Source organism: Thalassophryne amazonica, chromosome 10, assembly GCF_902500255.1.
Source record: "Thalassophryne amazonica chromosome 10, fThaAma1.1, whole genome shotgun sequence".
In the NCBI taxonomy this organism is placed as follows: Eukaryota; Metazoa; Chordata; class Actinopteri; order Batrachoidiformes; family Batrachoididae; genus Thalassophryne; species Thalassophryne amazonica.
This window is the reverse complement of record NC_047112.1, coordinates 100,007,139-100,111,821: the sequence shown is the minus strand read 5'-3', so window position 1 is coordinate 100,111,821 and position 104,683 is coordinate 100,007,139. Positions and strand designations below refer to the sequence as shown.

General features: G+C 40.2%; 5 protein-coding genes and 1 long non-coding RNA gene across 9 annotated transcripts in view; 4 read left to right on the top strand and 2 right to left on the bottom strand.

Moving 5' to 3' along the window:
• Positions 1-9,428, bottom strand: part of LOC117518171 (E3 ubiquitin-protein ligase HERC2-like) — a 248,382-nt gene extending 238,954 nt beyond the window's left edge. The window contains exon 1 of the mRNA XM_034179230.1: positions 9,309-9,428. The gene's annotated coding sequence lies outside the window, so the exon portion shown is untranslated. The remainder of the gene's footprint in view (positions 1-9,308) is intronic.
• A 3,000-nt stretch (positions 9,429-12,428) lies between these two features.
• On the top strand, positions 12,429-17,646 carry nipa1 (NIPA magnesium transporter 1). Of its 3 annotated transcripts, XM_034180625.1 has the most exons (6): positions 12,534-12,608; positions 12,735-12,782; positions 13,671-13,774; positions 14,749-14,839; positions 16,453-16,613; positions 16,722-17,646. In XM_034180625.1, exons 3-6 carry the CDS (start codon positions 13,693-13,695, stop codon positions 17,228-17,230), a joined length of 843 nt encoding a protein of 280 aa, XP_034036516.1. In that variant the 5' UTR covers positions 12,534-12,608; positions 12,735-12,782; positions 13,671-13,692; the 3' UTR covers positions 17,231-17,646. The 3 variants fall into 3 exon arrangements, with proteins under 3 accessions (XP_034036514.1, XP_034036516.1, XP_034036515.1); XM_034180623.1 differs by lacking the exon at positions 13,671-13,774 and having other exon boundaries at positions 12,429-12,608; XM_034180624.1 differs by lacking the exons at positions 12,534-12,608; positions 12,735-12,782 and having other exon boundaries at positions 13,193-13,774.
• Positions 17,647-23,650: 6,004 nt separating this feature from the next.
• On the top strand, positions 23,651-38,731 carry nipa2 (NIPA magnesium transporter 2). 2 transcript variants are annotated; one of them, XM_034180622.1, is made up of 6 exons: positions 23,651-23,864; positions 24,424-24,654; positions 25,337-25,393; positions 27,718-27,808; positions 27,917-28,077; positions 37,390-38,731. In XM_034180622.1, the coding sequence occupies exons 2-6, from the start codon at positions 24,516-24,518 to the stop codon at positions 38,034-38,036; spliced, it is 1,095 nt and encodes a 364-aa protein (XP_034036513.1). In that variant the 5' UTR covers positions 23,651-23,864; positions 24,424-24,515; the 3' UTR covers positions 38,037-38,731. The 2 variants fall into 2 exon arrangements, with proteins under 2 accessions (XP_034036513.1, XP_034036512.1); XM_034180621.1 differs by lacking the exon at positions 23,651-23,864 and adding an exon at positions 24,184-24,341.
• A 2,737-nt stretch (positions 38,732-41,468) lies between these two features.
• Positions 41,469-104,427, bottom strand: LOC117519288 (cytoplasmic FMR1-interacting protein 1 homolog). Its single transcript, XM_034180619.1, has 30 exons — positions 104,280-104,427; positions 102,530-102,619; positions 101,968-102,045; positions 101,786-101,887; positions 101,514-101,695; positions 100,020-100,116; positions 98,638-98,766; positions 98,413-98,517; positions 97,369-97,460; positions 92,712-92,829; positions 92,211-92,333; positions 88,691-88,816; positions 88,424-88,590; positions 87,186-87,333; positions 81,420-81,573; positions 81,171-81,327; positions 79,043-79,139; positions 77,166-77,242; positions 73,166-73,274; positions 72,962-73,081; positions 70,006-70,205; positions 69,258-69,345; positions 54,603-54,746; positions 54,345-54,435; positions 49,921-50,051; positions 47,717-47,789; positions 47,539-47,633; positions 44,825-45,063; positions 42,778-42,925; positions 41,469-42,070 (listed from the first exon to the last, which is right to left on the bottom strand). The coding sequence occupies exons 1-30, from the start codon at positions 104,394-104,396 to the stop codon at positions 41,906-41,908; spliced, it is 3,762 nt and encodes a 1,253-aa protein (XP_034036510.1). The 5' UTR covers positions 104,397-104,427; the 3' UTR covers positions 41,469-41,905.
• LOC117519289 (fibronectin type III domain-containing protein 9) lies at positions 65,144-69,241 on the top strand. Its single transcript, XM_034180620.1, is given in 3 exon segments — positions 65,144-65,158; positions 68,147-68,509; positions 68,511-69,241. Coding segments are annotated over 2 exon segments (630 nt in total). The 5' UTR covers positions 65,144-65,158; positions 68,147-68,231; the 3' UTR covers positions 68,863-69,241.
• LOC117519290 lies at positions 88,246-88,629 on the top strand. The gene is made up of 2 exons (XR_004563237.1): positions 88,246-88,295; positions 88,393-88,629. It is a non-coding gene; the product is annotated as an uncharacterized LOC117519290 (long non-coding RNA).
• Positions 104,428-104,683: the final 256 nt, after the last annotated feature.

Below are 104,683 nucleotides of genomic sequence, written 5' to 3'. Positions count from 1 at the left end.
TTTTCAACGCCTGTCGGTGACGTCATTCGCCTGTGAGCACGCCTTGTGGGAGGAGTGGTCCAGCCCCCTCGTCGGATTTTCATTGTCTTAGAAGTTTCTGAGAGACTGGCGTTGTGCTTGATCAAAATTTTTTCCAAAACTGTGAGGCACATCCGAGTGGATACCATTAGACAAATTAAGCTGGTTTTCGGTGTAAATTTTAACGGCTGATGAGAGATTTTGGATTGTTTCTATCGCTGTAAGGACTTCCCACGGAGCGGGACGTCGCGCAGCGCTCCGAGGCGTCGTCGTCATCCTGTTTCAAGATGAAAACCTCCAAATTTAAGCCTCTGTTGACCCAGGACGTCGTGAGAGAACAGAGAACTTTCAGAAGAGGTCAGAATCAGCAGTTTATCCGGACATTCCACTGTTAAAGGAGATTTTTTAATGAAAGACGTGCGGACGGATTGGCGCGTTGGCTCGCAGCCGGCGCAGCGTGCCCACCACAGGAAAAACACCTCCTTGTTGATAACCATTTGTAAAATCCAGGCGGCTTTTGGTGGCTTTCAGTTGAGTGAGTATCTGAGAAATTGTTTAACAGCAGGGCATGTTCCAACTTGTCCTTAAGGCTTCCAACGGAGGCATTTTTCCTGTGGCGGGCGCGCTGCGCCGGCTGCGAGCCAACGCGCCAATCCGTCCGCACGTCTTTCATTAAAAAAAATCTCCTTTAACAGTGGAATGTCCGGATAAACTGCTGATTCCGACCTCTTCTGAAAGTTCTCTGTTCTCTCACAACGTCCTGGGTCAACAGAGGCTTAAATTTGGAGGTTTTCAGCTTGAAACAGGATGACGACGTCGCCTCGGAGCGCTGCGCGACGTCCCACTCCGTGGGAAGTCCTTACAGCGATAGAAACAATCCAAAATCTCTCATCAGCCGTTAAACTTTTCATCGAAAACCAGCTTAATTTGTCGAATGGTGTCCACTCGGATGTGTCTCACAATTTTGGAAAAAATTTTGATGAAGCACAGCGCCAGTCTCAGCAATTTCTCAGACAAAGGAATTCCGACGAGGGGGCTGGACCACTCCTCCCACAAGGCGTGCTCACAGGCGAATGACGTCACCGACAGGCGTGAAAAAATTCTTGCATGCCCACGAGGGTTCAAGCTTGGCTGATGTAATCACACGTGATTCAAATCCATATGGTTTTTTAAAAAAAATAATAAGGTTGGATACTTTTCTAATAGACCTCGGATATATTTATGGATCTTTTTGCTAAACATTCCTCTATTTGATCCATGATCGAAATGTAATCGGCGCGCGCACTGCAAAAACTTTGAAATACGACAGGAGAGGAAGGACTGAAACTGACAAATTACCAGTCACAGAGACCTTGCTTTCCCCACACCTGATCCTTCTTTCTTTGCCAAAGCCAGAAGCTTCCCCTGCTCAGCCTCCTTGGCCAGATCTTTCAGGGTCTTTCTGAGTTTTTAAGTTTGGGGCCTTTGACCCCCATGCTCTTCAGGAAGCACTGGGTGGATGCTCCCACATGCCCCCTGCAGCCGACTTCTACCGGGGTAGCTGGCAGTTGATTTAATCTACCTATTAACTCATCATAAGATCTGCTGCCTTGACAAGCATGCCCACTGAAGTCACCTCCAGTCACAACTCTTTCATGACTGGGTACACTTTCTACCACTTCATCAAGCTCACTACAGGAATATTCTTTCTCCAACCCACAACCTACCAGTGGGACATATGCACTGATGGCATTCATCACCCTTCAACTTCCAACTTAACACTCATCATGTCAGACACTCACTTAACCTCTGACACACTTTAATAGACTCTTCATTTAGAATAACCCTGATACCATTTCTTCTCCCATCCACACCATGATACAACAGTTTGAACCCACCTCTGATGTTCCTGGCCTAAACAATTTTTAATCACATGAGGAACCATTTCCAAATGTAATCAACTTTTCCCAACCCAAGGACCATGTCTCCATAAAATTCCATCAAAAGCTGTCATCTACTTTGTGAGTCATCATGGACACATTACTTTTCATTAGTTACTTCCTCCAAACCATCAACATGTCTATTAGACCCCATTCCTACCAGGCTGCTCAAGGAAGCCCTACCATTAATTAATGCTTCGATGTTAAATATGATCAATCTATCTTTATTAGTTGGCTATGTACCACAGGCTTTTAAGGTGGCAGTAATTAAACCATTACTTAAAAAGCCATCACTTGACCCAGCTATCTTAGCTAATTATAGGCCAATCTCCAACCTTCCTTTTCTCTCAAAAATTCTTGAAAGGGTAGTTGTAAAACAGCTAACTGATCATCTGCAGAGGAATGGTCTATTTGAAGAGTTTCAGTCAGGTTTTAGAATTCATCATAGTACAGAAACAGCAGTAGTGAAGGTTACAAATGACCTTCTTATGGCCTCAGACAGTGGACTCATCTCTGTGCTTGTTCTGTTAGACCTCAGTGCTGCTTTTGATACTGTTGACCATAAAATTTTATTACAGAGATTAGAGCATGCCATAGGTATTAAAGGCACTGCGCTGCGGTGGTTTGAATCATATTTATCTAATAGATTAAAATTTGTTCATGTAAATGGGGAATCTTCTTCACAGACTAAGGTTAATTATGGAGTTCCACAAGGTTCTGTGCTAGGATCAATTTTATTCACTTTATACATGTTTCCCTTAGGCAGTATTATTAGATGGTATTGCTTAAATTTTCATTGTTACGCAGAAGATACCCAGCTTTATCTATCCATGAAGCCAGAAGACACACACAAATTAGCTAAACTGCAGGATTGTCTTACAGACATAAAGACATGGATGACCTCTAATTTCCTGCTTTTAAACTCAGATAAAACGAAAGTTATTGTACTTGGCCCCACAAATCCTAGAAACATGGTGTCTAACCAGATCCTTACTCTGGATGGCATTGCCCTGACCTCTAGTAATACTGTGAGAAATCTTGGAGTCATTTTTGATCAGGATATGTCCTTCAATGTGCATATTAAACAAATATGTAGGACTGCTTTTTTGCATTTGCGCAATATCTCTAAAATTAGAAAGGTCTTGTCTCAGAGTGATGCTGAAAAACTAATTCATGCATTTATTTCCTCTAGGCTGGACTATTGTAATTCATTATTATCAGGTTGTCCTAAAAGTTCCCTGAAAAGCCTTCAGTTAATTCAAAATGCTGCAACTAGAGTACTGACAGGGACTAGAAGGAGAGAGCATATCTCACCCATATTGGCCTCTCTTCATTGGCTTCCTGTTAATTCTAGAATAGAATTTAAAATTCTTCTTCTTACTTATAAGGTTTTGAATAATCAGGTCCCATCTTATCTTAGGGACCACATAGTACCATATCACCCCAATAGAGAGCTTCGCTCTCAGACTGCAGGCTTACTTGTAGTTCCTAGGGTTTGTAAGAGTAGAATGGGAGGCAGAGCCTTCAGCTTTCAATCAATCAATCAATCAATTTTATTTATATAGCACCAAATCACAACAAACAGTTGCCCCAAGGCGCTTTATATTGTAAGGCAAGGCCATACAATAATTACGGAAAACCCCAACGGTCAAAACGACCCCCTGTGAGCAAGCACTTGGCTACAGTGGGAAGGAAAAACTCCCTTTTAACAGGAAGAAACCTCCAGCAGAACCAGGCTCAGGGAGGGGCAGTCTTCTGCTGGGACTGGTTGGGGCTGAGGGAGAGAACCAGGAAAAAGACATGCTGTGGAGGGGAGCAGAGATCAATCACTAATGATTAAATGCAGAGTGGTGCATACAGAGCAAAAAGAGAAAGAAACACTCAGTGCATCATGGGAACCCCCCAGCAGTCTAAGTCTATAGCAGCATAACTAAGGGATGGTTCAGGGTCACCTGATCCAACCCTAACTATAAGCTTTAGCAAAAAGGAAAGTTTTAAGCCTAATCTTAAAAGTAGAGAGGGTGTCTGTCTCCCTGATCTGAATTGGGAGCTGGTTCCACAGGAGAGGAGCCTGAAAGCTGAAGGCTCTGCCTCCCATTCTACTCTTACAAACCCTAGGAACTACAAGTAAGCCTGCAGTCTGAGAGCGAAGCGCTCTATTGGGGTGATATGGTACTATGAGGTCCCCAAGATAAGATGGGACCTGATTATTCAAAACCTTATAAGTAAGAAGAAGAATTTTAAATTCTATTCTAGAATTAACAGGAAGCCAATGAAGAGAGGCCAATATGGGTGAGATATGCTCTCTCCTTCTAGTCCCCGTTAGTACTCTAGCTGCAGCATTTTGAATTAACTGAAGGCTTTTCAGGGAACTTTTAGGACAACCTGATAATAATGAATTACAATAGTCCAGCCTAGAGGAAATAAATGCATGAGTTAGTTTTTCAGCATCACTCCGAGACAAGACCTTTCTAATTTTAGAGATATTGCGTAAATGCAAAAAAGCAGTCCTACATATTTGTTTAATATGCGCATTGAAGGACATATCCTGATCAAAAATGACTCCAAGATTTCTCACAGTATTACTAGAGGTCAGGGTAATGCCATCCAGAGTAAGGATCTGGTTAGACACCATGTTTCTAAGATTTGTGGGGCCAAGTACAATAACTTCAGTTTTATCTGAGTTTAAAAGCAGGAAATTAGAGGTCATCCATGTCTTTATGTCTGTAGGGCAATCCTGCAGTGTAGCTAATTGGTGTGTGTCCTCTGGCTTCATGGATAGATAAAGCTGGGTATCATCTGCGTAACAATGAAAATTTAAGCAATGCCGTCTAATAATACTGCCTAAGGGAAGCATGTATAAAGTGAATAAAATTGGTCCTAGCACAGAACCTTGTGGAACTCCATAATTAACCTTAGTCTGTGAAGAAGATTCCCCATTTACATGAACAAATTGTAATCTATTAGATAAATATGATTCAAACCACCGCAGCGCAGTGCCTTTAATACCTATGGCATGCTCTAATCTCTGTAATAAAATTTTATGGTCAACAGTATCAAAAGCAGCACTGAGGTCTAACAGAACAAGCACAGAGATAAGTCCACTGTCTGAGGCCATAAGAAGATCATTTCTAACCTTCACTACTGCTGTTTCTGTACTATGATGAATTCTAAAACCTGACTGAAACTCTTCAAATAGACCATTCCTCTGCAGATGATCAGTTAGCTGTTTTACAACTACCCTTTCAAGAATTTTTGAGAGAAAAGGAAGGTTGGAGATTGGCCTATAATTAGCTAAGATAGCTGGGTCAAGTGATGGCTTTTTAAGTAATGGTTTAATTACTGCCACCTTAAAAGCCTGTGGGACATAACCAACTAATAAAGATAGATTGATCACATTTAAGATCGAAGCATTAAATAATGGTAGGGCTTCCTTGAGCAGCTTGGTAGGAATGGGGTCTAATAGACATGTTGATGGTTTGGATGAAGTAACTAATGAAAATAACTCAGACAGAACAATCTGAGAGAAAGAGTCTAACCAAATACCGGCATCACTGAAAGCAGCCAAAGATAACGATACGTCTTTGGGATGGTTATGAGTAATTTTTTCTCTAATAGTTAAAATTTTATTAGCAAAGAAAGTCATGAAGTCATTACTAGTTAAAGTTAATGGAATACTCAGCTCAATAGAGCTCTGACTCTTTGTCAGCCTGGCTACAGTGCTGAAAAGAAACCTGGGGTTGTTCTTATTTTCTTCAATTAGTGATGAGTAGTAAGATGTCCTAGCTTTACGGAGGGCTTTTTTATAGAGCAACAGACTCTTTTTCCAGGCTAAATGAAGATCTTCTAAATTAGTGAGACGCCATTTCCTCTCCAATTTACGGGTTATCTGCTTTAAGCTGCGAGTTTGTGAGTTATACCACGGAGTCAGGCACTTCTGATTTAAAGCTCTCTTTTTCAGAGGAGCTACAGCATCCAAAGTTGTCTTCAATGAGGATGTAAAACTATTGACGAGATACTCTATCTCACTTACAGAGTTTAGGTAGCTACTCTGCACTGTGTTGGTATAGGCTTAAAACTTTCCTTTTTGCTAAAGCTTATAGTTAGGGCTGGATCAGGTGACCCTGAACCATCCCTTAGTTATGCTGCTATAGACGTAGACTGCTGGGGGGTTCCCATGATGCACTGTTTCTTTCTCTTTTTGCTCTGTATGCACCACTCTGCATTTAATCATTAGTGATCGATCTCTGCTCCCCTCCACAGCATGTATTTTTCCTGGTTCTCTCCCTCAGCTCCAACCAGTCCCAGCAGAAGACTGCCCCTCCCTGAGCCTGGTTCTGCTGGAGGTTTCTTCCTGTTAAAAGGGAGTTTTTCCTTCCCACTGTAGGCAAGTGCTTGCTCACAGGGGGTTGTTTTGACCGTTGGGGTTTTACATAATTATTGTATGGCCTTGCCTTACAATATAAAGCGCCTTGGGGCAACTGTTTGTTGTGATTTGGCGCTATATAAAAAAAAATTTTGATTGATTGATTGATTGATATGGCATTAGAGAACATAAAGAAGGAATCATATCCTTAAACCTAGTTACAGCGCTTTCTGAAAGACTTCTAGTGTAATGAAAGTTATTCCCCACTGCTGGGTAGTCCATCAGAGTAAATGTAAATGTTATTAAGAAATGATCAGACAGAAGGGAGTTTTCAGGGAATACTGTTAAGTCTTCAATTTCCATACCATAAGTCAGAACAAGATCTAAGATATGATTAAAGTGGTGGGTGGACTCATTTACATTTTGAGCAAAGCCAATAGAGTCTAATAATAGATTAAATGCAGTGTTGAGGCTGTCATTCTCAGCATCTGTGTGGATGTTAAAATCGCCCACTATAATTATCTTATCTGAGCTAAGCACTAAGTCAGACAAAAGGTCTGAAAATTCACAGAGAAACTCACAGTAACGACCAGGTGGACGATAGATAATAACAAATAAAACTGGTTTTTGGGACTTCCAATTTGGATGGACAAGACTAAGAGTCTGGGTTTTTGATTAATTAATAAGCTGGAATGGAAGACTGCTGCTAATCCTCCGCCTCGGCCCGTGCTACGAGCATTCTGGCAGTTAGTGTGACTCGGGGGTGTTGACTCAACATATTCATCCTGCTGTAACCAGGTTTCTGTAAGGCAGAATAAATCAATATGTTGATCAATTATTATATCATTTACTAACAGGGACTTAGAAGAGAGAGACCTAATGTTTAATAGACCACATTTAACTGTTTTAGTCTGTGGTGCAGTTGAAGGTGCTATATTATTTTTTCTTTTTGAATTTTTTTTGCTTAAATAGATTTTTACTGGTTATTGGTGGTCTGGGAGCAGGCACCGTCTCTACGGGGATGGGGTAATGAGGGGATGGCAGGGGGAGAGAAGCTGCAGAGAGGTGTGTAAGACTACAACTCTGCTTCCTGGTCCCAACCCTGGATAGTCACGGTTTGGAGGATTTAAGAAAATTGGCCAGATTTCTAGAAATGAGAGCTGCTCCATCCAAAGTGGGATGGATGCCGTCTCTCCTAACAAGACCAGGTTTTCCCCAGAAGCTTTGCCAATTATCTATGAAGCCCACCTCATTTTTTGGACACCACTCAGACAGCCAGCAATTCAAGGAGAACATGCGGCTAAACATGTCACTCCCGGTCCGATTGGGGAGGGGCCCAGAGAAAACTACAGAGTCCGACATTGTTTTTGCAAAGTTACACACCGATTCAATGTTAATTTTAGTGACCTCCGATTGGCGAAACCGGGTGTCATTACTGCCGACGTGAATTACAATCTTACCAAATTTACGCTTAGCCTTAGCCAGCGGTTTCAAATTTCCTTCAATGTCGCCTGCTCTGGCCCCCGGAAGACAACTGACTATGGTTGCTGGTGACGCTAACTTCACATTTCTCAAAACAGAGTCACCAATAACCAGAGTTTGATCCTCGGCGGGTGTGTCGCCGAGTGGGGAAAAACGGTTACAGATGTGAACGGGTTGGCAGTGTACACGGGGCTTCTGTTTAGAACTACGCTTCCTCCTCACAGTCACCCAGTCGGCCTGCTTTCCCGGCTGCTCGGGATCTGCCAGAGGGAAACTAATGGCGGCTAAGCTACCTTGGTCCGCACTGACTACAGGGGCCTGGCTAGCTGTAGAATTTTCCACGGTGCGGAGCCGAGTCTCCAATTCACCCAGCCTGGCCTCCAAAGCTACGAATAAGCTACACTTATTACAAGTACCATTACTGCATTTCAGTCTCCTCTCCTGTGGAACCAGCTCCCAATTCAGATCAGGGAGACAGACACCCTCTCTACTTTTAAGATTAGGCTTAAAACTTTCCTTTTTGCTAAAGATTATAGTTAGGGCTGGATCAGGTGACCCTGAACCATCCCTTAGTTATGCTGCTATAGACTTAGACTGCTGGGGGGTTCCCATGATGCAATGAGTGTTTCTTTCTCTTTTTGCTCTGTATGCACCACTCTGCATTTAATCATTAGTGATTGATCTCTGCTCCCCTCCACAGCATGTCTTTTTCCTGATTCTCTCCCCTCAGCCCCAACCAGTCCCAGCAGAAGACTGCCCCTCCCTGAGCCTGGTTCTGCTGGAGGTTTCTTCCTGTTAAAAGGGAGTTTTTCCTTCCCACTGTTGCCAAGTGCTTGCTCACAGGGGGTCGTTTTGACCATTGGGGTTTTTCGTAATTATTGTATGGCCTTGCCTTACAATATAAAGCGCCTTGGGGCAACTGTTTGTTGTGATTTGGCGCTATATAAATAAAATTGATTTGATATGATTTGATTTGACACCTGTGTTTGATGACAAATTAACACTGAACTGCTGTTAAACCTAAATTACCAGTGTTCTGTCGCTATCAACGTTTTGGTATTGGTAAAATCCAAGATTGAGAAATTACATTCAAAATCAACAGTTTTCGTCATTACCTTCCACTGCCTTCAACATGCTTTTACATATTATTTGTTAGTTTACAAATTATGTTAATCCCAAAAAGTAGTTTGCGTTACCAAAACAAGAACGTCACGCCTTGACAGGGGTACGGTGTTGTCACGATTATAGGTTGGTTATAATATTGTAATTACTAAAACATACTGACACAGCATTAGTGCTAGCAGCCTTGCGCTACATCTACGTTAGCTTTCCAACTAACGCTCACAGTGCTACACCGCTAACAGGAGCGCAGCATTAGCAAGCTAGCTACGACAAGCTTTCATCGGCTAACGATGAACAAGCCTCAGTGACATGACAAGAAAAAAACGTGAGGATCCGCGTTTCGCCGAGTTCAGCTCCACAGAGTGTAAAATGTAAATTTTATGGATACATTGCATAATTACCTGCGGTCGCTGCTTAAACTATTCTCGTCCTCTCAGCTGCTTTTCTGCATTAACGAGACATTCATAATGGAAATGATTGACAGGCCGTGGAGTGAAGTAGAGGGCATGGAAACATATTACGTCATCGTACTGGATGATTCTGTGCGATTGATTTGTTTATAGTAGTTTGCCGAGGTGGAGTTTATCATCTGAACCTGTCTCTGGGCTGCAGATAGTACTCCGCCCATTCAGGCTGACTGGTACATTATATTAGGCACTCCGTACGGGATCAAGGCGGGACGTACAAGGGGCGGGTTTGACCTGGTTTAGAACAGAAGACGCCACTAGAGGGCGATGTGTGCCTAAACAAGAAGATTGTAGATGTTTAGATGTTTGTGATATTTCAATCAATCAAATCAAAAAATACCAAGAATGCACAAAATTTTGCATGGCTTTGAGAATGTGGACCCCGCTGTATTTTTTGAAATGAGAAGCTACACTGGCCTTAGAGGCCATGAATTGTGCTTGGAAGTTAATAGATCTAGATTGAATGTGAGAAAAAATTTCTTTAGTAACTGAGCAGTAAAGATTTGGAATAGTCTGCCACCTGAAGTGGGCTTATCCTCGAGTACAGATATTTTTAAAGCAAATTATGATCTGTATTACAGTATAACGAATGCCACCAGATTTTAAAATTGTTAATAGCTGTTTTTTGTTGTTGTTGTTGTTGTTGTTGTTGTTGTTATGATGTGTCTTTATATACAATCATGTATATGAATATTTTACACAATAAAATTAATTATGAATTATGATACAAATTAAATTATAATATAGATTTAAAATTATTTTTAAAATATGTATTGTTTAATTTTCCTTCTTCATCTTCTTTCAGCTGCTCCAGTTATGGGTCGCCAGAGCAAATTATCCATTTCCGTCTCACCCTGTCTTCTGTATCTTCCTACATGTCCTCCCTCACCACATCCATAAACCTCTTTGGCCTCCATTGACTCCTCCTGTCTGGTGGCTCCATCCTCAGCATCCTTCTCCCTATATACCCTGGGTCCCTCCTCTGCACATGTCCACACCATCTCAATCTCTCCTCTCACTCTATCTCCAAACTGTCCTACTTGTGCTGTCCCTCTGAAATGTGCATTGTTAATCCTGTCCATCCTCGTCACTCCCAAAGAACATAGCAGCATCTTCAGTTCTGCCTCCTGTTTTTTGTTTGTGTCACCGCCTCTAAGCTGTACAGCTTTGCCGGTGCCATTACCATCTTGTAAACTTTTCTTTCGACTCTTGCAGATACCGTCTGTCTCAAATCACTCCTGCCAACTTTTGCCACCCTGCCTGTACTCTCTCCTTCACCACTCATGGCCATCTCCATTACATTAAACACTTGACTGCAAGTATTTAAGTTTGTCTACCTTCACCACCTCTGCTTGTTGCAACCACACTATTTAGCCACGCTCCCTCTCCTTCGTACACATGTACTCTCTTTCTCCTACTGATTTTCATTCCCCTTCTCTCCACAGTTTCTCCACCTCTCCAAGCTAGTCTCAACATTAACCTTCAAGTGACCAAGCTATTTTAGCAACTAAAAGGACCAAGTGAGATCATTTATGATCCCGTTATATTTTATTATTTTTTAATGTCTCTGTTTGTATTTATCACATCCATGCTACCTTCTTTTTCTATGACAGATATTCTAAAATGTTATAATATAATTAATTGATTTTATTCAATAAAACCAAAGCCTGTAATGTTAAAAAACAGGGATATCTTTACAGAGTCATAAATGATCCCGCATAGGAGATGTTTTTCTGATTAAAAAATCACAATGTACATAAATATTTGGCTGGGGTCATAAATGATACAACAGAACCTTCCATTATCCTTGCCATACCAATGGGACAATTCTTGGGGCAAAAAGGAAAGAAAGAAAATCCATAAAAAATATTGGATTGCTTTATAATTAATCGGAAGTAATAAAACAAAGCCATATGGTTTTAAATTGTGTTATTCTTCATTTATCTGACCTTCTTGGAAAAACTTCATCTTAGTCGTACATATGTGTCAATCAAAATTGGGATTAAAGGTTTGGGTAGGCCTCAGAAGATTTTCAGATATAAAAGCGCAGAGGCGGCGCCAAGGGGGGGCTTGGGGAGCTTAAGCCCCCCCAATAATGAGCCAAACCCCCCTCAGCCCCCCCCCCCCCCCCCCCAATAATTCTGACAATAATGTGAATAGTGACTGACATATTTGTGGATCTCAACTGCAGTTTTGCGCTTGGGCTAGATTATATACAAACTTCATAAAGAATCACTTTTTTGTATATTGTTTACAACTAAGTTTCTCAGGCTATATCTTTTACTTACTTTTATTGACTTGTTATGACCTTGATGTTAAATTGGCAATAAATCTTTGATATAGATGATTTGTGGTTGATTCCATGCATTATCTTGAGCACCATTTCAATGAATTCAGTTTGTATACCTATGTGCAAGTTTACTGAACTTGCAATCATTCTAAGTTATGTGTGTGTGCATTGATACCACATTTTAGAGGAGCACAAGTGACTAAAACATATACCTTGGTATTTATAAAGCAATTTACTATATATTGTTCATTTCGACGACATTTTGTGGAGCTCCTCCAACTTTTACCCCAGCTCTCCCTCAGCCCCCCCAACAAAAATTTCCTGATGCCGCCACTGTCAAAGCTGGCTCTAATGTATGGCTGATCTATATATTAATGTTATAGTACATTCGTTCAGCTTCTCCCTTTTTGCTTGGAGTCATCACAGCACATCCAGTACTGACACAAGATACACTTCCAGACAGGAGCCCACATTACATGGAAAATAAGCACAAGAGGTCTTGAACCTGTAACCTTCCATTTCAGAAGAAAGTGCACTAGCTACCACAGTGCATTATGAAACTTAATATTATATCACATGAAAACTTAAATGTACTTTTTATAAAAAAAAATTTTAAAAAAACGTCTTCTAAAAAATATAGTGACATCTGTCAGTATAAAATAATAACGCTTTAGCTCGTGATTTTTAAACAATTTCCGGTTTGCTAAGAATCTGACGGGTCACATTACTGTTTGCAACAGCGTGCTCAGCGCATGCGCACATTGAGCCGCTTCCGGAAGCACGAAGTTGTGTTGTACTTGTTTTAATTATTATGTCGTTTGAGTGGAAGCTAAGCGGTGCTTCGTTACCTGTTAGTGGAATAGTGATTGCTGTAATATCAAGTTTCATCAATGGCTCGACATTTGTACTTCAAAAAAAGGGAATATTACGCTCCCGTGCCAGAGGTAGACTGAATGACAGATAAGTAAACCCACAGCAGCGTCATGGTTGAATTCATACTTAAATTCATACTTTAATTGGACAGAAATGTGTTGTTTTATTTACAACAACTAAAGTGTGGTTTCCTGTAGGAGGGTCGTACGTCCGTGATGCTGTGTGGTGGAGTGGCACAGTGTTCAGTGAGTCTAGCGCCATCTATCTCTGGATGCACACCTTTAAATTTTTGTATTTTTTTAAATGTAATATTTGTATCCATAGCAGGTTAACATAAATTAACAACATAATTCAACGGTTTGTTTTCCTCTTCTTGATGTGATACAGAGATGGATAAAAGACATGAAATAGAGATTTCTCAAGGTGCATTTACTTTGCCTTGAATGGATATGTAAAATACGAGCGTAGTAACTGCAGTAACTTTTTAACTGATTCATGTGATAAACTACATGGGCAGCCAGTCTGCTCTGTGTAAGCCTGATCCCGTCAGATCTCAGAAGCTAAGCAGTGCAGGACCTGCTTGGTACTTGGATGGGAGACTTCTTCGGAACACCAGCGCCTGTGTTTATCCAGGTAAAACTGGAGTTGTGTCAGGAAGGGTATCCGGAGTAAAACTTGTGCCAAATACCATTGCGGATCTGACTGTATCCGCTGTGGTGACCCTGGACAAAAAAAAAGGGGAGCAGCCGAAAGGGCAACAACAAATGTGATAAATTACATAATTTCCTTTTGGTTGTCTCCAACAGTTTCTGGGAAAATCGGGTTGTATTTAATCAAATCTGGGTTTTTTTCTGAGATAAAATTTTGGGGTTACAGCTCCTAGTGGTCCTATTACCACTGAGATCACTTTAGACTTTACTTTCCACATTTGCTCCAGTTTCTCCAGTTGCTTGGTATTTCTTGATTTTCTTGTGCTCCTTTTTTTCTGATTGCTGCTGTGGAATTGCCCCATCGATCATAACTGCAGTTTTCTTTCCTTTGTCAACCATCATTATGTCTGGTTGGCCAGCAGCTGCTTGTCTGTCTGGAATGTGAAGTCCCACAGGACCTCAGCCTTGTCCTTCTCCCATTAGGACTTGCAGATTTCTAATCCATATGCAGCACAGATGTTCCTGTACGCAGTTCCTGACACTTTGTTGTGCCTCTCAGTGTACACTGTCCACAGTGTACACTAAAAGTAAGTAAGCACTAAAAAGTAAGCACAGTAAAATAGAAAACAAATCACGTTTAACTTGGATGTATGGACATCTTAAATTAGGCTTTCGTTAGATCCACTGATGGTAGAAACAAGCTACCATCAGTGGATGGTATTGTTATATTGTTATATTGGTATATCTGCATTGTTATGAAAATGTCCAGGTCCCTTAAAACAATGCTGTACAGTAGTGTTGTAGCTCTCGAGTCTGGTGTTGGTTTCGGTTGATGATGACGACTATGATTTTCATCATATTACACTTGTAAAGGACCACTTGTAAAGGTTATATTGATGTTTCCATCCAACATTTAGCTTATATGTTATGTTTTAAATGTATGTTTTCCAAAACAGAACTACAATGGTGCAATTAAAAGTTTATCCAAATTTGACGACATTAAGTATTAAAATTTATTAGCCTTCTTGGGTGTCATTAGATTCCTTTCCGTACTCAATTAAAATTAAATTTTGTCTGGAGAGGTAATGAGTCACAGAAAGCAGTGGGTCATTCTTGCTCAGTTAATCAAACTTAAGAAAAACTTCCCACCTGACCATCTAAGGTGTTTTTAAGCCAACAGTCCTGAAATTTTGTACTTTTCCAAATACTGATGATATCTTAAACCTGGAATTTGTTTTTGTTAAATCTAGAAAGTAAGATGAGAGGAATTTGACAAAGTGACATGGAATGACCCAGCTTCATTGTGTTACATTTGTCTCACTACCATTTGAAGCAAGTTTATTTTAACAGTGTATCAGAATGAACTGAGAATAGTGGCATAAAGGAAAGGCAGGAAAAGACGTTTATGAATTTACAATTTCAGTTGATCATTTTGGAAAATGGCTGAGAGTGATGTTCACATATCGGGTAATTGTATCGTTAGACTAAAACCTGTATATTTAAAGTATGAGATGAATGCACTGACATGATTTTTTTAACTTTTTATCTTGATCTAATTTAGTGATTGTTGGTCAAATTGGGAATTTCCTGGCGTACAATGTGGCTCCTGCTGCCATTGTCACACCCTTAGGGGCCCTTGGCATCTTCTTTGGGTAAGTCAGCAACAGCATTTTCATTCGCCCTATTGATGTTTCAAATCCTGCAAAACTTCGGAGAGGTCGCCGCTCTGCGAGATCTCAGTAACATTGAGAACTGCATTGAGATGCTCTGATCGGGCTGCACTTTAACCGCTGCACATGGACAACACCATTAACATCGCAACATAAAACTATTTTTAGATTGTGCCTAAAACTCTTATGAATATATTCTCTGGGTTTATAGATGTTGTTATTGCATTTATTGTATGTAAATATGCGAGAATCACAGGCTGTCTCTCCGTTATTTTCAATGGGAGCTGCTGTGAGCTACGCTCGCTTCCTGATCATGTCAGAAAGTGAAGTTTGCTCTTTAACGTCTTGATTATTCTTCTTTACAACACTGTTTGTTGTCTTTGTTCGAGACTAATATATAATATGTCTGAAATTTGGTTTGCGTTTATTAAATTCCACGCAGATTAAACGTAGCAGACACGGATTATTTGTTATAATTGTTTTAGCAAGTTTTCAGGGTATCATGCATGCAGTCTCTTATTAACATGACGAAAAGCATAAAAAATTACATTTTTTTATAGTATAATATTCATTTACAATTGTCATCATGTGGATTCTTTATATGTTGTTTGACTGCAGCGACTCTCTGGCGCGCAAGGGATTATGGGATACGTCAATAGGGCAAATAGATTTTTATGAACTATTATCATTTGCTTAGTCTAGAAACATCATACAGTGACCAAAGTAACATGCTATAGCTTCCTGTCACCCCACCTCCTGTGGTAAGTAGGGTCTGCAGATTAATGGAGTGAGTTAGTAGATCTGCAAACTTTCCCTCAGTAATGGTGTAAAAACTACTGCATAGTCATCTCTGAAATTTTGGGTTCCTATAGAGGACCAGCCAACCTCTTGTTTTGGGCCGTATTGGTGTCTTTTAACATAATTGCATTTATTTTATTCAGATGAAGACAAAATCATTTGCCCCCTTTGAAATGTAACATTTTCTTCCAAAAAATCCCAAGTGCAGTCTAGTATGCTCTGTGATGTATAGTAAAGTACTGCATATATGATGTGACATAGAGTTTCAGATTTAGGCAAATAATCTCACGGAGCCGCTAATGCTGAGGAACATTGCGATTTTTGGATATGCCAACTTTGTTGGTGAAAGTCAGGGTTTGCTTCTGTCATTTGTAAAACATTGAAAAACAGTTTGCAAACTGTTTTTAGGGTTAAAAACAGTATTTCTTGCCACAAATAAATTTTGAGCATTCAAAATTTCTTTGCGAATTTATTTTTCTGCAAATAGTTGCAAATGTTTGAAAAACAATTGTAAGTTGTAAATAAATTCTCTAATAAATTTTGAATATGTTCAAAATTTGCTGCAACAAATACTGTTTGCGACCCTAAAAACTGTTTGCAAACTGTTTTTCAAACTTTTACGAACCCTAACGAAATTCAAAATTCGATACATTTGTCACTGTTTGCAGCTCTGTGAGTTAAGGGCTTTAGCCTTATCCAGGAACTGTTTTGTCCTCAGTTTGTCACGAGGCTGAGTCTGTCAGTCTGTCAGTCTGTAAATTGAGTCTTGGTGATGGTGGTGGTTTTGTGTGGTGCAGGGCTGTGTTGGCTTCTTGGACCATGAAGGAGCATCTGAATGTTTTGGGGAAACTCGGGTGTGTGTTATGTTGCTGTGGCTCTGTTCTGCTCATCATTCATGCCCCGAAAGCTGAGAATGTAACTACAAGACTGGAGCTTGAAGAGAGGCTGTTGGACCCAGGTAACACGTCCAGTTGTACTTCATTTAACTTAGAATGTGTATCTGTGTTATCTGGGCAATATGTGGTAAATCATTTCCCCTGAGAACTGTTACTTTGTCATCCTGCAGTGTTCCTGATTTATGGCGTGCTGGTGGTGCTGCTGCTGATCGTGCTGATCGTTTGGATTGCTCCAGTTCACGGCACGTCAAACATCATGGTGTATGTAGCCATATGCTCGCTCTTGGGTACATTCACTGTTCCGAGCAGCAAAGGACTTGGAATTGTTGCCCAAGACGTATTTGGTAGAGGGTCATCGAGCAGCGGAGCCCTGGCTCTCTTCCTGGGCTTTCTAGGAACCTTGTCTATCAGCGTCCTGCTTCAGTTCCTGTTCATCACGAAAGCTTTAGAGTGCTTCAACTCCAACATCTTTGAAGCCATCTACTATGTGGTATTCACATGCTCGGTGATTCTTGCTTCTGCTCTTCTCTACAAGGAATGGACTGCCCTCATGCTGACTGACTGTTTAGCCATGCTGTGTGCTTTAATGACTGTGTGCGTTGGGGTGGTTTTACTTCGTATATCTCAGGAGGCCTTACTTACCTGGAAAAAGAAAGGGGTGTGGGAAAAGATGGACTAATAGTTATGCTTTTACATTTCTCGGGCTTTTGTGCAATAACACATATCTGGTTAAGACAGGCTTAATAATTTATTTGTATTGTACTACTTACAGTTTGAGTAACCACCATTAAATGGATTACACTAAAGTTTAACTCCAAGAGTTTAACAAAAATATCACATTAACCATGTAGGATTTAGAGGTTTTTATACATAGTCCCTCCATTTTTTGAGGCTAGACATTAGGATTATATGTAATATAATAACATTGTATATTATAAATTAATAAAACTATATAATAACACCTATATTTTTTTATGGAATACAAGTCACCTTTACTGTTTCATGATGGAGTGGCACAGAGAAGGATTTTCTTTAAGGAAAAAAAAAAAAAAAAACAGTTAAATTGCAGCTACACTATGCCAGGAGATTCAAGCCTGGATTTGATCTGTTTGCATTTAAGATACTCCTGCTCTGTTCCACTACACCATTAACCTGTATAACTGCTGATGCAACAGACAAACATTGCACTATTACTAGTTTCCGCGAGTAAAGCCGAAACACGAGTTACACATGCGCGAGTTAATGAGGTTCACCTGTAGTCACTAAACTATTTAGTATTAATTAATTAATATTAGTATTAATATTGCTATTTGTTTTGTTCATTTTTTTCCACGAGTACCATAATGGAAATAAATGTTTTGTTTTATGTGCATTGATTTATTAACAAATAAATCAATAAAAGTGTTTTCTACACATCATAATAAAATGTTCACAAGTACTCCCTAAAAATTGTGATGAAATCCATCTGGACACAAACTATAAAACATGACACACTATATTAAAAACGTCCATAAATACAGATATACAAATTTTATATAGAATTACCACATCCAAGCAAATGTTTTAACTTCACATCACTTTGATTCTTTGTAAATGAAACAGGCATTTGACCACTAGATATCAGTGTAGAGAGGTGTTTAAAGATCAAATCTTACTACTAATTTTTAATTAACGTTGATTTTACCAGATTAGTCCCATTGAGATCGAGATCTCTTTAGCGAGGGAGACCTGGGCAGTTATAAAGTTTCCAATTCACCTAACTTAGTAGTGCTCAAAACTTAAAACCATGAATGTATTTTGATCTTTTACGATATGAGTTTTGGTTTTATATTTATATAGCTCAGAGTGTTCTATTAATCTTAATTATTTTATGTATAGTCGACTCCACTGGCATCTTTTTTTGTAAATGCTTATTTTATTTATTCATTGTCAAAAATAGTTTAAATGTAACTATTTTCTGAATCAATCGAGTCAATCTTTAATCACCCTTTTTTGACATATCACTTGAGTAATTGGCGTGTGTGCATAAATGTTTTCAAGTGTTTGAAAATTTATGAATACTATACACTGACCACTAAATAGATGCACTAGTATATAGTACAGTCCATCGGGAAAGTATTCACAGTGCTTCACTTTTTCCAAATTTTGTTATGTTACAGCCTTAAAACAAAATGGAGTAAATACATTTTCCCCTCAAAATTCTACTTCCAACACCATGAAAAAACATGAAAAAAGTTGTTTGTTTGTTTGTTTTTTTGCAAATTTGTTACAAATAAAAAACTAAGAAATCACATGTACAGAAATATTCACACCCTTGAAATACTTTGTTGATGCACCTTTGGTAGCAATTACAGCCTCAAGTCTTCTTGAATATGATGCCACAAGCTTGGCGCACCTATCTTTGGGCAGTTTTGCCCATTCCTCTTTGCAGCACCATCAGGTTGGATGGGGAGCGTCGGTGAACAGCCATTTTCAGATCTCTCCAGAGATGTTCAATCAGGTTCAGGTCTGGGCTCTGGTTGGGTCACTCAAGGAAATTCACAGAGTTGTCCTGAAACCACTCCTTTGACATCTTGGCTGTGTGCTGCTTAGGGTCATTGTCCTGCTGAAAAGACAAACCATCGCCCCAGTCTGAGGTAAAGGGCGCTTTGGAGCAGGTTTTCATCCAGGATGTCTCTGTATGTTGCTGCTTTCATCTTTCCCTCAATCCTAACGAGTGTCTCTGTGCCTGGCGCTGAAAAACATCCCTACAACATGACGCTGCCACCACCATGCCTAATTGGTGGATTGCTTTCAAGATGATTGACCTTCTGGAAGGTTCTCCTCCCTCCACAAAGGAATGCTGGAGCTCTGACAGAGTGACCATTGGGTTCTTGGTCACCTCGCTGACTAAGGCCCTTCTCCCCCGATCACTCAGTTTAGATGTCCAGACAGCTCTAAGAAGAGTCCTGGTGGATCCAAACTTCTACCATTTGCGAATGATGGAGGCCACTGTGCTCATTGGGACCTTCAAAGCAACAGAAATGTTTCTGTACCCTTCCCCAGATTTGTGCCTTGAGACAATCCTGTCTCAGAGGTCTACATACAATTCCTTTGATTTCATGCTTGGTTTGTACTCTGACACATCCTGTCAGCTGTGCGACCTTATATGTAGACAGGTGTGTGTGCCTTTCCAAATCACATCCAGCCAACTGAATTTACCCCAGGGGGACTACAATTAATCTGTAGAAAACATCTCAAGGATGATCAGTGGAAACAGGATGCACCTGTGCTCAATTGTGAGCTTCATGGAAAAGGCTGTGAATACATACGTGCACGTGATTTCTTAGATTTTTTTATATGTATAAATTTGCAAAAAAAACTCAACAAAAAAGAGAAACTTTTTCACATTGTCATTATGGGGTATTGTGTGTAGAATTTTGAGGAAACAAATGGATTTCATCCATTTTGGAATAAAGCTGTAAGACGGGGTATTCAACTCACTCCAGAAAGAAACCAGACGGTGCAGGTTTTCTTTGCAGCCACTGAATCCAGCAGGTGATTTCACGGATTAACTGATTCCATCTGCTCAAAGTGATGTTAATCCGTGAAATCACCTACTGGATTCAGTGGCTGCAAAGAAACCTGCACCCTCTCGACTCTTTCTGGAATGAGTTGAATACCCTTACTGTAATAAAACAAAGTGTGGAAAAGGTAAAGCACTGGGAATACTTTACAGATGCACTGTAACTTCAACTACATCTCCTAATTCCCTTCATGTATGTAATGATAAGAAAATTCCCTGCAACAAGACCAAGCATGTCCTGCAGGTGGCAGACAAGGTACTTAGACCAACCTGCTCCTAATTTCCAATAGCCATCAACCATCTGGCAGGTGGCAGACAGGTTTATAATCTTATCACATAAGTAAAACAAAGCTGCTTTTTGACTAGATCTGGTGTGTCAAAGTTCAACAGATTATAATCAGTTCGTCTACATGATACACAACCTTCATGATATTAGATCATGATAACATTCATTGTTTTTGAGTTCTGTTAAACTGGATGGACTAGACTTATTCATTTATCTGTCTTTGCATTCCTCACTACATTTCACAGAATACACGACAAGGCCTTCCCAAACCCTAAGAATATTTGATATGCAATAAAACTCATTTAAGTATAGATAAATGGGCAATTCTACGGTAACGGAATTACAATCTGAGCTAATCTGTCGTGGTTAGATGCCATATGTCCAGATTTTGCTGCTGCTGTAATTCCGTTACCATAGAATTGCCCAAATAGAGGAGTGACCCTTAGCAAGCGTGTGCGCTTAGTGAGTGAGAATCAGGTGTCAGTTTTTTCAGCTCAAGAAAATGTTGTGCAAAACAGATGCAGTAAGCCTGAGTTAAGACAGAGGAGTAATTACTTCACCTTCAAAAACACATTTTAAGATCTTACCCAACACAAGACAAACTTGTAATGTTGTGCAACCCATGCTGCCTTTTTATTGGCAGTGAAGATTCATTTTCTCACTATTTATTCTGTGTTGTATTGATTAAGTCTGACAATGTTTTTTTCTTGTTTATTTGGTGTGGGTGGGTGTGTGTGTGTGTGTGTGTGTGTGTGTGTGTGTGTGTGTGTGTGTGTGTGTGTGTGTGTGTGTGTGTGTGTGTGTGTGTGTGTGTGTGTGTGTGTGTGTGTGTGTGTGTGTGTGTGTGAGAGAGAGAGAGAGAGATGTTGTAATGTGGGTTTGTTGCAGTGTTTGTCTTGTAGACATGCAATGTACTGGTCTGATATGTGTGTAATTTGTCTCATGTTATATGTCATATTATTCTATACTAGGTTGCTTAGTAAGAACTGGCTATGGACAACACATGAAAATTAGCCCGTTAACTCTGGCTCATTAATGTTCCTATCAGTGAGTACTGTCCCTATTAAATATAATTAATCATTTACATACATAAATACATTTAAAGGACCTTTTAAAGTCATAATCCCTTTCAATTTTCACAAAACTGACAAAATATATATTTTATGTTGCAATCTTGTCATTAAAAAGTGCTTTTATTTCTGTGGTATGTCACGAAATTACAGTTACTTGTATTGATGTTAAAGTATTTATTTTGGTGAGATTCCACTGCAAATGTAATGAGTTTTCTTTGTGGGACTGGATTTTGCAGACGACATGAAGAAGGGGTGTGAGCAAAGTGAAAAGTTCTAAGTTGTTGCTGCATTTAATGGAATCTGGGAAGTTTGAATGTCTGACTGACAACTAGGACAAAATACATCTTAAAAAGCTGAACTAAAATGACTTATTTTGGCAAAGCAAGTAAAAACATAACTGCATCTAACCTTAGTTTTGACAACTGACTCAGTAGATGTGTGTGAATGTTATCTGTCCAGCAGATATCCATCAAAACCTTCTTATGAAATATGCTCAGATTTATTTTGAGTTATCTCTGGTCACCTGTAGATGTTAGCAGTAGTCTCCATCGCTTTCTTTCTGCTTCAGTAATACGTATGTGGTGAAATTTAAGTCAATATTGGATATTAAAAATTGGCAGAAATTAGTATCTGTGAATGAATTAAAATTCTCAGAAATGGAAAATTGTAACAATTTCAGATTTTGTGCAGATGAGGATTAGCAGTGATTAGCAGTCTTAGTAAACACTGAAGTGAAATTGGTCAATGAGGATGACCAGGCATGTGAAGAAACAGGGCTTCAATCAGCTGTTTAGTCTGATTGCTGTTCAAGTTCACAAATATTAAAACAAACTGAAATTTTGATGGTAAGTAGGTCTACCTCATAACAGCCATTCATGTTTTTCATCACAGTCTTAAAAGCACTGAGTAAAGAGTTCAATGCCCTACTTTGTGGATCATGACCTTATTTCATGCTCAACATAATAATTAGAACAGGTGGATTTCTTGACTCTGTACTTTCTCTTGGAATTAGCAAGGTATTTACTATCCTCAAATCGGATACAGTAACCATCAGTGTATGATGACACATTAATATGATTTACTTGGAATGGACTTAAAAACCTTGACATTTCTTTAGTTGCATAGAAACTCTCACAAACTGAACTTCACAGATCATGTGATACCCTCTTGTGTGATGCTTGTCTTCAAGAAGTTTACTGATCTTTCCTACAGAATGCTTTCTATTAGTGAGTAAAATGTTTTTAGTTTTGACTTTGATATAAGAAAACCAGTCAACTGGTTATTATCTATTGAAGGAGGGAGGTGGGGGATGATGGTCTAGTGGTTAAGGCATTGGAGACCAGAAGATCCTCGGTTCAAATCCCCGCCTGACTGGAAAATCACTATGGGCCCACTAAGTGTGTGTAGTGAGCGCCTTGTATGGCAGCACCTTAACATCATATTTATAAACCGCTTTGAGCGTCTGATGCAGACCATTTGAAATCAGTTAATATACATATCTCTTGATCATATCACCTATGGTCATGAGGGTTGAGTCTTGACTGAAAGAACTAGATCGCGGGTACAAGTGGCTGAAATGGGCTTCCTGGTGTCTCCCTTAAAGATAGGGTGAGAAGTTCGGTCATCTGCGGGGAGCTCGGAGTAGAGTCGCTGCTCCTTCGCGCTGAAAGGAGCCAGCTGAGGTGGTTTGGGCATCTGGTAAGGATGCCGCCTGGGCGCCTCCCTAGGGAGGAGTTCCAGGCACATCCATCCGTGAGGAGACCCCCCGGGGAAGACCCAGGACTAGGTGGAGAGATTAGCGCTCCACACTGGTCTGGGAACACCTCGGGATCCCCCAGTCAGAGGTTGTCTATGTGGAGCTGTTGCCCCCGAGACCTGGACCTGGAAAAGCGGGTGAAGATGAGTGAGTGAGAATTGTCAATGCTGCAGTGGCAGGCAGGAGAGGGCCTCCCACTTCCAAAAACATCCAGGTTTGGTGAATCCGGTGATTGGGTTTAGATTGGTGTCCTGTCCAGGGTGTGTTCTCCACCTTGGAAAGGCTTAACTGGAATAAACATATGTATGGATGGACTAATGGGCATCTTAAAAAAAAAAAAATCCATCAAAAATACTCACCTTCGATGACTTACTAATTTACATTACCAATTATCGGCTAACCTGGCTAATAACTTGTGTAATAAATGTGGACTTTGGGCCTGGCGTGTGGACTTCAGCCGGCGGGGGGCCACACAATCAGACCATCCGGCGGCTCCAGCGCGCTGATGCGCAGAAGAAGAGGCGCTCAGTGCGTCAGGGTGCGGTGTTTGTGTGCGGACGGAGCGCTATGTGAAGATAAGCCGCAGCCCTGCAGGCCAGCTCACCTATTTCGGAGGAAAACACCTTTAAACAGGTATTTACGCCGCGCCGTTACGCTCTGACACCTATACTGACACTCCTGATGTAGCTAGCTGATAACTAGCCACTCGGCTAACCGCCGGGCTCACGCAAGCTAGTGACCACAAACTGCTTAAAGGAGGCAAAATGCATCCTCGTTCTTATTTATCATTATTACATAATTACAAACACCACCGCGGACGTGTCTATAATTATGTTTACTGACGCGTGACCGCTACCGTTAGCTGTGTGACTAACGTTAAGTTTGACCGGGGCTAGCCGCTGTCTGTTAGCGAGGGGAGTTTCTCTTACATTTCCTGGATTTGTGCAGCTCTTTGACAACATTATTGCACAACGTGTTTTACCAGCCACAACGCTGCCGCTGTTTCATGGACGCAGACTGTACTGAGCCTTAAATGTGCTGTTTTTGTGATTGATCTTTCTCGCAATATGTCACATGTGGTTGCCGGTTGTAATGTCTCATGTGGAGCCGGTAGGTGACTCCTGCAGAGATTTCTGCCTTTCGTCTTTTGCGCTTTTCTGGATTTTTTTCATTGAGTTTTATGTTATTTCAGGTGTGTGGGCTGCTCAGAACTGTACTGTTGGTGATCATCTGCAGTGCTTGTTTGTTAATGTGACGGAATACGTTAACACATCCAGCCTCGCTATGGGTCACGACAGGGGAAAGTATGATTTTTACATCGGTCTCGCGTTGGCCATCAGCTCCAGCATCTTCATCGGAGGCAGTTTTATCCTCAAGAAGAAGGGACTCTTAAGGCTGGCCAAGAAGGGGTCGATGCGGGCAGGTACTGATCGTGTTTTTTGTTAGACCCACACAGAGAATGATTGTGTTTACTTGGGCAGCAATAATGTGACTATTGGCCCCGTTCTAAATACGACTGTATTTACGAGTTGCTTATGGAATATTCAATTTGTTTTCCTGTTTACATGTTACAAAGTGTAGTGCAGTTAGATGTTATACTGTAATCAAGGTATATACATCTCTACAGTGCACTTCAGTAACTCAAACATGTCTTCAACACACCTTCATTTGATTATTTCTGACGCTGAATATGACCTGATTCAGGTTAATGTAATCAGAAAATACTTTTTTATACGGCAATAGCCTTAAAAGGGGATTAAAATCAAAAAGAATGTTGTGCTCCATGTTAACAGTCATCGAATGTTAAGTTTATGTGCTTTGGGACACGCCCTGAAGTACTTGTTCGAGGAATCTAAGAGGTCTAACAAGTTTGGACAGAATATTATCATACCAACTTGTTATACCTTGCCTCCATTTCTGGCTTGCTGAGTTGTGTGTCTATAAAAGGTGTGTTTAAATATTTAGCTGTGTGTTAGGAGTCATTGACCTCAAATTACTTTACATTAAGACTAGCAGAGACTTGGAAAATTACATCAAGTTGTTACTTGGACGATGTGCTGTTGGTGAAATTACATGTTCTAAAATGTTGATTTTATGCTCTTCAGGCCAAGGTGGTCATGCATATCTTAAAGAATGGTTATGGTGGGCTGGTTTACTATCAAGTAAGTGATGATACTTTTTCTCATCAAAAGACCAAACTGGCTGTTTTGAGGTTTGACTTCAAAATACTGATTTCACTTACAGATTTATGCTGGTAAGTAACCATATTTCCATACATACTAGGCGTGGGATTCAGAGGGCTGCGATTTGATTATAAAATGATTATCCATGCATGTTGGTGAACTCTGCCATGTTTGCACCCCTGTGACTCTCATTCTCTGACAATAAATTCTACAACTCAGCGGCGCTGGTGCTGCTGTGCTAAAACAGTTTAAGTGCTGGGATTGTTGTCACTCCAACAGTGGTAAAACATTTATGTGCACTTCATTGCGTCACATGGGTGCTTGCACAAGACTGTGCTGCACTCTGTACTTGTGTTAGGATCATTTAAAAACAGCAATTTGCATTGTGATAATGGTGAAACTTTGTTGCACTGCTGATACTTTAAATTGCAGAAATCATGGCATCTATTCTCATCTCACGCATGTACATTTTCGTTTTTATTTTCAGTGGGACGAACTGTGTACACATGCACGCCAACATTGTGTAGCACAGTGAAGATAGTTGTGGAGATGATTTTAGGTGACCAGCTATAAATGACAGCCATGATACTCAACAGATAAGCTGTTTAGATGGTTAATTAGCGCTTCATGAAACAGAATATCAGCCTACTTTCACTGGAACCTTCAGCAGTGCTTTTTAGCATGCTCACGTAGGGTAAAGATAAAAGCCAAGATTTTCTTTTGTGGCACAAACAAGCATTTTGTCATTTGTTTTTAGACTTTGAAGTTAAATTCTGTGTTGAGATGGAGCCAGAACTTGTCACAATGTGCTTCTTGTTCTGTAGTTTCTTGTATATAGTTGAAAAACAGGTTTTTGTGTGTAATTACAGAGTACAACACTTGCAGCTTCTGTAATGACAGAGTGGCTGTAGCAAAGCCGTATGGTCATTGTACTGAAATTAAAAGGATGTTTCTGGATCGTAAATGATCCGAGTAAATGTAGAGGAAGCACAGGTTTACATAAGAAATGCAAAAAGCTCTTGTTAACTATGACCAGCACCCACTTTCCAACCCCACAATTGTTTATAAAAAAATTATTCACATTTGTGAACTGATTCAGAATCATCCATGCCCATATTGCAAAGCATCTAAGAATGGATTCTCACACTCCTAATACATTTTTTGGTTGCTTTTAATTTAATAAAAGTTCGCATTTGGGGCACCACATTTCTAGGTTTGATGGCCCATGGAACCATTACTTAAAAATATTAACGTCGACTCTGCTAAACTGAAAACCAGTCGGAATGTGGTGTAACATATCTCCAAAGTGTCACACACCATCAAACGTGACCATTTACTCAATGATGTCTGTTACAATGTCAAACGAGCACTCAGATGAACTTCCTGAGATTGTATGTCAAAAGGCATTTCTGCATTTGCTCAGTCCGTTGATGGTGAGTACAGACGGCAGCAGTAGAACGAGCTACACTATTAACTATTCAACGAAGTGTCTTCAAATCTGCATGTGAAACATTAAATAATGAAACTTACACAGTGCTTTACATTTAGTGATTATTAAATCATTTAAATCAGGATGAGAAAGATATTAGCTGCAACATTTACCATATTTTCTGGGGTGTAAGTCGTGTTTGGGAGTTCCTGTGACTTGTGCTCCTGTGCAACTTATATAAATAAAAATCACACATTGGTTCTTAAGAATAATAATTGAAATGACTGTGTTTATATGCATAGGTCTTTCCCAGGAATCAAAGTACTCAACAAAATAAGCTCCAGTAATGAAATGATATATGCCAATAATAAAAAGTACACAACGTTGTACAAAAATCCTAAATTAAGTAGCCGATAACACAGAAAAACGGTGTGAGATATATATGGGTTTTTCCTCTTCAAGAGGGATTTAAAAGCTGCGACTTATATGCCGGAAAATACAGCACACAGTTTTTATCTTCCTCTCATGTTTATTAATTTTTTTAATATGTAAATTTACCCACCCAGCATTTTAACATCCTTAAAAGGAACTTTTGTTTTAAAGTTTGCGTTGGTACAAATGGACTCACTATGCTACATTCATATCAGATCTGATAATAGTCATCAGCCTCTTTGACTAGTACTAATTGGTATCGGTATAAGTACATTTATGAGTTTGTAGTAACGTGTGTGTTTGAATTGCTGATGTTGGGCTCAAATATCAAAATGGCCAGTATGATCTTTAATGGATTGTAACATTTGATAATATGTGGTTATAGCACCTCTGCCTTTATTTGTTATTTATAGTTAACCTTATAACTGTTCTTCTTTTACAGTGGGGGCTGGGGAAGCAGCTAACTTTGCAGCTTATGCTTTTGCTCCTGCTACACTGGTTACTCCTCTGGGGGCCCTCAGTGTGCTGGTCAGGTAAAGATGACTTGTACAGACAAACATTGTTTAAATGTGCCCCCCCCCCCCAAACATTTGAAAATGAATTGCTGGAGTTATTGTGGTTGACGGTGAATGTTGTTGCAGTGCCATCCTGTCGTCATACTTCCTGACCGAGCGGTTAAACCTGCATGGGAAGCTTGGCTGTCTGCTCAGCATTCTGGGCTCCACCACCATGGTGATTCATGCTCCACAAGAGGAGGAGATCAGCAGTCTTGAGCACATGGCCAAGAAACTAGTTGACCCAGGTACATATGGCTGAAACAAACAAACAACCCCCACCAAAATATTGACAGGTGTTTTAATAGTTAAATAGTTTTTTAATTTGGACAGACAAAGCTATATTTTGATCAGTGGAGTGCTTTGGCCAAAAGTCCATTTTAATAAAAGCACCTGTCTTACTCACTGTTTATCTTAATAAAATGTAGGTGGTGAAGCGGTGTCAGTGTTGTAAAGTGTAGGGATGGTTTACAAAGCTACAAATGAGAGCAGTGCAGATGAAGTTTACGAGCTAAACATATGCTGGTTAGTTGGCTAGGATGACATAGTTATCTTCAGGCTTCTACACTGACATTTGAAGATGTCATCAGATTATCAAAGCACATAATGAAAATGGACTGAATTTATACAGCGCTTTTCCATCTACATCAGAAGCTTAAAGTGCTTTACAGTTATGCCTCGCATTCACCCAGACACACTCACACACTGATGTCGGGGTGCTGCCGTGCTAGGCGCTCACTACACAACAGGAGCAACCTTGCCCAAGGGCCCTTAGTGATTTTCTGGTCTGGCTGGGTTTTCAACTGAGGATCCTCTGGTCTGAAGCACCACACTTTACCACTACTAGACCATCACCTTCCAATATGTGTTAAACTTTGGGCATGATTTTGTATGAAAACTGGCAGCCAAGCAGTTATCTTGTATCCTCCAAACACTAAACTGGATGTTTGTTTTCAATGAGGATGTGAAGTGAAATTCCACCACTGCTGGCTGTGAGTGAGACATCCATGCACCTTGACTTCATGCATTGTTAAAATTTCAACTTTTTCCATTTTCCGTAGTGACAAGAACAAACTGGATGTTTTATCTTTAATGATGGTGGGGGGGGGGGGCAGCAGCAAATGAACTACTTGAGTGTGGAGCCTTTTGGTTTCATACAGTGCATCTGGAAAGTATTCACAACACTTCAGGGGAGGTGATGGTCTAGCAGTTAAAGCACTGGGCTTGAGACCAGAGGACCCTCAGTTCAAATCCCAGCCTGACCAGAAAATCACTAAGGGCCCTTGGGACCTCTTAACACCTCTGAACTTATTTGTAAGACGTTTTACGGAGGTTAGCATGGTGACATCACTTCTTAGTTTAGCGACTTGCTAACTACTTCATGTCTGGTATATTATGTAAAAGCAAGTGAGAAAGAAACACTTCTTAAACTGAAGACACTGTTCTTGTAACCTGATAACACCCCTGGTGTCATTTACAAGACATTTTGTTGATGTTAGCTTGCATGCTAACTTTTGCTAACTATCTATGGAGTTAAATTTGTCTCATTAATATTAATACCTGCAAATGCACAGAGGGTGATCTACAAATATTCCTTGATTTGCACAACATGAACAAATGATTTGATTTGAACATGTACAAACTGTATGTAAGACAATAGGATCGTAAAAATTTATTAAACAACTGCAAATTATAAATGATACAATGCTCATACAGCAGAGGGTATTTTAGCATTGTGTGTGTGTGTGTATGTGTGCGTGTGTATATATATATATATATATATATATATATATATATAGATATATATATATAGATAGGTATATATAGATAGATATATATATAGATATATAGATTTTTGCAAATTTATAAAAATAAATAAAAAAGCTCACATGTACATAAGTACTCACAGCCTTTATCATGAAACTCAGAACTGAGCTCAGGTGCATCCTGTTTCCAGTGATCATCCTGGAGATGTTTCTACAGCTTAGCTGGAGTCCACCTGGGGTAAATTCAGTTGATTGGACATGATTTGGAAAGACACACACCTGTCTACATACAACCCCTGGCAAAAATTATGGAATCACCGGCCTCGGAGGATGTTCATTCAGTTGTTTAATTTTGTAGAAAAAAAGCAAATCACAGACATGACACAAAACTAAAGTCATTTCAAATGGCAACTTTCTGGCTTTAAGAAACACTATAAGAAATCAGGAAAAAAATTGTGGCAGTCAGTAACAGTTACTTTTTTAGACCAAGCAGAGGGAAAAAAATATGGACTCACTCAATTCTGAGGAAAAAATTATGGAATCATGAAAAACAAAAGAACGCTCCAACACATCACTAGTATTTTGTTGCACCACCTTATAACAGCTTGCAGTCTCTGAGGCGTGGACTTAATGAGTGACAAACAGTACTCTTCATCAATCTGGCTCCAACTTACTCTGATTGCTGTTGCCAGATCAGCTTTGCAGGTTGGAGCCTTGTCATGGACCATTTTCTTCAACTTCCACCAAAGATTTTCAATTGGATTAAGATCCGGACTATTTGCAGGCCATGACATTGACCCTATGTGTCTTTTTGCAAGGAATGTTTTCACAGTTTTTGCTCTATGGCAAGATGCATTATCATCTTGAAAAATGATTTCATCATCCCCAAACATCCTTTCAATTGATGAGATAAGAAAAGTGTCCAAAATATCAACGTAAACTTGTGCATTTATTGATGATGTAATGACAGCCATCTCCCCAGTGCCTTTACCTGACATGCAGCCCCATATCATCAATGACTGTGGAAATTTACATGTTCTCTTCAGGCAGTCATCTTTATAAATCTCATTGGAACGGCACCAAACAAAAGTTCCAGCATCATCACCTTGCCCAATGCAGATTCGAGATTCATCGCTGAATATGACTTTCATCCAGTCATCCACAGTCCACGATTGCTTTTCCTTAGCCCATTGTAACCTTGTTTTTTTCTGTTTAGGTGTTAATGATGGCTTTCGTTTAGCTTTTCTGTATGTAAATCCCTTTTCCTTTAGGCAGTTTCTTGCAGTTCGGTCACAGACGTTGACTCCAGTTTTCTCCCACTCGTTCCTCATTTGTTTTGTTGTGCATTTTCAATTTTTGAGACATATTGCTTTAAGTTTTCTGTCTTGACGCTTTGATGTCTTCCTTGGTCTACCAGTATGTTTGCCTTTAACAACCTTCCCATGTTGTTTGTATTTGGTCCAGAGTTTAGACACAGCTGACTGTGAACAACCAACATCTTTTGCAACATTGCATGATGATTTACCCTCTTTTAAGAGTTTGATAATCCTCTCCTTTGTTTCAATTGACATCTCTCGTGTTGGAGCCATGATTCATGTCAGTCCACTTGGTGCAACAGCTCTCCAAGGTGTGATCACTCCTTTTTAGATGCAGACTAACGAGCAGATCTGATTTGATGCAGGTGTTAGTTTTGGGGACGAAAATTTACAGAGTGATTCCATAATTTATTCCTCAGAATTGAGTGAGTCCATATTTTTTCCCTCTGCTTGGTCTAAAAAAGTAACTGTTACTGACTGCCACAATTATTTTTCCTGATTTCTTATAGTGTTTCTTAAAGCCAGAAAGTTGTCATTTGAAATGACTTTAGTTTTGTGTCATGTCTGTGATCTGCTTTTTTTCTACAAAATTAAACAACTGAATGAACATCCTCCGAGGCCGGTGATTCCATAATTATTGCCAGGGGTTGTATAAGGTCCCGTAGTTGACAGTGCATATCAGAGCACAAACCAAGCATGAAGTCAAAGGAATTGTTTGTAGACCTCAGAGACAGGATTGTCTCAAGGCACTAATCTGGGGAAGGGTACAGAAACATTTCTGATGTTTTGAAGGTTCCAATGAGCACAGTGGCCTCCATCATCTGTAAATGGAAGAAGTTCAGATCCACCAGGGCTCTTCCACAAGCTGGCTGCCCGTCTAAACTGAGTGATGGAGGAGAAGGGCCTTAGTCAGGGAGGTGACCAAGAACTCAATGGTGACTCTGTTAGAGCTCCAGCATTCCTCTGTGGGGAGAGGAGAACCTTCCAGAAGGACAACTATTGCTGCAGCAATCCATCAATCAGGTGTGTATGGTAGAGTGGCCAGACAGAAGCCACTCCTTAGTAAAAGGCACATGGCAGCCCATCTGGAGTTTGCCAAAAGGAACTTGAAGGAGTCTTAGACCATGAGAAACAAAATTCTCTGGTCTGATGAGACAAAGATTGAACTCTTTGATGTGAATCCCAGGTGTCATGTTTGGAGGAAACCAGACACCATCCCTACAGTGAAGCAGGTGTCATGTTTGGAGGAAACCAGGCACCATCCCTACAGTGAAGCATGGTGGTGGCAGCATCATGCTATGGGGATGTTTTTTAGCAGCAGCAACTGGGAAACTAGTCAGGATTGAAGGAAAGATGAATGCAGCAATGTACAGAGACAACCTGGATGAAAACCTGCTCCAGAGCGCTCTTGAACTCAACCTGGGGTAACTGTTCATCTTTCAGCAGGACAATGGGCCTCATGTATCAACGTTGCGTACGGCGATATTTGAGCGTATATGGGGTGTACGCCAAAACGGCTGCGCTACTTGGCATTTATCAATGTGGTCGTTGGCGTACGCTGCGCTGAAAGTATACACCAGGTCGAGAGGTGGCGTAAATTATACACCAAAATGAACCAGCGCTGGAATCCACATAAAAATGAAGATGATCAACATGATAAACAGTGCCATTATACAAATCAATGCATATGTTACATAAATAACACTTTCCTGATTATACTACATAATAATCAACACAAATCCCGCCTTTGCGGGATTGTTATGGAGCACGATCCGTGGTCACAGCGCTGACAGGAAGGAAAGCGCTGCTCGCCTTTATCTCCAGACTTCGAGCCTGGAGCCAGAGCAGCGCTGAGCTTAACTTCATGTGGTGTGATCGTTTTAGACTATGAAATTGATAATAACTGTAGTTTCGTCATTCCCTTAATTCGCCCGTGCTGCAACCAGGTTTTGTCGTCTCCATTCGGTTGTCACAATAAAATAAATACAGAAATACATTTAAAAAATAAAGAAATCTGACAGATTAGGCGTGTCTTATTAATTGAGCGAGCAAATATCCACGTCAAGAATTATTGACATGTGAAAAGAGAATACAGTGGTCCCTCGCTATAACGCCGTTCATCTGTCGTGGCCTCGGAGTCTCGCGGAGTATTTCGTCCAATTTTGTATGCCTTTTTTTTTTTTTTTTTTTTACAGTGTTCTGTGTTCTGCGTATCTGTTTATAAGAATCTTGTTTCCCAGAAGAGAAAAGAGCGCCAACAACTACTCATAACTGTGTTTGTCACACGGAAACAAACACCTGCAAGGTGTGAGTGGGAAAAGGCTTGGCGTCAGGACGCAGAGGCCCGATCTGTGAAATACTGGTCAGTCACTATTAATAATTTCTTATGTGTCCGACCTCGTTCGTTGATCGTTAAAATTAATTCGTTAGTTCTAAATGCCATCATAATTATTTATAGGAAAACGTTCTATTTTTATTTCTCAAACAAATGTTTGGACCTGAAAACAGTTTGGTCTTATTTTCCTACTAAGGTTTGAACTTTGACAGTGTTTACACACGAGAGAAAAGTGAGAAAATGTTCATGCCTGATTGAGAACGTGTATAAACTGTGTAGTGAGGGGTTTTACAGCTTTGAAACGTCTATAATAATTGTAAAAAATAACGCTGACTACGTCGCGGTTTCGCGTATTACGGGCTATTTTTTAGAACGTAACTCCAGCGATTAATGAAGGACCACTGTAACACTTTATTGATTATATACTACAAAACAATTGATAAGACGGCCGCTTTTGACGCTCTATTGGCACGCGTCGTGATTGGTGGAGTTCTTTTTCATTGCCGTCTTTCCGTCTTCCATGTCGTAAAATGAGGGTGTGTCTGAAGCGGAGTCTGAATATTTATGGGCGTGTTTATTATAATTACAATCGTTTCCACCCGCCGCATTTATCAAGATCACGTCAGGTGTACGCCAGAAATGGGCAGGTGCGCACTGCTTGATACATGTCACGGCGACTTTGGTGTATTTCAAGTTTATGCTGTAAATTTATGCCACAAGTGCGCAACATTGATACAATTACCTTTTTAGACAGCTCCAAATGCTTTCTCCAGCCCATTCAGAGTGTGCGAACCGCTGCTGCTGGAGCAGTCCACCGTGATTCACAAAGCGATTAAAGCCCATTTTCAGCAGCCAACTTGCAGAGAAAATGATTAATCTGCTATGAAATAATTATTTTATATATATGCAGCGTCCAGCGTAGAGCACGTGGCAGCCGGTGGAACAAAGCACAGCGTCCACCTGGGAACACAGCAGGTGGGATCGTCACCATGACGTGCGTGCATCAAAGTCATGCAAGTGTCAGGACACCTCTGCAGTGAAGCATGGTGGTGGCAGCATCATGCTGTGGGGATGTTTTTCAGTGGCAGCAACTGGGAGACTAGTCAGGATTGAGGAAAAGATGAATGCAGCAATGTACAGAGACATCCTGGATGGAAACCTGCTCCAGAGCGCTCTTGACCTCAGACTGGGGTGACAGTTCATCTTTCAGTAGGACAGTGACCCTAAGTACACAGCCAAGATATCAAAGGAGTGGCTTCAGGACAACTCTGAATGTCCTTGTGCTGACCCAGCCAGAGTCCAGACCTGAATTCAATTGAACATCTCTGGAGAGATCTGAAAATGTCTGTGCACTGATGCTCCCCATCCAACCTGATGGAGCTTGAGAGGTGCTGCAAAGAGGAATGGATGAAACTGCCCAAAGATAGGTGCACCAAGCTTGTGGCATCGTATTCAAGAAGACTTGAGGCTGTAATTGCTGCCAATGGTGCATCAAGAAAGTATTTCAAGGGTGTGAATACTTATGTACATGTGATTTCTTAGTTTTTTATTTTTAATAAATTTGCAAAGAAATTTTTTTTTTTTTTTTTCTTTTTCATGTTGTCATTATGGGGTGTTGTGAGAAGAAATTTGAAGGGAAAAACTGAATTTACTCCATTTTGGAATAAGGCTGTAACATAACAAAATATGGAAAAAAGTGAAGCACTGTGAATACTTTTCAGATGCGCTTTAGCAAGATATGTGTAATGGTTTGTGTGATGAGTGGTTGTGTGGCCCTGGGCGGGTAACCATATCACCATCCACCAATGGATTACAATTACACTTGAGAATAATTTGTTTCTTTAACACTATAACATTCACTATAGATTACTTTGTACATAATTAGTGGGAATGCATTGATTCGTGATAGACGTATTGTGGCGCTAGTCTATCGATCCCAATTAGTTGAATCACTGATGGGTAATTGTTATCGTAGTCCATTATTAAAACAATTCTAAGTTGCAGCCCTACAGCTACACGGTTTATGGGCTATTTCTGTTGCACACAGCCTTTCATATTTTATCTTATATTTTATCTTATTTTAGCATATATTTTATCTTAGCATTTTATATTGCTTTCTGCTTAATGTTGCACCATTATATCAAAGCAAATTCCTAGTCTGTGAATCCTGTTCATTGACAGTGGCAATAAAACTTCTTCTGATTCTGATTCTATTGCACAAAGGCAGGATTAAGTAATCCAGGATGAGAGGAAAAAGTGAGGTGTGACCCAGTTAGTGCACTCATTTCATGAAGACCCAGCCCAGCTGTGGAAGTGCAACTAGGTCAAACCATCTTGGAAGTAATCTGTACAGAAAGGCTTTCAAGATTTTCTTCAACAGACCATTAGGTTGATGACAGATTTATGGATGCTAAAATGGAGAAAATGTGAGCCGCATACTTTAAACCAAGTGAGCAAGATGGGTGCTGTGAACTGTGGGAGATGAAAGCAGATTGCATGCATGTGGGATTAAATTATATTTACTGCCCACTGCTGTAACTGAAATAACAAAATTACAACATTCAAGGAATCACTCGTCATTTGCACAAACAATTTGTGCACTTTGCCTTTAAAGAGAGCAATGGCACTTAAAGTATTACTCAGCACGATGGGTTCGTGGTTGGAATTAAACTTCATGGTAAATTTTGCAATGTGTCACACAACACAGACATATGGTTGTAGTTACAAGTTTACATACACTCATAGGTATGAATGTCATAGTAATTTTGGAGTTTTAATGATATCTATGAACTGTTATTTTGTTAGAATGGAATGATTGTACAGCATTCATCATTGACTCTAAAAAAGCAAGAATTGGGTGCAGAAGTTGGAATTTATTTTGGTTCTTTAATCCACACAGGGTCAAAATTATACATACAGGTTCAAACATACATATTTTCATTTAAACCTTTTAATAGGTGGTGCTGAAGGTTCTTTTCTTTATATATGACAAGGCCTGGCCCTATTAATGCTTTGTTAGTGATCATGATTTACTACAACTGATAGGTTCTCTTTCTCAGCATAGAAAGGATGTGTTTGACAGCACTCACTGGACTGAACAATGGCAAAGTCCAAGCAACTCAGGGAGGTCTAAGAAGGAGAATTGTAGGTTTACACAAGTTGGGAAGGTCTCTTGGAGCCATTTCTAAACAACTGCAGATTCCAAGATCATCCGTTCAAAAAAACTACATAAGCACAAGTTAGTCAGATGTGTCACCACTTTGCCATGGTCTGGAAGAAGACCCAAACTGACATCCTCACATGAGAAGCATCTTGCTAAGGGACATTTACCCAAATATTAGTGGGGGTGTATGTATATATTTCAGCCTGTATGTATAATTTTAACCATGCGTGTACTAGAGAAGATCCAAAATAAATTAAAACTTGTGCACCCGTTTCTTGATTATTAATGTCATTAATGATATATTCTGTACAATCATTCCACTCTGGCAAAAGAACAGTTCAAAGACATCATTAAAAGCTCAAAGGTACTATGACATTCATGCCCATGAGTGTATGTAAACATCCAACCACTGCTGCACACGGTACTAGGAGAGAGATGTAACATTTTGAAATTAATTAATTTTTTAGGGAATAAAAATAGGACTCGCAGCACAAACAGCGCTGGTAAACAGACAATGGCACGTGCGCATGTTAGTTGTAAAGGTATGGAACATGGCTGGTTATTAATATCATGGTAGGTGATGGTGCTTGCGTACGTGTGTGGCGAGGACGATTCCACCTTGTGAAGTGACGAAAAGTTTATTCTGTACTGCATTCTTCTCTCAAATTCAGTCTGTTCTGTTCCTGTGCTCGTGTCGTGGTTGGGGGTCAGGTCAGTGATTAGGGTTGGGGTAACCTCATTTACAGTGTAAATATTTATTTTGTCCACACAATTACAGACTGTACCTGGAGGCTCAACTGCTAAAACCAGTTACCTGTCAAAATATCTCCAGTTTTGGTTGTGTATGCAGGTATAAAATATAGATTTTACCATCTGTCCTTTTATAGAATGCTCTTTGACGCATGATTAATCAAAAAAAAATATGGCCATCTTTTATGAATTTAAGTTGATGTGATTTGTTTCCTTTTTCTTTCTCATAGGTTTTTTGGTCTTTGCCACCACTGTCGTCATTGTAGCACTCATATTCATATTTGTTGTGGGTCCTCGCCATGGCCAGACCAATATCCTTGTATACATCACTATCTGCTCAGTGATTGGATCGTTGTCCGTGTCCTGTGTCAAAGGATTGGGAATTACCATCAAAGAAGCGATTAATGGAAAAAATGTTGTGGCTAACCCGCTGGCGTGGGTCCTGCTTCTGGGTCTGGTGGCCTGTGTGAGCACTCAGATTAACTATTTGAACAAGGCACTGGACATTTTCAACACATCACTGGTGACTCCCATCTACTATGTGTTCTTCACCACCTCAGTACTCGTCTGCTCCGCCATCCTCTTTAAGGAGTGGGAGCACATGGGGCCGGACGATGTCATCGGAACACTCAGTGGCTTCCTCACAATCATTGTTGGCATTTTCCTGCTGCACGCCTTCAAAGACGTTAGTGTTAGCTTGGCTACTCTTGCTGTGTCCATGAGGAAGGAGGACAAGTCCTTTCCCGCAGCCAACGGCGTGGCGACACACAGCAACTATGAACTCTTGCATAACGATTCCACTGAGGACACAGAGGACAGAGAAATGGGCTTACCGTTTGATAGTGTTTCTAGAAGAAATGGGACCGTGACCTCATAGAACCTTTAAAGAACGTTTTCCACCACTATGGTGTTTTTAGGAAAGCCATTAGACAATCAGCTCTGTGTGGTGGGGGGGTGAGACGGCGAGAGACCGGTGGATTGTATTTGTTTTAATTTGCCTTACCTTTTCTCAGAATATGGCAGTCATATTCAGTTACCTTTTTTGAAATTTGGTTTCAGTCAGCTGTAGCACTGTACATATTAGTTTTCTAAGAAGTGTTTCATGTACCTGCTTATTCATGCACTGACTTGTTTCTATCAATCAAAAGTTTGATTATATTCTCTGTACGTTCCTGCTGATTTGGCAGCATTTATAAAGACAGTCCCTATGATTTGTAGCAATGTGTTTTTATTTTTTGAAACAGTTGTGTAACAACAGGTTTTCAAATTGCTGAAACTGTTTGAAAACCGTGTTGTGAACCATGTCAAGCCCTGAGGTTTTGAACAGTTCAATCTTGGGCATTGTTTTATTGTGATACTTGAAAGTATCTTTTTTTTTTTTCTTCTTAGTCTTCTTTTTTTGGGAGGGAGTCATGGACTTTGTTTTTATTTCTCCACAGGAAAATCTCTCCAGGTGAACCATCAGATTTACTTATTTATTGAAGGAAAATGATTTAAGATATTTTAAACAAAGGCACAGTGAATAAATTATTAAAAATGAGGTCTGTCTGAGAGTCACAGTATATGTTAAAACCACAGCTCAAGTTTGAGTTTTCTTCAGTTTTTTTTCCTTCTCACCAAGAAAGGATATTTCACAAACTACTACTATACATTTGATGTATGAAAGCGTCCATAGTTGAGACTGTTGGGGTGACAAATACTAGAAAAACTGCATATGTTTACATACAGACCTATTAACATTTTGTCCTTCCATCACCCCCCCCCCCCCCCCCCCCCCCCCCCCCCAAAAAAAAAAAAATAAATAAAAAAACTACTGGAGTAGACATTTGCTGGGCAGCTTCCTGAGCCTTTTCAGTCTGTGTTTAGGAAACATGGATGCAGCACTCAAAGGGGTGATGATTTGTTACATTAGTGTTGCTACTTGAGCTGAGTGCAGCTTCTTGCTACAGTTGATGGCTGCATTTGAAGAGAACTTAAAATTGTTTGGGAATTTCTGGACAGGTACTTTAATGGCTGAGATCTTAGTGGGCTAATTTCAGTGTGCTCCTTATAGTGGCACAACATGTGTTCTCAAAGTTTAAAATGTTTTTGGTCCACTGTTTTCTCTAGATAATGGCCATGAATGTATGAAAGTTCTATCCCAGGTGGTTATGGTGGTGGTTGTGTGACAGGAACAAGACATGTCTGTGCTGTTTACCTGCAGTATGAGGTTTGTGGTACTTTGATGTTCTCAGCAGCTACAACAGAACCCAATGGAAAGTGCTGTATGGATGCAGTCCATTTTAGCTCACTGCAACAGCAGAAGTGACACCGATGAGCACCTTGTAAGTCTGATGACTGGAGCATTGGGGGGGGAGGTTCAGGTTTCATTTAAGAAAATTTTGACGGTATAATTTCAGTGAAATATGTAAAGCGTATATAATGGCTATCTGAACCTTGCTGCCAAAATTAAATCCCATCCTGGTCACGCACACTCAGCACTGCGATTGTCTATGGAGAAATGTTTTGTGCCTACAGCTGCCACTTGGGATATCATGGTGGTACCCATAGCTACGTTCTTTCTCCACACACAGCCACTGGACTGACTTTGTGTTCTTCTGATGACCTGCAGATGGATGTGTCTGTTTATGTTGGTAATGGCTTATATTGCAAAACCAGGTGTTTACTGGTTGCAGGAAAGATTTGGATGTCTTCAGAGCTCTTCATTTTTCTTAATTCAAGAGACAACTGAGATGGTGGTGGTTGTTCCTGCTACACAGAGAAGTCATTCTGATCAAGTCACTGTGTGATTCATCATGAGAAGGTTCAAGCTCTTGCTGTGATCTTTGATCGACTGTCTTGTGACCTGCATGTTGGAGAGGTGGTTATGATTTGCCTACTGCTCATAACTATCTCCAAAAGTCCAATTTTTCCTTGTGAGCTGCCACGAAAAGATTCATGGTACCACAAGCAAGCGTGCAAAAAGTATGAGATGCTTGGTGCAGCCTCATGGTTTCTTTCTCCAATTACTTGAGTGAAATTTAAAAAAAAAAAAAAAAGCTCGATTAATCCAAACCACTTTTCTGAACTTTTTTTTTTTTTTTACTGTCGTTATTAATGAATTCTTACAGCTTCTAATTGTGAATTTATTAAATTAATATAGGAACTATTTACCATGTGCTACATCTGTGATAAACAGGCCAGCGCTAACGTGTCACTAAAACAGCTCTAGCTGTGGGGGTGCTGGGGGACTGTATCGCCCCCTGGTGTAAAAGCAGATTATGCACACAAATTTAACATTTGATATTTTTCAGAATAACCAGTGCAGTGCCTGTAGGAAGTATGTATTCTTATAGAAAAGGGGGAGCTTTATTGATGATCTTTGTTGAAGCTGGCACGTGAGAACGTTCCGTTTTGTGATAAAGCAAGAAGCGTCTGGCTCGCATATCTCTGACTGTATTATTTATTTCTTCCATCTCTCCCCTGTGAATGCTTTAGATCAGGGGTGGGCAACTTGTTACAGAAAGGGCCACGAGGGTGCAGGTTTTCTTTGCAGCCACTGACTCCACCAGGTGATTTCACTGATTATTAATAGCAGTTTGTTTAAGGCAGAGAGTGACTCATCTTCGTCAATGATCTTTGTCAAAGCCGGCACATGAGAATGTTCTGCCTTGTGCCAATAGTGATGACTACAAAATAAATGTTTTGAAAATTAATCCCCAAAATTTTCATAATAAAGGATGCACATCATCTTGCGATGCACAAGCCATATCCGAAAGCTGGGGCCGATCTGACAAACAGAGATATGTGACACAAACACATGCATTTTGCTTTATAGATAGATAAACAATTCTGAATTACATTAAAAAAAATGCTTTAAATATTTTGGTTTATATGCATTGAAACTAAAATATGGTATAAAAAATACTCACTTTCTGAAATAAACATTTAACTTTATCCACAATATTCAAATTTTTGGAGATGCACTTGTATGTAGTATACAAGTACGTATGTACAATAAGAAGGTAGGACCGTTTCATTATGAACACCCTGCGAGTGTCTGCAGACAGACCAATGTATCTCAAAGAAAACCAATCAGTTTCTTTTTTTTTTCCCTGCACCTTGGAAACCCCAACAGGACGTCAGTTGGTTCTGAGTAAATGTGTAGATGTGTCCTCCAAGGATTACTATGAAACATCATGGATGGCATCAGAAGCGAGTAAAGAATTCAAATGAATCTCAATCACGTGACTCACGTATCAAAACACTGTGTCAAAGCTTGAGACTCAGTAACTCAGGGATATTTTTGCTCTGAAAATAAAACAGCAGATTTGTTCAATATTTATTGAAGTAAAATGATTACAATATTTGAAATAAGGCACAGCAAATAAATGCTTAACAATGTTTGTTACTTCTCAGGTTGTGTTAAAACATTCAGCATGCATGTTTCATAGTACAGAAAATACAGTTTCACCTCCATTATAACTGTTCACCATCATCTTTCCACCACTACAAAGTCTTAAATATGACTAATTCCCCATCCCTGATTTCTACCTTTCTGCAAGTACAAAACAATCTTTTTTTTTTCCAAATGCAAGGAGGTTATTTAATCTCTGATAAGGCACAAGTGAATACAAAAAAATCATTCTAACAAAAAGTGGCCCACCGTCTTCAGCTTTAATGGTCCTTTGCAGACTTATGGAATATTTGTGCTAACAGTGTTTGGACTTCATGCTGGTCCACAGGACAAATGAAGACTGACGCTCCTCAGTTGCTGGCGAGGGACTGATGTATGGGCGGCTGGAAGCATCGCACATGTTCCACTGGCATGTTCTCTCCGTCTCCAGACTTCAGGTACTTGTTCAGGATGGCAAAAATCTCACTGTTGAGGACTTGGAATTTGCGGATTCTGTCTACCATCTTCTTCAGTGGCTAAAGGGACGCGGAAGACAAGAATCCATCAACCAAACCGTGAGATACAAGACATTAAAGTCAAGCGATGGTTTGGAATAGACAGTTCATACAGGAGACTGAAAATCATTTTAAAATTCCAAAGCAGCACCAGGATTTGAACATTCTGAAAGTACCGATCTAACTTGTCATCCTGATCCTGCATTCACTCGTTAGCTGCAAGCAGCCGGCCAACTGCATGTTCCGTCATTTTCAATGAGAGGACAGAATATTCCAGCGCCAATGACTGTGAGCATGGCAGCCACACTTAGAGACGGCGCATTGGTGTAGCGATGAGAACAAGGCGTATGTTTTATCTAACGACGGGCAGCGAGATATGGGTAAGTTGAATAGAGACACCTGGTTTAATATATATATATATATAACGGGAAGAAGTGAAGCTGTAGCGTCACTAAAAGAATTTTTGAGCAGCCATCAGAGTTCGTGCTTCCCCTTTTAATCTAATGTTTGTGCACAAAGCAAAAACTGGCATCTTTCGGTTAGAAACTAGTGCCACCCGTTATCATGTCACCATAAACACTATGATTTCAACACACACTATACATTAGAAATTTATTTATGCTCACGGCTGCATAGGGACGAAGCTGCAAGACGCAAGTTGTATCAGCTCAAGTTAAATTTTTATTTTTTTTAAACAGGCATGAAGAATTCTGGTCGGTGGAACTGACCACACTCTTGATGAGCTCATCCTTGCCATCATGTTTCTGCACTTTGAGAAGGTGGTAGCTGAAGTCCAGAATGTCAAAACGTCTCTGCTGTCCCAAAAGAGCGATTATCATACAGCCTGCCCAGTGGAGGCCATCGCCAAAGCACTGCCTGAAAAATAGGAACACAGCAACAATCAGTACCACAACCCGCCCCTGAATAAACATATATATATATATATATACACACACACACACACACACACACACACACTGAGGCAAATAAGTATTTGACTCCCTGTCAGTTTTGCAGGTTTTCTCACCTACAAAGAATGGAGAGGTCTGTAATTTTTATCATAGGTACACTTCAACTGTGAGAGACAATCTAAAAAACCCCCCCCCCAAAAAAAAACACATTTTATGATTTTTAAATAATTAATTGTATGAAATAATTATTTGATACAAGAGAAAAAAGGACTTTAATATTTGGTACAGAAACAAACCTTTGTTTGCAGTTGCAGAGGTCAGATGTTTCCTGTAGTTCTTGACCAAGTTTGCACACACTGCAGCAGGGATTTTGGTCCACTCCTCCATACAGATCTTCTCTAGATCTTTCAGGTTTGGGGTTTCAGCTCCATCCAAAGATTTTCTATTGAGTTCAGGTCTGGAGACTGGCCAGGCCACTCCAGGACCTTGAAATACTTCTTACGGAGCCCCTCCTTAGTTGCCCTGGCTGTGTGTTTGGGGTCATTGTCATGCTGGAAGACGCAGCCATGACCCATCTTCAATGCTCTTACTGAGGGAAGGAGGTTGTTTGCCAAAATCTCGCAATGCATGAACCCATCCATCCTCCCTTCAATACGGTGCAGTCGTCCTGTCCCCTTTGCAGAAGAGCACCTCCAGAGTACGATGTTTCCACCCCCATGCTTCACAGTTGGGATGGTTTTCTTGGGGTTCTCGTCCTCTAAACATGGTAAGTGGAATTGATTCCAAAAAGTTCTATTCTGGTCTCATCTGACCACATGACCTTCTCCCATGCCTCCTCTGGATCATCCAGATGGTCACTGGTGAACTTCAAATGGGCCTGTACATGTGCTGGCTTGAGCAGGGGGACCTTGCTGCCCTGCAGGATTTTAAACCATGACAGCATCATGTGTTACTAATGTATAATCTTTGTGACTGTGGTCCCAGCTCTCTTCAGGTCATTGACCAGGTCCTCCTGTGTAGTTCTGAGCTTTCTCAGAATCATCCTTACCCCACAAAGTGAGATCTTGCATGGAATCCCAGATCGAGGGAGATTAACAATCATTTTGTGTTTATTCCATTTTCTAATAATTACACTACAGTTGTTGTCTTCTACCAAGCTGCTTGCTTGTTATCCTGTAGTCCATCCCAGCCTTGTGCAAGTCTACAGTTTTGTCCCTGGTGTCCTTAGCTCTTTGGTCTTGGCCATGGTGGGCAGGTTGGAGTGTGATTGAATGAGTGTGTGAACAGGTGTCTTTTATACAGGTAACAAGTTCAAACAGGTGCAATTAATACAGGTAAAGAGTGCAGAATAAGAGGGCTTCTTAAAGAAAAATTAACAGGTCTGTGAGAGCCAGAATTCTTGCTGGTTGGGAGGTGGTCAAATACTTATTTCATGCAATAAAATGCAAATTAATTATTTAAAAATCATACAATGTGATTTTCTGAATAATTTTTTAGATTCTGTCTCTCACAGTTGAAGTGTAGCTATGACAAAAAATTACAGACCTCTCCATTCTTTGTCAGTAGGAAAACTTGCAAAATCGACAGTGGATCAAATACTTATTTGCCTCACTGTGTGTGTGTGTGTGTGTGTGTGTGTGTGTGTGTGTGTGTGTGTGTGTGTGTGTGCGTGTGTGTGTGCGGGGGGGGAATACATGTCTGGGAGCTACTAAACAAATTTCATTGTATCCTGATGCAATGACAATAAAGTCTCTTATCTTGTTTTATCTAACAGCAAAAATCATTTACATAAACTTGAATGGCTGAAAAGACAAAAACAAAAAACTGTGTGTGTAAGTGTGGTGTGTAAGTGTGCCGCACTCACTCCACTGTGAACTCATGGGCTCCCACAGGGATGCAGTACACAAACTGCATGGCGCTCCACAGACGGTGGAACTCCACACACTCGTCCACGTGCATCACACCGTTGCTAGGCAGCGGCCCACGCCAGATGGGGTCATCCAAGAAGCCCCGCACACGGGAGAGGATGACCTCAAACATGGACAAGCCACAGCACAGCCTCTCTTTGGTCAGCAGGTCCCCCTCACGAGCAATGGCGATTTGCTGAGAGGAAGCACATGACACTCAAAAGATTAGCACATCTCGTTTCTGTTAATCAAAGTCACTAATTCCACAAAGAACACAGTGGTTAAGGGCATTTACGGGACATTTACACACACCGAGCTGAGCACATTCGTTGCCATGGCAGCGACCTTGCAGGCTGTGGGGAGAATCACAAAGGAGAAAATTCTGTTGTGTCCTCATCGACTACGCCCCACTGCTGTTTGCAGCAGTCTGTCTGCTAAGATGAGACACTCCTATTCTGCTGAGCCTTTTAAATCCAAATACTACTTATTTTAATAAACTCCGTTTTACTTTGATATGCGGCTCTGATATTATGGTTCTTAAAAGCTGCTACGGCCCTTCAAATTTCAGAAGAGAACATATTTATCTGGGGGGAATTCCAAGGCGAATATTTTCTTTTCCTTCTCACGCCATCATGCAGATGAGCTGCAGAAAGAAGGAAGTGCATGTGCACATGCATGAGATTGAGATTACTTTTGGCCTGACCCACCTGCCAGATGAGAGTTCCTGGGGCGTGCACGCCAAAATCTATAAGATGTCTTGTAAATCACTTCAGAGGTGTTATATGGTTTCAAAAACAGCATTTGTTTTCCATTAAGAAGTATTTATTTCTCTAACTTTTACAAAATATGAGGAAACATTGGAGCATTTTCGGCCATCTTAGTTTATTTTGTTTGAGCAAGCAGAAAGCTGATGTCACACTGCCTTTCTTGACTTCCATTGGCTATCGCCATGCCCCTCCCAGCATTCAGGGGAAGCCCCCACGTGATCTATGTCGCTACCAAATGTAGATCTTGGCATCTGATCACTTAAATTTCTCCCCTTCTGAGGTCAAAATTCTAAAATGTTTCCACAAACAGTGAATTTGACTCATAATAGATGGCAATATAAGACTATGAATCTCTTATTTAAATGCTAAGGAATAAAATTACAATGGTGCCAAAGAAAATACTTTTTATGATCTAAATTTTAAAACCCCTCAGGGCTGCACAGCTTTAATAATTAATGATTCTATTCAAACATGTATATTCACGATTATCGTCATTATGTCCTCAGAACATTACATGATCACAAATGATAGCAGCCGCACATACGTCGTATGTGGCTGCTAGTAGGCGGGTTTCTATTCCCCTCCAAACTGCAATTTGAAGTAGCAAATAATAAATAAAGCAAATAATATGCTTAATGGAAAAGCATGTGTTTTTGGAGGAAGAAAAACCCTCAAATATTGTAAAAAAACAAAACAAAAAAAACAAAAAAACAATTACGCTCGCTTGAGATGGTTTTTCAGGTGATTCCAAAAATACCTTATTTTGAAAAACTACAGTGGAAACCCTTTCCCCATTACAGGTCCCATGATGTGCAGAAAGAGTCATGACATTCTAAAATACATAATACAGTGCATGTGGGTGAAGTAATAGTGTGTTCCACTTGTACTCAGGTCAGAAATTCCCGGTTATGCCCATGAGAAATGCCTCCTGAAGTCAGAATTCCAACTTGTTCAAACAAAGGCAGGGGTGCTGTGCCAATGTAATCAATTATGTAAATATATTGATTTACGTAACAACATGTGCATCGACGCATCGCAAGGAGTCGTCCATAGGACAAGAGGGTTTTCTGTATCACTTAAGGGGACTAAATAACACCTACAATCCAGCCTCAGTGTACCATGGCCTACACAAATGTACAATAGCCATCCCAGAGTGGTAGCTGTAGCAAGGTAGAGGTCAATGAAGAATTACATACAGGCCAAAATTTGAAATGATCCAATCATATTTACAAATATACCACAATATTTGTCTGATCATAATAATTCCAAAATGGTATAGTTTGGACTATCTATGACGGAATGTTATGGAGTTATGAGGTAAAACAAGCAAAATAATAATAATAATTTTTAAAAAATGGTCAGTTTCAGTTTGTACAGAGGTGAAAAGTTAAAGTTGCTCCAATTTTGCTAAAAAGTGACACAAAAATTGATCATTTTTCACCTGTCCACGCTCAACGTTTTTTTTTGCACTACCAACAATGTTTACACTGTTTACGTCTTTGCACAACCTACACTGTTTATATTGTGTACTGTTTACATCTGCACTACCTCCTTATTACTGCATTATTACACTATATTTACGCCATTATATTCTGTGAGACTGGATGCTGACAAAATTTTATTTTTATTTTTAGTTTAGTTAGTGGTTTTTATTGAGTGGTCTATTTTTTATTTATTTAATCTTATTTGTGTGTCTGGTGTAATGTGTGTGTCTTGTCTAATGTGCAAGCTGCTGGATGCCTTGAATTTCCCCCTGGGATCAATAAAGTATCTATCTATCTATCTATCTATCCATCTATCCATCTATCCATCCATCTATCCATCTATCCATCCATGGATGAATTTCTGCACTGTAAATACAGCTGGGTGTTGGGACTGGTTCTAGGTGTTGGAACTGGTTCTACCTGTGGCGTGCCCAGGCGCTCGATCAGCGGAACCATATGTAGCGCTGTGTATTTGGCTTCCAAGCGCTTCATCTTAGCATCAAGGCGTTCCCCCTCTGCACAATCATGAAAAGAAACATTTCACTCAACATAATGTAAGTCATCGTTCATAAAGTGATATTTCCTCTTTCATGTTTACCTTTGACATGGACTCTGGGAAGAATGTTCTGGAAAGGAGCAGCGTGCAGCAAATCACAAACTTCTTCCTGTGACTGGAAGAGAAGACAAAACTCACAACACTGGGACCTTTTGTACGACGAACAGTGTGAGAGCTTCCTAAATGTGGCCTGTGGCACAGAAGATACAGGCTGTTACTTTGGCTACAAAATTCCTGTTGCACACTGTAGTTTGTTTTGTTTTCCCCCCCCCCGTTGGTAACATTTGAAATTTCATGTTTGAGGTTTTTCATCAGCATGAAGGAGAAACTTCTACCAACTGAGGATAAATTATATTTACACTTTATATTTTTAAGACTGAATCTTGCGTCCAATTGAGGCTGCACCTCCATCTTTTATGATGAAATAATGCTGAATTTATGTGGAAATGATTGTTGTATGAAAGCTTCAGGTATGTCGCTGAGATAGATGATGACTGGAGTGCAGTTTGAAGCAGAAACGAGGTGATAATCGGTGAAAAGCGGCTGATGACGCATGCACAGTGAAGGCAGGGCGGACCGATTTATAGAGGGACCATTCGGTCTGTGACACCGGAACCTTCTCACTGTTAGATAACAGTGCTGACCACTAAGCCACCGTAATTAATCACTCCACATATTGGAAAGAAAATCAGGGTTGGATTAAGGGAGTTAATTTTAAGTCCCTGGGTGCCCTTGTCATTTGATGAAGTACCCATTCAATCAATGAATTTTGATGTTCAAATGTGATGTACAGTTGAATACAACCCATTTACCTTTCCTGCACAGTATGCTCAACTTAGTATTATTCATTTTAACTTCCAATTTTTATAAGCTGCTGCAATTTCTTGGTATGTTATGATGTTGTGGCGGCTTTTCTTCCACCTCTCACTTTCTCTTTCAACAGAACACATGTACTTAAGGGGGAAAAAAAGTGGATCAGAAATGAGAAAAGACTTGTGGCTTTTCACCTTTTGCTGATACTTTCTTAGGATACTTTTTTTTTTTATTTTGAAAAAAACATTCCAAATACAGATCCTTTTGGTAGTCATCTGCATACATTCTCCCGTGTTTTTTTTGGGTCATTTAGAGAACTAGGAATGCTGTCATTCTGCCTGTTGTCTCTCTACTTTCAGCACTCAGCTACAAGGGACGTCTGAGGCACATTCCCACACTGAACAACACATTTTCTTATCAATATCCGAGATCCTGTGTCCATGCTTTCAAGCAGGAGCAAAGTGAAGGCATCCTGGTGTGACATCACGCTCATCTCACAGATGCAATGGGACATCGGAAGGCAGAATTCATGCAGGAAACTTTAAATCTTATAAAAACTGTCCAATTTTCTGTTTATAGCATCTTTAGTGTATCATTTCCTGTCTCATTTCTGATGTTTCCAGTGTTGTACTGCCAGAGTCTGATCCCTCTGAGGTTCATGTTGGTGTCAAGCAGGTGTGTGTTCTTGCTCCAGTCTTATTCAACATCTATGCGGTGGCTGTGCCTCCACTTGTTGGGACTCTCTTCAATCTGCAGCAATTCAATGCCCAGACGAAAACCAGTAGTGAGGTGGTATTTGACCTCCAATATGCAGATGACGCTGCCTTCATCAGTCATTCAGCAGCTGACCTTCAAAGGTCAGTTTCCACCCTGGCAGATGTATACAGTAGCACTGGTCTTCTCATCAATGCCAAAATGACCCAGGTTCTTCATCAGATGGCTGACCCTTGTGTTGATGCCCCTGACTGGTCCTTAAAGACGGGCACTGAACACACAGACCTTGTCAGCAGCTTTGTCTACCTTGGCAGTGTCCTGACCCTGACCTATACCATTGAGGATGAGGTACAACACAGGTTCCAGAATTCATCTAGTGCCTTCAGCTGCCTCCCACACTTTGTACTTCTTAGTCACGGTGTCACTATATCCCCTGAGGTCTCACACAGTCTACAAAGCCAACTGCATCTCCACCCTGCTCTGTGGCTGTGAGGTGTCAACCATCTACAGGGCCCATATCAGGAGCCTTGAGGCCTTTCACATCCGCTGCATGTAATGCAATAACAGTAATGAAATGAAATAGGCTCTGAAATTTGTTGCGAGATCAAATATATTTGCCCACGAGTCATTCAACTCATTTCGGCTGCGTAGACAGAAGCTGGCTGTACTGGTTTGACATGTTCTACATTAACAAGTAGCTGCTAGATGAAGATCCTTACCAGACTCTGCTCGCTCAGCAGACAGAAGAGGATGGCGTTACCCACTTCCCTCAGATTCTGAAAACACACAGTTTTCAGCTCAGCATACTCAACAATGTCCTTCAACTGGTGGTGAAAGAATTCCAGGATACCTTAAAATAAAGAAACCAAAAAGCCTAATTAACACCTCTTCCAGAAAAAATGACGACTGAACAGTCTTTAATTTTCACAGCAGCAAATGTGTTCAGTAAAACTGCAGCAGAAAACGCGTCACACTCAACTGTAAACTCCAGTTAGCATGGAGTAGGTGTCCAGCTTGGTTTTTCAACCTGTTTTTGAGATCAATTGCTTTTCTCTTTCAGCAGTTATTCATAAATATTTACTGATAATCAGCAGGATGATGTACAATAACAAGTTCACAATCTCAGAAAAGACCAAGAATGTGTATTTTGTTTTCCTTATGCCATGGCAGGACTGGCATCTGTTTTTATTTTTCAATTTAGAAAATAAATAGAATTCCATTTAAGCAGCTTTCCACTCAACAGCAAGCTAAAGTGTTGTTCATCAAACCTACCACAAGGTGGCAGAAACATGCGGAATTGAGTTCTTCAGAGGACATACAGTAAACTTTTGCAAATATTTAGGTGAAATGTCTTTAATTATGCCAAAACAGTGAACCAGGTAGAAGTGGACACTGAGGGAAGATGGATCACCTTTGATAAGATTTGGAGCCGTGGAGGACACCGTTCATTTAATGTCTGCTCGTTTGCCTCTTGTGGGGTTGCATTAGGTGTAGAATTCACATTAGCTAGTAAAAAACTTGAGTCAATATGGCGGAGAATTTAACTTTTTAATAATAACATTTATTTTTTTCTCCAAGATGTAGAGTTTGTAAACAAGTTCTTAAATTTGTGTTTTAACCTGAAATGAAATGTGTTGATTTCTAAATCCTATTTTAATTTGCACAGATATACATCTCAGAAGATCACAATGTACAACCACGACAAGCAGGCACGTGAAGATCATGACTGCCCATGAATGCAATCTGTTGCATGAGTCAGTGACAACACATCAGGCCTGTGGCGCGTGCAGAAGTAACTGCAATATAACTGTAGACACTGGAGCACTCCTGTAGTATAACTTCAGCGCAGCCTTGGTGATGTCAGATAACCTCCTGGTGATGTCATGGCATGTTTTACATTATACCAGGTTCAATGGAAATCCAAAGGATCACCAAAGTATGTCAAAGTTTACGAGTGCAAAAAAAAAAAAAAAAAAAAAAAAAAAATTCTCAAACATGTTAAAAATCCTACTGGAGTTATGTAAAACAAGACCACAGCACAATGACAGTATATCACGATTCATCACGGACACCCCGTCAGACCCTCTCACATTTTTCCAAGCTATAGGCAAGGTTTCAAACCGTGAACTTCTCAGATGCATATCCATGAAAATGAGAATGGGGCTTTAATCTTCAAACACAGCAAATGCACTGTGGCTGAATTTAGCTATTATTCACACATGTATAAAGTTGTTAAATAGTTGTTAAAATTTGTTTAATTTAGATTGGGCCGGGGTGGTGAGTAAGCAGATAATTTCACTTGTTTCCAGTGCGGACGGTTCACGATTCGAGGCCACCCCTACCCATTATGGCAGTGATTCTCAACCAGGGTGCCGCGGCACCCTAGGGTGCCGTGATTGATCGTCAGGGGTGCCGTGGGCAATTATCAAATATCACCATTGTCGGGTGTATGTGCTGTAATAGTATGGCAGATGATGTAATGCTCTTTTATTCCAGTAGATGGTAGCAAAGCGCTGTACTATAGTATAATACACATACTTGCGCACATAGCGTTGTGCGTCTCCATGGTTACGGGATGCTGGCTACAGCGTGAATCTCAGCTGCTCACAGAACATGGCTCCTCTGGGGAAAGAGAAACCACGTTGGCTGTGGAGGTGTGCGGGGAAGGCGGCCTGACCTCCGTTGATGTCACCGTGGTCAGACTTGGGCCTTCTCGCTCACAACTGGGTTCACTGAAGGCAGCCTCTGCGCTCCGTGAATATTAGAGTGGCAGATTATTGTGAATAAAAGTGTCGACACGTCTAAAAAAAACTCTTGAGATTAGGGCTGTCACAATTATTACAATATTCATCAATCGCGATTATTTTTCATATTCGCGATTACCGTGAATTATTTATTTTATCCACAAAGCATAAAACGACTCAGAATCTGACGTCATTGTGCTGCAGCCTCGCTCTTGTCTTAAGGCGGGACAATAACATGGAGGCTGAAGAGCGATCCGTCCTGCCGTTTGGATAAGACGGCCGATTAAAACAGTGGCCGTCTTCTTCAAAAGCTGTCTAAAATGCGGAGCTGTCGGTGTGAGTGTGTGTGTGTGTGTGTGTGTGTGTGTGTGTGTGTGTGTGCGCGCGCGCGGAGTCAACAGGCTGCAGGCTGGGAGGGAGGGGGCACGTGAGGGAGATTCCTGAATGGAAGCACGACACGTTACAGTCTGAGAACCATCAGTGCGCAGCGAGCGCGGAGCAGAGAGAAGATTTTAACCCGCGTGAACAAGTTTAAAAAAAAAAAAAACCAAAACGTGAAGCTGCTTTTTACTTCTCTCTGAACTTTCTCTAAAGGTGTGATTCTGCCGTTACCGTCCTGTTCACACCATGTGCGCGTCGTATGCTGAATTTATGAGATCATGAGATGAAATAAACGGTCAAATAGCTTTAAAAACATATTTAAAAAATGAGAACATATGAATGAACTGAGCCACAAAAAAAAAAAAAAAAAGCCCTGACATGGAGAAGCTGTGGTGATGTTCAGATGCACAAATCACAAAAAGCAGGTGAGAACTCTGAACTTTAACAGCTGTTACTTTCCAAAGGTATTTATTTGTTCAATATGGGCTTAATGCAGTGTTTAAGCACAAAACGTGACTGATGAGGAGAAACAATTTCAGAAATGCAACAAACAACCACAAATCAGAAAAAGTTGGGACTGTATGTAAAATGAAGATAAAAATAAAAATGTTGCACCATTCCCAGTTTCTCCACTCACAGAAGCCAACCGTTCTTCCAGAGTTGTGTAATTATACTACAATAGTAGAATATAAAGAAGGGAAAAAAAATAGACAATATATTCGTCAATCGCAATTATTTGTCTGACAATTAATCGTCTCCAGAATTCCTAATCGTGACAGCCCTACTTGAGATCAGAGCGCAAAATGCTTGAGGATTTTCGAAATGCGGTGTTTTCTGTATCGATTTTCTATTGCGATAATTGGGTTTTGCGCAAAACCAGAGGTAATAAAATTATAATATTATTTTGGTTGGTGGTGTGCCGCAGGATTTTGTAAATATAAAAAGGGTGCCGCGGCTCAAAAAAGGTTGAAAATCACTGCATTATGGAGATGCGTTAGGAAGAGCCTCTGGTGTAAAACGTGTGCCAAAATTAACATGCAGATCCAAATCAGATCTGCTGTGGGAACCCTGTGTGAAACAAAACTAGAGCACCGTGCTCATAGAGCGCAAACCTCCAACACTAGTTTCCAATTCCACAAATTTTTACCTTGGAAAAATTTTCAAGGTCAAAGTCCTGATAGAAGTGACTTTTCATAAGCTAAAATATAATACAAAATATAGATCAAAAGGGCTTTTCAACATTAAAATCAAATTTCTGCTAAATCCGCAATACGGATCAGATGCGGATCACTTAGTCTGTTCACTGAGAGTGCCAGTTTGCACCTCATTCTCACAAATGAGAGCGATTGAGGCACTTTTGATTGAGATATAATTCAAAATGTACACCAGATGGGCTTTTCAATATTAAATTCACATGTCCACAAAATCCACAATCCGGATCAGATATGGATCAAACTTTGTCAGGCAACTGTGAGTGTCAGTCTGCACCTCACTTTCAAATATGAGAGAGCTCGGAGCATGTCTGATTAAGATATAATGTAAAATATACACTAAATGGGGTTTTCAATGTTTTAATTTAAATGGCCACAAAATCAGAAAACTGGATCAGACTTTGTCACTCGATAAAAGATACTATCGTACATAACGCTCTCAAATATGAAAACGTTTATCTTTTTTGACAGTTTGAATTTTTGAAAATTCATTCAATGTTAAAGATATGGATATTTTCAATTTTCCAATATTTTTCCTGACTTTGCCCTTTGACCATGAACATTGAATCAGTTCTTGCCTATCAGGATATGAATCTTCAGTAAAAATTTCATAACGATATATGGCAAATTGTGGGTTCCAGGCTGTTCACAAACAGACAGACAAACAAATGGGCGAAAACAAAACTTTTTACTTAAAAAAAATGTTCCTGTTTCTGTTTGAAATTAATGAAAATATTTAGTTAATTCACAAAGCCAATAAGGTGTTATAATAATTTCAGAAGATATAGAGGTCACATGTTCACCTACCTGGTGACCCATATTCATGGCGGGGAAGTCGGCAGATCTTGGGCATCACCTCCATCAGTGTCTTTACATACTGCATGATAGTGCCCTGCAGCTGCAAAAACAACAGAGCGTTAAAAAGCACAAAATGGGCAAATCACGCAACAAGAAAAGATGATGAGCCCCTCCAATATGTCATCTTCCCTTTTACCTTTCATGCATTGTAGTATGTGGTGAGTCTCACTCAAAGCTGTTCTTAAAATTAAGTTTGTTCTTACTCACCAAGCTTTTGACGACTTTTAGTAGCTCCTCCATCACCACAGCGATGCCCTGATAGCCCAGTAGTCTGCACATTACCATAATATGCGGCGGTCCCACAAAGTTTCTGTAGGAACCAAATATGCTGCTGTATGCCAGATTCAAGGTCTGCAACAGAAACAAGAATCATCAGGAGATGACATGCCCCCCCCCCAGTCCGCACAAATCAGTAATCGCCCAAGTACACCCTTATGCTAAATATGAATGAAATTGATCAATTGGCTCTTGTGATAAGTGAAAGCAGACAGACGGACGGACAGATTGACAGACGGGCATATTGATTGCTATATGATGATAAAAAGGTACAAAACATAAATTCAACAACTCATCCCCCTGGAATTTACCATGCAACTTCAAACACACCAGCTCCTAACTTTCATTGGAATGTGGTGATAAAATTATTTCCTGCAGCAGGTCCAGACATGTCCAGCAGGTCAGTGTCCAGCCATCAGACTCACATCAACAATCGATTTGTAATGACCTAGTACGGTATCCGGTGGTTTAGCCATAATGCTTCATGTAAAAGGCAGAGCTCGACCTTACAGTTTTAACCCCCACTGCACTCAGCCACATTTACACAATTTCTGCAAAAAACTCACAGGATGCAGTAAACACCTGTACAGCATATTAGAAACACACTAGAAACGGTTAAGGGTGTGATGTGTTATCATGCACGTGGAGGGTGTGGTTGAACTTTGACCATGATCAAAAAATTCATAGCAACTATGTGGTCAAAACATGGTGCAGTAAAACCTAAAGCTGGCGTGCCCAACCGATCGATTGATCGCAGGCTGAGTTCCAGTCGATCACATGAACAAAAACAAAATCTGGACTCAAGAGGATTTAGTACTGATATAACAGATGGATACAGAAGGTGGCACTAATGCACCAATAAGGATGTTGGCTGCTGTTAAAGGTGGAGGATGAAAAAAATGAAAAATTATTTTTATTCTGAGTGGGAGGAGGATTATTTTTTTCCATTTATTCGAATGGCAAATCCATCTGTCTTTTCTGCAATGTAAAAGTGGAGCGGCATTTCAAAACTATTCACAAGAACTACGATGCCAACGTTCCAGCTAAATCACTGCTGTGTGTCCGAAAAGTCCAGGAACTGAAGTCGGCTAGCAGCACAACGGTCCATAAATATGGAAGACATGATGAATGTGGCGAACAAGACTGCTTATTCTGTTTGGGCCAGGAGTCTGAGGATGCATTTATTCTCTGCGCAGCTGGAGACAGGTGCAGAACACACACATATGCTGCACACAGACGTTAGGTGACTCAGCAGAGGTAAATTTCTTAAAAGGTTTTCTGGATTGTTGCCCGAAACTAAAGAATTTCTGAAACGTTTAAACCATGCTGAATATGCTGACACATAACTTAAGCATCAGGACAAAGACTGGGCGGTGCCTAAGAGTGCACATTATGATGATCACGTGCAGTCAGAATTTGACAGGTGCTTTACTGACTTTCCATCCATTGAACCTGTTTTCTCTGTTTTCCATTTGGGGACACTATAGTTGTGGACTGTATGATGTTCATAGTGGCATCACTCTTCAACCTGGATAGCTGTGCTATTGAGAATGAGATCCTCACACTGAAAAATGACACTGAGCTCAAACCAAGAACAACACCTGGCATAAATGTCCAATTCTGGAATCTAATGCAGAAAGAGTACCTGAGTCCTTCCTACTGGGAGGCAGAGTCTTCAGCTTTCAGGCTCCTCTCCTGTGGAACCAGCTCCCAATTCAGATCAGGGAGACAGACACCCTCTCTACTTTTAAGATTAGGCTTAAAACTTTCATTTTTGCTAAAGCTTGTAGTTAGGGCTGGATCAGGTGACCCTGAACCATCCCTTAGTTATGCTGCTATAGACAGACTGCTGGGGGGTTCCCATGATGCACTGAGTGTTTCTTTCTCTTTTTGCTCTGTATGCACCACTCTGCATTTAATCATTAGTGATTGATCTCTGCTCCCTTCCACAGCATGTCTTTTTCCTGATTCTCTCCCTCAGCCCCAACCAGTCCCAGCAGAAGACTGCCCCTCCCTGAGCCTGGTTCTGCTGGAGGTTTCTTCCTGTTAAAAGGGAGTTTTTCCTTCCCCACTGTCACCAAGTGCTTGCTCACAGGGGGTCATTTTGACCGTTGGGGTTTTTCCGTAATTATTGTATGGCTTTGCCTTACAATATAAAACGCCTTGGGGCAACTGTTTGTTGTGATTTGGCGCTATATAAATGTGTGGAGAAAAGATTATGTTGTTTTGCCCCTGTCTTAAAGTAACCCTAATGATGTACTTGTTATTATTACACTGATTGCACAACTTTGTTTTTGTAGCCACTAACGACTGGGAGTGAAGCATGCTGGGGTCATTCTGAACTGGGAGTGAAGAGCTGGGGTTATTATGTTTTTGCAAGAGGAAATACCTTTTTGATGCCTGTAGATTAAAGGAATTATGTGCGCCAGGGAGTTTGAGATGGCCACTCACCCTCCCTTCGCGCACACACTAGAAAAGAGGGGGCAGAGCCATGCTCCGATAGAGTCTGCTGCGGGTTTCGTACGAACGCCCAGCCGGTTGACAAGCGCACTCTACCGAAAGGTGTTGGCTCTCCACCTTAAAGGCGTCACGGTAAGAGAGAAAGAGATATTTTATGCGCTGCAACCACTTGTGTTTGATGTAACTGCTTTTGTGGGAATAAATATACGCCTGTTTGTTCTAGCAAAATGCAGTCTGTGTGATCATTTCTGTGTGCCGATCTGACCGAACCTTGTTTCAAAACATTTTTTGGCGTTGTCGGCAGGATACGGTTGCGCTCAGACTACACACAGAAATGTCTTGTTTTAGTAGAAAGGGAAAGAAGGATGCCGAGGAGGCATCTCAACAGGAAGAAGTGGTCCCGGGGTGGGATGGGATCACTTTTAAGGAAATAGGCCAGCTTCTACGGCGACGCGGGGGACGCCCTGGGCCGTGGACTGGAGCGATTCCCACCGCAACGCCACCGGTTTTATGTGAGATGTTAAAACGGGTGGAGGTTAAAGAGAAAGCTCCGTTGGGAGGTATTCATGAAATGATGTGGATTTGTGCGGAAGCTTGGAAAGAGCGAGTTTTAATGTTAGATACGGTTCGCTCATCAGAATGCGCTAAGTCACAAAAAGTGACAAAGTTAGAACAACAGGTAAAACAGTTGGAGGGACAGTTAAAGGAGTTTGTATGGGGGGAGGAACAACAATGCTCATTTGACATGGCAAAAGAAGCCATACAGCAGGCTGTGTCCTTAGGAAAAATGCAATCAGGACCAGTAGAACTTCAAGTGTCTGCTCTAAATGATTATGCTAATTGGAGCTTATGGCAAAAACAAAACAGGATACGAAAACCTTTAGGGTTCTGGTCGAGGAAACTCCCAGTCGCGAGAATGCGTTATACGCCCTTTGAAAAGCAGCTTTTAGCATGTTATTGGGCGTTAATTGAAACTGAATCACAAACAGTAGGACATGAGGTAATGATGAGAACTCAGATACCTATTCTCTCATGGGTAATGAGTAATCCTACCACACACCGAATAGGAACAGCTCAGGAAGCTAGTGTAATAAAATGGAAATGGTATGTGTCAGAACGAGTGAAACCAGGTGAGAAGGGGGTTTCGTTGCTACATGAACAAGTAGCTGATGCTCCTGAGAAAGATGAGGTGCCTTTTGAAGTTCAACCATTAGAGGAATCTCCTGTGAAAGCGGGAAAAAGATGGGATGATTTGTCAGATGATGAGAGAAGTCGAGCATGGTTTACGGATGGTTCTTGTCAATATCAAGCAGGAAAAAGGCGATGGAAAGCAGGAGCTTTCAACCCACAATTAGGTCAATCTTTAGAAGAATTAGGAGAAGGAAAAAGAAGTCAGTGGGCGGAGTTGAAGGCTGTGCATATGGTGATCATGCAGGTAGGAGAAAAAGGAGTTAAGCCGAGTGCCCCTCCCGTTGAGGAGGAAGAGGAGGAGGATTCCGATGACGACATGGTGCACATAGCTGCTACGCGTAAGGTCAAGAAAGATAGAAAGAAAGGAAAGAATAAGGGAAGGCGTTCCCGGAGTCTTGATTGTTATGATGAGTATTAGGAAAATGGTCAAGCTCTTGTGGCCCGCCGAGATTTAACACAATGGTCCACAAGTGATATTAGGCCCTATGTTCGATTGGAAATTTATTGGATTAAATCAGTTCAAGTTACTTCGGCTTTAGTGGACACAGGAGCGGAGGCCTCATTAATTCATGGCAATCCAGAAAAAATTCAGGGACCAGCTCAGACCAGTACAGGTTCAAACTGATAATGGTACTCATTTTACGGGGAATAAAGTAAAAGAGTGGGCCAAAGAACATCATGTTGAATGGATTTATCATATTCCCTATTACCCGCAAGCGGCGGGACTAGTAGAACGAATGAATGGGCTCCTTAAAGAGACCCTATTGAAGCTGTCAAAAGATCGCACTATGCGACAATGGAGACAGGATTTGACTACTGCCGTGGACCAGTTGAACAATCGGCCAATAGGGTTGGGATCCACACCCTTGATAAGAATGATTTCAGGGGAAGAGATAGAGCATACTACAGAAAGCATCAAAATGTGGAAAATTGATCCACAAGCGGAACTACCTGTCAGAGCAACTCCAGGCTCAGCAGGATTAGATTTAAGGACATTGACAACCGTAGTGGTAAAAACAGGGCTAGGCCTACAGTGTCCGAAGGGCACATATGGGCACGTCCTGCCACGCAGTGGTCTATCACTCAAAGGGCTGACTATTCAAGCCGGGGTGATAGATGCAGATTACCAAGGCGAGATTGGAGTGGTTTGTAGATTGTTTGGAGAACAACCTTTGATATTGAACAAAGGGGACAAAATTGCTCAATTAATAATTAAACCTTGTGAAATGGGGTTGGTACAGGAAATTCCAAAACCGGTAGTCATAACTACACGCGGAACACAAGGTTTTGGTTCCTCAGATCAAGCAGGTGCCAAAGTTTGGGTTAAACAACCTAATGGGCCGCCTAAAGCGGCAGAAATTATAGCTCAAGGAAATGATGCAACTGTTAGTATACTCTATCAGGGTGAAGAAAAATGGGTGAATGTGCCCATATCAAAGTGCTATGTAAGGGAAGACTAATCATTGTCATTCTACGAATAGTATTCCTTGTCTATTTAGGTTTGATGTCCTGGTGGGAGTTGCTGATTGGGAAGCCAAGGACCACAGGAAGTGAACGTCGCCATGGCAACCGGTGGAAGCCCCGGGATTGGAGGTGTCGGCTGCTGGGTCATACTCCTCCTTGTAGGTGGTGCCATGGTCTCCAGCTGCTGGGGAATGACTGAAGGACATCAATTGAACGCTGTAGGATCAATAGCGACAATGTCATGGTGGAAAAGTACTCAAAACAGGACTCAGGATAACTTCACTTGTGTGAATAACCAAAGATGTACATTTGGAAATGTGACTAGTGACTGTACTATTTATAAATGTACACAATGTGGAAAGAATCACAATCTACCTGTGATAGAAGCAGGATGTCAACTGATTATATCTTCCTTAGTACAAGTATGTATATTAAATGAGACAACTGCTACTTGTAGGGATTCACCAAACGGTAAGCATTGGAATGTAACATTGGAATCAGCCATATGGATAGCTAATGAAACTTATGATGCATTTAAAAATATTTCGCATATGGGAAATTGGACAGCATGTACATTACAAACCATTCATGCAGAGGCTCAAAGGGAAAGATTTCAGCGAATAGTTACTACAGGGAACTATCATGATTGGAGAAGGATTTGGAACATTAGCAACACCTTATGGTTAAAGCTACATCCAGAATATACACAATGTAATGAAACAGTATGTACTGGGTATTGGACCCAGTACAATGCGACACAACCAAAGGTTGTTTGTAAATATCAAGTGTTACCTGTGATAACGGCTAATGGTTATTGGTTCTTGCATATGGATGGAGAGTGGTTAGAACCAAAAACTAATACGACTTTTGATACCAAAATGTGTGACAAAACAGATAAAGGTATGGCCTGTGTGCTGCAAACGGGATATGCCAATCCATGTCTAACCGACTCAGAGGTTGTACTTTGTGACTGGACTAGGGAAACACCAAGAGAAATGTTGTGGCAGATCGGCCCACATGCTCTGTGTGTTGCAACAATGAAAAATAATTCACAAGTACCTTCGGTTCCGTATACTGGCTGCCTGAACAATGTGCACTTATGGCACTGGGGAAACCGGACATATCGTTTGACTAATTATTCTGTATCGAGTCGGCTGACTTCGGTACAATGGGCTGTATTGCATTCCCCATGGAGTCTTTCCCTGGAGCGTTTCAAATGCGCATTGGAACAATCTACGGAAATTCAGCAATTAATAGAGTCACATACGTCCAACATCTCCAGTCTCATGGTGTCTACATTGATAGCTAGTGACCGGGTAAAACGTGGCAAAATTAGTACAGCAAGCATCAGCACATCATTGGTGGGATATCTTTTCAGGGATGTCTGTCACTGCCAGGAGTACCTTAGTGCCACCTTTGACAATATTAATTATAGCAATATGTGTGATGACTTTTTGTAACATTTTTACATGTATCTATGTTATACGTTTAAGGCGAGAGGTGGAATGGGTAATATTTCAACGAATGAGATGAAATTAACTTTGTTAATTCATGATCCTTTTGGAGTGAACGAATACAATGTCACATTAGACCCCACAACATCGGGTTTTGTATATGAGTATATTGTTTGGAACAGGTATAATCAAGACTATATTACTCAAAATTTTGTTTGTGAATCACTAGAAGAAATGTGGGAAATGCTATGGCAGGTCCAGCATTACCTGAATCTGCTAGTGGTTACATAAATTGACTGGTGCAAAACACCAAGAGTGGAATGTGTGGAGAAAAGATTATGTTGTTTTGCCCCTGTCTTAAAGTAACCCTAATGATGTACTTGTTATTATTACACTGATTGCACAACTTTGTTTTTGTAGCCACTAACGACTGGGAGTGAAGCATGCTGGGGTCATTCTGAACTGGGAGTGAAGAGCTGGGGTTATTATGTTTTTGCAAGAGGAAATACCTTTTTGATGCCTGTTGATTAAAGGAATTATGTGCGCCAGGAAGTTTGAGATGGCCACTCACCCTCCCTTCGTGCACACACTAGAAAAGAGGGGGCAGAGCCATGCTCCGATAGAGTCTGCTGCGGGTTTCGTACGAACGCCCAGCCGGTTGACAAGCGCACTCTACCGAAAGGTGTTGGCTCTCCACCTTAAAGGCGTCACGGTAAGAGAGAAAGAGATATTTTATGCGCTGCAACCACTTGTGTTTGATGTAACTGCTTTTGTGGGGAATAAATATACGCCTGTTTGTTCTAGCAAAATGCAGTCTGTGTGATCATTTCTGTGTGCCGATCTGACCGAACCTTGTTTCAAAACAATAAATAAAATTGATTTGATTTGATTTACTGTCCTGGCTATAAGAGATTAGCTTCCTCCTCTCAGTGCCAGAAGTCCCAGTAAGGTAGGGAACAACTTTTTCAACTTAAGGCCAGTCCTAGGCCTACTTGTGAATATTCTTTGCACCATGTACATTTACTTCAATAATGCATTATTATTGTTAAAACTTTATCTTTGTGCCAGAAAAGTGTGTTATATTGGTGCACAATAAATTGTGGCTACACTATGAAGTTCGATATGGCCTTGTAGATCTCGATACACTGTCAACTTTAAAAGTAGATCTTGGTTCATAAAAGGTTGTGCACCCCTGACCTACAGGATATAGGAATGCTTGCACTGACATATTAAAAACTTAGCTAAACATAGCAGGGACTTCTTTGACATTGTACAAGTGTGGCATGGACAGACAGCAGTCACAAAGCACTCTGTGGACTGCTTTGTGAATGAAACGTACTGTCTATGGTGCTGAAATGCAACAAAGGGGTGGGGGGAGTGCTCCCTGCTTCCTTGTATAAATTGAGGTTCACTTCAAAGCATGCACCCACATGCACGAAGCATAGAGTGTGTAGCATAGAGATGATTGGCAGGAGAGCGATTTTTCTGACTACAGCTTATTGTTGAACCCAAAAGCAGACACACGCAAACTTGCAGAAATAATTAAAAAGTGCAGCACGTGGTGTAGTATTGATAAATACAGGACAGACAGTGAAAATATGTTACCCGTGTGCACAATGTAATTGTTCATATTAAGAATGTTGTAAAAATTAGTTTTCCGTGATCATGTGCGTGGTAAGATATTAGTTTGACCATTCTGAAGCTGTGAGAACATGGGAAGGAGGTAATCAGGATGAAATACGGTTTTAAATGGCACATTTTTCCCATTCCATTACCCCAATAACTTATCCCACTGAGCTGCACATCCCCAGTGTGTTCAACAAAAAATTTTGGGACCCCTTCTTCACTTGATGGAGGAATGCATTAGTAAAGCCATGAACTGAGCGGAATATATAACTGGATCTGGTGAAAAGCTTTGAATTGCTAGATATAGCAATAAAGATGGTGTGTCTAGGTATGAATTTCAAAAGGACAGTCTTATAAGCACAATTAAATCGAAGACTGCAGACAACTGCGGCAGATTTAAGAACAGTGCTGTGTGTGGAGCTACCACTTTGAGGGTCAGTTTTGTTTGTTTGTTTGTTTTTTTAGGTCAGGTGGCAGAGTTTGGAATTGTGGTAAAAAGAAAGTTATTGTTGAAGCCATGCTCTGTTCCAGGTGTCTGTGATCTGCTTCAAATTCTGCAGACAGCTAACAGCAGCCAGGCCACAGATCGTTTTCAAAGAAGGAGAAAGAAAAAGAGCGAGTACTGAATCCTTACTGAATAGTAAACATTTCTGCTGGCTCATTTCCCCTTTTTACCGCACATAATATGATCAATTTCATTCATATTTAACATAAGGATGTACTTGGGCAATTGATCCACACAGTTTGAGAACTGGGACTAAGTAGAGACTTATTTATTTATTTTTAACTCCTGAATCTGACTGTTATGTTATAACCCCTGGATTGCGTGCACTCTGAATCAGTCCTGTCTCCGTGTCAATTGCCTGTAAACAAATATATTGATATTTATATTTCTTTTTGCATTATATCCTTATCTGATCAATGGAACAATCAAGAAAAAAAAAGGGGAAAATAAAGCTTTGAATGGCCTGATTCAGATTGCTTCGATTAGCTTGAGACATCCTTATTATCATTATTTTTTTTATAAATCATCACTTTTACAGAAAGTTTTCAATGAATATGCTTCGGACTTCATTCATATCAATCATTAAGAAACAATCAGAAATACAAACAGGAAAATACTGTGTGGTAAATTTGTCCGGAGTAGGTCGCTCTCAAAAACTGACCATACAATGAAAGAAGCTAAGAAGACATCCAGTTCAATTAATTTGCACAGCACCAAATCATAACATAGGTGCTCTATCTTTACCCACCCCATGAGTAAGCACACTGGCAACATGAGGACAAACTCCCTCAAGATTTTTTTGATTACAGGAAGAAACTTGAAGCAGACCAGACTCATTGGGGTGGACAATCTGCTTTGATCATACTAACAAAAACAAAACAAGCCATAATATGGAAAAGTCAAACATGCAGAGACAGAATTGCTGCCACTAAGTAGGCATAGAGTTGCTGCAGCGTCCTTATGGCTCAAAAAGCATCCAAATAGCAAAGACCATAGTCCTAGCCAATAGAATGGCAAGTAAACAACTGAAGGAGTTATAGGCTTCTGTTGCTGTGATTGGAGAAACTGTGCAGAGTGCAACTTTTGTCCGCTGCATCACCAGAACAAAGGATTGAAAAGAAAATGTGAAATTTCAGCTACAGTTTTCCAGAAGGCATACGGGAGACTTGAGCGTAGATGTGACTGGTTTTCTTGTATGTCTGCATGTAAATGTTCAGGTAACCATCCCCTGACTAAAGAAAAAAGTCACAGTAAAAATGGTGATTTGTATGGAGAATAATACTTATGTTTAGTATGTCCAGTATGACTGATTTGTTCTAACTCCATTCTGGTGGTGGAGAGAGGCAAAATTGCAAAAAAAAAAAAAAGTGGCACTGTTCCAATACTTATGGACTTGACTGGAGCTATAACTGATAACATAATCAACCTGGCAGAGTCTAGGTAAAGAAAAAAAATGTATTTGGCTTAAGTAACTAGAATAGTTTAATTTTGTTATGGAAAAATGAATTAAATATGAAGAGACAGCGTGGATGTGAAACAGCTCTGACACTTCAGTGTGAAACATTTGAGCTCCCTCTCTCCCCCGTCGGCAGAGTTAATGCTGCTACAATCCACTAGTGGCAGAAACAAAGACAGACCAGTCTGTGGTCCTCTGCAGATGCTGAAAATCTACACAGCAGCAGCAGCACACTTGGTACCACAACAGTGGAACAAGTGCAGGTATCACAAGATCATTTGAAGCAGCAGCTCCAGCGCTGATGGTTGGTTGTGCCGTCTGAGTTATCCTGGTAAGTCATGACTCATATTTTTGATGACCAACAACAGTCTTACCACAGCTCATTACCACACAGACAATTATATTTTGTTGCTATGGGTGGCCACTGATGTGACAGAAAAATGTAAAAGGATGCACTTACTGGTTTTTCTGCACATAATTAAGTCTGGTGGTTTGAAAAGGCTTTTGATCGAAATGATGAAAACAGACTTAAAACCTCTCATTTTCAAGGGCAAAGTTATAAACAAGGCTTCTGAGTAAAGTGAAGATTTGTGGGAAAAATATTTTTAAAAAGTGGATTTTGATTATGCCTCATTCTTGAGCATGCCTTTCTTTTTATCCCATTAGTCTGCCTTTTATTTGGGCCACTTTCAAACATTTCACTTGTTGCTGCTGCCAGTTTTGCTCAGTGAGCACAGCTGTGACTCTTAAATACAGAAAGTCTGTGATGATAGTCAAAGCTGAGACAGAGGTTTCATGAACTGCTGTGCATGGTAAAACCTTGTTAGCCAGACTGTAACAGGCGCTCTAATAGCATAGATCATCTGCTTCGCAGGTCGCTCTACATTATGCAGCAAGCTGAACATCTGCAAATACTGTATTTTGTTCCTGATAATCCTTTACACAATTCATATTATTCAGATTTTTAGTTTATGCACTTGGTTTGATGCTGGGGTGGTGTGATATTATTTTACATACAGACATACATCTTCACCTGCTTATCTGGGATCGGGTTGCGGGGTGATATTATTTTGAATTGAACCAAGAGTTCAATCTTTGTCTCATCAGACCAGAGAATTTTGTTTCTCATGGTCTGAGTCCTTCAGGTGCCTATTGGCAAACTCCAGGCGGGCTGCCATGTGCCTTCTACTAAGGGGTGGCTTCCGTCTGGCCATCATCAAGATCATAAGTGGAATGATTAGATTGTCCCATTTTAAAGGCTGCTTGGAAAGTGGTTGATGTGGGCAGTCTTCCTTCCCCTGGAAAAAAAGGGGATACAACAGGTGTATCCTTCATGGCCCAAACAATCTCTTGAGTCACTGCGCAATTCCACCCCCACCCCCCCAGACAAAAGAGTTGGTAAGAAGAAAAAAAGGACAACAGGACACATAAAGGCTCCATATGTACAACTGTAAATAGGTCAAATAAGCACAAATAAATACCGAAAAATTATTACTAAACTATGGGTTACACCCATTACACTAGCTTGTCAAGGATGCTAGGTGACGCCAGGGAGGTGTGGGGAAATGTAATGATGGGAAAACACTGTGTGGGCAAGACAGTCTCATTTCAGAGTCTGTTCCGGCCTTCGGCATCTCTGACGGCCTGAAGAGTTTCACTGGACACAGACCTAAAGCCACCTTGACACTTGAACAAATTTGATCCCCACACTGCCATGCAATTCATCGTGCCAATACATCCCACTTTGTCCCGCTTGATGCCATGCTATACAAAATAAAGCCTGTGCCATATCATTTCCTTGCCGATAACGCATTTGCTCTCAGAACTTGGCTGATGAAATCATTCTCTCATCGCTCACAGAATCACAGAGAAATTATCTACAGCTGCAGGTTGTCTTGTGCTCATCGTGCGGTGGAGAACACATCTGGAATCTTGTGTCAAAGGTAATTATTTATAATATATATGTTGTAATGGATTGATAAAACAGTTGCATTTTCATTCCTTCTTATGAGTTAGATAATGTATCTGTATAGTTATGTTTATTACAGATGTAACATCTCTTCATAATCTAATTCCAGGTACAGATGCCCTGTCTGAGACACACTGACACACAATGTATTTGAATAGGTTGTGTAATGTTGATGACTAGTTCACGGAAGTGGCATGAAATTTATGCGTGCCAGTAATTCTAAACATTCTGAACATTGCACAGTTTACAACGAGTTCACTCACTGGCACGCCAGATAGCGTGCCAATGCTCGTAGTAAATTCATGCAAGTGTCAAGGTGCCTTTAAAAGGCTGCAGACCCTGAATTGGACGCAGCCCATATTTTCATCTCACAGCTGCTCACCTGATATTTGGGTGGAGTGCATCACAATTCTCCCCACATTTGCTAGCTGGTTAGCTGAGTGGAATACAGCGACGAGTATACGTGTTCAGGAGTCAGACAAATGCCACGCGAGTCTAACCACAGCTGTTCAGAATTTTTAGTAATATAGCCAGTATCCACAAACCATCCAGCAGGTGGAATCTTACAAAGGTAAAACAACGTTGTTCTTTTGATCGATGTGATGCGTCAAAGTTCACCAGATGTGGCAAGTTTGCAAGACGATAGCATTTGTTATTTTTGAATAACTGTCTACATAATCTAGCTTGGATGGAATGACTAACTCACTCACCTACATTTTTGATGTCCAGGCCACACTGTGTAGGGGATTATACTGGGTCATAGTACCGGTATAAGATAAGGTGGATTGGAAACTTTAAGTTGTCCGCAGATGTGCGTGCGGGTGTGTTTGTCTGTCTATATGTGGCCCTGCGACAGACTGGCATCCTGTCCAGGTGTACCCCGCCTCACGTCCTATGACTGCTGGGATAGGCTCCAGCTCTAATTAGAGTAAGAGGTTGAAGATGACCATGTGAGTGTGGGGAGGGGGGTGCATAGGACAAGACGTTTGGTATATGTATCGGTAATCCCATCTGCATATTTTTGATACATCAACGCTGGATGTGGTGACCAGTTAGTCTACTGCTTCTACACCAGCTCTGGGTTAAAAACCAGTTTGTGTCATCTCGCTGTGTCTCACAGTGCGGTGGTGATGCAACAAACAAGAGCAGCACATCCACCATGGGTTTTACATGCATTTTTATGCAGTGCACAGGACAGAACCCCCCGCCCACAATTTATGATACTACACATAGCTGCAACAAGCACAACATCACCAATCATGCCACTTTACGCTGCTTTGATAACCATTTGGAACCAATAAAAGCTTTTCCGTCAAAACAAAAACATTTTTTTGTATTTTCTCTTTCTAGCTCAGGTTTACCTCCTGAGCGCACGCAGACTGGCATAACTGAGGAAGTCTGTTCACTCACACTAGCCCCACAACCACCTTGCATTATGGGAATTGTCATCTACAACATCACTGCCACGTCAGCCAGAGTGAACTGGTCATCATCACCAAACTGCCTGGACACTTTCTACAGTGTCATGTACGATCCCAACTGGAACAGTCTGCTGGTGGGCTACAAACGCTAGAGCTTCATGCACGAGGAACGAATCCCAGTCAGTCAGACCAGCATGCACCTGGCCAGCCTGATCCCCCAGACAGCCTACTTCCTGTGTGTGACTTGTCAGGCTGCCAACCCAGTTCGGGACCAGTGTCAAGCGTTCAGCACTGAGTGAGAGTTGTGAAGGTCCTGACAGGGCTGGGTGGGAGCTGGCCACGGGCGTGTGGTTAACATGCTGCATCCTGCTCCTGGTCATCGCTGGGATCCTGCTATGGGGATGTCTCCACACCATCTGCTCCATCCCCAATCAAGCAGAATGCTGCCCTGTGATGACCGACCTAGCCCGCAGAGACATCACTGCACCTGGACGCCTCTTCGCTCCGAACAGCAGCGACGACAGCGCCAAGCTCGCCCCCGTCACACCGGCTCCCCTCCTCCCAAACCAAACCAGCAGCCACATAATTACCCAGAAGCATGAGATGAGCACAATCACTAAGCTGTCTGGCAGTGAGCCACTGTGAATTGATTGGATTGAGGTCATCGCAGCATTGTTCTGCCTGAACACAATTGCACAGTGTTTTCATCCACGGCTCAAATCCTATTTGTGTTTGGGGGAAATAAAATCTTTGCTTCATAAAACGCACCACCTTATAATAACATAATGTTCCAGCAAATTTCCCTTTTGAAAAGGAGCAACTGATGGACTTTTTGATGTAGTGCAATTTTGCACAGCACATGATTAAACATCATTTCCAGGAACAACGTACCATTTCCACTCAATCTAGATGCAGATGTCACAAATGAGAACTGAATGTGAAACACAGTCATAAGGTGTCAAATGCAAAAATCTGAACAGTATGGAGCAGGAAAACAAAGCTCAAGAACCAGTTTAGTCAATGTTTTTGTAAGTGCTGACCTTTGATCCGTACAAGTACTGGGGCTGAGCGTTGGGTGGTTTGTCCCTTTGGAACTCCTGAGAGAATGGCAAGATGGTGCGCACAAATCTGACGGTGCAGAAAAAAAAAAAAAAATTCATCAAACATGTTGCATGCAGGTTTCATCATCATCATCACCACTGATGTTTGTCATGAGTTGTGATGCAATGTAAGAATGTAATTTACATACAAATGGATTAAACCCCCCCTCCCCCATCACACACATAAAATATGACTCGTGTTGAAATATCAGCATTCATCTTAGCCGCAATCTTTCCTAACAAATGACCCATCAAATGCAATTTTTATTAAGCTGCTCTTCAAATGGTAGTTAATCCTATTTGAAATTCACTGTAGACATTTTTTAACATTAAGTTAGCGCAAGACACTAGGCAAAGGTATTTATGAGTACGCAAATAATATTTACAGCCAGGTGCAAAAGTATTTGGGCAGTGATCATTTTGTAAGTGGCTCTGCATTCCGTGTTTAACCAAAGATGTCACATTGACCAGATAGTTTGAGTAGATAGTTTATTATCATTATTGACATTTCTATGTTCACATAAAAATTTAAATTATGCTTCACAAATGCACATAAAATGATTTAGATGCATTTTATACACTGTTCTTTCACTTTCAAAGGCCATGTTTTTGGAAAAGCAAATGTGCTACAGTGAGAAATGTGGCACCACAGCAAGCATTAGTAATGACTGTGTGAGCTGTTACACACCTGTTGGTGGAGCCATTGTAACAATAGTTGGGCAGAAAGTCATAGTTGAGCTCCCAGAAGACGTGCAGTGTTATCCGGCCGTAGGGCGCCGACACATTGTGGTTGGCCTCGCGGAACATGGCATCCAAGCTGTCCAGAGTCAGAAACCTGCTGAGAAGCTTGTGGGTCATGCGATTGATTTCCAGAAGCCCTTCCAGTTCCTTTAGAAAAAGGAAGGACAGAAAAAATAACAGACAATAGTACATCAACCATTTAAACCACATTTTTCTGAGATGGCAAAAGCAAACAAACACTGCAGACCTGCAATAAAAGGATTTCCACAATGGACATACACACATATATATACATATATACATATATATACATATACATACATATATATATATATATATATATACACACACACACACACACACACACATACATATACACATATACATACATATATATATATATACACACACACACACATACATATACACATATACATACATATATACATACACATATATACATATATATATAGCAGGGGTGGTGGCCAAGTGGTTAATGCGCTTGGTTTCAGTTCGGAAGGTTCTGGGTTCAAATCCCACCCCTGCCACATTTCTCCATGTAATGTGGAGTTGCGTCAGGAAGGGCATCCGGTGTAAAACCTGTGCCAAATCAACATGCAGATCCACCTTGGATTTGCTGTGGCGACCCCGAGTGCAAACAAGGGAGCAGCCGAAGGGACTTACTATATATACACATACACATATACACACATATATATATATATATATATATATATATATATAAATAAATAAAAGGGTGTCCCAAAAAATGGTAACTTTAAAAAATCTCGAGTCTCACCCACCAAAAAGTTTCCTTTTGGCGAGTCATTCTCACATGTAAAATTATTTGCCAATCAGAAATGATTTAGAGGTGGCTCAAGGTCACCAAACATTGAAAATCTAACCACGACAATCAACATCAGTGCAACTGCAATGTCATACCTTTGCCACTTTTAGAACTATATTATTTTGGTAATTTAGAAATTATAGCAGCAGACTGGGTGCTAGATGTCTACTGCAGTGACTATACAGGTCCAAACGTGGCTTCAAACCCAATTTGTGCAGAAGCTGGGCTTCATTAGTCAGCCTATGATATTGGTCAGTTAGACAATTTATTTACATGTTATATTTACAATACTGTGTTTACTTACATTTTATTTAGCCTTTATGGCTTTGTTTAATATTTTTTGGTACTTTGCTGATAACTGTCTGCATTCTGCACGTGCTTACAGATTAATCATAAATGTTGAAAAAAAAACACTCTGTTAGGGCCGTTTTTAATCATTTCTGTATAATTAGTGCAATGAAAATACTTATATGAATACTGAAAATCAGCTGCTGGTTAAAGGTATGTAATATGTTACTGTGATGCTTTCATATGGAATATATCAATGTTTCTAGTGTTTAGAGAGACCAAAACTGCTGAGTGTCCATCACTTCCCAGTCTTCCAGGTTTCAGATCTGCAAAAAACTGGCAAACCAGGTTTTACCATTTCTTTGCTATTTTTGGAGGAGAATGGCACGACCCATCAATTTCTAAATTACCAAAGGAAATTGTACACAAATGAAAAGTAGTGATCTAATAGTTCTAACAGTGGCAGAGATATGACATTTCAAATATTGCACCAATGCCGATTGTCGCAGGTAGATTTTCAATGTTTGGTGACCTTGAGCCACCTCTAAATAATTTCTGATTGGCAAACAATTTTACATGTGAGAATGACTCACCAAAAGGAAACTTTTTGGTGGGTGAGACTCAAAATTTTTTAAAGTTGGCATTTTTTGGAACACCCTAATATTTTATATATATATATATATATATATATATATATATATATATATATATATACTTTAAAAGAAAAAGAAGAAAAACAGCCCTTTTACTTCACTCACACACACACACCTGCTGTAAAAACCACTAAAATTAAGTTGTCAAATAGCACAGTAGGATTATGTTTTAAAATAAATGACAGGATAAAGCTCAGTGGAATTTTTATTCAACACATTTTTGTATCAGTGTCGAAATGCTATTTGTTGTGCATACAGAGCATGACTAAAAATTAATCTTCATATTTACTGAAAGTCTGCGTTTAGACACTGTAGAAGATTTCTGTGTGTTCATCTGAGCACTTCACTCACATACATCTCATTTTCTTTTTTAAACTCAACAGACTGCCAACAAGAAAAGCCTCTCTACATGTGATATAATTATTTTGGACATGCAATGATTCTAAAGTGCGTGCAGATAAAAGACTGATAATGTATGAGTGTTAGTTGGAAAAATTTTAAGTAAAGTCAGCTTTGTCCTATTAGCCTGCTAAAGCTCGGTAGAACACTGCAGCGGTGTTACAGTAAAGATCTTTACGGTGTTCCCATAGCAGGAGCTTCCGCTGTAATGACGCTGAAAAGACTGTCAAACAGATTCAGAAAAGTGTTGTCGATATCAGTGTTATACATTCTGAAACCAAAAGCAGAACTGTCCACAGCAAATCAGTTTAACATAGTTATTTTTCCATCGTGAAATACTTCTGTAGCTGTTTTTCAGGTCTGAGGGTGTCAATAGTGAGTAGGTCAGCAAAATTTCTGTCAGTAACTCAAAAAAAAAAAATCTACAGCTTTGGAGTCTTGGGTTATGACAGATACAGATGAGGACCAGTGAACCTTCCATTTTAAACCATGCAGTCATCTTTTAGCATAGTTTGCAGTTATTCTTCAACATATATTTGTGTAATTAGGAATGTTGAGACACTGGTTTATGTCTGGGCTTCTTCAAGCAGGCTCACGTAAAGGAGACCATGTGTTTGTATGTGATTTATGAAGCTTTGTTGCTTATCGTGATGTCCAGTAAGGTTGCTTGTACACATAATACACTGAAAAAACTGCTGTACAATAAACAAACATACCATGATTGAAGTGAGGTCCTCACTCTCAAAGCGATTGATGGCCAGTTCCAGAGACTTGTACAGGGCAGCTGAAATCCTCTGAGTGATCAGCCTGTTGAGGTCGATGGAGCGACCTAGCAGCTGTGGATCACAGACAAACAGCACATGGTACCAAAGTATAGAAGGAGTCAGTACAGAGCAGTAGAACACACAGCCTGCGAATACCTGCACATGGCGTTGCTTCAGCAGAGTCTCATAGCGATTGGAGGCAGGCCAGGGAATGTTGGCACCCTGGTTTTTGCAGTCAGCTCTCAAACGTTTGTCAAGTAGCAGGCTGAAGGATTGGGGGAAATAAAAATCATGGTATTTGTCTATGTTTTTTCTACAATAAATCAAATAAATGTTTCTTCTTCCAGTTTATTCAACAAAAACAATTACATGTTTATGGCACATATACATACAAAGTTTTACAGATTAATTAAAGAAGAAGAAAACAATTGAGAAATTAGCAAATGATAAACAAACACAAAGCATTTTAATTCAAAATTTAAAGTGTCCTGTTCAACAGATCAAGGAAAAGCCTACAGCGGTTAAACTAAGTGCTAGTTGTCTTAATTGCACTTTTATTTTTTTAATATCTTCAACCCAAACTGCTTCTTAATGTTTGTGTGGTATCCACATTTTTGTTATTCAGCCAGTGTTTGTGTGTCTGGTGGACCTGTTGCATTTTTGGGTTTTAAATTGAGCACAATCAAACAATATTATGTTAAAATACGCAACCCCAATTAAATAATTAGTTGTATCACTTTTCTTTTGATAAAAAAATGGAAATGGAATATATCTCTCCAATAATGACTAAATACTACTTGCTGGAGAGCCAAATAAATTACTTTTATTCATAATTATATAGTCTTGTGCTACAAGATACACTCAACAAAAATATAAACACAACACTTTTGGTTTTGCTCCCATTTTGTATGAGATGAACTCAAAGATCTAAAACTTTTTCCACATACACAATATCACCATTTTCCTCAAATATTGTTCACAAACCAGTCTAAATCTGTGATAGTGAGCACTTCTCCTTTGCTGAGATAATCCATCCCACCTCACAGGTGTGCCATATCAAGATGCTGATTAGACACCATGATTAGTGCACAGGTGTGCCTTAGACTGTCCACAATAAAAGACCACTCTGAAAGGTGCAGTTTTATCACACAGAACAATGCCACAGATGTGGCAAGATTTGAGGGAGCATGCAATTGGCATGCTGACAGCAGGAATGTCAACCAGAGCTGTTGCTCGTGAATTGAATGTTCATTTCTCTACCATAAGCCGTCTCCAAAGGCGTTTCAGAGAATTTGGCAGTACATCCAACCAGCCTCACAACCACAGACCACGTGTAACCACACCAGCCCAGGACCTCCACATCCAGCATGTTTACCTCCAAGATCGTCTTAGACCAGCCACTCGGACAGCTGCTGAAACAATCGGTTTGCATAACCAAAGAATTTCTGCACAAACTGTCAGAAACTGTCTCAGTGAAGCTCATCTGCATGCTCGTCGTCCTCATCGGGGTCTCGACCTGACTCCAGTTCGTCGTCGTAACCGACTTGAGTGGGCAAATGCTCACATTCCCTGGATTTTGGCACGTTGGAGAGGTGTTCTCTTCACGGATGAATCCCGGTTCACACTGTCCAGGGCAGATGGCAGACAGCGTGTGTGGCGTCGTGTGGGTGAGCGGTTTTCTGATGTCAATGTTGTGGATCGAGTGGCCCATGGTGGCGGTGGGGTTATGGTATGGGCAGGCGTCTGTTATGGACGAAGAACACAGGTGCATTTTATTGATGGCATTTTGAATGCACAGAGATACCGTGACGAGATCCTGAGGCCCAATGTTGTGCCATACATCCAAGAACATCACCTCATGTTGCAGCAGGATAATGCACGGCCCCATGTTGCAAGGATCTGTACACAATTCTTGGAAACTGAAACTGTCCCAGTTCTTGCATGGACGGCATACTCACCAGACATGTCACCCACTGAGCATGTTTGGGATGCTCTGGACCGGTGTATACAACAGCATGTACCAGTTCCTGCCAATATCCAGCAACTTCGCACAGCCATTGAAGAGGAGTGGACCAACATTCCACAGGCCACAATTGACAACCTGATCAACTCTATGCGAAGGAGATGTGTTGCACTGCATGAGGCAAATGGTGGTCACACCAGATACTGACTGGTATCCCGCCCCCAATAAAACAAAACTGCACCTTTCAGAGTGGCCTTTTATTGTGGACAGTCTAAGGCACACCTGTGCACTAATCATGGTGTCTAATCAGCATCTTGATATGGCACACCTGTGAGGTGGGATGGATTATCTCAGCAAAGGAGAAGTGCTCACTATCACAGATTTAGACTGGTTTGTGAACAACATTTGAGGGAAATTGTGATATTGTGTATGTGGAAAAAGTTTTAGATCTTTGAGTTCATCTCATACAAAATGGGAGCAAAACCAAAAGTGTTGCGTTTATATTTTTGTTTAGTGTATTTTACAAGTAGATATTAGTAAGACAATGAATTGCTTGGACAAAAACACAATTAGAATTTGGCCTGGGCCCGAGTATTGAAGCTGTCACCGAACGACTTCGCTTCAACACTCAAAGAGGGACTTGCTGAAAATTAATTCTTATTTTATCTGGGAAAAAAAAAAGATACTAAAAACATGCATTTCCCACCCTTCTTATAAGTTTTTTTTGTTTGTTTTTGATAATTAATAAATCGATAAAATAAAAAATGAAAAAGTGCACATCTGACTGGTCAGATAGTTTAGGATGTATGTGTGTGGGGACCAAGCCTTACCTGCCTTAATGTATCCCTACTGAATTCTATGTGCAACAAAGGAAGAATGTAGAAAAGACTGACTGACAAAAGTTTCACCAAATTCAGGTGCGATGAGCAGGATTGTCACAAACGGCCTCTGTGTGTGGGTACATTTGGCCGGCTGTTTATTCGCTTGTCTAAAAATAGTCTGATTCACTCACTTATAGACACAGCCACTAACGTGATGGCGACTCACGATCCCTCACTTGTCCTGCTAAGAATGAGTTCAAAACCAAAGAAAGTTCCTGAAAGACACTGCAATCCGAACATTATTCGACTTTAGTAAGTGTGTAAACGCCGGGCGAGCCACATCCAAAGTCTTAATCTTACCTGTTACACCATTTCAGTCGGATTTGTCATTGCAACCTGATGAAAACTTATCCACATAACGCGTCCTGACTGTGGACAACGTCTGAAAATAGTTCCTTCTTTAAAAATGTTGTGTTTTAAAAGAAGTCTGCCTGTGTGTAAATTCAGCCTTCACCAGAGAATGCCAGCGTTTTGCTCTACAACAAGAAAATGTAATTATTTTAAAGGTTGAAGAGTCACAGCTGCACCTCAATCATTCAAGTGATGTCAGCATTTATCACAGCCATCAGTCAACTCTTCTTGTGATGAAAATACATCCCATGATCCACCAGCACAAAAATAAAATAAAATAAAATCTAAAAAAATGTTACATTACTAGGTTTGGTATCTGTGTAACAAGTGAAAGCGCTCCAGAGCATTTGGCTTCCCCGCATGCTTTCATCACACTACCAGTTTGAATGCAGCGCCTCTAGTGGCGATTTATTTTTACCAAATATGTTTAGCGCGATAATTATTAACAGAAAATGCTAATTTTGAAAATAACTGTAAATATTAGTTTTATTTACCACTTAGAATGATAATATTATACCAAAAAATTTACAAGAAGTCCTTTTTAAAGGAAACAATTTAATCGCGTAATATTCAACACCACTCTGAATTTTTGCTTTGAACAACTTTGGTTTTTATTTGTCCCTTTAAATCGACTATGTGTGTTGCGCTGTGCTGATAAATTCTGCTCCCTAAATCAGAATCTGATACAAATGTTCTGCCAACATGTATGCTGATCAAATAAATGTGCTTGAGCCTGAGATCATGTAAAAGCCACAAAACAACAAAAATGCCACTGAACAATGGGGAAGGCCATGCTTTATTTCTGCCTAACCGGGCAAACATCATTAAAAAAAAAATTTTTTCCCCCAAACCTGACACCAGCCGAGACACGGCACAAAATTTGGAATTAATCTATGCAGGGAAAACCCTGGTTGCTGAACAGTCAGAAACAGGAGAAAGAACTATATTATGTTTAACATACCTTCCTGCAAGAATCTTGTAGTAGGCAAATATCTGATCAGCCAGCTTGTAGACAAACTGATCAAAGCACAGGTTCACCTGAAACAGCAACAGAGCATCAAATAAGACTTGGTGTTGAGTCACTGCAGCATATCAAATTCACTCTTTACCTTAATTCTTTCTTCTGCTCAATCAGGAAAACAATATGCCATTAATTATAAAAATACATGTAATGTGTTTATAATAAATGCATTTATAAAGCACTTTCAAGCAAAACATTCAAAGTGCTCCACATAACAAAACATCAAGGCAATTTAACATCAACAAGAACAACATTAAAACTCCAAATAGATACATGATTAAAACTAAATAAATAAGATATACTACAAAAGTAAAACTAAATGAGAAAACATAAAAGCACAGTAGCAGAAAATAACATTTAGAAGTGGCTTTTTTGATACAGACAGTAACTGTTCCACAGAAAACGTGCTCGGTATGCAAATGCTCCTCATGAGTCTTTCATAGACCCCGTTCACAATGGGGTTTGCAAACCAGTTTAAGACAAATTCAATCCGGATTGCTTTCTCGACAGATAACATTCAGACTTGTTTTTCAAATCTGGCTCATCCTACTCGGTCACGTGCAGACTGGGGTTTGCAATCCAACTCGAGTCACATCCCTACATCAGACTGGACCGTTTGGGTTCCTTGCCATTTTTTTTAAAACAGAAAAAAAAAAAAAAAAAACCCTGGAAATGAATACCTAACAAAAAACTGATAAATTTTATCCCAGACTTCTCTGATTCAAATTCCTTGGTTTTTCACAGCTTGTCATTAGAGGCCATTTTGAGTAATACTCGTAAATACATAGAGAAACATCTATCTATCCAGAAACATCTATCACAAGATTGTTTAAGGTCAACACACTGAGCCTACTACCTGTAATTCAGGCAGAATCCATCAATTGCAAGAAAAACAAAAATGGATGTGTATTTCAGGTGTAGATCCAGAGGGTGCACACTTCCCCCCTTTTCATCACATTCAACATTGTACAATACAAGTTCAAAGGAATAAAAAACAGGTTAGAAAGTGTCTTTTCTCCGTGGTTGTATTTATGGTAAAATATGCACCAAAATGCAGGAAATGGTATCTAAATATTCATTCACAAATGCATCTCACCCCCGTTCCCCCTTTACAAAATCCTGAATATGCTCCTGGATTTTCAAAGTGACTTTCAATGGACAGGTTCAGACTGCAGATTTTTGAGGTCATGTCAAATCCTGTGGGTGCAGATTTTTTATTTTATCTAGCTCTCATTTTGTGCAAATGCGGATACTGTGAGGAAAACTACATGAGGAAGAACTTCTAAGCACAACAAACTTTCCAGTCTGGATCCTGTGACTGTTTTCTGACATCTGAACGAGCACAGGTGTGTGTGTGTTTCTATGTGGTGATAAAACGACACAGAGAAATTGCTTTACTGAAGAAGACACAGGGTGCACGGATGTAGTCTGATATCCCGAGCTCATCCTACACGCACGTGTAAATTCAACTCATACATGAGCGCGCATGGGGTGCTGCTCGCTGTTTTATGTTTACCAATGAGGAATAACGGACAGCAAGATGGATTATTAAACTGCAGAGTCGACTCCTTCAAACAGGTAAACATGACTTTGTGTGATATTTCAAAAAGGAAATAATTTATAACCTCACAAAAGTTAACTTTATAAGCTCACGTCATCAACCAGCAGTCTGTCGCTGCAGATAACATTAATTCTGCTGTGACGGTTTTCTGACGCCGACGTCTGTTGCGTGTGTTTGATCCGACTTAAGTCAGATTCTTTTCAACCCACCTCTTGGGTTGAATTTCAAACATGCATCAAACATCAAAATGTATTACCTCAGCCTCTATTTCATCATAGAGGAACTGTTTCTTGAATTTTGTCAAGGCGTAGTGTGCGCTATCATTGTACAAATCCAGGGGATACAGCACATACCTGAAACACAAAGAAAAGATTAAAGTTGGGGAAAAATGATAACCTGCTTAATGATAATAAAAACACTTGGTGAGAGTAAATTTCAACCTTGGTCTACATGTCAAACACTTCAGTCCAAAATAGACGTTACCTGCTCAATATTTTTTATACACACAGATGGATACAGATTTTGAGCATGACAGGAAGCTAACGGCTTAATTATGTGATGTGGCAGATCTGAGTGGAAGTAGCTGCATTTACCGTGTTTCTCTTTTCATTTAGTCAGGTGTTTCCTTTCACCAGTCCTCCATACATGTTAGTACAGACTATCAATTGTCTATATTTGAGTTATTCTGAGTGGCTTGTTGAATAATTACACCACTGTTGTTTCATGCCAGTTTATGTACAGTGCATCCAGAAAGTATTCAGTGCTTCACTTTTTCCTCATTTTGTTATGTTACAGCCTTATTCCAAAATGGATGAAATAATTTTTCCCCCTCAAAATTCGACTCAGAACACCCTATAATGACAAGATGAAAAGGACTTTTTTTGTAAATTTATTAAAGATAAACAACTAAGAAATCACATATACATAAGTATTCACATCTTTTGCTCAATACTTTGTTGATGCACCTTTGACAGCAATTACAGCCTTAAGTGTTGTTGAATATAATGCCACAAGCTTGGCACACCAATCTTTGGGCAGTGTTGTCCATTCCTCTTTGAAGCACCTCTCAAGCTCCATCAGGTTGGATGGGAAGTGTTGGTCTACAGCCATTTTCAGATCTCTTTGGAGATGTTCAATCGGATTCAGGTCTGGGCTCTGGCTGGGCCACTCAAGGACATTCACAGAGTTGTCATGAAGCCACTCCTTTGATATTTTGGCTAGCATTGTCCTTCTGAAAGATGAACCGCCCACCAGTTTGAGGTCAAGAGCACTCTGCAGCAGGTTTTCATCCAGGATGTTTCTATACATTGCTACGTTCATCTTTCCCTCAATCCTGACTAGTCTCGCAGTTCCTTCCACTGAAAAACATCCCCACAGTATGATGCTGCCACCACCATTGTTTCACTGTGGGGATGATACTGGCTAGGTGATGAGCAGTGCCTGGTTTAATCCGGCAGTCACGTCAAAGAGTTCAATCTTTGCCTCATCAGACCAGAGAATTTTGTTTCTTATGGTCTGAGTCCTTCAGGTGCCTTTTGACAAACTCTGCCATGTGCCTTTTTCTAATGGGTTGCTTCTGTCTGGCCACTCTACCATACAGGCCTGATTGGTGGCTGTCATAGTTGTCTGTCTGCTACAAAACATGTAACAGGCAGACACTAAAATGTATGATTTCAGGCTTTACAAATGTGTTTAACTGTTAAGCTTTAATCACTACGCCTGCAAAAATATGTTATCGGTCTAAAAGCTATCGGAACCAAATTTAGCGGAAGTTAATTGGTCCACTGATGGTTTTCAAAGTTAGCTAAAAAGCTAATCAGCTAACAAAAAAGTTAGCTTCGCTAATTAGCGGAACTGTACCCTTCACTGGCCATAAAGGCATTTACAGTCCAAAAATGAGTAAGATGGAAAAATAAACATGTGACAGACAATACACTGGGCATTATATGACACAGATGAACATGTACTGCTGATCCACATAGTTGAAAACTTAATAAAATCTGCAAGTCCATTTGATTTTTTATTTTTTATTTTTAAACCTGCTCTTGAATTTGTGATTTTTATGCATTGTTGTAGTGTACTTTTATTACTGGCCCCCATATAAAGAGTTTTATTATTATTAATCATAAATGCATGATTTTTTGGGTATGTAAATAACTCCAGAAAATACAGTACACTATTCCTCACTGCCAAATCTGCTAATCAGAATAGCAGTGGAAGATTTCCTAATTCATTTTCTGGTGTTATCTGACAGTGTGCATCAGTTCTAATCTGCCCCCTAGAGGACAATCTAAAACCTTCAGATTCTTGCAAAGTACAGAAACAAATATTTGCACAATGATGTCAAACATACACTTCTCATACAAGTATTAATAAATACTTACTCCATCATGGAAGCTTCTTTGGTCTCCAGGATGTGGTCAGTGAGGATCCAGGGCATGGACATCTCAATGGGGAACTGGATCCTGCGGCCCATAGTAAGCTCAAGGAAGAACTCCCGGAACCAAAGCTGGGAGAGGTCACAGCACTGCTGTAGGGTCTCTAAGCAGACCAGAAACAAGATGTATGAGTACATACAGCTTGCACAGAGCTCTCAGGAGTTACCGCATCAAAGGGTTTGTGTCTTTTCTCACCACTGAAGTTCAGCAGATGGGTGTAAAAGAAAGACTCGCGATGAAACTTCTCAATGTCCAGGATGGTGGGGCCTTCCAGACTGCTGCGCAGAGTCTTCTTGGAACCACTTTTGTCAGCAATGAGAGACTCCAGCATCGTCCTCACCATGTAGAGCTACGGAAGGAAGCAGAGGGGTTGATGATTATTTCAAAAGAAAAAATTGGTTTACATTTCAATTTGAGCACCCTGGTGGTCGTATTAAGCACATAAATAATAAACTGTAGACTAAGGATGTAACGACACAAGATGCCCCGAAAAAAAAAATCAACATATAAATGTGAAAAGAGTCAAATCGGTTGAGATTAAAAATGAATTGCGATTTTCTCTCTCTCTCTCACACACACACACACACACACACACACACACACACACACACACACACACACACACACACACACACACACACACACACACAGTTGTCCTGCCGTAGAACTTTTTCACAAACCTAGCATACTGCCATTGTACCATCTCGAGCCGGTTGGATTCCTGTGCTACTTAGTTGTCCCATACTATGCTACTGAATTCTAGTATAGGGTGGAAAAGCGTTTCACACTGGTTTTGATGTTATACAGTGAAAGTAACAACACTCCACTTTTTCCATATGTTATGTTGCAGTCACATTCCAAAAAGGATGAAATTCATTTTTTCCTCAAAATTCTACACACAACACCCCATAATGACAATGTGAAAGGGGGGTAGATTTTTGCAAATTTATTAAAAATACAAAATTAAGAAATCACATGTACATAATAAGTATTCAGAGCCTTTGCCAAGAAGCTCAGAATTTTAGGTACATCCTGTTTCCATTGATCATCCTTGAAATGTTTTCTACAGCTTAATTGGAGTCAACCTGGGGTAAAATCAGTTGATTGGACATGATTTGGAAAGGCACACACCTGTCCCACAATTGACAGTGCATGTCGGAACACAAACCAAGCATGAAGTCAAAGCAAATGTCTGTAGACCTCTGAGACAAGACTGTCTAGAGGCACAAATCTGGGGAAGGGTACAGATACATTTCTGCTGCTTTGAAAGTTCCAAAGAGCATAGTGGCCTCCATCATCTGTAAATGGAAGAAGTTCAGATCCAACAGGACTCTGTCTAAACCAAGCGATCAGGTGAGAAGGGCCTTAGTCAGGGAAGTGACCAAGAACTCAATGGTCACTCTGTCAGAGCTAAAGTATTCCTCTGTGGAGACAGGAGAACCTTCCAGAAGGAGAACCATCTCTGCAGCAACCCAACAATCAGGCCTGTATGGTAGAGTGGCCAGAAGGAAGCCACTCCTTAGTAAAAGGCACATGGCAGCCCACCTGGAGTTTGCCAAAAGGCACCTGACAGACTCTCAGACCATGAGAAATGAGAAATCATCTTTTCTGATGAGACAAAGATTGAACTATTTGGTGTGAATGCCAGGCATCATGTTTGGAGGAAACCAGGCACCATCCCTACAGTGAAGCATAGTGGTGGCAGCATCATGCTGTGGGGATGTTTTTCAGCAGCAGCAACTGGGAGACTAGTCAGGACTGAGGGAAAGATGAATGCAGCAATGTACAGAGACATCCTGGATGAAAACCTGCTCCAGAGTGCTCTTGACTTCAGACTGGGGCAACAGTACATCTTTCAGCAGGACAATGACCCTAAGCACACAGCCAAGATATCAAAGGAGTGGCTTCAGGACAACTTTGAATGTCCTTGAGTGGCACAGCCAGAGCCCAGACCTGAATTTGATTGAACATCTCTGGAGAGATCTGAAAATGGCTGTGCACTGATGTTCCCCATCCAACCTGATGGAGCTTGAGAGGTGCTACAAAGAGGAATGGGCAAAACTGCCCAAAGGTAGGTGCACCAAGCTTGTGGCATCACATTCAAGAACACTTGAGGCTGTAATTGCTGCCAAAGGTGCATCAACAAAGTATTAAGCAAAAGGTGTGAATACTTATGTACATGTGATTTCTTAATTGTTTGTTTATCTTTAATAAATTTACAAAAAAGCAAAGGCTGTGAAAACTGGTGTATATGTGATTTGTTAGTATATATACAGTTGTATGCAAAGGTTTGGGCACCCCTGATAATTTTCATGATTTTCCTTTATAAATCATTGGTTGCCTGGATTAGAAATTTCAGTTAAATATATCATATAGCAGACAAACACACTGATATTTGGGAAGTGAAATTAATTTTCTAGTATTTACAGAAAATGTGCAATAATTATTCAAAATTAGGCAGGTGCATAAATTTGGACACACTTGTCATTTTATTGATTTGAATACATTTAGCACTAATTATTGGAACACAAAATTGGTTTGGTAAGCTCAATGACCCTTGACCTCCCTACACAAGTGAATCCAATCATGAGAAAGGATATTTAAGATGACCATTTGCAAATGTTTCCCCTCTTTGCATCTTTTCTAATGAGTGGCAACATGGGAGCCTCTAAACAACTCTCAAATGACCTGAAAACAAAGACTGTTCAACATCATGGTTTAGGGGAAGGATAAAAAAAGCTTTCACCCATCAGTTTCCACTGTGAGGAACATAGTGAGGAAATGGAACACCGCAGGCACAGTACCAGTTAATGCCCAAAGTGGCAGGCCAAGAAAAATCACAGATAAGCTGAAGCGAAGGATTGTGAGAACAGTCATAGTCAACCCACAAACCTGCTTCAAATACCTACAACATGATCTTGCTGCAGATAGTGTGTCTGTGCATCTTTCAACTATACAGTGCACTTTGCACAAAGAGTTGCTGTATGATGCTGTAATGCAGAGGAAGCCTTTTCTGCATACACGCCACAGAGTCACTTGAGGTATGGTAAAGCTCATTTGGACAAACCAGCATCATTTTGGAATAAGGTGCTGTGGACTGATGAAACTAAGATTGACTTATTTGGACATAAGGAGCAGTATGCATGGCTGAAAAAGAACACAGCATTCCAAGAAAAGCACTTGATCCCTACAGTAAAATTTGGACGTGGTTCCATCATGCTGTGTGGCCAGTGCATGTACTGGGAATCTTGTTAAAGTTGAGGGTCACATGGATTCCAGTCAATATCTGCAGATTCTTGAAAGCAATGTTCATGAATCAGTGACAAAGTTGAAGTTGCGTTGGGGCTGGATCTTTCAACAAGACAACAACCCTAAACACTGCTCAAAATCTACTAAGGCATTCATACAGAGTAACAAGTACAACATTCTGTAATGGCCATCTCAGTCCCCAGACCTGAATATTATTCAAAATCTGTGGTGTGATTTGAAGCAGGCTGTCCATGCTCGGAAACCAACAAACCTGAGATGTTTTGCAAAGATGAATGGTCCAAAATACCTTCAACCAGAATCCAAATTCTTATTGGAAGCTATAGGAAGAGCTTAGAGGCTGTTATTTCTGCAAAAGGAGGCTCTACTAAATATTTAAGTATTTTGTTCTGCTGGGGTGCCCAAATTTATGCACCTGCCTAATTTTGTTTAAAGAATTATTGCACACTTTCTGTAAATCCTATAAACTTTATTTCACTTCTCAAATATCACTGTGTTTGTCTGCTATATGATATATTTAACTGAAATTGCTAATCCAAACAACCAATGATTTATAAAGGAAAATCATGGAAATCATCAGGAGGGCCCAAACTTTTACATACAACTGTGTGTGTGTGTGTGTGTGTGTGTGTGTGTGTGTGTGTGTGTGTGTGGCTCCGTGTGCGTTTCTTTGCAAGAAGGCTCGGCAAGGGTTTAATTTCTTGGCTGTTTGCTAAATGTGAGCTGATCAAGAAATTTGATGACACAATGTATGTACCAGTCAGCTATGAGGACCTCAGAGTGCATCTTTTTCATCACATGACACCTTTGAACCAAGACGAGAAAAGTAAAAATAGCATTTATATTCATATATAATACCTTCTATGTTCTCACCCATTTGGTTGTTTAATTTGTGAACAGCCTGTAGCCTACAATTTTACATATATCATTATGATTTATTTATTTATTTATTTTTACAGAGGATTCATATGCTGATAGGCAAGAACTGATTCAATTTTCAAGGTCATTGGTGAAAAATCAAAGTCAGGAAATCTTTTTGGAAAATTGCAACATTTCCTTCAACATTTAATAAATTTTCAAAAATTCGTAAATCTGTCAAAAAAAGACTGAATTTCTTTGACATTTGAAAGCATTATGTAGGATGGTATCCCTTATCGACTGACACAGTTTGATCTAGATCTGATCCAGATTACAGAATTTGTGGCCATTTAAATTTAACATTGAAAACCTCATTTAATGTATATTTTACTTTATGTCTGAATCAAACGTGCCCCAATCACTCTCATTCGAAAGTGAGGTGCAGACTGGCACTCACTATCACCTGACAAAGTTTGATCCGGATCTGATCTGGATTGTGGATTTTGTGGATATTTGAATTTAATATTGAAAAGCCCATTTAATGTACATTTTGCATTATATCTCAGTAAAAAGTGCCCCAATTGCTCTCATTTGTGACAACGAGGTGCAAACTAGCACTCTCAATGAATAGACTAAGTTTGATCTGCATCTGATCCGTATTGCAGATTTAGCAGATATTTGATTTTATCATTGAAAAGCCCTTTTGAGATATATTTTGCATTATATTTTAACTTATCAAAAGCCACTTCCAACAGGACTTTTACCTTGAAACTTTTTTCCAAGGTAAAAATTTGTGGAATTGGAAACTAGTGTTGGCACAACTTTGCGCTCTGTGAGTGTGGTGCTCTAGTATTTTATAGAAATATTTAGCTGTTAAAAGATTTCGTTATGAATATTATTTGTTGAAAGTAGTAGAATGATGGTCACAGTTGGTACTGAGGGTCTTTGACTCATTTGTAAAATTTAACAATAAAGTAACAGTTTGATCCATCAGAAATCTAAAAATTAAGTAATTGCGATGGCATTTGTTTTTATTTCTCAGGTCAGTGGTGTGGCAGCATATTTTTATTTAATTCTTTTGATGTGTGATTTGTATTAAATGTGGGGTTTGTACTAAAAATAGAATTTTTTGTTATTTAAAATAAAACCATTTCAGTAGCACTTTTGAGAAGAGGCCGTATTTTGCGGTTTAAAGAAATGAAGTGCTAATTTTCAGTCAATCTGAATGCAGCTTGTAATGTTAAAAAGTGCATAAATAAATCACATTGCGAATTGTACTGAATCAGGAATTGAATGTATGGTTACATCCCTACTGTAGACAAAACTCAAACACAACCCTTCTCACGTCAATTTTGTGTTTATCACCTCATTAAAATTTTGCATCTAAAATTTTCTCAGTCTTCAACATGTTGACTGTATTTACTGGCTTTTGCAGGAAATACAATGAGAGAAGCAGTGGCAGTTGATCATCTGTGATTAAATGTGATTTTGGTGCCACAAAATGGGGCACGGTTGATAAGCAGGTTACTTTAGACCCGACGATGGATGAAAACAAAAAAGATTAGCATTTGTAACAGAGTGCTAAGCTAAATGTGTGTGGTTTAAACAAACTATCACTTCTCAGTAGCTCTTCTTAAAGTGTAATAGATCACAGTTTCAAAACTGATGATTACTGAACACATTTAAATAATGACAAGGTTAATCTGATAACAGACACGTGCTCACAGTCAATCAGAAATCAGATGAAAACCAGGAAAGTCACGCAGAGTACTGAAAAGAGAATTATTAAGAAACACTGAAAAATAAGGTTTCTCCTTAGAGGAGGAGTGGTGAGACCTGTGTGCTGGAGGGCCCCACAGCACGGCGGGGAACCTTAATGTCGAAGCCACCCTTTGGATCTTTTTCTCCACGGAGGGCAGGATCATTGTGTGGCTCTCGACCAGTCTCCCAGTCACACACAGTTTTTCGGATCGCCTGCAGGACACTGCAGAGAAATTCAAACACTGCAATGACTACTTCAGCTCCAACACAGCTGTGGAGCCAACTCCCCCCCCCCCCCCCCCCCCCCCAAAAAACAGCAGGTGAACAAATTATTTTGTCATCTAAGGTAACCCAGAAAATGCATACTTCCAGCAATGCCGCAATGATATGCTGCCCCCCCCCCCACCTTTAAAAAAAAAAGTGAATTAAGGAGGTACGCACAGAAAAGGCATTACACAAAAAATGCTTACAAAAAAGGAGTTGTTCATGATGATAGTAGCAGCTTTATATAAGTTAAAGAGATACTGAGTAACCATGAATTATATGAATGCACATGTGTATACGTGCGAGTGTAAGCTATGCAGGGTGCAATGGACATAAGACAGTGATAATGTGAACGATTGTGAAAAGTTGCATCAGTGTCACACCTTGTCCATCTATAGGTGTGGCCCCATGGCACACAAGGGGCCTGAAGCCACAGTAAGCACTACACAGCACAGATCACCTGAACATGAACATTCTGTTGCACATGAACCGCAACAGAACCAAGGAGCAAAAGGTGGCCAAAGGAACAACAGACCAGTAACGCTACAACGAGGACCCAGAATGAAAGCAGGCCTGCCACAGGACAGCCATCAAGAGCCCACGCCCACAATGTGAGCTACTGTCCAGAGGTGAGAAGTACCAAATGCAACAGATGGCCATACCCAAAGACCCCGGGTATATGCCCCAAAGTCTAAGGTTAAGCCCCAGCTGCCCCCCAACTCCTCTGGGTAGGAATATTGGTAATGGGTGAATCTTTAACTTGTACCTCTAAATAGCCATTCCAGGTGGCCCCTAAACTGTGTATAAACATTGGGCCAAAGTTTTGGCCTTTGCCTGTGACCTTGACTTTTATCCAATCACTTTTTCTTTGACTGAACCACAATTCTTCCACCAAGCTATGTCAAATCACATCAAAACTCAGTTATTTTGTTCACATATGGACAGAGACACAGAGGACCGAAAACAATACCCAACATGAGTTACTGCTTGAGGATGTAAATATTAACTTCAAAATTAGTTCCTGGATTTAACTGAGATGTGAGCAATACCTCTGGATGACATTTTTCTTCTTCTTGATGGCCTGCCGGAGAGGGTCACGCAAGGACACCTGAGCAAAATCCTGCAAAGCTGAGTAGATTGTGTGTCGGATGGCGTGATTGAATACACTCTCCATGCGTCCCATCAACACTTGCAAACCCTTTATCATGGCGATCACCTGCCAGAGGACCAACAATCAAAAACAATGAAAACATTGGTTAAAGTAAGTATGTGTTTGCCAAACACATAGATAAGAATATAATAACACAATGTCGGACCTCTACTAGAGCAAACTTCTCCTCGCAGGTGTAGTTGTATCTGGTGGCTCTCTCATATTCCTCAGCGTTGTCTGGACACTCCTTGTTGGAGTACTTGTCTGTTGGGTGCACCAGTTTCCAGGAGTACTGCAGGAAAGTCAGGAGGTTTCAGACATTTTAACACAGACAATACTGACAACGATAATGAACACAGTCGGCAATCAGCACAAGGACTTATTTTCTACATTATTCAGGTTACTACTGGAACAATTCACAGTGGTCCCTTTCTGTTGATTCACCAAATTATATTTTTTGATTAATCAGGGGTGGTGGCCAAGTGGTTAATGCGCTTGGTTTCAGTGTAGAAGGTTCCCGGTTCAAACCCCACCCCTGCCACATTTCTCCATGTAATGTGGAGTTGCATCAGGAAGGGCATCCGGTGTAAAACCTATGCCCATTCAACATGCAGATCCACTTCGGATTTGCTGTGGTGACCCCGCCTGAAAACAAGGGAGCAGCCGAAGGGACTTACACACAGGAACACTGAAGAGAATCTTGCAAAAAGACAGAAAATAAAATCCCAACATATTTCATAGTGCTGCAATCAAATTATTTTCATTTTCAATTGATCTGTTGATTATTTTAAGGATTAGCCCATTAGTTTTTGGTCCATAAAATGTCAGAAAATGGTGATAAATATTGATTAGCATTTGTCAAAACACAAGATGAAATCCTGAAAGTGTCTTATTTGTTTCCATATCCAAAAGATATTCAGTTTCCTACCAAAGAGGAGTAAGGAAACCAGCTGATATTCACATTTAAGAAGCTGAAATTAGAGAATATGGGCATAAATTAAACTCAAAATAATTAATAGATTACCAAATTAGTTGAGAAATAATTTGGTAATTACGTATTTGGTGATCTACAATTTAATATCGAGTTAGTTGCAGGAGAGTCCTATGTTGCAGGAGAGTCCGACTTCAAATCAAATCAATTTTATTTATATAGCGCCAAATCAAAACAAACAGTCACCCCAAGGCGCTCCACATTGCAAGGCAAAGCCATACAATAATTACAGAAAAACCCCAACGGTCAAAACGACCCCCTGTGAGCAAGCACTTGGTGACAGTGGGAAGGAAAAACTCCCTTTTAACAGGAAGAAACCTCCAGCAGAACCAGGCTCAGGGAGGGGCAGTCTTCTGCTGCGACTGGTTGGGGCTGAGGGAGAAAACCAGGAAAAAGACTTGCTGTGGAGGGGAGCAGAGATCAATCACTAATGATTAAATGCAGAGTGGTGCATACAGAGCGAAAAAAAAGGGAAAGAAACACTCAGTGCATCATGGGAACCCCCCAGCAGTCTAAGTCTATAGCAGCATAACTAAGGGATGGTTCAGGGTCACCTGATCCAGCCCTAACTATAAGCTTTAGCAAAAAGGAAAGTTTTAAGCCTAATCTTAAAAGTAGCGAGGGCGTCTGTCTCCCTGATCCAAATTGGGAGCTGGTTCCAGAGGAGAGGAGCCTCCCATTCTACTCTTACAAACCCTAGGAACTACAAGTAAGCTTGCAGTCTGAGAGCGAAGCACTCTATTGGGGTGATATGGTACTATGAGGTCCCTAAGATAAGATGGGACCTGATTATTCAAAACCTTATAAGTAAGAAGAAGAATTTTAAATTCTATTCTAGAATTAACAGGAAGCCAATGAAGAGAGGCCAATATGGGTGAGATATGCTCTCTCCTTCCAGTCCCTGTCAGTACTCTAGCTGCAGCATTTTGAATTAACTGAAGGCTTTTCAGGGAACTTTTAGGACAACCTGATAATAATGAATTACAATAGTCCAGCCTAGAGGAAATAAATGCATGAATTAGTTTTTCAGCATCACTCTGAGACAAGACCTTTCTAATTTTAGAGATATTGCGCAAATGCAAAAAAGCAGTCCTACATATTTAATATGCGCATTGAATGACATATCCTGATCAAAAATAACTCCAAGATTTCTCACAGTATTACTAGAGGTCAGGGTAATGCCATCCAGAGTAAGGATCTGGTTAGACACCATGTTTCTAAGATTTGTGGGGCCAAGTACAATAACTTCAGTTTTATCTGAGTTTAAAAACAGGAAATTAGAGGTCATCCATGTCTTTATGTCTGTAAGACAATCCTGCAGTTTAGCTAATTGGTGTGTGTCCTCTGGCTTCATGGATAGATAAAGCTGGGTGTCATCTGCGTAACAATGAAAATTTAAGCAATGCCGTCTAATAATACTGCCTAAGGGAAGCATGTATAAAGTGAATAAAATTGGTTCTAGCACAGAACCTTGTGGAACTCCATAATTAACCTTAGTCTGTGAAGAAGATTCCCCATTTACATGAACAAATTGTAATCTATTAGATAAATATGATTCAAACCACTGCAGTGCAGTGCCTTTAATACCTATGGCATGCTCTAATCTCTAATAAAATTTTATGGTCAACAGTATCAAAAGCAGCACTGAGGTCTAACAGGACAAGCACAGAGATGAGTCCACTGTCTGAGGCCATAAGATCATTTGTAACCTTCACTAATGCTGTTTCTGTACTATGATGAATTCTAAAACCTGACTGAAACTCTTCAAATAGACCATTCCTCTGCAGATGATCAGTTAGCTGTTTTACAACTACCCTTTCAAGAATTTTTGAGAGAAAAGGAAGGTTGGAGATTGGCCTATAATTAGCTAAGATAGCTGGGTCAAGTGATGGCTTTTTAAGTAATGGTTTAATTACTGCCACCTTAAAAGCCTGTGGTACATAGCCAACTAATAAAGATAGACTGATCATATTTAAGCTCGAAGCATTAATTAATGGTAGGGCTTTCTTGAGCAGCCTGGTAGGAATGGGGTCTAATAGACATGTTGATGGTTTGGAGGAAGTAACTAATGAAAATAACTCAGACAGAACAATCGGAGAGAAAGAGTCTAACCAAATACCGGCATCACTGAAACCAGCCAAAGATAACGATATGTCTTTGGGATGGTTATGAGTAATTTTTTCTCTAATAGTTAAAATTTTATTAGCAAAGAAAGTCATGAAGTCATATACTAGACTTGGCTGACCTTTATCCTCCAATCCCCTAAATCTTTGTAAGGAGGACAAGGATTTTGTGAGCAGGTTATTTTAGTGTCCAAATGCAGGAGCATGATGGAATCACAGCTGATTTATGCTCAATATATTCCAAACTGCTTGGTACATGACTGATAATGAAATAAATTTTGAAGCACTGCACAGTGGCAAAGAAGACAAGAGATGAGATGACATCCCCCCGGTCCCCATAGATCAGTAATAGAAAGTGTCGGGGGATCACCCAAGTACACCCTTATGCTAAATATGAATGAAATTGGTCAACTGGTTCTTCAGATATCGTGTCGACAAGGTAAAACAGATGGACATGCTGATCACTATATCCCCCTGTATTTCACACCGGGTGGCTAAAAATGTCTACAGTTTTAATTAAGTCCGTATAAATGAAGAATTTTGTCTTCTTGGTAGAGTTTTGCCATCCTCACCACTTCCATGACATGAGCACTCCACTGGGAGAGCAGCTGCATGCCCTGCAGGGCCAAGTCAAACAGCTTCCTGTACTCGGTGTCTGTCTTGTGGGCTTCCTGACGTCCTGATCCGGTCACCACCTACACGGACAGAGAATAACACACTGCTGAAGGCTAAAAATACAATGATCTACTTTCATGATGTATAAGAGCAATAAAGGCATAAATCGTACACAGTGTAATGTCAAAGTACAGTGTGTGAAACACCGGAGAAAAATGAACCATAGCTGAATAAACATAACTGTTTCCCTGTTTTTCAGCATTTATCTATAAGGCATAAATAATTACACAAGACCAGTCTGTCAGTTAATTTTCCATCCAACTCACTTTTCTAAACCATGAAAATCCACCAGGGGAAGACATTTGCAGAAAATCTTATTACATCACTGCTGGGAATTAAAATATCCCCAACAATCCCATTGTCTCATGTTCTAAGCCATATGTAAGCTCTCCACTAACCTCGCTGTTGCTATAGCGAGCCAGCTCAGAGATGAAGCGCATATGATCCTCGCGGATCTGGATCATCTGCTCACAGATGTTGTACTGTGGGCTGCTGGATATAGAGGTGCATGTCCACCTAGAAGACAGAATATATACACAAATGCATTCCCGCCAGGAAAGATTAAAGAATGACTAAAAGTGACATAATGGGATCAAAAAAAGTAAAATTGAGCAGGATATACTATAACTGTAGAAGAATGTGATATGGTATTGTGACACCTGTGTTTTAAGTGACATCTTGTCATGGTTCTCACTCTGATCACGTGTGGTATTTCTGTTTTGTTGTCTCTGTTATTGTGTTTCTTGTGAATTATCCTCGCTGTTGTTTTTCTGGTTATAAAGTCTCAGAGAGAATTCTCTCCTGCAGTGTTTTATTCTGAAATGCCTATTCCTTGTGCTTTGTTCTACCTTTGCTTCCTGTTGAAAGGCACTCTGTCACAGTCCATCACTGCAGTGCCAGAAGGTCTAGTGCCTATGCTCGTCTTCACATATTTCCTCTGTGTGACTTCCTGCTGCCAATCGATATTCTCCCGTGTTTCCTTAGTTTAGCCTGCAGTCTGTGGACACTGGTGCTTTGGGTGTTTTCTGTGTTTTGCCTCTCAGCGTGGTTTACTCCATCACCTCTGTGCTCAATCACACATGGACAATATTGCTATGCTAACTGCCTTCAGTGTGTTAGTGGACCCTCCTGCTGGCCTGTCTATGCCCCAAAGTGTGCTGTAAATAAAGACTGTGAATTTTACCTACAGATGTTCATTACTGCTTTTGGAATCACCAATTGTGGAAAATCCTCAATAGACCTTAGGCAAAATCTTTCACTTTAAAGCAGAGGGCCAACAGGGTGCAGGTTTTCTTTGCCCCCCACCCACTCCACCAGATCATTTCACTGATTAATATCACTTTGAGCAGATGGAATCAGTTAATCAGTGAAATGACCTGGTGGAGTGGGTGGTGGGTAAAGAAAACCTGCAACTTCTTGGCCCTTTCTGCAATCAGTTTGAGACTCCTGCTTTAAAGCGTTTCACTTTACAGAGTGTAGGATTTTGTGCCATCTAGTGGTGACGTTGCTTGATTGCATTAGACTGTCACAATTTTGTTTCCTTTCATGTTTTCGCTTATTTGGTGACAGGGATTCAGTCTCACTTTAATTGACTTGTGACATTATGTATGGTCCTGAATTTCACAATAAAACGTATGTTCAATACATTTTGGGCTATTGTATCAACATGACGTGTAATATGATGGTCTCCATGAAAGTGCCTGCTCCCACATATATACAGTAGTGTTCAGAATAATAGTAGTGCTATGTGACTAAAAAGATTAATCCAGGTTTTGAGTATATTTCTTATTGTTACATGGGAAACAAGGTACCAGTAGATTCTCACAAATCCAACAAGACCAAGCATTCATGATATGCACACTCTTAAGGCTATGAAATTGGGCTATTAGTAAAAAAAAAAAAAAAAAAAAAGTAGAAAAGGGGAGGTCCAACATTTTCTCTTCTACCTGTAAAGCCCACGGAGAGTCAAATGACCCCAAGATCCCCCGTGGAGAGAGCTACGACTGTTATGTAAACAAGGAAGTCTCAGAACACCTCAGGGGAGGGGCTGACTTGGCTAGCCACATTCTTGTGTTTGCATATTTGCTGTCTGTGTGCCTGCTTAGCTGAAAGGGCTGCTGATTTGTGCTTAGGTGGATAAATAACTTTACCCTGGAGGGATAAATAACTTTACCCTGAAATTTTGTTTTCTGAATTGTATTGAAATGCAACAGGTATACTTGTGGCAAATGCAGAAAAGACCTTCCATGGCAGTGTGGGGACTGTTAGTCATTGTGAGTGACTGTAACCTGTACCTATTGTATATATTTTGGTTTTCTGGTGTGTTTTTTGGTACATTCTGGTACATTTCAATAAAATCCAGAAAACAAAGTTTTCTTTTGGTGTGTTTTAGGTACATTTTGGCACATTTCAATAAAATCCAGAAAACAAAGTTTTCTTTTGGTGTGTTTTTTTTTGGTACATTTCAATAAAATCCAGAAAACAGGGTTTTCTTTTGGTGTGTTTTTTGGTACATTTCAATAAAATCCAAAAAACACAGTTTTCTTTTGGTGTGTTTTTTGGTACATTTCAATAAAATCCAGAAAACACAGTTTTCTTTTGGTGTGTTTTTTGGTACATTTCAATAAAATCCAGAAAACAAAGTTTTCTTTTGGTGTGTTTTAGGTACATTTTGGCACTTTTCAATAAAATCCAGCAAACAAAGTTTTCTTTTGGTGTGTTTTTTGGTACATTTCAATAAAATCCAAAAAACAAAGTTTTCTTTTGGTGTGTTTTTTGGTACATTTTGGTACATTTCAATAAAATCCAGAAAACAAAGTTTTCTTTTGGTGTGTTTTTGGTACATTTCAATAAAATCCAGAAAACAAAGTTTTCTTTTGGTGTGTTTTTTGGTACATTTCAATAAAATCCAGAAAACAAAAGTTTTCTTTTGGTGTGTTTTTTGGTACATTTCAATAAAATCCAGAAAACAAAAGTTTTCTTTTGGTGTGTTTTTTGGTACATTTCAATACAATTCAGAAAACAAAATTTCATCTCTCCCCCAGGGTAAAGTTATTTATCCACCTAAGCACAAATCAGCAGCCCTTTCAGCTAAGCAGGCACACAGACAGCAAATATGCAAACACAAGAATGTGGATAGCCAGACTTCCTTGTTTACATAACAGAAGTAGCTCTCCACAGGGGATCTTGGGGTCATTTGACTCTCCTGTGGGCCTTAGAGGTAGATTGGTCATTTGACCAATCCTTGGCCTTGTGAGTGTTAAGGCTATGAAATTGGGCTATTAGTAAAAAAAAAGTAGAAAAGGGGGTGTTCACAATAATAGTAGCATCTGCTGTTGATGCTACAAACTCAAAACTATTATGTTCAAACTGCTTTTTTAGCAATCTGTGAATCACTAAACTAGTATTTAGTTGTATAAGCACAGTTTTTCATGATTTCTTCACATCTGCGAGGCATTAATTTTGTTGGTTTGAAACCAAGATTTTGCTCATTTACTAGTGTGCTTGGGGTCATTGTCTTGTTGAAACACCCATTTCAAGGGCATGTCCTCTTCAGCATAAGGCAACATGACCTCTTCAAGTATTTTGACATATCCAAACTGATCCATGATACCTGGTATGTGATATATAGGCCCAACACCATAGTAGGAGAAACATGCCCATATCATGATGCTTGCACCACCATGCTTCACTGTCTTCACTTTGAACTGTGACTTGAATTCAGAGTTTGGGGGTCGTCTCACAAACTGTCTGCGGCCCATGGACCCAAAAAGAACAATTTTACTCTCATCAGTACACAAAATATTCCTCCATTTCTCTTTATGCCAGTTGATGTGTTCTTTGGTAAATTGTAACCTCTTCTGCACGTCTTTTATTTAACAGTGGGACTTTGCGGGGGATTCTTGCAAATAAATTAGCTTCACATAGGCGTCTTCTAACTGTCACAGCACTTACAGATAACTCCAGACTGTCTTTGATCATCCTGGAGCTGATCAATGGGTGAGCCTTTGCCATTCTGGTTATTCTTCTATCCATTTTGATGGTTGTTTTCCGTTTTCTTCCACACGTCTGTTTTTTTGTCCAATTTAAAGCATTGGAGATCATTGTAGATGAACAGCCTATAATTTTTTGCACCTGCATATAAGTTTTCCCCTCTCCAATCAACTTTTTAATCAAACTACGCTGTTCTTCTGAACAATGTCTTGAACGTCCCATTTTCCTCAGGCTTTCAAAGAGAAAAGCATGTTTAACAGGTGCTGGCTTTATCCTTAAATAGGGGACACCTGATTCACACCTGTTTGTTCCACAAAATTGACGAACTCACTGATTGAATGCCACACTACTATTATTGTGAACACCCCCTTTTCTACTTTTTTTTTTTTTTTTTTTTTTACTAATAGCCCAATTTCATAGCCTTAAGAGTGTGCATATCATGAATGCTTGGTCTTGTCATATTTGTGAGAATCTACTGGTACCTTGTTTCCCATGTAACAATAAGAAATATACTCAAAACCTAGATTAATCTTTTTAGTCACATAGCACTACTATTATTCTGAACACTACTGTACATTGAGCTCATTTGTTTTTTAACAACACATTGATTCATTAACACTAATGTTTATGTATGGTATACATCACTTCTGCTAATAAACACCCCTAAATCCTACACACTATAGTTATAAACCTCTATCTACTGATGCAACACAGTTGGTGTCTGTGTGTATTGGAGTGAAAACCTGTTCCTCTACTGGATTGGCTTCTTCCATAAAAGGTACAAGGTTCAAGAACACCTCAGTGTTGGTAACAAAACAAAACTTATTTCACCATAATTTTAGCCCACCTCCTCAAAACTTATCTGTCCACCACATTGGTGAAGTAATTAAAGCTACGACCCTGTGAGTCCAGGACATTTCCACAAACTTGAGGCCACCACTTTCCCACTATTTTACATAATTCAGTTAATTAAAAAAAAGACATATAAATAACCTGTCAGAGTTAAGTAAAAAATGAAGACAAATGTCATGTTTTGTGGCCAAAACAAGTGTTTTCTCCTACCTGGATTTGTTCTCTTCAAAGTGAGCACTGGTCTTGATGTATCTGGATAATTCAATCTGCATGTCACCAAACAAAGGGACCACCTGGAGTTGCTGTGAACATGAACATCCAGACTTGCTTTTAAAAAATCGTCACAGGCACACTATGAGCATTAGATGTTTAGAAAAACATCACATGAAGCACACTGTGCCAAAGGTTTTCCCTCACAGAAAAGCTGAAATAGATTAAATAATGATAATGATGATGATGATATAGCTAATTCAAAATTTGACAGTGAATCAAAAATTTTTTTATTATTTATTTGATGGGATTTATGTGATTTGGCTGGTTGGCATGGCGGCTTAGCGGTTAGCACTGTTGCCTCACAAGAAGGTCGTGTGATTGCTTCCCTTTCTGTGTGGAGTTCACATGTTCTGCCCTTGTTTGCGTGGGTTTCCTCCGAGTACTCTGGAGGATCTCTAAAATTGACCATGGGTGTCTGTCTACATGTGGCCCTGCAATAGACTGGCATTCTGTTCAGGATGTACGCCACCTCTAGCCCCATGGTTGCCGGGATAGACTCCAGCCACCTCGTGACCCTTAATTGGAGTAAGAGAGTTTAGAAAATGAATGAATGAATATTTATTTGATATCTGAATGAAGAAGAAGAACAAAAAAAATTCTCTATGCTCCTGGAGCAGACCCCGCGCCTCCTTCTCTCCCGCTGCCGCATGGGACTCCTCCAGTCTGCTGCCCCTGCCTGCATGCTGGGTTGTAGCTGGGCCGGCAGCAGAGCCACTCGGCTGGGGGCTGCTGGACTAGCTCGGCTGTGATTGAGAGCCCCTCAAATGTTTAAAGACCTTTTGGAAACTCTCTTGAGAAAGCTGTTTGCAATTGTTTTCCAACAGTTGCCGTCCAGTGAGATACTACATTAAGAGGGACATCTTAGATATTTACAATTCAGGAACACTGACAGGCATCAGAGGGTTGACGCATACGCTGAGCACGCTACACACCATGATGTAAATGTACATTAACTACAGAGGTAGTCTACTTCATTCATACCTTGAAAAACTTGTCAATCTTGCTGAGGTTAATTCTCTTCTTGGCATCTAGTTTATAGATGTTACTGCTGTTTCCATCCATGAGGTACAGTCCGAAGCCCATTACCTACAAAGTGGCACAGAGATTACATATAGGCTTGTAATTAAGCCCAACACAGCCTCAGTTATCATTTTGGTTAGAGAATCAATTGCAAACAGCTCATTTTGCAGGTGCAGCCTGACTTACTTTGAGTAGCATGTGTTTCTCACTGGGAGTGAGGTACATTTTATTCTCATAGTAATCAGCACACAGGTTGACTATGTCTGCCAGCAGCTCTTCATAGCCATTAATCACCTCCAGCTGCTGCTGCAAAGACTAACAGAGAGCACAAAATCAAACCAGAAAGCAGATAACTGCACATTTCACTTTATTCTAGCACAATGATCAATTTAATATTCTGTAAATTTCCTCCACCAGCAAAACATGACACCTAACTTATGTCAAACAGCAACTTTACTGACAATTTTGACAACATATTTTACGAGATCCATTATGTAAATCCACAGCACTGTTTTAAGATTGAAGACAACTACATCCCTGCAGCTGTTGACAATGGCAATACATTAAGAACACTGCTGTAACAGCTGTGGAGAAAGAGTCAAATTGATCCAATAAATAAATAAATAAAAACGCCTCGACCTGTCTGACCTGTAAGATGAAACTGCGCACATATAGAATACTGATAAAAAGATTTTACTCGATTGGACATTTTCATGTTTTTATAGTTTATGATATCAAGTCAAAATAATAATAATAATAATAATAAATAGAAGTATAAACAATAAGCTCCAGCCCCCTGTAACCCTCATTTGGAGTAAGTGGTTGAAGATGAGTGATGAGTGTGAGAAATAAAGACATTTTAATATAAGATACAGTGGATACAAAATAAATTCCAAGTTACTGAATATGTGTTGAGAATTAAACAAAATCCATCATCGAGAAATGGAAGAAGTACAGCACATTATTTAAATTCTGTCATCAAATACTGACTAGTTGTAATTAAAGGAGATAAGTGAGGGAAGACAACAAGATGCATAGTAACACTGCAATATTTTATACATTTTCTTTTCCTTTTTTTTTTAACTTTTAGATTAAAAACATTTTTGGGTTGAGTACTTCAGAAGCCATCAATGGAAATTTTAATTGCAAAACCATCTCTAGGATCCATGGCCAATGGCGTTCCTGCCCCCCCAAAAGAGATGACTGATGCTGATGACAGAGGTTGGAGAAAAATGTCCAGACTGGTCTGAGGTGATAGAAAAACTCCAGTAACTTTGATACCTCTCCTTACTGCCAAAGAATGCACAAGTCAAACCTTGAAGAAGATGTGCCACAGCAGCAGAAGACCACATCGTGTGCCACTGCTGTCAAAGAACAACGTAAAACTGGAAAAACGTTGCCTGGTCTGATTATTCTGGATTTCTGCCACGACATTCAGATGATCAGAATTTGGTGTAAACAATGTGGAAGCATAGATATATCCTGCCTTTTCTCAACAATTCATACTGCTGCTGTGATGGTTTGACAAATGCGTGATTCCATAATTGAAAAGGTATATCCACACCAACCTGAGTGATTTTGTTGTGATTTGCCAGGAACATGGACAGGTTCTGAGACTCCTGAATAGACGAGGGTTCGGACATTTTTCTGAGAAACTGAGCCGCTCTGATGAGGTTAAAAAAAAGAAAAAAAAAAAAGAAAAAAGAAAAAAGCATTTTAGTCACTTCAAATTCAAATCAAGAAAACTTGCATCTGTGAAATGAACCCGTTGTGGTGATTAGTAGGCAGGAAAATCTACACAACTTGTTCCTTCAAGCCCAAAGGGGACAGAAAATAGTCTTCAAGGCTGATGCTGCTATCTAGTGTCTGTGATGAAAAATCAGCAGTGTGGCTTCCACAGTGTCCTTTTCTGTTTTCAACAAACTAGGAAGTGGCAGGGGTGGTGGCCAAGTGGTTAGTGTGCTCTGATTTGCTGTGGCAACCCCAAATGAAAACAAGGGAGCAGCCAAAGGGACTTACTTTTACCAACTAGGAAGTAGTGCCTGTGGGCATGAAGATGCTAAGGGTTAATAATGGTGATGATAATAATAATAATAATAATAATAATAATAATAATAATAATTTCCTTTGTCATTGTACATTCATACAATGAAATTTGTACTTGGAATTTAACCCGTCCTAATTACAGTTGTACATAATCAAACCACTAGGAGCAGTGGGCAGCCAGAGTCCAGCGCCCGAGGACCAACTTCAGGTGCAGAGACGCTGCCTTGGTCAGGGGCAGAGGGAAAATAGATCCTAAATAAGCACGTTTTTGATTGTGGGAGGAAGCCGGAGCACCCACAGGAAACCCACACAGACACGGTGAGAACATGCAAACTCCACACAGAAAGGGTGGGAAGTGATCCCATGACCTTCTTGCGGTGAGGTATCAGTGCTAACCACTAAGCCAGCATGCCAACCACCATGGCAGATAGGTAGAGTAAGTATAGCAGCAAAAAGGATGTGGTCATGTCTTTTAGGATAGAATTTCATGGTAACCAAATACTCTGTAAAACTGCATCATGTCATAGAAAACAGTTCATTTAGGGGTAAAATCTGCTGCCTCTTTTGAGCTCTGTTGATATCGTTGTCCATGGGAAAGTCCTGGAATCGTTTGAAGCCTATTGTCCTTGTCACTAGCTGGTAGACATTCCAAAACACAAACTGATTTGATGGAAATATCACCTTTGACCTCAATGACCATGACCTGAATGAATGACCTTCAGTCAACTTTTCCAGTGCAATTCTAAAACCCAGTTATGTATGTGCCAATTTTGGTCCCACTTAGGGTGTTGACAATCAAATTCATTGACCTCAATGACCTTGACCTTTGTGTAAAGGGGGGGGGGTACTTTTGATTTTAATGATCTTGACCTCTGTCAAAATGAACCAGGGCAATTCCAGGGATGACAGATTCCCCCCGATCTACATACCAAGTGTGGTGCAAATCGACCAAAGGACTTGGCGCGACCAGGGGAACAAACAGACAGACAGACATTACTGAAATTACAGTATGATACCGTTTGTAGGCGGAGTGGTCATTCTTGACACTGCATTTCATGTTCTTCAGTTCATCAAGCACAGCGAACATGTTGATGAACTTGCCAAGGGTGAGTAGGTAAGCCTCTGACACGAAGTCTTTTCTGCGCTCAGTGTGACACAAACGTCGAACCTCTCCACAGAAGCGATCGATTGCTGTGCGCTGAAAAAGGAAAGAGTAAGAACTATGTTCAAAGAACCTGACCAGGTAACAGTCAAGAAGAAGCAACAATGATGGAATGTAAGATGTTACCTGGAAATACATGAAATTCATCAGCTTAGTAACTTCAGGCTCCAGGACTTCCACAGTCTTCTCATAGATCTCTACTCTGTTCGGCTGTTCATTGCACTTAACCTAATTTAAAAATATGCTATGAGGCTAAAGGTTTTGTCTTACAAGACAATGTGTTTCAATATCCTTCACACAGTGGTTACCTGTGGTATAGCACGTGAACAACTCCTCCACGTGTAGAGCATGATGGCATATTCCTGCCCCTCCTCCAACATCTCATTCTAAATGAAACAAAGCACATATCTCTACTGACCACAATGAAGACTGAAAATCAATATTATTATATTCAACTCAGCATATTTACAACAACAGCAGACAAACCCAACACATGCACATACATCACTGCTTCTATTGTCAGTAAATGAGTCCAAGTTGTCAAGGTTTTGCTTTTGAGCTGTGAAAAGTGCCCTGGCTTCCAAACAAAGTGCTGTTTGATTCAAAGCCAGAACAATTATCCCTCAATAATTAGAGACAAAGCACTACTGTGGCTCTTCACCACAATCAACAGCATTTGTCCCAGAATATTTGTTGTTCACCCGGATGCTAGGAAACAGCCGGCAAGTCCCCTACCAGACCCCAAACCCAAAAAAACCTTTTAATCCTGTTCTCTAAAACTACTTTCCCAACCGAATTATCACTGCGTTAAAACAAAGAATCAACATTTAAAGGAAGCCTGAGTGAGTCGTAGAGTGATGTGAGTCGTACCATGCTCGAGTGGACAGTTGCCTGCTCGATGTATCTGGCGATGCCGGTGACAAATGCATTTCGGTCCTCAAAGTTGGTGTTGAAGTTGGGCTGTGAAAAGATGAACATTTTATTTACATTAATTTAAAAAAATGGTAGTGGTAAGAATTTCAGATTTTTAATAAAGGCCAAAATACTGGAAGAGTCTCCTAAGCTAAGAATCACACAAAACATAGTCACAAAGCAGTACCGTTTTATGATTTTAGTGTTTTATATAACAGGACTCATCCCAAACTACACTTTGACATTTGTTCTGATTTGATTCATTGGAGGAAACTGGCCTTTAAAAGCAGCCATTAGAAAACACATTCAGTGTGTGGACTGTATTGCATTCATTTTCACTAATGATGTAACATACCGAGGGCAGCACGGTGGCTTAGTGGTTAGCACTGTTGCCTCACAGCGAGAAGGTTGTGGGTTCGATTCCCATGGCCTTTCTGTGTGGAGTTTGCATGTTCTCCCAGTGTTTGCATGGGTTTCCTCCGGGTGCTCCGGTTTCCTCCCACACCAAAGACATGCGGGTTAGGTGGATTGGAATCTTTAAAATTGTCTGTAGGTGTGTGTGTGTGGGTGTGTCTGTGTTTGTCTGTCTATTGTGGCCCTGCGACAGACTAGCATCCTGTCCTGGGTGTACCCCGCCTCGTGCTCTATGACTGCTGGGATAGGCTCCAGCCCCCTGCGACCCTTAACTGGACTAAGCGGTAGAAGATGGATGTAACATACCTCTGATTTTCTTTTTTGGTAAGACATGTCTTCCTTACAAAAGCTCATGGAAATACCACTGTTTTGTCACAACCCCAAACAAATTCTCTGTCATTTTTTTTTATAATATAGTCAAACCTACTAATCACTTTTTACAAAAACATTTTTATATTCTAAATTATATAACACCTAAATAGCTCCTTGTTATTTGACTAGTGGTTTGTATGTCATGTGATTTTAGTCATTCATCCCATTTACCATTTTATTCCATTTGTCATGCAATTTTGGTTTTGTACCATTGCACACCGTGACCACTGCACACTCACTCTAGCAGTGACAGCGCTTAGCTAAAAAACAAACATGGCGGGGTTTGTTCTGATGACAGAAGACTATCTGAACAAGCTTAGACGTGTTCATTCTTCCAACACACACAAAAAAATCCAGTACGCTGTAAGCCATCTGGAGGCATTTGCAGTAATTCACTGGGACATCTCTAGTTGAAGTAAAAAAAGCTGTTGGGTGAAGAACTCGTCAAATTTCTGTTGCAATTTTTCACTGGACTAAGGAAAGCAGACGTCAGTCTGTACATGAAGAACTCAATGCACGGCATCAGGTACAGACTGTATAGTCATTTTAAGACCATGAGAGATGTTGATATTACCAAAACTGACTGATATTTAAAGTTCATGTTCGATTGTTTGGAACCTCTTGACCTCAAATGACCAGTGATGCACACCAAAATTTAAATCTCTTTTCTTTTGTTTATAAATTAATGAAATACCAATGATCCATTTTAGGTGTTATATAAAATAAATAATGAATGTTCTTTCATTCGTGCAATGGAAAGATTTCATGAGGTGAAAAATGAAATGTTCCATTCAATAAAGACAAACATGCAACTTAGCTTCATAAATCAGATTGATTTATAGGATAATTAACAGGAAATTAGTAGCGAGAAGATGGATCATCATGCAGTTGCAGAGCAACAAGTGCTGCAGGAAGCACCAACCTGATACATGACTGATGAGGGGAGGGGCTCAATGCATGGCTGCTGGTCCGGGAGCGGCAGCTCCTCCAGCAAATCCACGTTGGACAGGGCATCCTCTAATGTCACTGCAGATGTCATATTACTGCAAAGATTAAAGTGAAGCCCAGTTACACTGCTGTTCAGAAAACACATACAAAAACACAAGGTACTTTGTAAGACTGTCAACTGTACGGTCAACTGAGGCAGAATGAATGATTGGTTTTCAGTCCAAAAAAAGTAAAAAAAAAACAACAAAAAAAACAAAACAAACAAATCAATCAACTGTTCACTGGATCAATCTAAAACTTGAATGGTACAATGAAATTTTAAGGTTAAACAACAAAAACACACCAGGCAGCACAGCGGCGTAAACTATACCACGCATC

Excerpts from the sequence above, each read along its gene's own strand:
- nipa1 (XM_034180623.1), top strand. The coding sequence starts at position 12,476 with ATGTCGTTTGAGTGGAAGCTAAGCGGTGCTTCGTTACCTGTTAGTGGA. Across the intron at positions 12,609-12,734 it reads ATTACGCTCCCGTGCCAGAG|GAGGGTCGTACGTCCGTGAT; the intron begins GTAGACTGAATG and ends GGTTTCCTGTAG. Across the intron at positions 16,614-16,721 it reads AGAGAGGCTGTTGGACCCAG|TGTTCCTGATTTATGGCGTG; the intron begins GTAACACGTCCA and ends GTCATCCTGCAG.
- nipa2 (XM_034180621.1), top strand. The coding sequence starts at position 24,299 with ATGTCACATGTGGTTGCCGGTTGTAATGTCTCATGTGGAGCCG. Across the intron at positions 24,342-24,423 it reads TAATGTCTCATGTGGAGCCG|GTGTGTGGGCTGCTCAGAAC; the intron begins GTAGGTGACTCC and ends ATGTTATTTCAG. Across the intron at positions 25,394-27,717 it reads GTGGGCTGGTTTACTATCAA|TGGGGGCTGGGGAAGCAGCT; the intron begins GTAAGTGATGAT and ends CTTCTTTTACAG.
- LOC117519288 (XM_034180619.1), bottom strand. The coding sequence starts at position 104,396 with ATGACATCTGCAGTGACATTAGAGGATGCCCTGTCCAACGTGGATTTG. Across the intron at positions 102,620-104,279 it reads CCTCATCAGTCATGTATCAG|CCCAACTTCAACACCAACTT; the intron begins GTTGGTGCTTCC and ends ATCTTTTCACAG. Across the intron at positions 42,926-44,824 it reads GCCCATGAGTTCACAGTGGA|GCAGTGCTTTGGCGATGGCC; the intron begins GTGAGTGCGGCA and ends CCTATTTTTCAG.